General features: G+C 37.7%; 6 protein-coding genes and 1 long non-coding RNA gene across 11 annotated transcripts; 4 read left to right on the plus strand and 3 right to left on the minus strand.

The window, feature by feature from the left end:
* Positions 1–657: 657 nt before the first annotated feature.
* On the minus strand, positions 658–23,825 carry LOC141905085 (FRAS1-related extracellular matrix protein 2-like). Its single transcript, XM_074793829.1, has 24 exons — positions 18,860–23,825; positions 15,649–15,738; positions 13,300–13,446; positions 10,539–10,619; positions 10,092–10,241; positions 9,820–9,945; positions 9,096–9,344; positions 7,640–7,789; positions 7,075–7,284; positions 5,470–5,667; positions 5,228–5,386; positions 4,969–5,151; positions 4,761–4,891; positions 4,534–4,683; positions 4,088–4,295; positions 3,844–4,008; positions 3,475–3,769; positions 3,059–3,351; positions 2,827–2,931; positions 2,623–2,750; positions 2,287–2,548; positions 2,021–2,208; positions 1,780–1,929; positions 658–1,325 (listed from the first exon to the last, which is right to left on the minus strand). The coding sequence occupies exons 1-24, from the start codon at positions 23,802–23,804 to the stop codon at positions 846–848; spliced, it is 9,243 nt and encodes a 3,080-aa protein (XP_074649930.1). The 5' UTR covers positions 23,805–23,825; the 3' UTR covers positions 658–845.
* A 603-nt stretch (positions 23,826–24,428) lies between these two features.
* Positions 24,429–36,270, plus strand: LOC141905407 (F-box/WD repeat-containing protein 7-like). 3 transcript variants are annotated; one of them, XM_074794260.1, is made up of 13 exons: positions 24,429–24,488; positions 25,690–25,806; positions 28,155–28,300; positions 29,046–29,865; positions 30,113–30,192; positions 30,282–30,387; positions 30,470–30,604; positions 31,086–31,349; positions 31,500–31,613; positions 31,813–31,994; positions 32,306–32,531; positions 32,815–33,025; positions 33,115–36,270. In XM_074794260.1, the coding sequence occupies exons 2-13, from the start codon at positions 25,705–25,707 to the stop codon at positions 33,405–33,407; spliced, it is 2,679 nt and encodes an 892-aa protein (XP_074650361.1). In that variant the 5' UTR covers positions 24,429–24,488; positions 25,690–25,704; the 3' UTR covers positions 33,408–36,270. The 3 variants fall into 3 exon arrangements, with proteins under 3 accessions (XP_074650361.1, XP_074650359.1, XP_074650362.1); XM_074794258.1 differs by lacking the exon at positions 24,429–24,488 and adding an exon at positions 24,637–24,811; XM_074794261.1 differs by lacking the exons at positions 24,429–24,488; positions 25,690–25,806 and adding an exon at positions 27,209–27,324.
* A 324-nt stretch (positions 36,271–36,594) lies between these two features.
* On the minus strand, positions 36,595–60,336 carry LOC141906482 (FERM domain-containing protein 5-like). Of its 3 annotated transcripts, XM_074795798.1 has the most exons (16): positions 60,147–60,336; positions 57,352–57,456; positions 55,523–55,565; positions 55,131–55,209; positions 54,627–54,724; positions 54,281–54,401; positions 53,559–53,646; positions 52,888–52,976; positions 51,698–51,761; positions 50,985–51,011; positions 44,812–44,847; positions 43,381–43,469; positions 43,189–43,266; positions 41,973–42,041; positions 41,791–41,876; positions 36,595–41,521 (listed from the first exon to the last, which is right to left on the minus strand). In XM_074795798.1, the coding sequence occupies exons 1-16, from the start codon at positions 60,255–60,257 to the stop codon at positions 40,761–40,763; spliced, it is 1,944 nt and encodes a 647-aa protein (XP_074651899.1). In that variant the 5' UTR covers positions 60,258–60,336; the 3' UTR covers positions 36,595–40,760. The 3 variants fall into 3 exon arrangements, with proteins under 3 accessions (XP_074651899.1, XP_074651900.1, XP_074651901.1); XM_074795799.1 differs by lacking the exon at positions 44,812–44,847; XM_074795800.1 differs by lacking the exons at positions 44,812–44,847; positions 50,985–51,011.
* An 853-nt stretch (positions 60,337–61,189) lies between these two features.
* On the plus strand, positions 61,190–61,667 carry LOC141905145 (uncharacterized). The gene is made up of 3 exons (XR_012619244.1): positions 61,190–61,241; positions 61,465–61,509; positions 61,615–61,667. It is a non-coding gene; the product is annotated as an uncharacterized LOC141905145 (long non-coding RNA).
* Positions 61,668–75,718: 14,051 nt separating this feature from the next.
* On the plus strand, positions 75,719–81,616 carry LOC141905188 (putative peptidyl-alpha-hydroxyglycine alpha-amidating lyase pgal-1). The gene is made up of 10 exons (XM_074793982.1): positions 75,719–75,972; positions 76,962–77,227; positions 77,322–77,435; positions 77,671–77,743; positions 77,978–78,117; positions 78,204–78,277; positions 78,371–78,470; positions 78,921–79,033; positions 79,130–79,248; positions 79,482–81,616. The coding sequence occupies exons 1-10, from the start codon at positions 75,832–75,834 to the stop codon at positions 79,575–79,577; spliced, it is 1,236 nt and encodes a 411-aa protein (XP_074650083.1). The 5' UTR covers positions 75,719–75,831; the 3' UTR covers positions 79,578–81,616.
* Positions 81,617–82,093: 477 nt separating this feature from the next.
* On the minus strand, positions 82,094–85,835 carry LOC141905469 (mitochondrial outer membrane protein SLC25A46-like). Its single transcript, XM_074794336.1, has 9 exons — positions 85,662–85,835; positions 85,536–85,578; positions 85,328–85,385; positions 84,839–84,916; positions 84,659–84,759; positions 84,525–84,581; positions 84,385–84,442; positions 83,642–83,851; positions 82,094–83,386 (listed from the first exon to the last, which is right to left on the minus strand). Exons 1-9 carry the CDS (start codon positions 85,804–85,806, stop codon positions 82,958–82,960), a joined length of 1,179 nt encoding a protein of 392 aa, XP_074650437.1. The 5' UTR covers positions 85,807–85,835; the 3' UTR covers positions 82,094–82,957.
* A 571-nt stretch (positions 85,836–86,406) lies between these two features.
* Positions 86,407–88,456, plus strand: LOC141905860 (N6-Methyl-AMP deaminase-like). The gene is made up of 7 exons (XM_074794927.1): positions 86,407–86,537; positions 86,714–86,856; positions 86,932–86,992; positions 87,219–87,599; positions 87,671–87,809; positions 88,063–88,163; positions 88,247–88,456. The coding sequence occupies exons 1-7, from the start codon at positions 86,505–86,507 to the stop codon at positions 88,439–88,441; spliced, it is 1,053 nt and encodes a 350-aa protein (XP_074651028.1). The 5' UTR covers positions 86,407–86,504; the 3' UTR covers positions 88,442–88,456.
* Positions 88,457–144,179: the final 55,723 nt, after the last annotated feature.

Below are 144,179 nucleotides of genomic sequence, written 5' to 3' on the forward strand. Positions count from 1 at the left end.
GTTTAAATCACGCTATCATCAATAAGGCCACACGATATACACCTAAGTCACGGTGTAGCAGGCACCAGCAAAGTTCTTTCCCCGAGGCAAACATGGAGGCAATAAAGTTGCAAACCAGCTTACCCACTTCAGTGTCATTCTGGTTACATGACATGATAAATTTAAGCTGGTCATCATGATAAACTCTGTAATATAGTGAAGTCAGAGATTTGGGAAAAAAAGGAATTTTGGCCAAGTTTGGAACAATCTAGGAGGAAATGCGGCTCATCCTCAATCGAACCATTTTTGCAGAGGAGGCATACTCTCTATTTTCTATCGGGATTTTTGGTTTTTTATGACGATCCGTTTCAATTCGTAACTTGTGATTACTGACTCTTAATTTTGAAAATAAATAATAATAAATTCACGTTACGTTTGTGTTTTGATAAATTGCACCATATTGCATTTAAATGAATGACAGAGATGTCGTGGCGTGTCGTGACCCTGACATCTCATATCTTGTATGTTGTGTCTTATATCTCGTATGTCGTTCCATAATATAAGTTATGTCACAGCGAATGCCAACTGATAAGCCAATCGCATGCATCCAAAAATTAAAATGAAACAACATTTTCTTTATAAAAGAGACAATTTCCATTTATTTACAAAGTTACACAGATATTCAATACGTTCTAAACAAAAATGATACATAATACAATGACAGATATCTATAGCACCTTGATATATTTTACTGAACACTTTAACCATAACATATTGTTGAACACCTATAAACTATTAATCGAGAAATCATCAATGGATTTTTTTGAGAATATTTGAAGAGTATTTGGGTCGTCGCAATCGTTTACTCATAAATGTTCAGCTCTGTTACTACGCGTCGTACCGTTATTAGTTTTACGATGTATCGAATGCACTTCACCTGTGTCAGTCATTACTGTAACCGTTGATGATGGTGGTGGAGGCGGAGGACTGTGTTTACGTCTGTGACAGTACAATCCAACCGCAATAATCACTAAAATCACTAAAAATCCTGAGATTCCTAAAACTATCGGTAATAATTTCGACATCATATTGTTTGAGTCAGCGGAGGAGTAGTTATAAACGCTGTATATTTCTAATGCTTTTGCCGTATAATTCAACGATATACGCGCGATGTTTCTTCCTTTCGTTTGCAATGAATTTGCGTCAGTTTTTTGTTCACGTTCGATTGAATCGCGTCGAGTACGAGATTTTAATCCTAATTCATGAGTTATACTCCTTTTCCTCACATTATTACCGACGCTTATTGTATAGATTGCGTGTAAATACCACTGACGTCCTGCGTCAACCTGAAACGAGAAACGTTTAATGACGATTAGAAGCGAGGAAAGCAATTAATGGAGCAAAATGAATGGATTTTGTGGACTTCCCTAAGGAACATTGCAGGGCGGTTCCACGGTGCCTCACGTGAGGTACTCAAAAAATCTAATCCCCTTCTTCAAGAAAAGCATAAGATGTTCAAGATGACTTTAGAGCAATTTCATGACGCAAAATTTCCAAGTATATACATACTACATCCGATGGGTTTTTGGGTCGGAGTTTGATGGTGTGCCCTTATTTCCCAAACAATCATTTCATCGGGAACCTGAATTGCCAACATTGCACTTGTTGAGTATGGCTTGGGTTGATTCCTATCACTGTGCCTTTTTTATTTGGTGTGGTTATCTAAATTGGACCCTGGATCCACCCGTGCAATGGTTTGATGATATAGGCTGTATACAGCGAGGAGCTATTTACACTTACTTCAAACAGAGGTCGTGCATCCATGCTGAAACCATCAACACCTGATAATTGTCTCAGTATTTGCCGAGCTTCAATGTCATCCCCCGCTAACATGGCATTGAACTTTATATCTCTGAATGACTTTTTAACTGTTTCTGGTGAATCTTTGTCCTATTAATGACAATGAAAACGTATTTTCTCAACATCCATACTGGTATTCACATAGTTGAATGTGGATGAAAATATGATGATTTAAACTTACTAGAATTTTGAAAGTATATAGTAGCTCAGGTGACTGCTCAACGCAACCATATTCACCATTACTAGGATCATATTTAGGCACATATCCATCTTCACCAGTGCAGATAAAAACCTTTTCAATCGTAACTTTGAAAGGAGCATTGACTGCTTTAACAGGATCCATAACCACCCGGCCATGAATACGGTCATCTACAATATACAAAGTGCATAAGGATGATATTTAGTTTATATTTATATTGCTGGGTTTTATTCAAGAAGAATACAAACCAGGCATAAACATTGAATTAGAACTGGTAGTTAATGACTGTACATCATCTGCAACCCATTTATCTTTAGATTTCACCAGTTGAAACTGAGTATCAAGTGTATATTCAGCAGGAACCGGATCGCTAACTTGCTGGAACCGAACTTTCAAGTCGAAACTGAGAGCACTTCTCGGGGTACACTGTAGCGGAAGACTGTACGGTTGATTCCAGTTCGTTACACACGGTAACAATTGAATCAAATACTTTCCTGAATAATCGCGAACCTACAAAACATTTCAAATGAAATTTACTTTTGATATGTGCAATTATATTCATACAAGTTTTAAGAGACACTCACTGCATAATCTGAGGTGAACCTCCAAGTCTGTTCTGCTTGTACAAATGTAGAATCACTCTGAAGCAATTCTAATGTAAATGTCATGTCTGGATGATCAGCACATGTAACTACTGACATCATACTAGTTCCTACAAACACAATCATATCACAAGTGATTAAGGTAATTTAGCATGTGTTGTCTATTTGTTGTAATTCTTGACTTACGTGAATGTGACAGCACGAACTGACCACGGAACCGAGCTACAGTCCGAAACGTTACGACCAGACGATTATCTTTACGAATTCTCATACTAGTAGGATACAAATGTCCTGCAGAAAATACCAGATTTTATCAAAATTGAAAACTTAAAAGAGAATCATCAGTTCCACAGTTTTGACTCTACTATTTAAATAAGTTTAAGAGTCAAATATGTTACCAGGTTTAGGGTATTATTACCTTGAAGATCAGCACTCGCTGGTGTACTGACTCCATCTTGCCACAAGACAGCGGTATCATAAACAAATGACATCACAAGTCTTGTATTGAGGTCATAGTTCGCCCATCCACCACGAGCGGCAGGAGAGTGAAATATATAGGACAGATAAAACGGAACAGTCACGGCTACGTACGACTGTATTTCATCTTTAACCTGTGAATCAGTAGTAATAGCACCGCCGCAGTCCTTCACCAGTTCAGACATTGTGTAATAGTTCACAAACTCCCAGCGACATGATTCCAGATTCAGATTCCTAATAAAGAAAGAGTTCCAAAATACTTCATGAATCAATATTTTTTAGCTGGTATAATTTCTACTGAAGCGAACAGTTTGAAAATAGGCACTATAGTCTATAGTTATAAATATAATTACTCACTTGTAGAATTTGAGTGTTTTTGCAGTGCGCAGTGATTTACTGAACTCATGAGGCTGCCAGGAATCCTTACTATTCTCAACCGGTACATAGTTTGTTATGAAACTGAACTTATTGCCATTACGAGATGGTATGACCAGGTTTGAACATTTGTGTAGACCTTTACTGAAACTGCTACGACTCAGTGTTAATTCAAAGTTTGACAGAGTTTGAGTAGAGAATACTGGTAGCATACCATCTCTATGTGGGATAGATACAGATATAGCTATTGTATTAGGATGCTGAGAGTCCTCTGGACCTGAAAAATATTACGCATTATGAAATTCAAGTCTTCTTTTCTTAGCTACACTGCAACTAGTAGAGGTCTCCTACCTGTATATTTTAGTTTAGCGGAGTATGGATCAGCACCGTACGTTCCTGGGTTCTTTGGCTGACAAATTCCTTTTACAGGGTCGATAGTGACAATATTACTGATAGATTCTAATCCTGGTTCTCCTAATTCATTGACAGCTGTAGCAGCACACTGAATCCTACTACCTAAACAATTATAATCAAATAGGTTTTGGTAAAGAAGAATGAATTCATTGTAAAATGAAATTTGCAATGCAACACTTACCTGGTGAAAAGTAAATGCTGTCCAATACAATTCCTTTTGTAGAAGTGAAAAAAGTATCAGAATCCAAGTTCTTCATCGGAAATGATACACCATCTTCAGCAGACGGAGCTGAGGTTTTCCACCGGAATGTAGATAGAGTATCATTGATACCTTGTTGGGCGCAGTGTTTAGTCGTTTTCACATATTCAGGATGGTTGATATTACAAGGCTGAAAATATGAAATATCAAGAAATCCGATGAACAATTGATGTTCAGAGATGATTTAGATGAATTTCAACACTTTCAGATGAATAAATTTATAATCAATATATCATAAAATCTGGGATTGTTCATTATCTTCTACACTGAGAATACATCAGTTTTTCCTTCATCATGGATCCTATTCTTATATTCAAAATATTCTAACATTAAGAAAATTCTCATTTGCGCCGTAAAATCAGACTTACAGTGATACAGACAACAGGGTAACCATGTATGGGTGGCTTAGCAATTGCCGCTTCTTCGTAATCCATCAGTGAAACAATAACTGGTTTCAAAGGAAACGTTACTTCAGTTGGTTTACTCTGGTCTTCTATAAAAACCATCACACGGTTTGTCTGTGCAAAATAATATCACAGCATTACAGATACAAATATTAAAAAGCATCTCAGACCTGAGTAACCGAGAGACCTACCCCTATATCAGCAATCATAATACGATCTGGCTGCACGTGAATCGAAAAGGTTTCCGTCAATTCGCGTCGCTCGTCGTGAAGTATTTCGAGAGTAAGAATGTGTTCGGTTACATTCGGCATGAATTCGAAATCTATAAAACCACCAAATCATTAAAGAAGTACTGTAGAAATATCTGCAATGAGATTCTTAACACTCATAATATATTACCTTGAGTAAACCCACTATAGTCCATTCCAGATTTTGCCGATCCATCTCTAGTGAATACTCGTACAACTGAAGTTTTACTCAGATCTCCCATTCGTTTTAACGGAATACGCAAATACTTTCTAGAATTTGAATTACTCGGTTCTTTTACGACGTATTGCCTTTTACCGAATCCAATAACTGCTTCTGTAAAACGAAATTAACGCTTGCAGTTTGTATATGTACTTTCTCTCTCTCACGTTAGTGAACAGTCAATACTTACTGTCCCTTTCATCATTGATTGTAATTACAGTTGTGTTTGGTGATCCAAAAATCACTGAGTTCGCCACTGATGTCATCCCCAATAATAATCTGAATTCTTCATTTGCTTCATACAAATCATCATTTATCATTTGAACATTGCAAGATTTCTCACGTTCTCCTGTTAAATGTATATAAAATACGTGATATTCAGTAATCGAACCTAAAATAGATTCATGAGTATTTTTCTATTGAGAGACTCACCGGGATGAAAGGTGATCAGGGAAAGGTCTGAATTAGGACGTTCGACAAAATCCCGGGCGACCTGTGCTGACCCCTGGCGAGTGTAACAGCGAATTTGATTTGTAAAACTTCGATCCCCTGAACGTAATATCGGAACCTGTACCTGACCGGCGGCCTCGTCGAATTCATATTTAGATTTACCGAACTGGAATCGCGGCACTGAAATACAGGAAACGTTTGAACCAGGTGAACCACAATTATTCATAATATGCATATTCTTAGAACTGTAATATGCAGCATAATCCTTGCATCGGTTCACGGGTAAAAACAAAGTAAACAAATGCGATATCGATGAACTTACAAAAAAAGAACAACTAATACTTAGAAGATTTAGGAACTATGTTGTGTTAACATATCGTTTACCAGTTATATAGGTATATACGAATACAGGTGATTTCTAAAAAATTTATTGAGTCACGGTTTTGGTTTTTTCCTCAGCTGGTTTTTAAAAAGCCAAATTCTAATCAAAATCTCCATTAGATTTTACAATACTATTAAGAGGCAGTGTAAGTGATTTTTGTGCTAGTGATGTTGGAAGTAAATCCCGTTTACTTAACTCGACCAAAAGTAATTTGTCTGAAATATGACGTAGATTGTAGTTGTAATTGTTAGACAGCTCATTAGTTTGAGACAGGTGCCTCTTAGAGTTGGCATCAAACTATTATACAGCCATCAATGAATATAAACAGAACTTTAATTAAAATATACTGAATATTGCCGAGATTTACCTGAGTATTAATAGACCATAATTAGAAACATTGAACTATATATAGACCAGGTTTATATTAGCACTGGTACTTAATGCATTGTCATGTCTTCGAACTAAATATAGAAATTAAGCATAGAAAAATAACCTTAGTTGTAAATTTCCTGATGTTATGAAGACTTAATTAAGTAATTCAAGATATCTAACACTATGAGATGAGTTGGATCGAAGTAACTCTATTTAGGTAACCACAACACAAGGTTACTGTGTAGAATTTCACGGTTGATTGAACTGAATGAGATTCATGTTACTTCTTTGCAGAGCTGGTATACTGAATTGAATACATCAACGCATAGTTTTTATATTGAATATTGAATAAATGTAGTTTTGTTCTATATTGGTGAAACCAGGGGTCCTAATAAATCAAACTAATTTAATCAATATCAGTTGTTGAACATCGATAAAATGATACTAAAACAGAGGTTGAGGTCTGTAGAGGTGTACTGAGTAGTTTCCAGGTCTAAAATAGTTGAACTCATAACTGCTGAAATAATGCAAGATCATCATTACTCGTCAATAAACACTTGAGCTCGATATATAAACCTATCAATGATTGATTCCGGCAGCTTCTGAGGTGATAAAATTTCTAAACAAAATATACACCACTGAAAGAAATAACTGATGAAGTTCTATTCTAGAGGAGGTGAATGTTCTGACCACCGTAAGGTTAATTATAGTGATATCTCCCTTCTTAAATTAACTTCATAAGATAGTTTTCAGTAGCAGCGAGCGTGTTTTTTCTATATCAGTCTGGTATGGTTCTCAAATACCGAAGTCATATGAACTATTGAAAAACTTACAGTCAGACTTAGAGTCTGTAATAATGATCGTAGCTTTGCCCGGTTCACCGATTTCAGCGCCTTCGGGAACGCGTAAAACTACGCTGAATAATTCTTCCCCTTCAAGTTTTGCTCGAGCCGCGTCGTCGATGATTTTCACGCGTATTTTCTGACGTACGACCCCCGGAGGAAATTCTACACGACGCTGAATCGGGACGTAGTCAACGTTAGCTGAAATATCGAACAATTACGGTAACTGTTTACTGGCGAAGAGAAAAGAACTTTATTAAAACTCGAATAATTTTTTTCGTAAATGTGCAGAAATACAGGTGATTATAGAAGCGCAAACTGATATATTATCTAAGCAAACAAACTCAGTTATTCCAGAGGAATATCGTGGTAACTTAGACGCATTTTCTAGATTCATGTATAGCAACGGGTAAAAGAAAAACAATATCTTCATAGAAAGAGTCAATGTAGAGATGAAAAACTGCTCAATATCAGACAGTTTCAACTGTTCTGCTATCTTTGGTCATTTATGGTCTGGATTATGAATCATTTTAAGGCAAAATAATTGTAGTTATACCTTCAGCAGTTTGATTATTAGTTTCTCGAGTTCGTACTAAAACCGATGCAGACTTAGTGACATCCGGACCGCTGCGAACAATTATCACTTCAGCATGACCTTCACTTTCATCTACAACGTACTCGGCTGAACTAAAATAAACCTGTGGCTCTAAAACAAAAACAAAATGCAGCATCAGAAGAATATGTATGCATTTTAAGTCATTAAAACATTTCAGCTAATTTCTGTAGGGTTCTAAAGATCAGAGTGAATATGTGATACGAATGGACAGAGAAGGCCAGTAAATGTGGTCCCTTATCTTTCTCCTAGTTTATATCTCTCTTAGTTAGCCAACTGAGTTGAAGATAACTGAGGTAATGTAAGTGCTATTACATATGTTGAAGTAATATATTACGACATTAATAGCCTATTACTCTGCACCGTAGTTATAGATACCATAAAACTTTACAAGTGGTCGAACATATAGATCCTAATTCCTACAATGTTTGAGAATCTGGCTTGACGTTGACTTATTGCCCTTTTGTTTCTCTACGGATCGGTTTTATTTTCAAACAGATCTCGGTTGATTTTAGAAGATTTACACCAGATATAAACACAATGAATTCACTAGATAAGCTCAGTCAAGTTTCATTTTGATCAAACGTTTACGAGTTGAATGTTTGACCTTCAGAGGTTCTAATAATCAATAACACACAGTATTTGAAGTATGATCTTCGATTATGGAGGTCTTTCAGATTCGGCTTCATTTAACAAAATGCTAGAATTGAAATGTAGCATCACATACCAATTGACACAATTTTATCGCGTGGAATCATCGCAAAAATGTCAACTGACATAAAAATACCAACAATTATCAGATATAAAACAATTAAGCCTGATGCGGAAAATAAATAAAAATCCCTATAATATGAATATACTGATACCTCTATAAACAGTAACAGTAATTACAGATACGACCTGTAAATTATCGCGACCTGTCTCATCATTTAATGATCTATAATCACTTGTTACGACTAATTTTCACAAACAGATCTCGTTATTTTAGTAAATAGTTTCTATCTCATTCACTATATACGGTCAACAGCAGTCTGACTACAACTGCATTATATGATTTCAACGTGAGATTATGATACATTCCTCGATAGATGATTGGCACATTTTCTGGTGACGATGAACATCTAATTCATTGAAAAAGAGAGACCACTGAACATCAAACATACAGTAGATTCCTCTCAAATGCTTTCAAGTTGAATTTTTACTAAACCTGAACACAAATCTTAGAACCATTAAGCAACAGAATGTAAATCAAATTCCAATCTATTACAGGCAGTGTCTACTGTGTCACTTTAATCTTCGCTGCACATCAAAGAAAACTCAACACTTGGAATTATCAAATAAACTGTAAACTCTGACTCTTCATTTTCAATCCTATAAAGTAATATCACATTCTACTTACTGTCATTCTCATCTGGTTTGATAGTTATAATAGTAGTATTAATGAGTCCTAGTCGTCCACCGATTGGAACGCTCAATCGAACTCGAAACGATTCTTGCTCCTCGAATAACGCGTCGTCTATGATCGTAAGACGACATGTTTTCTGTTTCTCGTATCTGTCAAATCTGATCGCGCTCGACTGATCTTCTGGACGCGTAATATAATCACTGTAAGACGTTACAGTACCCGGAATAGTTCCAGTCGCTGAATCTGTGATGAAAAAAATTACAGATATTGATCGATACTGTCTGAATGATTGGTTTAGAATTCTAGCGCAGTAAAGAGATTTCCATCTCGGGTCATTGTATGAAGGGTACCTTTTTGCGTCATAAGGGGCACCCCAACAAAGCGAGCACCAAAGGCGCATAGCTAACAAAGGGGGTTCAGAAATTTTAGTGTCTTCTGAAGCCATTTCTAGGCATCCGAAACTGAATTTTTATGATGAATCATGAAACAAATTCACCAGAAATTAAAAAAGATTTTTGTCAACATTTTTTGGGGAGTCTCAAATTTAAGGGGAGGCCAGACCTGATGTTAACTTTAACTCAACTCATAGTCATGAAATCAGCCCCTGAGAGAATAACCATAGGAATTTATGAAGTAGCCGAAACCCAGGGTTAAAATAAAAAGAGAAATTGTTATTAGTATTCAGGTTTCAGCTTTGTTTTGAGTTATATAAACAGACCTTGTTCCGTAGCACAGATAACCATAAATTCATTCATCAGATCACCAGACCGATGAATCGGCACTGTCAATACACCGATATCTTCTGATACATTGTACGCGGCTTCTCTGAACGATACTGTCGATTCTGTAAATATACCATCATTACTTATCAAAGAAAAGCATTTCACAGATACAGAAATTATTTAAAAATGAAGAGTATCTTCAATAGGAGAGCTGGCTAATGGAGACTTCATATTATGAATACTGCAGAAGTCAGGACTGTATGCGTACCATCTTCAGGATCCCTGACTGTGATCAAAGCCGTAGTTGGTTCCTCAATTAAAGCCATTATCGGTTCACTAATATGAACCCTGAATTGTTCTTCTTTCTCAAACTGATCATCATCAACCATTCGTAACCTCCATTTCTTACTAGTTTGACCTGTAAACAATAAAACATCTATTTACCACAGAACAATATCGAGTTTCTCTTATTCCTAATTGTATTGTTTAATGGTATAAACAGCCCACATCACTTAGTGTTATCTCAATGCTGAGAGTTTTACTGGTCAGGTTTCTGTAGAAACATTCATAAAGGTTCTCTCATATCTATAGGATAAACATCTAAACTGCTTCAATGCAATTTACATGAACTTACATTTCTGAGATGGTTGAAAAATATAAAATCTATGCAAAAAAGATTTTATCTTAGAAATTCATATCAGGGGATGTTAGTTACCTGGATTAAATTGAACTTGAGTGGCATAACGAGGCTTGAAATCTTCACTCTTTCTGGCAGAGCCATCAATGGGTCCGATACCTGATCAAAAACAACATAATACACTTTATCATCAGTTCATATACAAAGAAATTATGTGAAAATCACTTCTTTTCTTCGAGGCCAACATCGAAAATAAATTAAACATTCCTCCGCGGCTAACTTACTTTTAGAGGAAGCAATATACGCTAAAACAAACTAACAAAATCCATCTTCAACAAAGGAAGTGTTGTTTAGAAAAAGCTACGAATCTTAAGTTGTTACTTGAAGTTTTCTTATAAACACTCTGTGCATTACGTTCATCTACTAAGACATTAGCATTCAATGTTGATGGGGTGGGATAAAAATTTGGATAAACCAGCAGGTATAACATCGGAGCAAAAACCTGATTATCACGCAAAACCACCCACTAATACTGAAACTGGAATTCAAAACATAACACGCAATGTTGATAGCTTCATTCATAATAAAACAAACAAACGTGTATCAATCATTGCTGGGTAGATTCAGGGAGCACTTTAATTATGCCAATGATAATGGATGTTCATTTTCTCGCTGCAATACAAATCATCAAATTGATTTGTCATTCAAAATTTCCCTGATCCCAACATTGTTGTATTTGAATGAATGTATCAATGGTAGTTACGATATGAATGACAAGATGACCAACGAGTGGCTGAAAGGGGAAATCCGATTGGCTAACCCTAGTCTTGATGTGGTTGATGAATGCCATGCAGTGAACTGAGGTCATTCATGGCAAGTCAGGGGAACTTCCTCGCTATTCCAATATTAAAGTCATACTCTTTACAAACATATCGAGTTGAACCAATGTGTTTATCACAGAAATTTAACTTAACACTTTCAACGATTGACAAATAACCTAAATATCTTAACCATAGATCTTTAAGAATACCCCGTGACTATGGGACACATCATTTTTATCAGTTTGGGTTACAATATACCTTAAATTATTTATATGAATGAAACATAAGTAAAGTGAAGTAATATCAAAGTGCTGCAAATGAATACCAAATAAACATGAAGTAAAAACCTAGTACACAGGCACACCTGCCCAAACAAACCCCACACTACTAGACCAAATATTATCCACGCTGAAGGCTGTCTAATCTATACCTCCCTAAACCAATCCTATCAGTAATAAACCCCAATCTAATCCCTTCAGGGAGGATAAATGATAATCTCTCGACTGCTTGGTTTTATAACTCAGAGGTCAGAAAACAGCTGAACGTTAGTAATTTGGATAAAGGAAGAGAAAGTAAACCCTCCTTGGATAAAATAAACTTCAGAAATTTCAAAAATACCAATTCCTGGAGTTTCTGTAAGAAAAATTCAGCAACCAAGGTAAATAAACGGTCTGTAGAAATAATTAGAAAATGCTGATATTCTACAATACAAAAACTGAATCTTAAGTCGAGAAAATATGAGAAATATCTCACACATAGAGCCTGAAATGATTACCTGACTGTCAGCACTAAAACACCTTCCATTCGGCGAGAGGTGAATCACAGTTAAACATAGCGGCAGAAATTTCAAACAGATTTTCAAAACTTTTGAGAAAGTAGTTAAGCTAATGAGTACAATATGCTACTAATTGGAACTAGTGCCCAGATAGCTGCATAAACTGTGCACTGAAAAAAACCAAATCAGTTCGAGATGATGCTATGTAGGTCTACGAGACTTCTCAGAAATCTAGCAAATCCTGTACATAATGTTTACTGTCAACAAGCTACTGTGTTTGCAATACGATGGTCTCCCCAAAGTTTTTGTAAATTTCCAATTGAGTAATTGCTTACACAAGGAGGGAAATTGCTACAAACATTTAGATTCATGAAGGGACTTTCAGATAAATGCTCTTACGTTATTGTAAACACGGTCGATGAAGTGTTTAAAACTGTACACCTGGTGCTGGACCAAACCTCACCTGTGCTGCACATACGATTTTCAATCTGAATTCATCGTGTAGCCTTTAAACCTCGAGTAGTAACCCTTTCTTATCGTTTGTCAGCTTTCTTGTAAGCAAGCGTGTTTACATTGAACTATCAGGCATTTACTTCACACATTTTGATAGTCATTAAACATTAAACATTAAAAAGATCGACAAGAACCAAAACTAACTCGGCTAATCATTGCTGGATTAAAAACAAGAAACACAAATTTTTAAAAATCTTGTGGAATAACAAACAGGTTGTAAAAATGCTATCAACAACTTGCTCAATATCAGGGAAAGTTTCTCCTCTGATCGCTGCTGCTGCTGCTGCTGCTGATACACGGAGCGATATTTAAACCTCCCGTAGATCTCTGTAGAATAGATTAGCGCTGCTTTCTTGACAATTCATGCCAATCTGAATCTTATTGAAGGATCGCTCGCTGTTTTGAGTGGGAAAACTGCGATAACAGAAAATGAGTTGCCTAATCAACCACAACATATAAAGAAACAACTAGAAACTGTTGCATGAGTATGTACTACTGCGCGTTTGAACTAAAAAATTACAAACAGCGCATTTCTGAACTCGACACAGGATAATCAAACAAGTCACACAATTCGAATTTTATATGAAATAATTTATCATAATGGAAGCACAACATTTCGCTTGATGAATAACAGCCATCATCAGGTGAAATGCGATAGTGGATAGAGGATAGTGGACTAAATATTTGTTCAAAAGTAAAAACAAAATGTCATATAATGAACTGTACTTACTGACAAATGACGTTTCTTTCAGATATCCTCTACGTTTCAGGGTCAACTCGAGGTGACGCTTTGTTTCGAGAATTATGTATTCACTTTTCTCCAGCGAGATCCATGGCCAGTTCAATGTAAATCTTTGCTTTTCTAAACTGTTACCTCCTATAAGAAATACATTTCATCAGAAAACAAAATAATTTAACGGTTAAACTTTCTTAAGTCGTCATCTCCTTTTTGAGTCTTAATTAATATTTTCTATTCAATCTACTAAGCGTAAGTCATCATTTGGATAAATGGTTAACATAATGATTGCCATAATCATGGCATTTCAAGAAAGTCTGACTGTATTATCAGTAACATTAGCCCAGATGTATGTTTCATCTTTGACATTATGCAGGATCCTGTGATTCAAACTGAAGCTCTTGGTTCTCAAAGGGTTAAACCTATTTCGAGGGACATTGAAGACATTCTGATCAGATAATTACAACCATTGCCAATATTCCAAACACGTCTGTGAGTTGTAAATTACACAGTAATTATAGGAATCTTTTCAATTAAGACTATTAAACAGCTACCACAGACTGCGGTCAATCACAGTTACGAGCGAGCGCGTAACTCACGACTGATCATTGCTGCATAGATCACCAGAAAACATCATCAAAATCATGTTTTATCGAAGCGATTAAAAAGTTGTAATTTAATTTCCTGACAAGAAAATCGATCTTATCCGCAGCATAAGCCGGGAGCCAGTATCTGAGAATCCCGGATGGATTCACGGTGGTGGTTCCCACCCGGGTATTATCTCGATGAAAAAACAAATTACTTCTCGAAAGAGAGAGTTTATGTTGAGGGGAGTATTTCTCGTGAAGATTTAATCACCTTAATCGGCAAAACTTATCACCTGGGCTTCGAAGAAGCAACTCGCAAAGATAAGTTTAACGTGATAAAACGTTCTTAAAAACGTGAATGTTATCGCTTTGATAAACTAAACATTAGTTTACTACACAACCTCAATACAAACTTATGCATGTAGTCTCAACCTTTCAGTCGTTTACATCGTAAAATGATAGCTGACAACTTATTAATTTCTAAATGTTGTAACGAACTGATGCATGACTTTATTGATCGAGAATTTACTGGAGTCATCTCTCCTCTCTCTATCTCTCCTTGGGAAGTACGACCCATATATCCACAGCGATAGATTTTAATTATGGATAAGATCGAAATTTGAAGGGTTTGAATGACAATGTAGAAATCTGCTCATTTTAGTTCAGTGAAATTCCACAGATTGTTCTTGCCTTCGTTAATCTAATTTGAATAGAAAATTGTGCGTAGTAAAAATATATAGTAAAATTCCATTCCACCAAAAAACCTGCAAGGGTCAAAATAGGAATGTTTTGAAGGTATAGAGTTAGAACCCCACATCCATCAAAGTCAACAATCCTTCTCGTTAGAAAAAAATTACCCCTCCTTCAGGGAGGCGGCAACTCCCTGTAGTAGAACCACCTGTTGTTGGTGTGAGTGGATTGAGCAATATATTCTCGATAAAAATACTAAACAACACAGAAAGTTTAAAACCCTTATGAAGTTAAGAAATATGCGTCTCTAGTCTTCGATAAGACTGCAGTTGAGAACCACAAATACGTCTAAATTACGTAAAACATATAAATGTGGCGAGCAACAACATTCGTCAACCGGGAATATTTGTACTTCATAGATTTCCTGATGATTCATTAAACAACTGATGTAGAAAAAACTCTGCCATATTTGGCTGATGATGGTAATGACTGATCTGGGTAACTAGGTGACTCTTTAGTCCACAATAGTAAAGTAGTAACTCATTTGTTTTTTAGATGTATCTCGATCTAGCACAGAATGAATGAAAATTAAAAAAACAACTTCTAGTACCCGTATATCCTGGTCTGTGCCCGGGAGCTGAGTTAAAAATCAACCACAATTACATAATCATTGTCTCAATGGATGCATATATACCAGCAGCACTTCACTGCAGATTACTCTCTCCTCATAATAATCTCTTTTATACTCATATTCATAGAAGGCAATATTACCGCTCCATGTTGTTTACTACAGAATTTCATTTTTAAATATCATTTGACGTGATGTAGTAACCAGCGACGAAAAAATCATTTATGATTTATTCCCATTCATTATATATAGTTGTATAATTAATTCAATTAACATTTGTCACTAATAAATCTCCCATTTCCTTATTTGGGATAGATCACAATTCAGTAGAACATTTACAGCAAGTAAAAAATTTGTTCCCAATGCGTGTAAAAGTCTTTGAATTGGTAGCATTTCGACATTCATTGGCTGATAACTGATTCAATAACTCGTACTTACCCTTATCAGTGACTTTAAATATGAATTCATCACTCGTAGCATTAATACCTCGTGTTAAAACATATTTGATTCTCGATCCATCGATATCATCTACAAAAATAAACAAATCATTTATTTCAACAAAACTGTCTAAAAAAACTCCACTTACAAACCCATCCCATTTTTGTTCAAGACTTTCGCATTTTAATTTCAATAGTAAAAACAGCTGAAAATTATTCAAGGTTAAAAGACAAACCAAGCGAAAATAAATGATTCAAAGGATAAATACACGTAGGGCGCACCTGATAATAGGTTAGCTTACTAACTAAATATCAACCTCATACCTAATTAACCTAATAACATAAACATAGATTATAGACCAGTAACTCATTCAACACCAGTACTATTACCCTTCATACTGAAATTACTCAGTTCAGAGTACTATTAATTTCTTCAGTAAAAATGCAGTTTCAGTATCAGACATATCAATGAATCATAGAATTCCCATATTTGGTAGTGATTTTAAACGATAGAATGCACAAAACAACATAATTTCATTCGTATCAGGTCTGGGATGATTCGGAAAGAAGATTCCACCTCACAGATAGCACTTTGATACACTCACAACACTTCCATCTAAAATCTGTTAGGACAGTGGGGGGACCTTTATGTTTTCGTAAGAAACATTCACTTTTTTGTTTTTGTGGTAAAACAACATCACTAACAACGCGATGATACAGTTTTTCTATTGTGCCCGAGATACAAATAATATTTTTTCGGCGGCGCCAAGCATCGAGTAACGAAAACATTCGGCTTTTAACGTTCGTCCCTGGCGATGATGATGATGAAAGCGCTGTTTATCAAATTGCGAGAGCGCAACGAAATTATAAGACAAGAGAAAACAGATGAAAGATCGATATAATGAGATTAAGAACGTTGATTTTACAGCAGAATGAACATCTATTCCAGCAGAGATAATTCTGAGCAGGAACTTATCTCGTTTGCTTCACTGGAAATCTCGCCGAAGCTGCGAGGATTCTATGTCAATTTATCATTGACTTGTTAATCCATGTCAGGCTTTATTCGTACAATAATGGACCGAATGAAACATCTATCACGCTATTTGATGGTCAATCTTTGATACTCGTAGGCTTCGGCGCTGATCAATAAATTTTCACTATCGCAACATTTGATCAATACTAAAATCTAGCCTCGAATCAAATCTACGGATACGAAAAATACACGACTAAACTACATTCTATAATCAATAACAAAAGTTTTTAAAGTGGGATGAATTTTTTAAAGAAAATGCGTGTTATGTCTGGATTAATTTTTTTTAGGTGCGAGGTCATCTTATGAAAAACAGTCAAACTACGCAGAGATAACGGCACTAATTATTTCAAAACGAACAAGTAGGAACAGGTAGGTGCGCTGAGAAAGAATCTGGTGTAATGATATTCACGTGTAAAAATCATCATCAAAAGCAGGTTGATGAGAGACTGGGAGTGGAGGAAGAGTAACAACACAAGGTGCTAATACTCGTGTAAGTTTTAACAATCATCGAGCTGTGGCCCTGGACTGAAATTTGGAGGACTTCATCGAGAGGATAGACTGAACGTTTTTGAATCAGTCAAAACGATAGAATTTCAGGAAAAGAATGTATAATTTACAGACAGTATAGAGAAACAGTAAGCGCACATGATTTGTTGATATGACAGGAATTTAAGAAGCTGAGTTGTTGTAAAGAGTAAAGAATGAAACAACTGTTTTTTCACATCAGTTCCATTCACATACAACACACAACCACTTTAACTAATACTGAGCTTCTCAAGCACCGCGTTCGTTCGCAGTTCAGTTTCAAGTATTCTGTAGGAAAACTTGAAACAATTTGTTCTCAGTAAAGGAGCGTTTTGACACGATTTTCCTTCAGATTTCAGAAGGAACGCTTCATGAACTGGATAGATGAAAGATTGCATTCCCGATATTCCCGATACATCTGCTTCAATTGAAGCGCGAAATGAAACCATCGTTCCAGATTTACAAATGAATTAATAATAGGAATAAAATAATCTCAGTTTCTGCATCGATGAACGACAAAATCCATCAACAAATCAGACAGACTGAATTCAGCAACAGTTGACTGACTGCTACGACTCCAGGGACTTCGAGATCTGTTGTTTTTATCAGCGAATTCATCAGCACCGATATATCAAATATTATGACATCTCGAGAAGACCGGTATGAGTCACCCCAATTATAAAATCTCCGTCTAAAGTCTACACGACAAATAATTGTCATCAATGATACCATTTACTACGACTAGGCAAACATTGACGACTAGCAAATATTGACTAGCGCCCGTATAATCCTAGTCAGTACAACAATAACGTCGCTTTCATGAATTACAAGAGTCCGCACGGGAACATAGATCGGTTTTTTCGAGTACCCTCATGTTCTATTTCAAATAGTTACAATAGTTTCTTCTGCGTTCATCATACCTCGCCGTAAATGTATTATAAGTGGATGATGGTTTCCAAAAACATTTGTAGCATCGGAGCAGGATATTGAGCTAACAAAAATCAAAGAGTTGAACTTACAGTGAACTATATAAATCCTCTAGAATATCTACAACGTAAATAGAATGATGCCACAAATTTTACATTCATTAAAATGTAACCAATGTTTCCACTGTTGACACAGGTATCATCAGAAACAACGAACTTGTCTTGTGTTTCATCGCATAAAATAAAGTGTTTCATTCGACTTCTAGATGATATTTTGAAAAACGGTTTTTTCCCCGATCAAGAATTCGCTGCAGAAAACTTTCCCTAAGCTTCAGTTCATCGCGTCCTCGTAGCATCACCTGCCTAGAAACTTTTGAACTTTCAGCCCTTCGGAAAACAGTCTATTTCAAAACAATAACCTTTTGTAGTTTAAACGAAGCGTGAAACCGGGTGATAAATAAATCTAAGTGTGAGATGATGAATATCTGTGTGAGATGGATAGATTGAAGAACATACTATAAGAGATTTCAGTTGTAATGAAAACACTTGTTTTACAAGTTACATGTACTCACACCTGACTAGACGGATTTAACACTATCTTATATCCTGTAGCATAAAACTTGTATCTTCACCTCTTTCATTCTGTTCTATCACTGATCATATCGCGCTTCTAACTATTTCAGTTTTGCTCACGGCAATAGTCAAGAATCATTTGAAATTGTTCTTACCTTGGCTCCACGACGTTGTATTCAGGCCGCCTTTACCCAAATCCACCAATATCCCATATTTTGGCGAATGCGTGACTTCGAAGTCTAGCGATTTCGGAGGACTGTCTCTGTCTAAAACATTCAGTTCCCTGTTAGAAATGATTGCTCCGTATCGCTGCCCATTATCGTCGAGACTCAGAGATGAAACTCCGAAGTTCGCTCCTATGTAAGGAACGCCGTTATCGACCGGAATGATTTTGATCTGTAATAACTGAGGTCTTCTGGTCGTACTTCTCGTGTTCGGATAAACGTAAAAGTCGTAATGCGAACCGTCGGTGACAACGAACATGAATTTATCTTCGATCGTTTCCGTTCCGTCGTGTTCGTAACTGATCAGATTCTGATTTAAATCGTCCATAGTAAACTGATGAGTGCTGGGTAAACCGGCTTTTAACAGGCGTCCGTGCATCGGAGACTGCGTCACGTGAAACTTTACTTTATTGTCCTCCGTGTCGCGATCTACGGCTTTTAGATTAAACGGAGTTATCAACTTCGACTTTCCTTCTTTCACCGACAACGGACTGAACATCAATACGGGTTTTTTATTATCGATATCGCTGATTGAAATGCGGAAAGTTTGAACGATCGTATTGAATCCATCGGTGACTTTAAACTCGAAACTATCCATCCTTTCTTCATCGTCGCTTGTGTGAACGTATTTGATTTTATTACCGGCGAGTTCTAATTGCGTAAACTGCGTAATCCTTTCTCCCGGTTTATCGACGGATTCGAGGTGACCGCTGCGCGGACTGCGACTGATCGTATAAATCAGGTTCTCGTCGGGACTGTTCCGATCGGAGGTCGACAGAACGTCGGTCGTTATGACGACGTCGCCGCCCTCGGCGAGTTCGACTCCGCTGTTCACGACTTGAGGATAAATCAGATCAACTCCATCGACTACGATATGAAAATACTGATCGACCAACGGATTAAAACCATCGGTAACATCGAATTTAATCAGATCACGATAATCTCCGGATCCTTTATGGAAATAACGTAACTGACCGGCGTCGAGTTCTCGCTGAGTGAAGTTCATCGAAGTCGTCAGGTTTTCAGTGATCTGGTTTTTAACTCGTTGTAGTTTACCGTGAGTCGGTTCTTTCCAAATGACGTAAAGAAGATTCTCGTCGTCCGAGTCGAGGTCAGTCGCTCTGAGGACGTCGTTACTGATCAGACGCATTTTACCTCGTTCTACGTGTAAACCATTATTAACCTCGAGAACCGGTGTTTCGTCGTCCACTGGTATCACGGCGACCACGACTTTATTGTCGACGCTGTGAATACCGTCGGAAACCCGGATCTTGAATTCGTCGGACTTCGTTTCGGAATCATCGTGTTCGTAAACGAGTGTCGAAGCGACGGAAATATCGGCCAGCGAGAAATTATGAGCGAGGACGGCTCCGGTCGGTTTCTGACGGAGAATACTACCGTGCGTCGGATGTTCTAAGATCGTAAAGAAGAGTTTATCGGGAGGAACGTCTCGATCTAACGCGTTCAGTATCGGAGTATCGATCTGTAAACTTCGTCCTTCTAAAACTACGAATTCTCGTACATAGATTTCGGGAGGTTCGTCGTTTTGCGGGAGAATGATCACCGGGAATTGATATTTCGGCGACGAGTTAACGCCGTCCGAACATCTGAATGAGAATTTATCTTCTACCGGTTCTAAACCTTTATGAATACTTTGAACGTAGTTTATTTTGCCGCCGTAGATTTCTTTAATAGTGTAAGAACTGATCATGATCCCGAGACGTGGTTTCTGTGAACCGGGAGCAGGCGAGATGTTCTCCAGGTATCCGTGCTGCGGTTGATCCGTAATCGTACACACGATATCGGTCATCTCCGTGTCCGTATCACTGGCCATTAAATGCGGAGACATGATGGCAGCTTTACCTCCTTCTTCAACCGTAAAAACATGTCCAATTACGATAACAGGTGCTTCGTTATCGATAGGAAGTATAGTTATATAAATAGTCACTTTATTGATCTTGTTTCCGCCGACTATCCAGTCATGTGACATGTCCGAGATCGTTAGATTGAAACTGTCTTTGCGACTTTTCAGTCCGATTTCTCCCCCGACGTGACGATAACTGATGCGACCTTCGACGACATCTTTCTGCGTAAACTGACGAACTCTTCTTCCGTTCAAAGCCACAATTCCTTCTCTAGGTTGGACGTCGATTATGAAGGTCAGTAGAAGGTCATCCGTGTCTCGATCTATGGCACGGATTTTATCGGTAGTTAAAGTCACCGACTGACCTTCACCGACCTCCAGGAACACGCTCAGACTTCCATCAGGAACTTCTAAAGTTGGAGCTTCATCGTCGATACTCTTTATTTCTATATTAACCGAACCCTCTACGTGGTGAATGCCATCAGTTACATCGAAACAGAAATTATCGAGCTCCATCTCGACTCCTGTATTCACGTAAACCATTGCCCCGCGCTGGATGTCGTCGCGTTTAAACTTGTCACCGACTTGTAACATTTTACCATCAAGTTGAATCCGTCCGTGGTCGGGTAAATCAGTGATCGTAAAGATCAGATTATTCACATCTGTATCGGGATCTACGACATCTAGCACGTCAGTTTTCAGCACGTAGAATCCGTTCTCCATTACTCTAAATTTCCGATGTAAAACCGTCGGTGGTTTATTATCGATCGGTCTCAAACTGATCTTAAACATCTGATCGGGTAAAGCGTTACCATTCGGATCCTCGACTTTATAGTTGAATATGACGACTCTGGTTGCGATTCCGAGTTCTTCGCTAGGTGGTTTATAAGCGATTAGATGATGGTTCACCTGCGCCTGGTTGAAAGTTGTCACTTCTACGCTCGGATTGTCGGTTAGAACAATTTTTCCAGCGTTCGAACGTTTCGATTCGTCGATATCGTGCGGTAGTTTAGTGATGGTATATTTGATATCTCGATCGTGAGTAGTTTCGTCCGTATAGCGCAGGTGATGTTTACCAAACGGCGTCAATATCGACTCCTGTACGACCATCTGCATTTTGGCATCGGGATGCATCTGAGGTGGACTGCTATCGTACGGTAGAACTTTGATAACTATTTCCTTATCGGACGATTCGTTCGGTGGCACGTTATTGTCGAGAACGTGAAAACGTAGTCGATCCATGAACGGATGAGAACGTTGATCTCCGACGTGTTTATAATAAACTCGCTCGTCGTCGATGTCTCTTCGCGTCCACTGCATCACCGCGCGTTCGTAATGATCGTTCACTCGTCGCCAGGTCTTCGGTTCAAACGGAGCCTGCGTCTGCCGGAACACGACCTGACTCTCGCGAGAAAATGGCGGCACCAAACGGAACCGGATACTGGAATCCTCGCTGTCGACGTCGGTCGCGCTGAGAATAAACCGAGATATCAGGAAATAGTCACCGCGTCTGATAGTAATACCGGTGTTTATATCGACGACTGGCGCCGTGTCATCGACTGGGTAGATTATAACCGCAAACAGAAACTCAACTTCATTCGTTCCGTCCGTCATACGAAACACGATATTATCGCTGTACGTATCGCTACCATCGTGCTGGTACGTGACTAACCCCGATGCCAGATCAGACGGAGTAAAATATTCCCTCTTTCCACCCAGAATGTGTAATTCACCGTGTCTTAATCCACCGATAACCGAAACCCGAACCAATCTCAGGTTATCTTCATCGGAAATTTCTAGATTCAATAATTTGATCGTGCGCGACTGTCCTTCGTATAGTGATAACCCGGTATTTGTGGTTACTATCGGAGCGAGCGTATTCTTCGGTTTAACGACGATCATCAGAGTAAACGGATCGGATATTAACCCTTCCTCGTCCACAGCGACCATCTCCGCCTGGAATATTCGCTGATTATTCGAATCAGAACTCGGCGGTGTGTAAGCGATTTTCAGATCCTTTACATCACTCTGTCTGAATTCGGTAATCTCGCGTCGTCTGTCATCGGTGCTGACAATCATCCCTCCTCCGTTAGGCAGCCGTCCGGAGACGCGAAATACTAAATTACTAGCCGGCGTTTCTAAGTCTTCAGCGGCGAGGATTTTAGTGGTAATTGCCGTCATCACGAACTGATTGACTTCCATTATCAAGTGAGCTCGAGGGTTCGCTTTAGGTTTCGTGTTTTTGTGGCCGCTTTTGATTTCGACTGTGATTTGAAAATACTCGCGCCTGACGTTGCCCATATTATCGGTAACTTCCGCTAACATTGGAATGAAATCTTGTTGAGGAGATCTGAGAGTTTTCGTGTGACGGTACCGATGTCCCGACGTTATAAACTCCGTACAACTTTTCTCGATCAAATCTTCTAATTCTCCTTCGAGTTTTCCGTATCGAGGAAGATTGCCGATATTGCCGTCCGTTAAACTACCGATCACGCTTAAAGCGCATCTTTCATTTTCTTTGTTGAAATTGAAATTTAAAACGGTATTATCGATGATTTGACTGAATCGCTCGTTACGCGGTACTTCTAAAGGCTGGTTTTTCTCGATGATATCGAACGGTTCGAAAGTGATTTTAACTGTCATTAGAAATGGAATGATTAAAGTTTCTGCCGGGGAATCGTATTTGATCTGTAATTTAATGGTGTCTTTCACCGGGCTACGCGCCCCGAAATGAGAATAATAAACAGCCCCCGGAGCAAAACGACAAGGAAACTCACCACTAGGGGGCGCAAACATTAATCCCGGTTTCCACGGATTAGTGACATCGTGCAAGATTTTCACAACGCAAGAATCTCCCGGTTCGACGTGAATTCCTAAATGTCTATTCGGATCTAAATACACAGTCCGCCCGAATGGTACCGATAATTGTCTGTTTACCCGTAGTATATTCTGTTCCAATAAGTGACTGTAATCTTGCGTAAAACTTTCTCCGATCAGTAAAAATACAGTCATCTCGACGAATCGGATGAATATCAAACTCACGTTCGAAAAATTCGGTCCATTCATCTTCGTGTTCCTGGATGCTGGAATCATGATCAACATCATCTCCCGCATCAAAGTAAAGCTACACTCACAGATTGTGCCATGTAGTGACACTGAGAGAGAGAGAGTGGATGTAAAGTGGTGCACACTCAGCGGTGGTTCACTGTGTAATAACAGTGCAGCAACTTTGAGAGAAGCGAGAAGCACATGGCTACTCAGGGTGTAGGAATACGCTGTCTAAAGATAAACAAACTAAAAACCAAATTTACACCTACAATTCCCATATCAATCCATCATAAAGAAAACTTACTTATTGAAACCATCAATATTTTCACGAAATAACTGTTTTGAAGCGAAAGACAAAAGATACAAGATAAAACTACATTCACCGCGTTGGAATATTAAGTACTTCGCCCCGATCATGTAAACATCGCGGAATTGCTCTTACTTATCATTCAAATTTAAAGCATCCTTAACCGACAAAGATTTAAAAACCCGTCTCATATAGCCGGAGAACACTCGAAGCAACTATAAGAAATGCCAGATTAATGAATATAATGCAAATATACTTACCAAATCGATGATAATCAATAGAGCGTTAAAGCTGCAGAGCGTAACTGAAGCGACTCGTTCGCCATCTATCGTAGAGCGAAGGTGAGCGATTCTCCGCGCGCACACTCACTTGCCAGGGCCAATCTCAGAGTATTCAATTTAAATAGCATACTTTATTGAGATTTACCCAAAAGATCAGCTGTTACACAATGATTCACAATGTGAATATACAACGAGGGCATATATAAAATAAAAAAAAAACAGAATATAAGATTCAGGTTTAGTATCGACGTATTATGAGGCGGATATGGGTGTACTGAAGTGAATTCACTTGCCAGAGCTGGCTTCAGATAGATCAAAGATGGCGGCCGCAGCAGCTTATCACCAGAGCATTTATTGCGAAGAATAACACGTATAAAATAAACGTTAGTCGTTTTAGATTATTATTTTCGTAATTTGAGAATCGAGAATCTCATTAGAGATTTAGGATTTACTTCATATACCAGAAATAGAATCAGATAGGATCGAAAAACAGCGCTTCCAGGGTGAATAAAAAGTTCAATTCAATCAAATTCATTTGTTCTTCGCTTCATTCAACTTTTCCTTTCGTTGTGTGTAGGTCTAATTACCCTTTCTTGAGCGAGTCCTTAGTGATTTCATCAATAAGAACTAAACCACTTCATCTTCGAATTTTAAGGCGTTTGATAAATACCTTCCCTTTAATGAGGCAGTATCACTTATGATCAGGGATACTACTACTAACTACTAATCTAATGAAAACAACCAACAGAAGGGTGTGCCACCCTTCCTTTTAGCTTGAAGCAAACCACAGGGGATCATATTCGGAGGTTGTGCGTAAATAGTAGCCCTCAAATTATCCAATATCCCAGGTTCTATAAAGTAATACATAGGCCTACCACCAAGTTAGATCAGAAAAAAACACTTACCTTGAACAAATTGAATTATGACGTGAGATATCTTAAAGTTAAAGAAGCAAGTCTTATGATGAGTAAATGGACTGTAGGTATTTTTTAGGCCTACCTTTGATATCATCGCAGTGATATATGGGCTATGAGAGTGAGATTTTCATTTATCACTAAGTTCCTGTTGATAGAAGATTCCTCTGAGACACTATTATCAGGTCTTGCACCTCCTCAAGATTTTTAAGTTTTGATAAATGTGACGTGCCCCGAGCTCTTAATTCAGACTGCATAATAATTACTTGTAAACCTTTCATTTTGCTTTACTTGCAAGAGTTTCTCAATTAGAGATGTCTGAATTTGAATGTCTGTCTTTATTTTAGAAATGAAACACAGATATGGATGATAGAGTTGATATAAATACAGCAAGCTGCAAAGACTTAGAAGCATTGATAGGAATTGGTCAAACTAAAGCCAATGCCATTATCAGTATGAGGGAGGTAAGAATATTATGAAACGCGTATAAATTTTTCAAAGTTATTAAAAGAAGGTATCTTAATACTCCATACCGTAGCTCAGTTGGATAAAGCGTGATGCTGACGAGTGGCCAGGGAGTTGAGTCATGCTAGCTGCTTACAGTATGCAGGCAACACCCCTGTCTTGTAGATACAATATTGTTAATGTTGGGCAACCAAGATTTGAACGACAGAAAGCAAGAGAAAATAAACTAATAAACTTCAGTTGCATCACATAATTAAGTCTTAAATAGTTAGATTAGCTGTATGGTCAAATTGAAACCAACTAAAATGGATAGGCCCACAGTCCTCGGTCTTGGTTGGCCATAGAACTAAAATGGTCTCATTGAAGTTGTTAGAAATCTAAGCCTTGGCTGTAAAACTGAGTGATTGAGGGTTTTTATTTGCAGGGATAAAATGCACTCAGTAATCTCTGCTGGTTATTTTTTATATAATCGGAAATGGTTGCAAGTGCATCATGTATGAATTCATGTAGTATTGATTATGGAATTAAATTGCTCGAATAAGATACATTATTAACGATTAAAATCTAGCTGATGTTATTTGAGCCGCAGGAAAATCTATACTTGTCGCTCGTCGAGCAGCGTGTATGGCTGCTGTGTGTGAGAGGGAGAGAGTTGAATAGGATTAGTCTAGGATTGGTTGAGCGAAGAAGAAGCAACATTGATTTGAAGCTACTAAGTTTTTTCAAGGATTATACAACAATATTTGTAAGCTGAGTTAAAATCTGAAATCGGTTTTTGATTAAAATATTTAGACCGTCGTAATTGTGGGAATTTCTTATTCATGTCTGGTTTATTTAATCTGTTCAGGCTTGTCTTGGCTGAAGAAAAAATTTCTAAAAAAACTAGTTTGCAATTGCAGGTGGTAATTTCTATAGAAATGTTGACAGGTGTATTTATTTCTTTATAAATCGAATATCGGCAATGAATTTCTTCGGATTTTATTTTAGTGGAACGTTAAATATTAATCACTTTAATTTTCGTGAGCGTGTTCAAATTATAAGCGATGTACAGGATGAACGAAATATTGACAATACAGTGTAAATAGAAGAGGACAATAGACTGCAGCGCGCCTATTGTGTATACCTGATGCTATACAGTTTTGACTCAGAGCATTATGCATATTTAATCAGTTTTATTGTGTGTAAAATGTTTAAATTAGATCTCGTCAACTGAGCTAGCTGTGAACATAATGCGGGCCCTCAAACAGTACAGCTCCTTTAGATATAGCGGTATAGTGTACATGTGAAGTTGTGTTGCTGAGTTGTCAGTTGAGTAGTTGTGGTCCTGGTTGTATAGTTACTGCGCTCACTCGCTCACTGGCGTCGTGCAGTCATCAGCGTTTTGAAAGGTTTTTTCTCGAATTGTTCTTATTACTTGTGATGATCGATTTATTGGCACGTCATTAGTAGAAGCTGTAGAAATGGATTGTTTAGTCGTACATGACAAGTTGGGATTACCGTTATTTTTACCATACCAGGTTCGTGTTCACTACAATCATGAAAAAGTCTATATTTCATTTGTTTATGTCGTTAGTTTTCTTGATTTTTCAAAGATTAATGTTTATTATTGGTTTAAATCAGAGTAAATTGATGTTTAGGGTGAAATGAAATAGATACCTAATATTCATAGGTAAGAGGAATATGTGGTAGACTGTAGTTTGTGATAATGAACTGTCTATTTCTTTTCGCACTGCAATCTGCCGCCTACAATTGTCTTACGTATCACGGATTTCATTGTCAAATTTTTTCGAATTGGAAATAACTGGTAAATAAGAATACGTCTGAACACGTATTTTGGGTATTATTTTTCATTCCTGTTGTCAGCATCTATGTGTGTGTATGATAGGTATAATATGCTGGTCTCGTTGCTTGTTTCAATAGAGCGTATTGAATTGTCAACTAAGTGAACTTGACTGATTTTCACAAAGAACTCAATTCTCGTTTCAGAGTATAATTGCACCTGTACATTGAGTTAGATGCAGGTCTTTGTATGACTTTTATTCCTATAAATTTCCCTTGAAAAAGTGGATTTCTGGGTTTTCATAAATGCATGAATATGTTATCAGGACATTGTAATTCTGCTAGCCAGATTTCTTCGACTACGTATAAACTATTTTCTGAGCCTTACATTCGGAACCTATTTCTACTGGGAGCTTTTCATCTGCTGAGAACGTCCAACCTAACATCAATACATTATACAACCAGTAATGGTCAGAGAAACATGATATAAGTTGGATTGAAGATAAGAATGGATGGGAAATCAATTCTCATCATGTATATAAGAGAGATATTTGTTATTATTTTGTAGGCGTCTGGTGGATTCAGTAGTATCAGCGATATATTGAAAGTTCCCGGTATTGGTTCAGGAGTATTGGATCAAAATCGTGTGAAATTGATGTGTACAACAAGTCAGCCGTCCCCTAGACCCGGTACTTCGACTAATAATATAAAAAGGTGCGTCATTTGATTAAATCAATCTATACACAATTCAGATATGAATTAATTGATTTTTCCGATGAATAAACCGTTCCTAACACTGATTATATGAATTTTAATGAAACAGCTGCATGTGAAAGATTTATCAACCTTTCAACTGAATTAATTATTAGTTCTCTTTGCTCTGAGGAAATTATATATATCGAGTAATCTTGATGAAAAGCTCTCTCCGTATTGTAATGACAATATCATAAAATTCCATAATACAAATGAAAAAAGAGTCAAAAAAGGTTTCCTTGAGATCTTTATAAATTCATCTTCAGAAATATACTAATGTTTCAGCATGATACAGATGTGTATATATGATTTTGTTGTAGTCAAAAAAGGTTTCCTTGAGATCCTTATAAATTCATCTCCAGAGATATACTAATGTTTCAGCATGATACGGATATATGAGTATATATATAATTTTGTTGTAGCCTTTAGTATGAAGATGACTTGAATGGCGTTGAAATATTAATTAAACTACAGCTGAAGGAAACATTTCTTACTCGTTTTTCCTTGGTATTCTTGCATTTTATTGTATAAACATGTATTGAGTATTGGGAAAATATGTGATTCAGTTTTATTGCGATGGATGCATTTTCTCTGTAAATATGATTTCGTCTCGGGTACCGCTTAAGCCGCTTATATCCATCCATACTCACAGGTCACACACTGTACAGTAGTGGAAAAATGAATGTCGTGTCTTTTGTTTTTATAGAGAAAAATCAGAAAGCGATAAACCTTCTACATCAACATCATCAGAATGCAGTGATATTACAGTCTTACAAGGAGTTAGCGCAATCAGTGGAGGTAGCACCACCACGCAACAGATACCGGATAATCATAGGATAACTCGTAATAATAGTGATAACATTATCATGCCGCCATCAACCGCAACAACCACTCATCAGCGAACTACGACGACGACGACATCAGTAGATAACAGTTTAATCACGCGTTCTCGTGCGGCACGTATTAAAAAAACTGAAAATAACGACAGCGATGAAATCATAAACAACGTTAGTTCAGGAGGAGCAGGAGCAGCGGGAACTCACACTAACAGACGTTATTCTACACGTTTAGGAGCAAATAATACGATTGATAACGATCGTAATTCAAATAGCAATACAATCTCATTATTACGCACCCCATCATCATCAGCAGCGGCAGCAGCAGCAGTAGCAGCAGCAGCTGCATCGCTGAGTGCGGAAAATCATGTAAATACAGACAGAAAAACTGTACAAACGAAAACATCCGACGAGAGCAATGATTCATTGGAGGAGGACAGAGCGACTGCTGCTCCGCCTCATCTTAAATACAGTCATCTGAATGAATGCTCGAATGATAGCCATACGACTGTCAATGATGATGACGACGAGGATGATGATATCGTTGAAAATGATGAGAATTCAACCGGTAATAAAAACGATGATGAGGATGTCGAGGATGAAGATGATGGTGAAGAAGATGATGTGGATATGCATAATCTGCTACAGGTTGATTTATCCGCTGGACATTCTTTACGATCAAAGTTACTGGTGAGATTTACTCAGATTCGATCAGTTCATATTTCAAGTTGTCCGATTGTTATAAATACTTTATTGATGATTTTCAGATGAAAATATAAGAATCTCACAATAATGATGAAAGAATAAAGTCTGATAGTTTATTCGATGTTTTGACTATAAACTAATTGTCATTATTTTAATTTTTCATCATTTGTAGGATTCTCGTTATATTATCGTCACAACTCGGATATAGCGTTTAATCATTTCTTTATTTCAGATGAAGCGTAAATCAGATGACGAGGCTCTTATAACGAAAGCTGTTTCTCCTGAGAAGAAGCCTTGTTTTGAACAGTGCCAGTAAGTTCAGCGTGTCTGTAGTAATTCAATTGGTCGTGCGTTGATTCTGACGGGTTCTAATGAACTGTGGTTTGTTTGTATTTGATTAGATCTGGAGTTAGTTGCGTTAAACCACCGGGCCGAATCAGTCGTCCACGCATTCCATCGAAAAACAACCCACCTTCCGGAATGTTTGATTGGATTCAAACATTTCAGGTGAGAATTTTCAAGCTGATTTTATGAAGTTTAATACGATAGATATAAATCAGTTGATTACGATGAGTTTTTGATATTAAAGGCATGGAGTAACGCGGAACGTATGGTGGCTTTAGACGATCTCATCGAACACTGCGAACCGACACAAGTGCGCCATCTAATGGCCGTGATCGAACCTCAGTTTCAACGAGATTTCATTTCACTTTTACCCAAAGAGGTGAGAAGATTATTTACATCTCTTTATTTGTATATACTATTCATTGATACACAGAAACTATATTGGTACAAAAGTCAGTATGTACATGAATTATATCAAAACTTTTAGAAAAAAAGGAAAAATTGTGTCACAAGATTAATTCACCCAAGAGAAATCCCACAATAACGAAGCCAAGATTAAAAAATTCTATATCAGAATGATTATATTTGAGGAGCGACGTTTCGGCTAACAACTGTTAGCCATCATTAGGCGTACTGAGAACAAAAAAAAATCGTCGCTCCTCAAATATAATCATTCTGATATAGAATTTTTCAATTTTGGCTTCGTTATTGTGGGATTTCTCTCGTTATCATCAAACACGGATATTGTGTATCTTCTCGTCTTAAGATTAATTCATTTTAAAATTTGTGAGTGTACGATAGGAAGTGTAGCTCTTTTGAGGAATTGAGATGAATTGAAAGGAATGTTTAATGTGTTTCAGCTGGCTCTTTACGTGCTGTCATTCCTCGAGCCGAAATCATTACTCAACGCTGCCCAGACGTGTCAATACTGGCGAATACTAGCTGAAGACAATCTATTGTGGCGCGAAAAATGTCGGGAAGAACGAATCGACGAATCTCTCGTGTTCGGAAACAAATTACGTCGCAAGAATCCAGCATCGATTCGCAGTCCGTGGAAACATTTATACATGAGACAACATCAAATCGAGAAAAACTGGCGTATGGGTCCGATTAGACCATCAAAGGTAATTATTACAATCTTAGCGTTTTACGGTCGGGGTATTCTGATAAGCTGCGATAACACGGAGACAATTTTTGGCCCGGGTGAAACTGCACCAAATCAGAACTGAGTAAAATGTCACTCGATGCTATAAAACAAAGATTTGTTCGTTTAGGTGCTAAAAGGTCACGATGACCACGTGATCACTTGTCTAGAATTCAGCGGTAACAGAATAGTCAGTGGTTCAGATGATAATACGCTGAAGGTTTGGTCAGCTATTACTGGTAAGGTATGTATCCTACCTTGATTAACAGAAATCATTCGTTGACATTCATTACTCCATTCTGTCGCTGTGTTCCTGCATAGTTAGAGATATTAGTTCTATCAGTCTTAGTCATGTTGGAACTTGTAGTGTAAATAACAAAGCGGATGATATTGATTAGATGAAGAAGGGAAAAACAGTTTATTATTGTAATTATTTGTTTCAGTGTTTGCGTACATTAACTGGACATACAGGTGGAGTCTGGTCGTCTCAGATGAAGGAACATATCGTTATAAGTGGCTCAACTGATCGTACGTTAAAAATCTGGAACGCCGATACTGGAGACTGTTTACATACATTATACGGTCATTCATCTACTGTTAGGTGTATGCATCTTCATAATGACAGGTGAGTTTATTCATACTTTGACCACCTTCATAAAATCCATAATTGAATTGTGACATCTAATCGGGGACACCTCTTTTGGAGAAGGCAGGTTTCCATTGAACATATTCCCCGTTTCAGGATGGCAATTTCAGATTACAAACTCTACTGGGTTTCTATCGATTTTAATGATTATGCTAGTCTGGAATCGATAGAGACCGATTGAAACCTGCCTAAATATTAACTAATCAAAACAATTGAAAGTGAGTGTTATAGAACGATGTGCAGTAAATAAGCGTAAATGAAAACAAGCAAAAACTATGAATTTGTTGTAGAGTTGTAAGTGGTTCTCGGGACGCAACGTTACGTATGTGGAATGTTGAAACCGGTGAATGTTTACATGTCTATATGGGACACGTAGCAGCAGTAAGGTGTGTGCAATATGACGGTAGTCGCGTGATCAGTGGTGCGTATGATTACATGGTAAAAATCTGGGATCCAGAAACTGAAACGTGTCTGCATACGTTACAGGGTCATACAAATAGAGTTTATTCACTACAGGTAAGTCAAATTAACCTTATACATCCGATATACATTGTTCGAGGTACTGATAGGCTTTATAACTGTGGTGTAAGGCGTGATGATGTTGCATTAAGCGGCTTCGAGTCCTACTGGCTGCTGACAGTGTGCGGGTGACACTTCAAAAAGCAGTTTTGTTGTAAGGTTCGATACGAACATTCCAATAGGGTTAATCACGAGAAACCAAGGATCAAACGATGTATTGCAAGATAAAGCGAACAGACATATGAAGGAAAGCTGAAAAAGTTTCTCATTTTATTTATAGTTTGATGGATCACACATAGTCAGTGGTTCATTAGATACATCTATACGTGTGTGGGATGTGAACACTGGTAACTGTTTACATACATTAGTCGGACATCAATCATTGACCAGTGGTATGGAGTTAAAGGACAATATTCTAGTATCTGGAAATGCCGATTCTACTGTGAAAGTTTGGGATATTACAACTGGACAGTGTTTACAAACTCTTCAAGGTTCGTATTTCATCGAATGCTTCAAGATGAATCGGATACATTTTATGGAAATGAAAAATGATTTAAAAGAATTTATATTTTTTTTTCAGGTCCAAACAAACATCAGAGTGCGGTAACGTGTTTGCAGTTTAATAAGAAATTTGTAATCACGTCGTCCGATGACGGAACTGTTAAAATCTGGGATTTAAAGAACGGTGATTTCATTCGTAATTTAGTGACACTGGAGTCCGGTGGTAGCGGAGGGGTTGTGTGGCGTGTCAGGTGTTGTAATACTAAACTCGTCTGCGCAGTCGGCAGCCGTAATGGAACCGAGGAAACTAAACTACTGGTGCTCGATTTCGACATCCAGGATGAGAAAAAGCGCGAAGCTAGTCTCGTTTAATACAACGCTTCTCTTACATTAACAGTTTTAATGCAGTCTTTTTATCGTTTGGTGGTGGACTTAGGCTTTGAACCTTTAGATTTTTCTAGAAAAAAAATACATATATATATAAAAAAAGATGTGGATGAATGGTAAATGAAGAGGAATCTAAGGTTAGGGCTCGAAGTGGTTCTTGTGTTAAGATAAAGCAGTATTCTTCCCAATTGGTTAACAACAGAGTATAATGAGAATCATAACTGAAGCGACTTCATTACTTTCTCAAACAATTCCAATAATTCAATAGTTCAGGGTTTGCTGTGCTAGAGAGTGTAAGTGTAGAGAGGCATGTCGTGTCCACATTGCCAGTCAAAATGCTCACACTTCTACTTGAATAGATTGAATTTATCTAGTGGAAACTATTTAATTCAGTACGACGTTATAATTGTCTCTTAAATCTGATAAAAGCTCATCAATAATGACGACGACATTTTGAGTGTTTTAGTGATTGATATGACACGTAATTAAGCAATTTAGTTTTTGCAATTCGATTTAAAAGCAATTAGATAATTCTGTCTCTCACTAACTGTGTTATTCTGTTTTTATTAATGATTACTGTATCGTTATAGACTAGTACAAAAAATAGCGTTAAACGTAAATGTCTATTATATATGTATCGAGGCCTGGGGCCTTTTATAACTCATGGCAGAAATTAAATCTATTCTCAATGAGAATAATAGATGATGCTTTAGTGTTTTATACAACGGATGTGGAACATCTAGTATTTCGTGTTTCGTGGAATCTCTGCCAAATGAACAAAAGTTAATTGAATTTAGTGAACTACGTATCATCAGCTCGTCACAAACGTCGCCATTCGTTATTCCGTTTGGAGAGTAAATAAAACAACTGCAAAATGTATCACAAAATAAATAAAAAACTATTATTGAGTTTTTATTACGAGCATTGATTGGTCATTTTGTAGGTTCTCTTAACGTATCTAAAAATGGTAAACTGAAATGAATATCCCACCTATTAAAACTAACTCTAACTGTATTTATGTATGGTATGTCTTTATGGTTTAGTATTGATTTTATTCATTCCTTTTTAAATTCATCAATAGTGATATCTTAGTGCGGTCGGTACCTGTGTGTATCAAAGTATCTGGCAATTTTTTTAAGCGCGAAGTGTTTATTTGTCCATTGTTCATACTGTGACAATTTTATCAATGATTTTCCGGGTTTTTTCTAAGGTATAGGTCAACAATATAAGATTCTAGATTCTAATAAAGGGGTGGATGGCAAAAATAATCAGTCTATAGCCGCATTGACACTTCAATCTAATTCGTCCAATTTGAACCAACCAAAAAAACAGATTTTAGAACAGATCATTTCTCTGTGTGTGAATACACTTTGTAGGACCAGTGATAACGTCTGATTTTAAAACATGTGTGATCACATATTACTGATTTGATCCGTTCTAAATTGGTCCATTTTAGGTATGGGCCAAATCGAAATGGATTAAATGGTGATAGCTGAACACGGCTTATATTTTCTAGAAGAATTAGAAATGGTTCGGTGGAATGTTTCTGCTGTTATTGTTTTCAATCTGAAATGATATAAGTGATGGTGTTTGTGATGATCATGGCTTTCGAGCACTTGATTTTGCATTTAAAACTTACAACGAGGGGCATGTAGATATTTGCTTGGGAAATTAGAGTGATTAACTTGTGTAATTTGAGATTATTTTCGAGGGCTGGGGGTCGTGGTTGAATGAAAGGGATTTTCTTTTTAATACTGGTGTTAGTGTTTCGTTGTTGTTTACTGATGAAATACATTAAACTGAACAAATTGGGATTAATATTAAACGAAGGCAGTGGGATGTATACCGAGATAGATCCAGTTCTATAGTTGTGAGTTTCATTTCACTCTTTTTGAGTTAAATCAGCTCATTTTCAATGAGTTAAGTCAGGTCAAATCTGAAATAAGAACTGTGGAACTGGGTCCAGTCATTTTAGTTATTTACTATAAACATTTGGTGCTGTTATTATTTTCTCTTTATTTCTAGTATTTCAGTTACATTGTTTATGTATAATTAAGTTTTGTACGCATCGGTAAAAGTCAATTGATGTCAGGAACTGTGAATCGTCACTCTGATCAGCGGATGTTCTTTCATTATAATTTTATTTTGAAAATGCTCCTATTTTTGGCTCAGGGTTTGAGTTAATTTCATTAATAGTTCTCAATAGGCCTATATCATTTCACATCTGCTGATCTCAGGATGCGCCGGATTTGAATTCTAATGACGTAATCTCTGAAATCCTAACTGTATGAAATTCATCGTAATTATTGTATAAATCTTGTCACAATTTTTTATCGAGTCGAGTACTTAAAATATCAGTTTAACATTTCTGTGATTTGTGTGAAAGAGTGTATTTAAAGTGTTGTATTAATGTAGTGAACGTTTCACCCGTTTTTCAAAAAAAAAATGTTCCTTTTCTGTTATAAGCAGAGGTATATTATTAGGAGGTGCTGTACGCTATATTTTGATTACTTAAAATGCTTTGAATATTAAATGGTAACTGTGCTGTCTTCTACAGGACTCCTTCAAAAGCTGGGGAGAGTTGAATGCGAAATGGAGTAACAAAATAATGGATATTCTTCTTACTGGGAAAAATGTTCTTTTGATACTACTAGATTTTATGAATATATTTACATGTAAAAATTAAACACAAGTACAGTGTTAATGGTACGCTCCTATCGCAGTGGTAATCCTTTCCCACTGTGTACCGCACAACACTGACACTTGTTTTTTATGGTAGTGGTTCAGTTTTATTTGTTTGTTTGTTGTTACGAGGTAAATGACAGTGTGTACAGGTATATTTTGCAGTCTTGGTAAATAAATGATCAAAGATATTAAAAGGTTTACGTTTAGTTATCTCTGTTTATGAGCTGCCTGCATTAAAGATTGTGTTGCAAGACTCACTTGGGATCAAGGAATCTAAATAACCCTGCTGTGGATAGACTTGCTACTTTTTGGATTAGCCTTCGATACAAGCAGAATATCTGTGACCTCATATAGTTGCGCATATTATTTACTGTCAGAATATAAATACCGGAATCCTTGGACTTTTAACAAACAATATAAGTGATCTGATACAGATCCACAAAATCATCCGTAATAGCACAAAGAAAACTATAAGATCTTATTTGGGTATAAATTCACCAGTCTTCCAGGGTGTATATTTTTAGCTAATATTTATTTCCAAGTACAATAACTAAATCATAAGCATTAGCGTTTTGAACACAGAATTTTACCAGTGAAATAATAACGACAATGTTACAAAGATCGAAACAGTAGAACCCAGAACAGCAGACTTGAATTCTAACTATTGACCAAATCATCATATGAATTATGCCGGATTATGTTTAGAATCAGTTCTGAATTTGAAATACGCTGATCTGAAGATCAATAGATCATTGAATTCAAACAGTTGTTCATGATTATACGATAAAACATAAGAAATCAATATGTTTTGCACCGGATGCTCATCCGAAATGATGTTACATAATAAAACGAATTGTTCCCCAGTTAAAGAAACTATATCCCATCTTAAATATTTCCATTCAAACCAAAGCAGCGAAAAGCACAGGAAAATTCATAGGATGCTGCGTTGATACAATAAACACACAATCTACGTGAAAAATATAAAAATAAAATGAGTCTTTCAAGGGAATGATTTTAAAATCGAAATCTAGAATGTATAAACCTGAAGAGGCACAAATAGCATATAGATATTACTTCAATTGTTTGATCTCAGCATCTTACATAATAATTCACTCTTTCTATTTGATCTGTAAAGAAATTGTTATAGCAAAAAAGTAGGGGAAGCACAAGGTTTAGATGATGAACACGAAAGATGACACTTCGTGATTGAGTTAGTATGAAATTCCGATCTTACAAGACCCAACAAAAGTAACAGGTATCATCCGTGATAACTCGAGGTTCTAATAAAAACCTAGCAAATGTTTCAGGTTACAACGTTATAGAAATAATTGTGTGTTATCATCATTTCAATGAAAATACGTATGATGCTGCTAGGTTTTTTTTAAATATTTGTTGGAGTGATTTCTTTGTGACTAGCTTCTAGATTGTAGCACTACTATAAAAGCCCATTACATCCAGAGATATTAGAATAACCTTCTTTAGCCCGACGTTATTAAATACAACATTATATGCTACGTGTCCTAACTGCAGCAATAAAAATTCTCATCCCCTTGTCCAGTAGAGTTACTTTTTTTAATTTCTTTTTTTCCAATTGCGCTGTAAATTTAATATTCTTGCGATGATGTTGTTAAATCTTTATTTATAACTAATAATGTACACTGACTAATTAATTAATTAATTAATGATTTTAAATTAACTTTGATCGCACCTTCAGCGAAAAATATGCAATGTGTGTATAATGAATTATATATAATGTATATAACCTTCTCCAGTTTCACTAAACAAAATATTGGATAAAATACATTCCACGTTTATAACACAAAATGCATGCAAAAATATACAATCAATGACCAGTTTATCAGACATACAATTGCCCTGGTTGTTTTCATGACCAACTTGCTGAATTTACACAAAGGAAAGCTGATAAATGCTACGACTGATAAACTGGTCATCGCTTTAAAATGCCAGTAGCTAGCTACTTCAGTAATTTCATTACTCTCCTACCAAATAAGCATTTACCAGCACACAGTTCAAACTTGACTGTGTCTTGGAAGTTCTTTCTGAGGTAATAACTGTAAAGCTCATTTAAAATATGGTACAATGGCATTCGTAAGTGCAATTCAATAACCCACCCTCCACCATCAAAAACATTCATGACTTCACATTGATTATTAACACAAATTTTTTTCTTTTTTTTCCATAACGTGAAGAAGTGACCGGTGCCCATAATATGTATAATGTACATTAGGTATATGTCATATGTGTTCTCCTATTTTAATAGATAACTAGGTATAACTTTATTGTAAGACCTAATTTCTAAAGTTGATAATCTAGACGTTTCAAATCAAATGTCACTTTATTTTGACACTGATTAGTTTTTCGGCACATATTGATGACAATATAAAATGTACAAATGCGTGCAGATCAGTTATTACCCCTAATTAAACCCCACATTGAAATAGCTAGCTTCTCAACTGTGCAATTATCTGAAGGCCGCGATAAAGGGAGAGATAACTAAACACATATTCACTACAACGCTACGAGCACAGTGCTATGTGTGCGCCCACAATGAAACAGAGCAAAAACATACTACACAAAATATCGACAACAAACCACCTTCATCTATAAACAAACCGACCCTAATGGAAATAATCAGTTTAAAATGAAGATGGTCTTAATGTGCATCAGGCTTGAACTAGACACAATTCATAAAGCGTGAAGATAATAAAAATCTGCTTTCAAGTCTAAGCTACGTAAGAAACTGACACGTAAAAGTTTTTTTTTTAATACGAGACCACTTCCAAAATCAAGGGTTTAATTTGTCCGAAATATGCTACCTGTAATGGGCTTTCGTGTACAATCATCACTTCAAAAACATTGAAATAATCATAAAATAAGCTAAATCACCAAATTCGTGAAATCAAAATATTAGCACATTGTTCGACTAGAACTTAATCTAAAAATCTCAGAATTTTAAATCCTTTGTCTTTCCTGTTATGTTTAGCGAAGTAAAGCAAAGCACATGGAAATAGACAAAAAACAAGAACAAACATAAAATCCCTACTTTATAACATTACTGTACAAATAAACATCTATAGACCTCATTTTGATAGTTTCAACTTTAACTAAATCTAGTCGTTAAAGATTAAACTTTCAAATCAAGGTAAGTAAAATTTCATGAAGTTTTCAACACAATAAATAAATATATTAAAACTATAGCAAATACTATGATATATTAGATACATAGAACCTTTTGCCTTTTCATTAAGAGAATAAAATCATGCAATTCTATCACAAAATGATCTTCAAGAAATTCAGATTTCTCAGTGATATGTACTGAATATTGAAATAGATACCGATCAAATGATGGTATGGAATGTAATCAAAACGTACTGATAAAACAAAGCAAATCAAAATGTTCTCAAACTACCGGTATTTCATAAAAGAGTCAGGAATGTGTTTAGAATGTGTTTAGTAGGAAAGTGATCTCAGTCTGTATAAGAAGAGGCACTTGTATTTGATATGTATCTTGAAAGACGATTATAATGAAATAAACTAAAAACACAATTTCCACGCATTAACATAATTCATAGACTAGAAACAGCTATCCAGCATCGAGACAATGCATAATCTCTGATATGTAGAAATCTATACTTGTAAGAACTCCCTCCAATACAGACATCATCATCAGGTGTATGTATTAGAAGCATAGAGTCACTACATGCACAATTAATATAATCACTAACTGAATCTTTGTAAGATTCAAAACAATATTACCACCATCATAATCATAATCATTATAAATCATAACAACATAATATACGAGTAATACATAGTTTAATACGGTGCCACTTGGTGGCGTTACCATTCATATTCATTGATAACTGATGATGATAAATTAAGAGGCTGATGGAACGCATTCGTTTTAAATTCAGACACATTTCGTTTTGATCAATATTTCAACATAAGATTGAAAGTTCGTTTTGGTAAATCGCGTTCTATTCCAATCCACCTGTCATCATCGATTTGAACAGATGTCTTCTCATTCATTGAGGGATACTCTCATGTCTGAGATTGTCACATTCACTTCGGAATTGACTTTTCAATATTTTGGTCAACATTGATATGCGATAGTATCCCTTTAAAAGTGAATTTGTTGCTAAATGAAGATATACGACTACTGCTTTAAGCATTTACATTGATTTGACATGAGCATGCAAATCATGAACACAAAGAACAGAGATTTTATTTTGTACATTATGAACAACTGACCCTGATCACAAGTTATATGAATAAATAACATCTAATGTTAGTGTGTGTGTGTATATTACCTGACCCCAACAGTGTTTTTATATCGTGATGAAAGTCAAATCCCTCACCGAAAAGATCGCAAAGTAAAAACTGTGTTGATATTATGTTTTTCATTTTCGAGAACGTCCACTTCGGTAAGGGGTACATAACACGTATTACATCAGTAATTTCACTCATGGTCTACAAAAATAGAGCGTAGAGCTCAATACTGTGCAAATGTGATTTGTATGCAAATTACACAAACAAAGTCTCTCATTCGAAAGGCGCAAAACACACTTCAAAACTCTTACTGTGTCTCGAGCGTGAATTGCCATAAATTGTGTCTCTTTTCAGTCGAAAATTTTACTTATTCGCGATTTTGTTGAAATTGGTGACGACGAAACTGCGAACGGGATCGTAGACCTGATGTTGAAAGGCGACAATTTGCTGCTTCGCGCGCATATCTTTCAGCGCAGAATTGTCCGTGCGCAACTCGAAGAATATCACAACCAAAACGGTTAAAAATACGACCAACATGACGCTCGTGCCGAACGTGATCAATATCGGTTTCATCACCGAACAACAACGACTTCGTTTTTTCGGGACGACTGCCGCCGCTTTCTCCGCTCCATCTACGACATCTTTATCAGCTTCAGCAGTACTCGTACAGACAATCTCACCATTTTGTTTCTCTACAGGCGTGCTCTCGCGACGTCTCATCACGACCGGCTCATCAACAACAACGTGATTCGAATGGAAGCGAGCTTGTTCTAATTCTTTCTGTAACGACTCAATCTGCGCGTCGAGATTCTCGTGTCTCATCAAAGATGGAAAAGCTTTGTCTTTCTTGACGTTAATCGGAATAATTTCATCTTCGAGATCTTCTTCATCGGCGAGCGGAGCGTCCTGACTCTTCAACGGTTCATCGATATCGGACGTCGTATCCATTTCTCTATCGAGTAGATCGGGATTACTGAGCTTCGGTTTAAGTTGTATTTCTGCTGTGATTGAGACAGGGGGAGGGGAAGACACTGCTGTTGTATTATCTTCAGGAATTACGAACTCGTTCAATCCACCATTCGTTTCCTTGTGTTCAGACGACGGTCTCTTCATCGATTCATAACCTACAAAAAACCACAGATAATCCCTCAATAAAACAAGTCTCTTAAAAAGTAAAGTGCTATCGTTTGTCTCGTTTGTCTGTGACAGTTTTACTACAGTAAACGGCTATCATGTCTGAATTATTATTCAGCACGCATAAACTCATCATCTCTTGTAAGATTTAACACCGATGCAGGTGACTAATTTCACACCATCATATACACACTACCTGCCTAGCATCTCTCTCTCTCTCTTCTCAATGTTTATTTTCGACTTGTTGAAAACAACTTACCTGGATCATGAGAAGAATCCCTGTGGTTTACTCTAGCAGGAAGAGTCTGAGTCTTCCTCCTATTGAAATTCGGGTTGGAGGGAGTTCTGAAACAAGAATTACAAGTTATCGTTTTTTTTAAATTGCAATTTTCTACATAGAGACTTATATCTAGGTATCGAGGACATGCTATAAAGATATACCTTGAAAAGTTTGGAGGTTCGCGTGAAATATTCTTGGCTTCAGCAATCACTTCTTTCTGACATCGGCCACTGAAAACAAAATATTTAATTTCAATCATTGCACAAGTTTTTTTCTATGCTGGTATCTATGTGAACTGTAATAAGTCAGTAATTTCATAAAACTGATCAATCACACTGTGGATATTTATTGAATAAATTGATTGCTGTCAACCGTTTAGATCGCATTCAAAGGAAAAATTGATAAATCATTGCAGCTGCTGCTGCTGCAGCTAGTGCGATGTATGGTTCAATATTACCACCGATACAGGGAGCCACTTGATGCATATCCTGTGTTGGATGCTGCAGTAGAGTGGACCGGTAGACAGATGGATGACTTAAGCGAGCAGTAATATTTCTAAGGCTGAGGCTCAACGAGACAAGCTCGACGAGATTAGTTTTGACGATATAAATAACCTCTATACCAGACCGGATAAAATAGGAATAACATAAATGACATCATACACGTATCGCTCTATATCAAACCAGTGACATATCAATTTTTCACAGATGGTATATGAACAAATGTGGTGTAATATATATCATATCATTCCCCCTAAAATACGTAGTCATTTTATCAAACAGACTGGAATTATTGAGTTAGCTTCACAATCATATTTTTAGGTAATTTCTGTATAATTGGTATATATATATATATATATGTCCGTCGAAGTGAAGAATTTTATAGATTATATTTTGAATGGAAAAAGTGACTACAACGATATGATTGACACTATATCAAATAACCTTTTCAAGACCTAAATGACATTCATATCATGCTGTGCTGAATGATTATAGATTTTTCATAATTTTATATTGCTAACGAGGAAACTTTGGTATCAGAAGCAAAACGAATATGAAATCTTATTACTATTAGCCACGCGTTTAGGAGATTTTCAGGGATGGATTTTCAACTCACAATCCATATAAAATAGTTCAGAAATCTGTGTATCATCGATTCAACTTCTGCAGTGATAGAATATCAGATATCTTTTAAAGGACTATAATAGATTTCAGCGTCGTATTCCAATATCTAAGATCCGTGGAAAACAATATTTCAAAGAAACCATTTCATTTCTACTACAGGGGAGCTTCTTATTTCAATCTAGTCAAATCTAAGGTAATAAGACTACCGACAATCCCACATGAATGACGTCTTATTTAATTTCTGAAAACTTACCTGAATCTGAATTTGGCACCTCTAGTGAACAACCCACCTCCAGATGAGACTTTCGAAGCCTCCGACGCTTTCGTGAGCCTGCAAATGAACAAGTTATAAGTGTCTTGAGATGAAATAAGATGTTCACTATTCAGAACATGAAGTATGTGGGAAATTGACATATCTTCCGTTAGCAGTTTTTCAAGGACTTACGTAAAGAAAGCTTGCTGTTCGACAGCGACCCTCCACAGTTGACGACACGCTGCATACGACTGACATTTGAATCCACACGCATGCTTCTTCTGTAAAACATCAACAAAACTCACATTACAAACAGACATACTTTCCATAGAGCCAAATTGGCGCTACATTATTCAAGACTTTACATGATTTGAATGTTCCCGAAATGCACCGTAGGAACCATAAGATAGATAGCGAGATATATTGTGGATCTAGAATCAATGGGTACAATTTCTAATGAGTCTTAAAATAAATTTTGATAATAGCATTAGATGATTAAGATTCGTTTGATCTGCTAGATTGATAATCTTAGACTGTGGTGATATTCATGCTGTATATCTATGTTGTGTGTATTTGATCAGGTAACAGCTGAGTTCATCAATATTCTGTTATTCTGCATTCTATGTGGGTTTGCCTTGTTGTCACCCAGTTTAGTTTTTAAAATAAAACCATACATCACGGCAGCTTGCTTTTCATGACGCTTAGAAAAAATATGTCTGTAATATCTATTTATCTATTTAGCATTTCCGGTTAATTCGCCAACATTCAATGTCTGGACATAATATTGCCTACAAACCCCAATTATCATTTCCTTGCAATTCTTAAATTTGAAAACAAACACTATCATTATATAATACGAGCCAAGTTTTTTTTTAACATCCAGGTTACAGAGATAGAGGTCCACATCGAAGAGCTAATGGAAAAATCCAGGGACATCATCATGTTAATATAGACACCACTGTTCATCTGTATAGAACACCATGTGCGCGTGTTGATTTCAAGTGACTTGATATGTGATGAGTCAAAACACATTTAAAAATCTGCAAGTGACATTTAAATTCATGAAATATGCCAAAATAAACCAAAAGTGAAGGCCATATCCCTTACATAACTATTCTAACAACTTAAACCATTGAGAGATGATGATGTAGCTTTGAACATGCCGATAACCAAAATACCATATTCATGTGCGAGATGATATGCCTTCAACCACAAAGCACATTGCACCAGCATTCATCTAACTAATATCATAAAATGAAATTCCACATTTGGGATGAAAAGGACCAGGGTCTGTAGGCTACAGCAGGTAATTCTGGAGAACTTTCCGCCGAAACTCAGAATTCCATTCATTGCCTAAGAGACATTTTACAAATCGTTTTAAACAGTATCAAACCCTCAAACTATAGCTAGTTCTATTTGTAAACATCTACACTATTCTAGAAGACCTTTGAGATAGAAATTAGAATGTGAAGCAAAAAATAGTAGAAAACACATGAGTATAATTGCAAGGATTCAATAGACTAACTAAAAAACCCACTGAGGAGGTTATATTCTGTGTGACGCAATCAAACCCACAAAGAATGCATGGATATAATAGAATAATACATATATAATAAATATTACCGGAGGTTGTTTAGAAAGTTTATTCAGCGTCCAAAACTGCAATATATAGTTCGATATGAATATTGCAGTTAGATGTTGAGTCAAGTAATGACATTTTATGTTAAAAATCATTGCAGATAATCTCTATTTCATGATATCAATAGCAGAAGAATGGAAGCATGAAGAATGCATGCAAAAATTCTCATCGATACCGAACTCCCTGGTGAGATATGGGTGAAGAATCAGTAAGCAGTGCAAGTATAACAAACACTGCAGACAGATATAGAAAAAAAACATGATTGTTCTCATCTTAGTCTTTAGCGTTCGATTATCAAACTAACAAATCAGAATAAACCTCCCACAAGCGACTAGGCGCTCTAAACATCAGCCTTGACAAACTATTTATAGCAACACAGTTAAAAACAAACATTTCCTGAAAACATTTATCTCATAAACACGTTAACTTGATTTTGACGTAGCGAAGTGCTTTAACAAATGAGGAGCAACGCCACAGGACATCCATCACATGCGCTATAACAACTGAAATGGAAACTATACCCTACTAACAAATCGATTATTGACGAAGAAAAAGACGCAGGAAGGCAATTTATATTTTCGTCGAGACTTGTGATTTATTCACAACTGAAAAAGATATTTCCTGAGGTGACACAGGGATCACGTGATATATAACGCTGTAGTGAGTTTGAATCTACAGAAAAAAAGTCTAGCCAAAATATAGTATGAATCATCTCTTTACAATTTCCAAACAGACAGTTGTTACTCTGATTATAATCACTTTTCATTTTCTTCATTTCATATTATACATTTAATCTATTTCTCAAGATTCAAGCTCCCTACACACAAACATGGAAAGCATTCTTCTGATAGATACACTTTGTACCTAAATGATTTTTCATAGTTTATTTCACAGGTTTTATCTTCTACTTGGCTCCACATTTGATTGAAATATTGAGACATTTGTCAGGTATTTATAATGACTGGTATAATAAGGTATATACCATGTGAATAGCTATATCAATAAGAATACTGAGTAACAATTCTATATCTATAATATAATATGGGATAATAATTGCTGATAGGCCTCCCAAGCTACGATTGGCTTCCAGTCAGATGACCTAGGGTTAAGGTTCTGATTGGCCAACTCAGTTCTGGTAGGTTTCCAGTCAGTTAGGCTAGGCTAGGGCTATGAAAAATCAACTCAGTTCTGGAAGGTCGGCCATATCATAGGTTGACTTCTAATATGAATGAGACCAGACAGTCCATTTTGGCAGAAGGTTATGGCAAGTAGTCATAACAAACTATACCCATTACCATGTATGGGCCTTGTTTGCCTAAAACTATGAATTAGTGAATTGTCTTTGCGAATGGAGGGCTTTAGATAACACGAAATATAGAGTTAATCTAAAACATTAGCTATCAAAATGACTGTATTTTTTCACTTCACAGTAACAAATAATTAAGCAGCTAGCACTGACATTCTGTTACATACATATATGCAATCAGTGCATTATGCATACAGCACAACATTAACCTATAGCAAACTACCGATCAGGATTGTTTAAATATTCAACTTCAACAAGACACTAGTTTTGAATATTTCATCTCTTGCAATGAGTGATTCGCAAAGCACGCATCATGCATGGTTTACTGTAACTAACAGTAACATCTTCAAACATGTTTGAAATTGATCCCTTCACTACTTTCAAACATCTCCAACTTCCTTTTGCCTCTTCAGTACTTTCATTTCATTTCCTAAATGAATTCATTTCAAAGGGATATATAGTAAAGGCATCAGCAGTGAACAGACCAAACACATGAGACAGACAATAGAGAGATAGTAAGATACCGTAGCGGCACTTGCACAGCTAAAGAGGCTGGTCGAAGGCTAGAAAAACATGGAGAAATATTGTTTATATATAAAACATATAACATAACATGAGTATGAATTTCTGATTAGTTAATAACATCGCGAATAGTAGAATCTGCAGACTGCAGTTTACCTATTACAACTAACATTGAGTAGGCCCTTTCCTATGTATGAAGTTAATAATTAATAATGACAGCCGCCGATATTGAGAAATTACTGAATATTCTTTCTGCTGAAAAGAGATACAGGTTTTTTCCATTTACGGCTCCGAGGTGTTCTAATAATCATCGCAAAACTGATTATGATATGAAGCGTGAAGCCATGGGCAGATTGAAAGGGCCTTTCGAATGAAGCGCTGGGAATATAAGCGAAGCAGGGGACTAGTTCAGAATCTGCAGTGGATACAGAATCTGATAACAGAAAACGTTCATATACTAATATCATTTAAACAATCAAACCGTTAGAGTGAATCAATGGCTCTCGATTCAGTGATTGTGAAATTGTGTGTATCAATCTAATCTCAAAACGATTCTATATCCTTCACAGTAAATACAGCGTGAAATCATCTCATTATGATCGAGATCTTTAGGTAAAATCCATTTATAAATTGGGTTGTCACTTTTAGTGTTTTAATAGCAGCCTCTCGTTCTGCAGTGAGAGACAGGGAGATTGTTTCTCTAGAAATAAAAACTATCATTCGAAGAGTCATTTAGCGCAGAGAATTGCCGAACGGTGTCTACGAATACTGTCATAAATCAGCCATACTGACGGTAATGATAATACAATTGCTGAAAGTTGATGGTGGTCTACCCCTCGCTACTGTTCACATGACTTGACATCGGTCAGTGTCTGCGCGTAGAGAATAATGATTCTATTCATTCAGAAAGAACACATGCCGCATGAATTCATATCGAGTGCGAAAATAAACATCGACGCAGATTAAAAAACATGCAGCCACATGAGTTTTATCGAATATGACAAAAGATGACCATGAACCGCGCGATAAGCTTCATTTAAAATCAACTTTATTCGATTGTTGGTAAAAATATCAAATTCAAGAATAACAAAATACATGACAAATACATGGAGTATATGAGAGACTTGGAGAGTGGTAATGAGTGACTGGATCGCTCTTTTACGATCTATTGGCAATCTTCATCCCTTTTGACCAGTATTGTTAAATATAAATAGCTATTTTCTGTTCCGAGACGTTCAGACACTGAGAAGATTAGTTCAATTTCCACCAGAGACAATTTAAGCCCAATCATCAATAATGTCTTATTTCCTTTCAGAGAATGCTCATTTTCTATTTTTTTGGCTCTTATTCGATATATATTTTTCACAGGCATCTTCTTATCTGCATCCTCGTTAGATATTGATAACAAGTACTAAACTATTTGGTTTTTTCTTCAGATCCAAATTCAAGCGCATAAAAAGAGCCCCAGTCATAGATTGCTTTATCTTCAATAGTGTTTTTCAGTTGAACTGTTTTTCGCATGCAGAGATTCCTTACCACCACATTCAGAAACCATGATGACACTGACACAGGGCGGTAAGAAACCTGTATAATATCATATCATTTCAAAGAAATAAAATGTAAGGACTTAGCATAACAAACTAGTAGATCCATGCTGTCGTTATACCAACATACATCTGAGCTTTGGATATATATATACATATATATCAATTAATTAAATCAAGAGATAAATAATTGAGTAAATATTAATGATATGATTGACAAAGCTCACCACTCCAATGCTTTTCTGCGAATGGTTACCGATCAACCGAAGTTGTGGAAATTTAGGCCTCCTGCCATTACCCAGAAATGGTACCTAATACACAATAATTGAGAAGGGCTATGAATACCATATTCATTTTTATTCAAAATCGTAAATTTTCTTAGAAATTCGAATTATTTGCTTTTAATGTTATTTGAATTTAGAAGAGTATATGGTGCAAGCTATGATAGAAATATGACTGTGCTAAAGAAATAAGAACCCCCCCCCGGAATAAAATGATCCCCAGACGACAAAATCCGTTCTTCCTTCTATCAATGTGGTTGTACCCTTTACAGCTCAGCAAAGCCAGTCACATTTCATATTACACGGGTATCATCATGGTACTTCACATTAAATGAAGGATAATGTATCAGATCACAATTTGCAACATAATTTTCGATTTGTCCTTGGACCCGAAATCGAAACCAACTGAAAGAAATTCATCATAAATCGGCCCAATTTAGCACCAAGCATACTGATCCTCACTTAATAAAACTACCTATTAACAATAGCACGAAAACCTATAGTTTTAAAACTAAACAAATAAAATATAACTCAAGCCGCAATTGAGAACATAAGCGAATAGAAGTAGCATATGAAAAAAGCGTACTTGACTGAAATGAAAAGAAAGCTCGTAAATAATCGTGAGAACTTAGATATATTAATCATAACAACCTAATCATAAACTCTCTATAAAACATAGAAAAATTGTACTCGCAAAACGTGACGACCTTAACCAAAAATTCATTAAGACTTTATGTTTGATAAAACTTAGTCAACTATGGAGAATAATTCTATCTTATTCATTTATACTTTTAATTTTCAGATTGTCAACTAATGATGGTTTGTGTCAATGAGCGATAAATGTTTTTCATCAGTATAAATACACCTAGTTAGTATTATGTAAATAATTTCTCTATGCCGAGTGGTGCATTTTTAAGTGATTTCACTAAAGAAACTATTACCAAGAACTAAATTCATATAGAAATGAATCCCGATAAAACGATAGTAGCAGCAACGGAGAACAGCAGCCGTGAAATAACAAACCAACAGATAAAAAACACTGATAAACCGACTTACCTTCTACAATCGGTGAAATATTCAAACATAGAAATTAAATAAACTTGTTAGTTTCATTGCATATAGTTTAATACCATGAAAAACCTCTCTTAAATAAATAAATGCATATATTTTTTGTAAGATTTGAAATATAACTACTGGTTACAAAAAACACCGAACAACCAGCTCATCGGAAGTCGGTTTTGAGTCATAAAATCATTTTCTCAGATACAAATGCAGCTTTAATGCTAATAATGGGTGGGGTATAGATTGATAATATAATTATAGATATAACGGTCACAAACTGTCATCAGTAAATCCTTCATAGATACTGCTCACTGACTGATAATACGCTACTTATCATTTAGTCCTCCGAGATGAAAAAACCTTCACAGGCTTGAGATAATAGCAAAGAAATGCGATACCTAATTTTTCCAGTAGCGAACATTTCACCAATAACGTAGCAATAGAAACTACTTATCATACAGTGAACAGTAATTCAACAAGTCTCATCAACACATATGAAGCATACGCAGTATTATTACTGAGGAAACATACATCATATTAAAAAACACGAAGACATGTATTATTCATAAATTCAAGCTCAAAGAATCACACGTATATATATATACATATATATATATATATATATATATATATATATATATATATATATATATATATATATATATATATATATATATATATATATATATATATATATATATATATATATATATATATATATATATTATATATATATATATATATATTATATATATATATATATATATATATATACAGTGTACATTAATCTTTTTGAAATAGTAGAATACAATGATCATCGCAGAACTGTAGCATGAACAGTGTTATATAGAAAAACGATATCATAACCGATATATATATATGTTAGTACACGAGGGTATCGTGAAAAATTATATTGAAGAAAAAAATAATTTGTAGATGAATGATTCGATCAGGTTGATACCTGAAATAGCGTATATACATATATATATACGCGAATGAAAACAACTTTGTATCATTAACTCGTAATTTGTGGAATGAAATCCTTGAGAAAATCATTCATACGTTGCCAGGATTAACGATGATGATTCTCTGAAGTGAAGTGAAAAAGATTTTCACCGACGAAATCAGTAACTGAGCGAATTCAGACATGTAACATATAATACTCGCGTAACCAAAAATACCTCAACCAACCCAAGCACATGACAAATGCATTTAATACATACAGGTAACTTGCATCCTGAACCTTTTAACTTGATGCTAATGATATTGAACTGGTTTTTGATACTATAATCAGGTAGGTGGGTGAGGAGGTGAAGGGCGTGTAGTCTAATGGATGGATCTCTGTGTACAATAATGAATTCTTTGATCATGCAAAAACAAGCTACGTACATAATGCAAAGGTAGGACATGGATGATGAAACTGAAAATATGGACACACTTACTTTCTTATAAATAAAATTTTCATCGACCTACAAAATCATGCAATATCAACAGATATATAACTCAAAAATAAGACGCTGAATTTCAGCGTGATGGATTCCCATGATAGGAACTCATTTAAGTAGTTTCCGATGAACAGAATTAAAAATCAAGAGGAAAACTCAACATATTTTAATTCGATAATGGAAAAAACTGTGTTTAGGAGAAGCATCTTGGCAAATGATATGGAAAAGTGAATTGTTACTCGAGGACCTAAGAATAATGTAAACGATAAAGCTTAATTGAATTGAATTGGCGTAATAAAAGATCGAATCCAATTGAGCTGGATAACAGTTTCCTGATAAACCCCGATAGAATTATACCCATAATTAACATTCATGCAGTTAGACATGATGTCTCTTATCAAATCATCAACATCTCATAAACAATGTACACTTATATATACATGTATATATTCAGGGAACCAGGGGATGAATAACCACAAATTAGCAATGAGCAATAGGCAGAGAAAGAGAGCGAGAGAGAGACAGCAGTCAATACTTTCTATCAACTCTTCCATCATATAAAGAAATAACCACTAGTATTTAACATTGGTCATTTTATCTGCATAAAGCGCTATTACAACATTTTTGACGAGGTGGTGCTGGTCATTCCATATTAGTCAAGTTTCTAACAAAAATATAGCTACAGACGCACACACTACATTATAACATACCTCCTGCAGAGTAATATGAACTATAAACATCTTTCCCTCAAAAGCGATCTTATTGACTTGTGACCTTAAATAGAATGAAAAGAAAAAATTGTACATAAGAATTTCATTGAAGTGTTCTGAAGTCTAATGGACGATCAGTGATGTTTTCGCTTTTATCCCCAAAAATATCTTGTGTTTGTTTATGAACTGGTAAAGGTACTGATGATTCTTGATTCATTGCCAATTTTGAGCAGTCTCACAGCAGAACTGTGTGGATAATCCCACAGGGTTTTCTACGATTATTTCTTTATTCAATATTACGCCTATGATTTTGATTTAGCCCTATTTTCTCTAATTGTCAAGTGACACTTGGGAATGAGTTATGCATTTGAGATGTAGATTATACATAAATTCAATAAAATCCAAAACCGGTAATAAAATCTGGCAATTCATTACCACCGAACAGAAGACAATATAAGTGACTGTTTGATGACTGTGGTTATCACGCATCCAGTCAACTCATATGCATATAGGCAAATAATTCACCGAGGCTGATAATCTGTTCTGAGACAAAAGAACAAAAAGGACACCAGACACTAGTATTAATTACGTTACACATGGTTAAACCCCTGGAATAACGAGCCATTCCCGAGCAATACCCGGTATTCAAAGCTCATAAAATTTGCTGCATACATTTATAATCTGCAGCCATATATACGCATTAACATATATAGACAATGTGGCAGATGTTGCTCAGCGAGCAGTACGTGCAGTGAACGCCTATATTCATAGACGACTACGATATAACTTTCCCCAGGGGTTCTAATTGATTTTAACTCGTTCAATATATCCAGCAAGACGAGCCGTGAGTGCCAAAATATATTCTCATCTCAACAAATATGTTATAATTAACACTAGGAGATCATTAATTACTGGTAATAAACACCACCTTCAGATATTCGTCCAATGTTTCATTGTCCAGGTAGCTTCACATATCATTTGTTTAACTGAGAGATTGTTATTGAAAATGACCTACTAACACCAAACATTAGACATTTTCACTAATTCCTAACTAAAACAGCGAATTACTGTAGGTGGTGGTTCCAGGCTGTTTGTAGGGGACCCACTAATGTTCTATATTCTATGAAATGATCTTTGATTGGTTTATTTATGATATCACAGCTCAAAACTACCGGTCCAGCACAACGTACCATCTGAAAAGGTGCGTCCTCTTGCTTCCTTGGAATGTGACTATACCAAGATGAGTCACTCCGATGTATAATTGGTTGCCTTTCTGATCCTAAAAATAATAACAAAACACTTCTAGTCATATTTTGAAACCCTACCATCAGAATAAACTGGATTTGGGATATTTTCTCAGGCTACAGTTCGAACTATCGCTGTTTATATTGCTCTTTCTGTTGGATGCGATGTGATTTATCAATTCGCGCTGCTGCCTCCGCGCGGTGCGGATACAGAATATTTCCGATCATAATTCCACACAATTGAGCCAAACGTTATTGAATCTGGTTTATAAGTGAATCGATTTTTCCGAGGTACGTAGAATACGTAATGATGACACTTGGCTCAAATAACACGATGGTGTACGCGCTGTGCACATTGATATATTGATCTATATGATTTGAACGTTTGTCCAGATTCAGACGGTCGGTAATGAAGCATTACTATCGATCACCTATAGATTACTAACAGTCCATATATAATAGACTCGTGATATACAACACCTTTATTATTGTTAAACTACATGAGATACGTACAGTTTATTATTGCACCATACGATTATCAATTCGAGAATTCGATAGAGATTCAATTCGAGAATTCGATCACAGAGCTATAGTTCTCTAAAGTCTGATCGACTCACCTTGACTTGATACGGGTCAACGCCGTATGTGTCCATAGTCGAAGCTTTCTTCAGGAAGTTACTTTCAGCTTCCGATGGAACTTGACCGCTGAAATATAATGAATACGTGACTGAATATGAATTCAGGACTTAAAACTGTAAGAAAAGTTCAATTATTGACTTCAAAATTCACTTATTAACTGAATGGATTTTGAATACTCGGGTGATTATGAGAGCTCAATCAATTGGTCATACATGAAATGACAACTTTCCCAATGATATAAACTGTAGTCATTTGTAAAATAACTCATAAAACAATTGCGTTATAAAGCACTTCTCGGGGCTCAGTCATGCAGATAAGGATGTTACATATGAGTAAAAATGTTGCAATATGGGAATAATAAGCTGAAGGCACTTAACCAAATACAGCAGTGCTATATTTATCTATCTACTTTCAACAGTAGAAATCAATAACAACATTCATTGTATGAATAATTCAAACAGTGACAGAAATCGGAATTAAAATCACTGATGTAAAGACGGCATGTTTTAATCTCAATCGGTTCAGCATTATTGAGCTGGAATTACTTCACGGTTAATGAACATAGTTCAATAATCAGTGGAGTGTTCGTCGTTAAATAACCAGGCACTGACAGCTTCAATCTCAAATACTGAATACTGATGAGGAGAGGGTTGGTTTACTGCCACCAGGACGACTATCTGTTTCAATATTTATTTCGTACCTCAATGTTTTATGAATTTCAGCGATTCTCTCTTCCATTTTCGGGGTCTGTTTTGGTAGCATGTTAAATTCGCCGACGTATCCAATCTGATGATCTTCCGGCTCGTAATCACCGACCTCGGCTTTTCGCAGAACGGCGAAAAAAAAACCCATTTCATAAAAATTTCAACGTCATAATTTTTGGAAAAATATTACAGCAAACATTCACGCGAATAGCAAACATACATCGGGGTAGATTAATTAATTAATGGGATTTTGTTTACATATTTGCGAAGCTCTCATGGATTGAAGATAATCTACCGGGTGTAGATCTCGTATAGCCGTAAATAACGAGAGAATGTACTTACATTGTACGATATACGCTGCTAGTATGTTAGCATCAGTAGGTGTACACAGGAGTCGTCCATGATGTAAATCACGTCGCAGTTGTAGAAATAGAAAATATCTGAATGACGAAAATTAAAACAAGCAAAGTTTAGTGGACAATATTTCAAAATCGACATCACTTCGCTACTATTCAAGTATGAATGTAACATAGACCAGGGGCTGCAGTTGCTCATAAGTTGGTTAGAGAAAACCAGCGGATTGTTGACATAGTGACATTTAAAAGTTCATTGTATTTATCCGGTGGTTATCTTTAATCAACTGGCCCCTGGACCCCGTTCTACAGTGGTTGCCTATAGGAATTAGTTCATTTCAAATGTTTTAACTAACTGTGAATTTCAACAGAGAAGCAAGGATTTAAAGATTCACTCTTGAGTAGGATTTATCTTTTTTGATAACTTGGTTTCGGACTGAAGTATCATCACAATCAACGTGGATAAGACATTCAATCTCACTGATGATTATACCTGGTGATCTCTTCTTTCACCAGCATCGGATCCAGAGGATAAAACTTCACTCGAAAACAAAGTACCATCGGAGAAACACCTGAAAGATCATAAACAGCATTCTAATTCTATTTCACTATTTAATAGCAAACTTCATTAAATCATTACTATTTAAACTAAATTCATCGAAAACTATGGTGGATGTATCTCTAGGAAAGTATTTGGTAGAAGTAGTAGATTAATTAGTAGATTGTAATGTACTCGCATGATTTAATGTACTAGCCTATGCTACCCGTATATAAGGGTGAAATAATATGGGTGTGTACTGTTATAGGCCTACTCTAATCTGATATAATTACATTAGATAAAGATTAATAAGCCTATGTGACAGTAACCGCTAATATCGTACTCACCTTTTAACTGTTTATATACTGTCTTTATAGGATCCAACCAATGCTGTAAAATGAAGATACGATCATAGTTATCATTCTGATGATACATTTAGCTTTAGCTCAGTGTTAAAACAATATTGTGGGTTCAAAGATACTTGGTTTGACATTGATTGGGCTTTTATACGACACAGGGCCTTGAAATAGACATGATGGACTTCATTCAAAGAATGTTCATGAAATAAATGGTTTAGAATCAGTTAGCCTATAATGTTATTGATCCAGGAAACTGAATGAAAGAATATGATGAACCTGTAAGAGATATCGAAGGAACATCTGTGTTATTGGCATTTGTTTATATCAACGTAATAAAAATGCTCACACATGACCCCGCCCTTATACAGATATCATAGGGATTGTACATTGTCATATCTCGATCACTGAGACAGATGCGATGGATGTATATAAATGTGTAGAGAATGAAGAATGCTGGCAGGTTTTTCTATAAATAACTGCCTTCAGATAATCATTAATTCCCGCAACAACTCTCAGAAGGGATTTCCGATTTGAAACGTTCGAATTATGACATTAAGTCGGGTTTACAAAGACAAACACCTTCGATAATATTCATCAATTTCATCAAATCTGTTACATATTGGTTCTAATGTTTGGGAACAATTTTATCATCAACATCTCAGTTTATTTATCCTTGTTAAATATTTGACAGTATTTCTGACATTTTCCCTACGGTAAACTGAAACTGATCAAAGATCCACAATCGCAAGAATTATTCATGTGATGACCGACATTTTTTGAATAGTTTTGAATAGAATTCTACTGGTTTGTCATCTATTAGCTATTGCCTTGAATTACAGTGCCCGGGACAAGCTCGACACTGGTGTTCGATGACTCACTGGTGTACCCTTCCAGTAACAGCTTGTTCTATCGCAAATATTCATAACTGACGATTTAGGAATATCTACGGCTGATCGCGGCTTTACTGACATAAATAAAAAAACATTACTAACAACGAATATTCATCATCACGTATAATGTTATAGATATATTTAGGTATAAATGTGGGATCACACTCTCTGTCGTGTCCAAAAACACAATCAACATCACACAGCAGAAATGATCTAGAATGTGAATGAAGACGATGTAAGAGTTTACATCTCTCTCGGTTTTCAACTTCATAACTTCCTAAGAGCTCTGAGCAAGCTGAAAAATGCTGGCATATTTAACTTTCTACATAGTCGATATCATTCTGATGCCGGTATTTCTTTGCCATTTGATGGATTAATAGGTTTAGAAATGGCTTTGCTTTTATCTCGTGGAAGACAATACAACGGGTCTGACGGATAAATAGCTCGAATCGGCAGCATCACAGAACTCAGTGCTTTCTTATCAGTCTTTACCTTACTAAATAGATGAATAATTCATCCATCGGAACAAATATTCATGATCGAAAAAATATAAATCGGTAGAAAGAATGGAAGATTTCCTGTTCATCTGTAAGCTGGTACAGTACGACATGAATAGTGTCAGTTCTGCATTGATTTCTGTCAAACCTGACAATTACGCAGTGAATATATACGTAACCCGAATTCAGATTCATCTCAGCCACCAACAATAGCTTCATGATTTCACCTGATGTGAGACACTGTCTGGCTATATTGAGACTGTGTTTCATACTGATGAATGTATCTCTTATTTGCCGTTGCTAGTTTGCGATGTAAATGAATTCCCTATTGACCAGAGACACTATGAAAATAATTTAAATGACGACCTCCTCACCTCGTGTAAAAGGTTATGGCGGCGATGATTAATCTCAGTCTCTCCTCACAACTTACCCTCTGTTTGTCCGAATCTACATAACGCAGACCGAAATAATCCTTTTCCACGAGATTCAATTCTTTACATATATAATCCAACAACCATTGTCCTTTCGTATCTTTCTGTAAATAAAACAAAGTTTGATTCATTAATCAACTCTTCATTTAAACAGTAACAAAACCTATGAAAAAAGATAATTTCATGTGCAAGTTGCATTCACACTATGAGCATGATTTGTACATTCTAAATCTAGTCAATTCCAATTAATGGACCAAGTGCGTTCTAGAACAGACCAATTTAGAATTACCAAAAAGACCGGTTCAAGTCTGTTCTAAATTTTAGGCCCATCTGATCCGTTAGAGGCATGGGGTAATTAGAACAGACTATCTAGTGATAGTGTGAACGTGGCTATATTCATAGATGAATCCGTGCTTCTTCATCGCATTCTAATTTTGTCTTTTATTACACAACGCTTTGATCAACAGCATTTAATCTCTGAGAATCATCACATTCATGATGCATTAATTCATGATTGATTTGCTTCGTTGCACGGTTTCACTTTCAATTCGGATATGAACGAACGCTGCAGAGTATTCCTGGTCATCGACTGTTAATAATCTGAAATACGTGATGTTTTTCAAGCTGCCGGTGATCGATGATAATCAAATCATAGAGAGATAGATGATTGCTGGACTCGGGCAGCGGTTAACTGCTATCAATAGTGTCAACAGTGACACGAAGAGAAAAACATCAGTTTTAGATGAGCATTCATCAGCTTTCTCTCCCTCCTCTCTTCTCTCCCTCTCTCTCTCAAATTGTCAATGCATCATGAGCATGTGAACGTGAAGAGTTGATGCCACATATGCATCAATGATTGCTTTAATCTCAAATTCAATACAAGAATTTCTAAAATGTCGGTGAATTTTCTCAGAAGATCCAGAAATGCGGATATGGGAGAATTAGCAGTTTACACACATACACTTTATGAATGGCCAGCAATGATTTATTGAAATCCCAGTCACTCATTTGACGTGGTTCTGGATGGTCCTTTCAGGATGAAATAAAATGATGGATACAAGATACTGGGTGATATCTAGAATACTGGATGATATCTAGAGTATTCAGTGATATCTAGAAAACTCAGTGATATCTACATAAATGGGTTTAATGCAAGGATTGATTAAATGTTCATCTCTTATCGAGATCATCTTCTCAATAAAGAGATAAGTCTACTTTCAGTAATGAACCCTTTTCAGATGACCACGCAGCCATTTTGCAGCCCTAACAAATATTTCCCAATACAGTTAACAGTGTCGACTATAATTGCTGATGGACTACATTATTGTGGTTTGTACACAATCTTCATCTCTGGGCAACTAATTATCAACTAATAAGTCCATCAGTACATGAAGAAATAGTTATTGACTACAGCCGCGTTCACACTATCGCTAGTTAGTCCCTTCTAATTTGGCCTATTCCAGGAAAGGCCCAAATCATGTAGGTTCATGCATGTTTAGATATCAACTGTTATCACTGGTCAAGCTAGACGGTCGGTACTAATTGGTCCGATCTAAATTCGAATGGACTAGATTAAGGACATAGTGAATAGCGGAATTACACGTCCCTCAGACTGATACTCAATGATAGTTGATTCCTCATAACATCATTACCAAACTCAGTTATTATCAATTCGTCTTTAAATGACATGTTACTCGATATTGAAGTTAATACTTGAGATCGACTCTTAGCGGATACTTCTCGGTTTCCAGCCGATTAATCGCTACAATAACTGCAAGCTTCAAAATCAATAATCGCTAGTTTAGCCAGTCTGATACAACTCCCTCCTGGAGGTTGCATTTACTGTGAACTCTTGTTTCATGGTGAGTGACAGTTTTATATTCATCTCAGATGTGTGATGCTGTAAAGCCGATGTGTCCTTTGTGAGTGACTGACTCATCTCACAGGCACTACTCAGCACTCTAGCACTATACACTACTATTACTGCAGCATAGTTTCAATACTCATCAGCATATAAATCATTTAATCAGTCAAATTTGATTAAGTTGAAGGTCACCGCTACTAACTGTCACAGTTAATCACGCAGTAACATTTTATATTCGGACATCTGAATATGAATTATTCATTTGAACCTTCTTCAGTTTTTTGGAAAAGCAATTAAGTCGATCGATCGCACAAGGGAAATTACTAGCGATAAGAGATTCACACCAGGCATTAAATCATTGGAAATGGGTCAGAGCTTCATAATCATGTCATGTTTATCTTTGAAACTTGGACGTTATTCAAATCTCGACATCGTCTCAATGAACCAGCGCTTACCAACTTCTTAACCCAGCCCTTACCAACTTCTTATCTCTAGTTGATATGCGCGTTCTATGAATAGCACGACGTCACTTATAAGTTATCATAATTCTAAAGCCAAGCCTCGGTGCGCGAAAATAGAACGTGACATCAAAGAAAAAGCATGTAAACAAGATTAAGAAATCTGAGGAAAATAGTCCCAATGAGGTCAATGCTTGAAGATGTTTTAAGACGAGGATCTTACAATCTTCATAGGCGTAACCTGGTAAAAGAGCTGATGATGTAAAGTAAGTAGGCCTACAGGTGATTAATCAATTCACCCATGCCGATGGAAATAAATCAACTCACATGGGATATGTCCAGATAGAGGGCCCAGACAGTAGGCTAAGCCTACTGCTGTAGTCAATTCACATCAGAACAACTGCTTAAGATATAGGCCTAGACCCATCACACAAACCGGCATTACAAATTTATTAATTCAAGTAAAACTAACCTGGAATGTAACTTGCATCGGATCGGAATCATCCAGAAAACGTATTGTGCACGTATATTCCACATTTTCGTCTTTTTTGTGACGAGTATTCGTTTTTTTACGAAGCATCATGGCTTATCGTCTACTAACCGCTCATCGAGAACCCGCGTTTATGCAGCAATATGTGACACAGCGCTTTATTGCAGTACTTCTACAGATACTGACAGCTGCTGTCATCAATATACGGCAATTTACTTCCTGGTTGGTGGCGCTACGTTCTGGAGGAAATCGCCCGCTATTCCTCGCATGCCACAAGTGGATCCCCGGTTGCCACAATAGACGTGCATCAGCCGGAATACGACTCGGACGTTTGGTTAACATTTCGGGGCCAGCGTCTATGATTTTTGACTGTGGTGATCTTAACTATTTATTGACAAATACCCACTATATTATCCTGGACTAAGTTGCACAGTCGTGACTTAGGTCTTAATGGCTATGTACCAAAATGTTCTCACACGTAACGGTCGTCTTGTCCTCGTCGACCACAGTGACGCCGTGGGCCCCCAAAGAATACACCACCTTCTAACATGATGCGATTGGGGATATTCTATACAAAAACTGACTCAGAGAGTTCGCACTGTACACCGGTCCGACCGCGACACACACTGTGAGCTGTTCATCCGTTTTACTATGCAGCATGCTGACACAGTCTGATTGATAGATACATAAATTTTTGTCGTAATTCTTTTTGAATTTAAGACCTTCATGCAAAGCTGCAGCATCGGGAAATAAAAACTGAACATTTCAAGAACTGAAATTAATGATTTTGATAAAAAGCGTGGTTTTTATGAGAAGAAATTCATTGAATATAATGCAGAACTCTCCACAGAATAATCCAAACCTCGATCCCAACACGTAAATTCCTGACATGCGCAAAGCGCGAACCTTGAACATTATGACGTGTGTGGTCATTGTGTCCATTGTGACCTGCACTGGTTTGATCCAGCGCAGGAAAATGGCGGCCTCCAAAATAAATCACACCACATAAAAACCGTACAATTTCCCAAACATTACCAGCCTCCCTTCACACCCCACAATTCAATATTTCAATATTCGGTAAGTGTTTATCACATGAAATGATATAAATGTATTTAACCACAGATATTGCGGGTAACCAATATTTGACCACCATGGGCCTCACACCTCACTCTGTACTGTAATTTAAATTTCATTCTGAAATTATTCTCCAAAATGTGAATTAGTTTTGGTGAATTCCATGTAAATTCATTCTGTTTTTATTGTGTTTTAAAAGTATCAAGCGTTCTGTTTTCATTTGTAGACGTGTAAAACCATTTTATGTAGAATTGACACCAGAAACAGAAAGGTAATTTCATCTTTTTAATGTTTTCTTCGTCAGTTTCAGAAGCAGATAATATTCATAATACTGTTTCGTCATTAGTTTCTCTTTTTATATTTACGTTCAACTCAGCAGCGAAACCTAAACCTCAGATAGAAAAACCGCCTGATGAACAATTTGATTTGTAAGTTATAAATTCTATAATTCTGCAGTTATTTCTAAGGAAAGAAACCAATCCTGGATTTGTCTAATTATAGGTATCACTTTACAATGGGAACTTGGATTCAGCACATCAGATTTGCTTGGATTCTGCACAGGACAACAAGGAATCACTGTTTTACAATCAGACTTGCATGGATTCTGCACAGGACAACAAGGAATCACTGTTTTACAATCAGACTTGCTTGGATTCTGCACAGACATCAAGGGATCAGTGTTTTACAATCAGACTTGCTTGGATTTTGCACAGGACAACAAGAATCACTAAATGGAAATTCAAGATAAGTTACATTTATTTTTATTTATCAGTTGTTGATTTGTTTCAAGGAACCAGTTTTACAGTGTTATAAATCATGTTTTGAAATGATATCACAGTGACTTGTTGCATTTGGTTCAATCCATTCTGATTTCCCCCACTGATATTGGTGCATATTTGGTAAGGATTAGTTCATGTTGGTTAGTTTTGCTAAACCGGGTTTCCTACTGCGATTTACTCAAATGTTATTACTAATCTATATAAAACTGGTTCCGGATGTCAATAATACAACTGTTATTTAAATCATGTTCCTTCGTGACAATCACATTTGTATAGAATTTCTGTAGATTAAACTGCTGTACTCAGTTACAGATACATGTAACATTGTGTACAGATACATAGTAAAGATCACTGCATTACTTCATCTTGCGATTGAACAGTGATTTAATGTTCTCTCATCTTCATTAGATTCTCATCCGTCTAACTAAAACATCAGAACATTTCAACTCACCTAACCGCGGGGTTCGGGGAGGTTGGGTAGGGTTGGGGGGAGGGATGGGGTGAGGGAGGGTGGGAGGGAAGGGGTGCGGGAGGGGGGAGGGAAGGGGTGCGGGAGGGGGAGGGATGGGGTCTGGGAGGGTGGGAGGGACAGTGTGAGGGAGGGTGGGGAGACATTGGGCTGAGGGAGGGCTGGGAGGGCTGGGAGGGATGGTAGTCTAGGTAGTTATTTTTGGTGTTAAACTAGGCCTATAGGATATTTCAGGAAATGTGTCGTATCTTTATATTGTATTCTAGTAGATAAACAAATAGGATAAATCAGAATAAGACACCTTCACAGTCGATTACCAGAACGGGACTTTCATAACTCTGCGATTTTTAGGGCCATTATTCAAGTTGGCCACGAATGAGTTATTTATGATTGAGCAGAATCTTTACTCGCCTCCAGCAGTACGTGGCACCGATACGTATCGCAATTTATAGATAGATATCCTTAATCAGTAGTAATCATAGTGTTTTCAAAAAGAAATTTTCGGAAATGAACTGTATAATTTATAGGTGAAACGATGATGATACGGATTGGCGATTTATGGACTGTTTGTGTCTTATTCGTTTTCATACAGAATAAGGATGCGAGCTAATAACACTTATACAGTATAAAGAAATCTTTCATTTTTACTCTATTTCAAAGTCGCAGAGTGAAAAGTAAACACGCATAGAATAGATTAAGTGAACAGATCTGTAATTTCAGTTTTCAACCCTTTCACTAGGTTGAGAGTAGTTTGAGAGTAGTTTGGTGTAAGAGCTGCCGTTTTGATAAAATGCACATCGTAGTTGCACGGATAAGGATTATTTCTGTGTTTGAGGTTTTTGAGAATCCTCGATTATTAAAAGAATCTTGACGATATTTACTGGTGGGATCGGGAAACTCGTGAACTCCATTTCAAGGGGATAGAGTTTCTTCTCACATATTCGTTAACAGTAGAAATTGTAGATTTATTTCTCTTAGTTACAGCTATTTTATTTTGCCATTTTTCACGATCATATCAGTTTATAAATGTTGCAGTTATCAATCAGTGTTTCACATAGACTTTGATCAATGTGTCTATCATTCGAGACTTTAATTATTAGTGAATTATTTCTGAAATTTACACAGATTTTGATGAACTCATTCACTGTATAATCATTGACTTTATACACGTGATCAAAACATGCAACGCTCAATATCATGTTATGTGTGCTGTGGTGATATAATCTCTTTGGTGCCGAATCAAAAACTTTGAACCGAACCAGAGCCATGGACCAAACTCTGCCTCTAGGGGTCTTCAGCCCAGCCCTTGATTCCCTCACTAACCCAGAGCCATGTACCAAATTTTGACTCTTTGGTCACTAAACCAGGGTCATGGACCTAACCTTGACTCTTAGTCCCCAAACCAGGGCCATGGACCAAATTTTGACTCTTTGGTCACTAAACCAGGGCCATGGACCTATGGACCAAACCGTGACTCTTTAGTCCCCAAACCAGAGCCATGGACCAAATTTTGACTCTTTGGTCACTAAACCAGGGCCATGGACCAAACTTTGACTTTTTGGTCCCCGAACCAGAGCCATGGGCCAAATTTTGACTATCTTTGGTCACTAAACCAGGGTCATGGACCTAACCTTGTCTCTTATTCCCCAAACCAGGGCCATGGACCAAATTTTGACTCTTTGGTCACTAAAGCAGGGCCATGGACCAATGGACCAAACCTTGACTCTTTAGTCCCCAAACCAGAGCCATGGACCAAATTTTGACTCTTTGGTCACTAAACCAGGGCCATTGACCAAACTTTGACTCTTAGGTCCCCAAACCAGGGCCATGAATAAAAAAATGTATTTCTGTTGTCTTCACGAATCTATTTTGAGAATGAAATAATTTACGTGTGGGACTAATGACGGTGTACACTGTAGACAATGTTGTATATATATATCAATGCTGCTGCTGCTGCTGCTGCTACTACTACTGGTTTTATCAGCAACTCCGAGACATTCTCTAAAATTAACATATCTTACTGCCACTGACTACTGTTACACTTGATCCCAGTCGGAACTGACGAGTGTCGGTGAGAGGCCAATATGAGGAAAATAAAAGCCATGCGAAAAGAAAAGTATGAAGCGAACGTGTGAGCTTTTATAGCCACAAAATAAAACAGCATAAAATGCTGTTATAAAGAGTGGGGTCCGAGAGCAATTCGAAGGTTTAGTGTCCTGCACGCTTAGAGGGCGGGCAGGGGTCTATTCCTACCTCGACTCAAAAACACAAAATACTGAGAAACGTTCGCAAAAGATAAGAATAGAAAGTAAAAATGGAAAAATGGCAAATGACTGAATAAATGGCCGGAGTTTTATTTTGTTCCACTGGGTTTAAGTGTAACTTGAACAGACAATCAAACAGATTGTTTATTATTAGACATCAGGAGTCTATAATTGATAATTGATAAATCTGAATGAATAGAATTATGTAAAACAACTCGCTGTATTGTAAAACCTCTAGTAGACAGTATTGAAATGTCTATCAACTGTCATTAGTCCACAATAGTTTCATAATATGAGTGATTGGTTGAATTCGTGAAGCAGCATAAATAACCTCTAGATGAATCAATCATCATTGTTGTAGTTGATTTGTGTTCCACGCTCCTCACAACATTGTCAGTTTGTAGTTTAGTGAACCCTTCACACCTACCCTTCATACCTTACAGTATTGATGTTACGTTGAGTTCCTCAGGTTTGGTTTGAGAATTTGCAGATGAAAACAACTTAAACTCGCTCCATTTGATAATCTGATTTCGATTTGTTTATGAAATTGATGTGATCGTAAAAAATGGCAAATTGTTTTCAAGTTGAGTGGTGTCAGAGGAAGAGACAGAGTTGAGGAAGCTTTATGGGGCATTGAGTGAGGGAGGGAGGGCCAGGTGGGGGGCATTGAGGGAGGGTGGTCCAGGTGGGAGGGCATTGAGGGAGGGAGGGGTGGGGTGCGGGAGGGTGGGAGGGAAGGGGTCCGGGAGGGAAGGGGGAGGGAAGGGGTCTGGGAGGGGGGAGGGAAGGGGTCCGGGAGGGCGGGAGGGAAGGGGTCCGGGAGGGCGGGAGGGATGGGTTCCGGGAGGGTCGGGTCGGGAGGTTAGATGAGTTGAAATGTTCTGATGTTTTAGTTAGACGGATGAGAATCTAATGAAGATGAGAGAACATTAAATCACTGTTCAATCACAAGATGAAGTAATGCAGTGATCTTTACTCTGTATCTGTACACAATGTTACATGTATCTGTAACTGAGTACAGCAGTTTAATCTACAGAAATTCTTATTGTAAATTTCTCTACTGAATTCTCTGTTTATGTCTTGAACAAAAAACTAATGTTTTACACTCATTTCAGGATGAGATGAAGTAGCAGCAGCAGCAGCAGCAGCAGCAGCAGCAGCAGCAGCAGCAGCAGCAGCAGCAGCAGCAGCAGCAGCAGCATCAGCAGCAGCAACAGTAGGTAAAACCCATCTGGAAATTCACAGAATTCAATATTTCAGAACTTACTATTCTTGTTTATAATTTCAGGAATCAATCACTGAACGATCCCAGCTCATTTTGAGCCGAGTTTTCAATCATATCAATCAAGGTTCTTGCTTTTCATCCATATTTTCAATGGAAAAAGGCTATGATGATTTTGGAGCCTTAGAATTCTGCACCTCCAGATCGAAAAGGAAAAGGAAAGTGGTGAGTTTTTGATATGGTTTGAAACTGCTCTTAATATATTACAACTTATGTATGTTTGCTTCTATATGCAAATTCTGTATTCAAGGGGTCGAAATGAAGCAGAACTTGGACAAGTCTGCAAACAGTAAACATTGCGCTCTAAGAATCAAACAAAGTCTATAGTAGTGAGTTTTATATCGATTTATTGCAGTAATTTGTGGTGATTTATCAGTTATAATTAAACTGTTTCTTATTTTTGTCTGATATCTATTGATTTATCTCCAAATCAAGTCAGGAAAATGGTGGATTTTTAAAGGGTAAATAAGACGAAAGTCAAAAGCTACCATCAAATACCTCAGAAATCTGCATCACTCAACACATTGTGATAAACAACTCAAAAACCTGGTAGGTTTTCTGTCAATCGAACGCAGCCAAGCCGCAGTTTCTATTTATTTCACTAATGATTTTCTGGCATTATTTTCTTTTTTCAGAATACGATGCACCAAACACAAATTGCAGCAGGGGAAATTAGAATATTCACCTTCAAAGAGTGAAGAAGCTCTTGTTGTTGGCTGAGGCTGCTGTTATTTCTTCAAAACAAACTAAGTAATTTTCTCTACATAATTCAACCTAGTTCTCGCTAGTTATAAAACTTAACGGTTCAATTATTTACGTATTCATTTTTTCAGGAAATCATCAGTGCTCTTAACTTATGACATTAACTGAAATCCTGCTATAGAAATTGTATGCATCGTCAAAATGGCACTTAACTAATCTGATACATGTTTAGAAATGGTGAGTTTTACTCTAATTTGATAATAACTTAAAAATTCATTATTCTATACAGTATTTTTATGTGTTATTCTCTAGAAAGTTCTGTAAGAAGTGGCTACTGCTGGTGCTGCTGCTGCCCTCAGCTCACTGCTGCTGCTGCTCACTGCTACTGCTGCTGCTGTTGCTGCTTCTGCTGGTGCTGTCCCAATCAAATCTACTGCTGCTGCTACTTCTGCTGCTGCTGCTGCTGCTGCTGCTGCTGCTGCTGCTGCTGCTGCTGCTGCTGCTGCTGCTGCTGTTGCTGCTGCTGCCCCAATCAAATCTACCGGATAATACTGTGGACAATAAACTACTACAATAGTCAAAACAAGTAAGAAAAATAGTAATTTCCAGAATAACACACAAACACGTGACGTCTCTTTATTTCACTAATAGTTTTCTCTTTACAGAATGAAATCCACGCAGCACCAGAATTTACAGCTCAAAAAACCTCATTCAAAGTTCACCTTTAAACATATTGCTAGATCCTCCTCACACGCAGCAGGACAATTCTGCAAACAAGTGAAACGAAAGCCGTGAGATTTAATCTAAATTTGCTCTTATTCCATAACAATTTAATTGACAATTTGTAACATTGATACATTTGTTTTTAGGAGGCAAAATAAACGGAACATTTGACAGAATCTGTGAACAGTAAACATCGCGAATTCACCGAACATTTGTAAATGATGGACATCCAGATCCTCAAAACAAATACCGGTAAATATCTCTACAGATTGGTATTAAGTAATTTCCTGATAAGACTAAGTATTTCCACCAGGATACAGATCAAAGAGATTTGGCGAGGAGCGTTCTTCTTCGCTGCCTTTTATTTGAAGGATGTTTCAGGACAGTTGGGTTGTATCTATAGGCGGTGGGCCCGGCTGTCATTGCTCAGGGTGTGTGTGTGTGAGTTTTTCGTTCGGGGTCAGCTCATTCCGATTTGCATTCCATTCCTCCATCCGATCAGTTTGATCCGGATCAAAGCGATTGATGTTTGTTTTGTTTTCATTTTGGAACTTTGCAGCCTTTTTTTCGGCAGCTGGGAGTCTCTGGCCGGTTATTCGGTGGGAAGTGTTTTTGGGAGTTCCTTCTCTTTCATGGGCTGTGAGACACATTTTTGGGAGCCTTTTCCACCGGGAGGGAAGGGGTGTGGGAGGGGGGAGGGAAGGGGTGTGGGAGGGGGGAGGGAAGGGGTGTGGGAGGGGGGAGGGAAGGGGTCCGGGAGGGCGGGAGGGAAGGGGTCCGGGAGGGCGGGAGGGAAGGGGTCCGGGAGGGAAGGGGTCCGGGAGGGCGGGAGGGGGTTGGGATGGGTTTCGGGAGGGTCAAATCGGGAGGTTAGATGAGTTGAAATGTTCTGATGTTTTAGTGAGACGGATAAGAATCTAATGAAGATGAGAGAACATTAAATCACTGTTCAATCACAAGATGAAGTAATGCAGTGATCTTTACTATGTATCTGTACACAATGTTACATGTATCTGTAACTGAGTACAGCAGTTTAATCTACAGAGATTTTTATTGTAAATTTCTCTACTGAATTCTCTGTTTATCTCTTGAACAAAAAACTAATGTTTTACACTCATTTCAGGATGAGATGAAGTAGCAGCAGCAGCAGCAGCAGCAGCAGGTAAAACCCATCTGGAAATTCACAGAATTCAATATTTCAGAACTTACTATTCTTGTTTATAATTTCAGGAATCAATCACTGAACATTCTCAGCTCATTTTGAGCCGAGTTTTCAATCATATCAATCAAGGTTCTTGCTTTTCATCCATATTTTCAATGGAAAAAGGCTATGATGATTTTGGAGCCTAAGAATTCTGCACCTCCAGATCGAAAAGGAAAATGGTGAGTTTTTGATATATGGTTTGAAACTGCTCTTAATATATTACAACTTATGTATGTTTGCTTCTATATACAAATTCTGTATTCAAGGGGTCGAAATGAAGCAGAACTTGGACAAATCTGCAAACAGTAAACATTGCGCTCTAAGAATCAAACAAAGTCTAAAGTAGTGAGTTTTATATCGATTTATTGCAGTAATTTGTGGTGATTTATCAGTTATAATTAAACTATTTCTTATTTTTGTCTGATATCTATAGATTTATCTCCAAATCAAGTCAGGAAAATGGTGGATTTTTAAAGGGTAAATAAGACGAAAGTCAAAAGCTACCATCAAATACCTCAGAAATCTGCATCACTCAACACATTGTGATAAACAACTCAAAAACCTGGTAGGTTTTCTGTCAATCGAACGCAACCAAGCCGCAGTTTCTATTTATTTCACTAATGATTTTCTGGCATAATTTTCTCTTTTCAGAATACGATGCACCAAACATAAATTGCAGCAGGGGAAATTAGAATATTCACCTTCAAAGAGTGAAGAAGCTCTTGTTGTTGGCTGAGGCTGCTGTTATTTCTTCAAAACAAACTAAGTAATTTTCTCTACATAATTCAACCTAGTTCTCGCTAGTTATAAAACTTAACGGTTCAATTATTTACGTATTCATTTTTTCAGGAAATCATCAGTGCTCTTAACTTATGACATTAACTGAAATCCTGCTATAGAAATTGTATGCATCGTCAAAATGGCACTTAACTAATCTGATACATGTTTAGAAATGGTGAGTTTTACTCTAATTTGATAATAACTTAAAAATTCATTATTCTATACAGTATTTTTGTGTGTTATTCTCTAGAAAGTTCTGTAAGAAGTGGTTACTGCTGGTGCTGCTGCTGCCCTCAGCTCACTGCTGCTGCTGCTCACTGCTACTGCTGCTCACTGCTACTGCTGCTGCTGTTGCTGCTTCTGCTGGTGCTGTCCCAATCAAATCTACTGCTGCTGCTACTTTTGCTGCTACTGCTGCTGCTGCTGCTGCTGCTGCTGCTACTGCTGCTACTGCTGCTGTTGCTGCTGCTGCCCCAATCAAATCTACCGGATAATACTGTGGACAATAAACTACTACAATAGTCAAAACAAGTAAGAAAAATAGTAATTTCCAGAATAACACACAAACACGTGACGTCTCTTCATTTCACTAATCAGTTTTCTCTTTACAGAATGAAATCCACGCAGCACCAGAATTTACAGCTCAAAAAACCTCGTTCAAAGTTCACCTTTAAACATATTGCTAGATCCTCCTCACACTCAGCCTGACAATTCTGCAAACAAGTGAAACGAAAGCCGTGAGTTTTAATCTAAATTTGCTCTTATTCCATAACAATTTAACTGACAATTTGTAACATTGATACATTTGTTTTTAGGAGGCAAAATAAACGGAACATTTGACAGAATCTGTGAACAGTAAACATCGCGAATTCACCGAACATTTGTAAATGATGGACATCCAGATCCTCAAAACAAATACCGGTAAATATCTCTACAGATTGGTATTAAGTAATTTCCTGATAAGACTAAGTATTTCCACCAGGATACAGATCAAAGAGGTTTGGCGAGGAGCGTTCTTCTTCGCTGCCTTAAAGGATGTTTTAGGACAGTTGGGTTGTATCTATAGGCTGTGGGCCCGGCTGTCATTGCTCAGAGTGTGTGAGTTTTTCGTTCGGGGTCAGCTCATTCCGATTTGCATTCCATTCCTCCATCCGATCAGTTTGATCCGGATCAAAACGATTGATGTTTGTTTTGTTTTCATTTTGGAACTTTGCAGCCTTTTTTTCGGCAGCTGAGGGTCTCTGGCCGGTTATTCGGTGGGAAGTGTTTTTGGGTTTTCCTTCTCTTTCATGGGCTGGGAGACACATTTTTTGGGAGCCTTTTCCACCGCCTGTTGCTTGGCTAATCCTTCTAAAATGTGCCCCACTTAACGTATCGGGTATTCCAAAAAATGTTTAGCGGTATAAATCCAGTTCCCAAACTAGGGTAACTTCTAAAATGTGCCCCGCGTAACGTGTCCTGAAGGAAATACAAATTTTACTCCAGAAAATTTTACTCCCTTTTTATTTTATGACCATCCAGTTCTACACATGAATATTCAATCACTTCTCTCCTTGTCAAAGTTTAGATGATTAGTCCAAAATTATACAGCATTTGTATTTTAGGGGTCAAAATGAAGCTGAACCTGAACAAATCTGCAAACAGTAAACAAAAATTCTACAGTTAAGGTGAGTATTCAATCACTTATTCTGGTGAAAGTAGAAATTATCAAGGTTGTCATGATTTTCATATATTCATATTTTCAAGGTAGACCTTTCTTATTTCATGAAAACAATTCCCAAGTTTTCTCTCTTTATTCTAGGACGAAGTGGGCACCACCATCTGACCATCACAGGGCCTCGGATCAATATACCCATCTGACAGGAACAGGAACAGGAACAGGAACAGGAACAGGAACAGGAACCTACTGCGGGGAGATTGAAATGCTGCCACTTATTCAGAGATCAGCTATGATTACCGAATATCAATGAATTCTTTTTAATTTTACCGGCCGGTATGGGTTAGCTACAGATTACTGTTGTTCTGTTTGTGATGGTATATCACATATCCATAATGACATGTGGACACATCTTGCGATTCGTCTCATAAAGCTGTAATGTCAGTTTTTCTAGAAGAAAAGCCTCCATAGTTCTAGACATGGGGATTAAAACCCACTATGTACAAATATATGTATTATTTATCAACAATCATTATCAAAATAAGTGAATGAATAAATAACTAGAACAGAACGCACAAAATAACAAAATCTCTCAACCTTAGCACAAAATAACCAACTCTCTCTCTCTAGACTTTCTTAATTAACTTGTTCTTCCCTCTTTATTTTCCCAGTGTTCTAGTTATTTTTTCGACACCTGATGATGATCTCTAGAGATTCCAAAACGTCGTGTATTTTGATTTTAATTCTTTTAATTTAAAGTGGGTTTTAATTTCGAATGAAAATCGAAATTGAAAATTGACGATCCGCTTTCTGAGATTGATCAGGAGCATAAAGATACACGAGTTTGCATTTTGACCCCCATAATCTGTGTATGCATGTATCTCATTGTATGATATTGTTTGGACCTATTTTCAATGATGCATCAAGTCCCACTATCAAAAACCAAAAGGATGAAATATCGACGGTTTTTTATTATGGGATTATTTTGTAAGACGTTTCATGAACCCGGTTCCACTGTTCTGTGTAATGTATGTATAAACTTGTATAATATTGTAAATTGACTTATTTTGTATGATTTGTCAAGTCCCACAATCAAAAACCAAAAAGTTGAAATTATTTCAACTGATAATTTTTTATTATGGGACTTAGACTTTATTCTATATTGAATTGTTGTATTGTTTTATTTGAAATAAATATCTATTTTCTGTGTTGTTCTAGTTATGATTACAGACGCCAGCAGTTTCACAGACTCTGCTGCGTCACATCCCACCCGTTCAGTTTCACACACACACATAATTCAACGTGTTTTCTATTGAAGAAAAAAGTTGAAATTTGAATTATTAAAGGTTTGTGAAACGGATTCAGGGACCAGTTGCACAGTCCTGACTTAAGAATTGTCTTAAGATTTATTTAAGATTGGTTATAGAACCAAGAGCTAGTCTTAGGCTGGTCTTTAACCTTATAACGACATGCAACTGGTCCCAGGGATTAAATAATGTTTACTAAGTCTATGAAATTGCAGCATCTGAAACTGATTGAAACCCTCGCATCATAAATCAAATCATACCCAGGGTTTGGCGCACAAATGATGAACTTTTTAAAAACTATCGCTGGACCCGTTCTTACCCTGGTATGCGAGGGTTTGATAATTCTAGCCCTAGTATGCGAGGGTTTTGATAATTCTAGCCCTAGTATGCGAGGGTTTAATTGATTCTAGCCCTTTTATGCTAGGGTTTTGATAATTCTAGCCCTGGTATGCGAGGGTTTTTATTATGGGATTATTTTGTAAGACGTTTCATGAACCCGGTTCCACTGTTCTGTGTGTGTATGTATAAACTTGTATAATCTTGTAAATTGACTTATTTTGTATGATGTGTCAAGTCCCACAATCAAAAACCAAAAAGTTGAAATTATTTCAACTGATAATTTTTTATTATGGGACTTAGACTTTATTCTATATTGAATTGTTGTATTGTTTTATTTGAAATAAATATCTATTTTCTGTGTTGTTCTAGTTATGATTACAGACGCCAGCAGTTTCACAGACTCTGCTGCGTCACATCCCACCCGTTCAGTTTCACACACACACATAATTCAACGTGTTTTCTATTGAAGAAAAAAGTTGAAATTTGAATTATTAAAGGTTTGTGAAACGGATTCAGGGACCAGTTGCACAGTCCTGACTTAAGAATTGTCTTAAGATTTATTTAAGATGGGTTATAGAACCAAGAGCTAGTCTTAGGCTGGTCTTTAACCTTATAACGACATGCAACTGGTCCCAGGGATTAAATACTGTTTACTAAGTCTATGAAATTGCAGCATCTGAAACTGATTGAAACCCTCGCATCATAAATCAAATCATACCCAGGGTTTGGCGCACAAATGATGAACTTTTTAAAAACTATCGCTGGACCCGTTCTTACCCTGGTATGCGAGGGTTTTGATAATTCTAGCCCTAGTATGCGAGGGTTTTGATAATTCTAGCCCTAGTATGCGAGGGTTTAATTGATTCTAGCCCTTTTATGCTAGGGTTTTGATAATTCTAGCCCTGGTATGCGAGGGTTTTTATTATGGGATTATTTTGTAAGACGTTTCATGAACCCGGTTCCACTGTTCTGTGTGTGTATGTATAAACTTGTATAATCTTGTAAATTGACTTATTTTGTATGATGTGTCAAGTCCCACAATCAAAAACCAAAAAGTTGAAATTATTTCAACTGATAATTTTTTATTATGGGACTTAGACTTTATTCTATATTGAATTGTTGTATTGTTTTATTTGAAATAAATATCTATTTTCTGTGTTGTTCTAGTTATGATTACAGACGCCAGCAGTTTCACAGACTCTGCTGCGTCACATCCCACCCGTTCAGTTTCACACACACACATAATTCAACGTGTTTTCTATTGAAGAAAAAAGTTGAAATTTGAATTATTAAAGGTTTGTGAAACGGATTCAGGGACCAGTTGCACAGTCCTGACTTAAGAATTGTCTTAAGATTTATTTAAGATTGGTTATAGAACCAAGAGCTAGTCTTAGGCTGGTCTTTAACCTTATAACGACATGCAACTGGTCCCAGGGATTAAATAATGTTTACTAAGTCTATGAAATTGCAGCATCTGAAACTGATTGAAACCCTCGCATCATAAACCAAATCATACCCAGGGTTTGGCGCACAAATGATGAACTTTATAAAAATATCGCTGGACCCGTTCTTACCCTAGTATGCGAGGGTTTTGATAATTCTAGCCCTAGTATGCGAGGGTTTTATTGATTCTAGCCCTTGTATGCTAGGGTTTTGATAATTCTAGCCCTGGTATGCGAGGGTTTTAATGATTCTTACCCTGGTATGCTAGGGTTTTGATAATTCTAGCCCTGGTATGCCAGGGTTTTAATGATTCTTACCCTGGTACGCGAGGGTTTTGATAATTCTAGCCCTGGCATGCGAGGGTTTTATTGATTCTAGCCCTGCTATGCGAGGGTTTTGATAATTCTAGCCCTGGTATGCGAGGGTTTTATTGATTCTAGCCCTGCTATGTGAGGGTTTTGATAATTCTAGCCCTGGTATGCGAGGGTTTTGATAATTCTAGCCCTGGTATGCCAGGGTTTTATTGATTCTAGCCCTGATATGCGAGGGTTTTAATGATTCTTGCCCTGGTATGCGAGGGTTTTAATGATTCTTGACCTGGTATGCGAGGGTTTTAATGATTCTTGCCTTGGTATGCGAGGGTTTTATTGATTCTAGCCCTGGTATGCGAGGGTTTTAATAATTCTTGCCCTGGTATGCGAGGGTTTTAAAGATTCTCACCTTGGTATGCGAGGATTTTAATGATTCTTACATGCGAAATATATATGTTATGAATTACAGTATTGGCCTGTTCAATAAACGCAGAAACTCTAGTGTTGGCATGGCGAATAAACGTAAAAACCCTAGTGTTGGCCTGTTTAATGAACGCAGGAACCCTGGTATGCGAGGGTTTTAATGATCAGATTAAATGAAAAGTAATCTATTCTCAAATTATTTATTCAGGCCGATTAGGTTAGTTACGGCTCGCTCAGGAGCTGTCGCTATAGTCTTACATCAATGGATCGATGATGATGACGATGGACGGAATATTGGAGATAAATATCATAAATTTAACGTCTGAGAAAATATAAACGGGACGTTATTGAAGAAGAACCCCTTTTATTTCGTGGTAAAAAGTGTCCTTTTTCTGCCCCTCAAAAATGCTCGGCATGGGCCCGTGAATAATTAATTGTCAGTAAAACAGTTTAGAAAGCATGAGGAGTGCCAGTGATTTTTACACTGGTCTATACCCGATATTTGACTATAGACTTTTCTATACATTAATATACTTCAATTAAAATGCAAAATACATCTGATGAATATTGTGAATAAAAAAAAATTAATCGCCTGATTGTTTCAGTAGGACAGAGTCAAAATCTGGTGTAGTCACTGAGCTGCTAAGCAATGACACCAACTCACCACTCACTGCAACTCACGCTGAATCAATTATGATTATCACAACGCTAGCGACGTTTGACGTCATTGGTATCGATCCGTCGTCTCGCAGCATCAGCAACAGCCGCCATTTATATGATAAACATCGACGACAAGATTCTACATTGTATCTACCCGTGCAAGGCTGGTGCTGCATTCAGTGTATGAATTGATAGAACACATCATCACCCCCGTTCGTTCCAAACATAGAGGTTTCTCCCAATATTTGCCATGTATCTGGCGGGACCGGCTACATTTCTGTGTTTGTTTGCAGTTCTGGGCAGCAGTTTTGCAGATAAACTGGAAAATTCCGACGATGATTCGAACGCACGCGACAATCATGTATTAGACGCAATAAAACACGCAGAATCGGTAAGTAACAATTAATTCTCACAATTTTCTCGCATTAATTCTTAAATTTTGTATTAATGAATAATAATAATAAATTGTTTGTATATGGCGCAAGTATCCAAATGTGCCCCCTGGAAAAATCTTTTTAAGAATGTGAACTGCGCCACATTCATTTTAAGGGAAACACGACCTATCTGTATAGGTCAATAGTGATATGGTGAGAGTATGTGCATTTGAATGAAAAATAAATTTTACTTTGCACAAACGTTATCCTTACTATCAGAAATATTGTCTATATTGGATAGCAATTCATTCAGAAAGAAACTACATTTCAATTGGGACCGTTTTTACTAATGAAACTCCATCCTTATAGTAAAATGAGCAGTTCCTGGGCTTATTCAAACCGACTGACATATTATAGATACGATTAGATTTACTGAATGTGTTCTTTTTTATTTTTAATATTCCACTGTTCCCCGCCTGACGCCCGATCAATTTACTTCAGTAGAAAACATTAGGTTAGGAAAATATCTCGTAGGGTTTCAGCTTGCCAAAACAGCATCATCTTTCGTAATATAATAAACTAGCTTCGAAGAACAAACTGAACGGACGAATCACAAGGAGCCAACGCTTAAATCACCCTAGAAACATTCATACCGCCATCACAAAGTGACAGCCATACAGATTGAGACACGACGCTGTTTTATGGATATGTAATATGGATGTACGTCCTGGGAATTTGAAAAGTGTCCCTTTTCGATACGCCGATAGTATCGGAATTACAAAGAGGATGTCATTAATTTGCCGCAGACCAGAAAAATACTTTCGATCAGGAAACATCTCTAGGGTATCAACAACTACTTCAAACCACTCCCATTAGAATGAAATCATAGTATCCGACCACGATAGATGGAAAAAAACTTTAACTATAAACAATTAAATAAAGGATTGCATTCGTATATATCAAACATTTAAGCGATTAAATTTGTGCATTCATTTTTCTTTTGAAGGACGATGAATGGGAACATGAGAATGGACATTACGATCAAAAGGAACCATCGCATCCCGATGAAGATTTTTGGGGAGATGGCCGTAAATACAGGGGTGCGCGCCCCGAGGGAGATTTCTGGGACTACGGTGACAAGTACAAAGGTCTTCGTATTGATGGCGAATGGCCGGAGATGGGTATACGGTTAGGTCAGATTGGAGGCATTGCCGCTGATGATATGGGCAAGCTGTTTGTATTCCAGAGAAACAGTGTTGTATGGGACGACAGGTAATTAACTAGCTATCTGTTCACAAAAACCGATTTTTCAAAATAACACGTTCGAATAGACTAAAATTTGTTTTATATCTGTCAACATTTTCAGCTCATTTGACAGCAAAGATAACTATCTGAAAAAAGACAAAGGACCGATAAAAGATGCCACTATTTACGAGTTCGATGAATTCGGTATTCTGGACAAGAAATTCGGAGAGAATAGGTGAACAATCTATCTTACACGACTCGATCTGATAAATTAGAAATGAGATTTGAGTTTTAGATCGGATTCTGACAAACGATCAATCAAAACGTAATCAATAATTGATGAGACATCATCTGTGAAGATCTGATACGTCATCATCTGTTTTATATCTATTCGGATCGAGTCTCAGTGCTCGTAGATACATTAGGTGGACCCTCCATTAAACGATCGAATGGTTTAAACTTCTTTCCAGATTCTATATGCCGCATGGTTTAACACTGGATCGTTTCGGTAATTTCTGGATGACCGATGTCGCCTTGCATCAGGTGAGTTCACTTGAAATCACACGAAAAATGTAAAAATCTCACCATTGCAAAACGAATCAAAGGTTTTTTTTAGAACATAAGAAATATTTCAGGTGGTTACAACCACCCTTCTTCAGTATAAAATCCTGTTGAAATGATAGGCCTAAACTCTATACATACAATCGTTGTAGTAGATGTAAACATGAATGTTGAAACAGTTTGATGACAGTTTGACACTTTGTATTCTGTTTAAAGGTTTTTAAGTGGCCTGCCTCCAGTCCAAAACCCACAATGGTTTTAGGAGAGAAATTCGTTCCCGGCACTGACGATTCGCATTTTTGTAAACCAACCGATGTTGCTGTGGCGTCTAACGGGCATTTTTTCGTGTCTGACGGGTAAGACTTAATTCTGGGGTTTAGAACCTGGCTTTGTCGTCCACTTTTAGGTCAACGTTATCTCATATATCAAATGAATTTTTCAGATACTGCAACAGCCGAATCTTAAAGTTTGACAAAGACGGAAAAGTGTTGACAAAATGGGGAAAAGATCCAGACGGTAAAATATCCATTTTCGTTGAATTTTCCTTTCTTTGAATGTCAATCACGAACGGCATAGCGTTAAGAAATATATAAATGACATTTATTTCAGATGATGACAACCCAAAAGATAATGAATTTCTCATACCGCATAGCCTTGCATTAATTGAGCAAAGTGACATTTTATGCGTAGCTGACCGTGAAAATGGAAGGTAGGTCAAAATAAAAATAAAAGCCAGACCTATATGACCTCCGAGCGGAATGATCATTCTATTTGGTCTTCACACTCAAAAATGTCCTTTGAACCGCTCGATTGTTTGGGTGCTTCTTTTTTCAATTACTGGCCCAATTTATGAAGTCACAGATAGCGATACACTGATAAACCAGCGGGAATCTTGTTGCCCTCGTCCGAAATCGCTTATGATACGATAACAAATTTCAAACGTGTAATTTCGTTGCAGTAGGCCTATGTCTACTCAACTATAGTCATTATCGTCTGGAACTCATATTCAACAGAAGGAATTCTGTGGTTGGTTAACTTAAGATATTTAACAAATTTGAAATACGCTGATTCTATCATTTCTAGCCTTATGTAGCTATGCGTTCATAACATCGAAATATGCGGCTAAGGAAATGTGATAAATATTTCATTTATTTTTCAGAATTCAATGCTTTAACGCCGGACTCGAAGACCACACAAAAACCGGGGAGTTTCTATACAGCATAACAGACCCTCGATTCGGAAAGGTCTTTGCCATCGAGTATGACGAAAATTGTGAGTTTTACTGTCACTGACGAATTATTGACTTCTCATACATGAAGTGATTAAGCACTGACTATATTTCATTTCTGAATGATTATTATTATTTAGCTGGTGTTTTGTATGCGGTGAACGGAAGAACGAAAGATATAGATCAAGTTTCTGGGTTCACTATTGATCTCGACAGTCAACAAGTCATCGACGAATGGACTCCGCAGAGAAATGGACAGGTAATGATAATCATTCATCTGCATTGTTTTATCTAACGTTTCAAGTGTAATGTCAAAGAAGGTTTTCTTGGCGACCTGAATATTATAATCTCTCTAAACGACCCTACCTCGCTGAGGGTCGAGCCCTACCTCACTGAGGGTCGAGCCTATCAAGTGTCACAGTATTACGGTAAGAGATGTGGCGACGTGTTCCTGCTTGTATCTTATCCGAAAGTTTATTCATTTCGTTGCAGGGATTCCAACAGCCTCATGACGTCACAACAGACGGCCGTTCCGTTTTTGTGGGAGAAATTGGTCCGAATATGTTGTGGAAATTCAACAAACTGTAGAAGATTGGGAAGGTGTAGGACGAAAGTATTACATACTACAATCACTTGAATATATCGAAATTTTTTAAATCAAAATTACCTTTAATCAGAGAGAAACAATTCAATAGTTCATCACTTCTACTTTTGGGAGGACATATTTTGATAGAAGCTACTTTTATTCAGTGGAATAGCCAATGTTTCACTATTGATTTTTGAAAACCGCAAACGATGAATTGAGTAGGCTCAGAACGTTAGAAATTCATGGGTAGGGCTATAATAGTGGATCTATTGAAAACAAATTATCGGAATTAGATAATAATAAATTATCAGTATAACTAGGGACAATTTGATCTTAAAAAGTTCCCACTATAAACTCAATATCAAACATATCATTCGTTGTATAAAGAGCTGTTGCGCGCTGTTGTCACAAATTGATGTTTTATTTGTCGTGATTATGATATCAATATGATATATCATTAGGGTCTATAAACGAATGATTTACGCTACTTTCGCTGTGGTTTGAGCGGGTGCATTCTCGAATCCAAACCAGCTGTGACAAGGGCGGGATCTTCTTGACCTGTGATATGAAAGTACTTAATATACTCAATGGGATACCCGGTCGTCGTCTGTGATAAACGCGACGGGTATCCTATAAATAAAGGGGTGAGCTCTAGTCAAATTGTACATAAAATTCATTTATTATGTACAATGTATAAACCTGTATATAATATAATCATATATATTGTAATATATTAACCGACTTATTTCTTAGAAGGCACAAAAACCCGCCTTTACTTTATACGTTTAGTTTTCAAGGTTTCGTGAAATAGCATATATATACAGTATTACCAACAATTTTTGGAACAATGAAATGACGCATCTCCGCGATATTTCTGATGTGAAATTTCTGAACGCTGATAGCCGAAAAAATCATCACAGATAATCACGGATCATTGGGATCCTTTTATCAGAACGATTTTAAAGAAATTTATCTATGGTGGAAATTCCCTGCTTGTCTTCTTATCTTAGAAACAAAATACCCGATATATACTTTGAAAACAATCGAAATCAGCTACAAAATACAATTTTTGTTGTTAAGTTTCCGTTGTTTGAATATTATGCTTTATATATAGTTTAACATTGCATGAATTCTATCGACTTCAACTAATCATTGAAATGCTATTTATTCTATTTTTCTCTAATAATCAACTTAGTCTCCAAATAACCTAATGAAAATAAAGAAACGCGAATATTCACCTAGATTATCTGTTGGCGTTGCCTCGGACAACTTGTCAAATTGAAAACAATCTCAAACCCGACTTCTAGCAATGCTAATGATATTTAGGGTGCTATATGAAGGTTTCATTATATCACAATAAATTCTTCCAACTATAAATAAATTTAAACGATAATATAATTTCTGGATAGATTAGAAGATATGTATCTTATCTTTCTCTGCATTATCCTTTCTTCATTGTACGTATGTAATTCATCATGGTGACCTCCCCCCTAAACCCAGGACCCAGTCCAAATATGATTTGATAAATGTTAATAACTCTAGTGGAAATCCCACAAAATGCATTTATTTGTGATTACCAATAAAGAGTAGATATTATAAGACACTACAATGTACTATAGTATATACATATATATTGTGGCGTCTTGTCGTAAAACATCAAAAAAGTGAACGATTGTTTCTTGTCAAAATAAACCAGTAACTAATATGGAATAATAAGGACTGGGAGATGAAACTGTGAATGAAATTATTGAAATTTTGTTTTACCAGGCCATTCTTCAAACGCCTGTCCAAAAACTGCTATTGATGATATATACCCACCGATCTGAACGATGTATTAAATTTTGTAATTTCTACTGCTGTCACAATTCTACCGATTCAACCGCTGATATGGGAGGAAATTGTGTCTCCCGGTTTGTATTAATGAAATTGTACAAATGTATTTCAAACGGCTTTTTTCGGTTTTCGGGCTTTGTCCGCCATACACACTCAAAATGAGATGATATTGTTGATGATGATGAATATTAGTAAACTATGTAAAGTCAGTGCAAAATACATATATAATGTTACAAAAAATCGAGCTTAATTTTGTTCATGGAATTCAGCGAACTCGGAACGTGTGGAAACGTCTTTCATACTGTAGACCGATTGTACGTGACGTCACAGATTAATATAAAACCCACGATATTAACGACGAACAACAACTAATGAATCAGTCTCACTGATATCTTCAGAGATTGCGTTTTTTTTGTGTATGCTATTAAAGGCAGCGACTTGTCTAAATCGATTTCGACGCCATATACGTATAGTTTGTTTGCCCGTCAGTAGGGGATTTGTGATGTAAATCTGCCATTGTACTGACTGTCAATGTAGTGACGTGTTTTAAGCACATGGATGCAATCGAGACTCATTTAATGAGTCTATTGACAACACAAGCCACTAAACGAATGAAGTAAAAAGAATGCAACGATTGGTGGAAATTTATGATACATTTCATTAGATAAAACTTAAATACATTCTTACATCTATATTAGATATCTAACCTTCAGTTAGAATTACAAACATTTCAATTCGACTAGAAACAAATCAGTCTCCTCTCGTTAATTCATCTATCGTTATCGTTTAAAATAAGTAATAGAAATTCTAAGATTACTGATTTGATTAGGGCAACAATCACTTAGGTATTTGTATAACCTCTAATTTTCAAATTCCATAAATAATCTCAGTAAATGAGCAGAATACGTAGCATGGATTATAGCACATTTCACTCGATCTAAGCACATCTTTTCACATGGAATCTCATGCTATTGGCACGAAAGTTCTAAATTCTAGATCAACTATATTATCTTCACCTAGAAACAACCCGAAATCAGAGAGCCATGTAGACACAATACTCCTTTTCAGAACATATCATTTGATGATAGAATTTTATATATCTTTGCAAAAGTAACACAGTACGAATCTACAACCTGTACAATTCAAGGCATTCAAGGCATCACCATCTTTTAATTATTGAACATCATCCAGGCTTCACATGTCTCCATCTACACGCTGCAGTGGAAAATATCTTGAAGAGGTGTGTCGCAATTCAGGGCAGCAGATTATTGACATAAAAACCCACAGTATGAAGATGTAACAACTAAAATCTGTTAACTAACGTTTTGGAAAGATGACTTCTAAAAGTATCCATCTTCAGACATGAATTCAAAATGAATAATTCTGAAACGTCATGTTAACAGATACCGGTATTTTATGTTGAATCTTCATATTGTGAAGCTTTTATAAACTGCGACTGTAGTCTCCATTAAATTACCGATTGACACCTATGTTATTAAAGGCTGAACCAGTTTTAAACAAGCACAGTTTTATCTATCACAGTTACCAATTATTGAACCGGAGTTCGATTTATTTTACGGTTGTCTGATCTATTACTATCATCGGCGCGTGGTTCAAATTCATCCGTCAACAATTCAAACAAGAACTTCGTTAATTTCAGAATCACGACGTGTAACGTATATTGTATAACTAACGCTCCGAATCCTTTGTAAAATCCTAACATTCCTTCATTAATGAGGATTGATTTGAAACAGTCGATCGCTCCCTCGTACGAAGTATTTATCGGAATGACACCGAGTCCGATATCCGTGTTATCAATAATCGTACGCGTTCCCTGAACGTGCAGTCTATGTACGACTGTCTCTAGCGGATACAACATCACATCGGCGCAAATACTGCCGGAAAATGTGGCAAGAAGTTCGGGAAAATAGCGGTCATACATCGATTTCACCGGTTCAGAATCTCCGCGATCAGAATCCTAGAAAATAGATGAATTAATGTACATGATTTATAAAATGAGGACGCTGGATGGATAACTTGATTGGAACAACACCCATTGCTTAAAGGGTGTCGTCGAGTAAGGGTAATCGTTATGCTTTGACTTATCAAAATGACGACTTATACTTGTGAACATGAAATACACAAATTGGGGCTCAAAAATAGTGACAACATAAGCAAATTAATCCGTATTTACTGATTGGACGATATATTTTTACTCAATATTAATCCTTACCTCTTTCATTTCATTGTGAAGAAATGTCATCATAGTATATTGAGCTACTGATTTAATCATGTAATGACCGAGTCCGTACATTACTGACGGTATCAGAAGTTTCCATATCGGCAGTAATCGCGTAGTTTGAGCGACGCCAAATCCGCAAAGACGAGAAAATCCTTCTTTCACACAATCTAAAACTCCAGGACGTTCGCTGGCTATTTCACTCTGAAATTATCATAACATACATCATACAAATTCAATAAGGAGCCATTAGTGTTCAACTTTCCAACTGTTTTCTTCTGATATTGAGCTAATTCAATACTGAAAAGATACGTAGACGCAATTCTTATGATTTCAAACCTCAGTTTATCCATGAATGAATACAATTTTAAACATTATGTTCTTTAGGAAGGAAAGGCATAAACATACACATACTCAGGGGCAGATCAGTTTTCCTGTGCTTTTTTGAAAAACAACAGTAAATTTCTAGGGCCGATATTTTCACCCACATCAATTTATAGGAACAGCAAACTATACATACCAGTACATATTCTCTTAAATGTCACCCGAATGCCTAAAATTGCATCAAAATGCCCAGAAATTTCCGAATTTCTAGACCCCTGTCTTGGTTTGAGTGATACTTGCCAGTATGCCATTTTCATTTCTTTACACTCGTGTTAAAGTCCACCCCTGCATCCCCCATGATACTTTTTCAATGGTTGTCGATTCCGATCAATATGAGATATAAAACCACAAACCTGTACGGTTTCAATGAGACTGGCTGCGAAGAATGGCGTCGTGATGAGATAAGTCAGTCTATATGAAATATAAAATCAATTTGATCAAGCGCACATTATACAGAATATTTCATTTATATCAACAGACATGCTTTTCTTACCCTTTCAGTATTATATGCTGACCAAGTTTTTTCAGTGAAGTATGTCTAGTCACCTCCCTGGATTGAAGGAAATAAAATTAATTAAAAACAACCATTCAATTTGCATATCAATTTGTAGGATAAATTTGAAATACCTCGGAAATGGAGTAAATTCGCTAATTGCTGCTTCACTTACTAGTGAAATACCTTTCACTACGAAAACACTGCCAATACCCTTCCACAAAGTGGCTGGACTCTACATGAAATAATCGAAATAAAAGTGAAATCAAAGAAGTTCTAGAAACGAGGTATCAATTCTTTAGCCTTATACTTACTTGATTGCGTTGGAGAGTATAAATAACAGTGAACATTGTAAAAGGAGTCAGGTGATACCATTCTGAATCATGATGCACCTACAAATATACCACCAGATGATTTTGTTATTGGCCGATCAGAATTCCAGTTTTATCTTAGCCCGGGTTTTTCTACTTATAGTTTATCCATGAAATTTGCTTCAGCGGATTTTACTACATTGGACAATCTGAATGGTGCCACAAGTTTTCTTGCGGCATACCTGAGCATGTACCTGCACACCCGGTCTCGTGTGACAGGGTTTTGTGCCGAGCCGAGTCCAGTAGGGATGCCATCAGGTTCGAAATCCCAGGAGAGAGAGGATGCACCTAGGTCCTGCACCAGTCAGTAACCTATCTGTGGTTTAGTTTCACGATCAGATATTTTCACAAACATCAGATTATAAAAGCTCACCACCAATGACTGGATAACTAACTATAACTAATCCTGCCCTAGTAGCTTTTAGTACAAACCTGACATTGCCTTCTCAATGTTATACACGGATGTGAAAGTAGGTTTTCAGCGAAAACACTGAAAAAGACAGAAACAAAAGATTTCAGGGATATTCAAAAAACCACCATGAGGCCGAGGGGTTCGACCCACCGGGACAGAGAATTGGGTGGGGCCCGACCAAAAAGCATGTAATTCTACCCCAGACAACCACCCAGCTAAATAATTTACCTGGAAAGACCGATTCCAAGTCCAGCAAATCTCTGCATTTGTTCTGAAATATTAAAATACAGTTATCAACGGTCAGTTTCAAACTGGACGCAGGTTACCCAGACTAATCAACTCGGTATATTTTACCTAATTGATGTCGTTTAGGAGCCGCTGAGTCGAGCTGACGCAGAATGTTATTTTCAGCCATTACTTCAGTTTCATGCTGATCGGATAATCTGTTAATTGGGTAACGATTAACGCGTTCGACTGCAGGAACCCGATCTGAAACCATCCGTGTTACTGTCAAAAACAGGATAGAGCTAACCTAGACCGTCAAGTGCTGCCACTAGATTTATCAATAGCGGTGAACATGTGAACTAACTCACCACACAATATTCCTACTGCGGCGCGCAAGTACTAACTAGATTGCCAGTGTCGACTAACGTTAGTGCATGGAAATTCCGCTAACGACGAGCATAGCGGCAGCACCTTACGGTTCACCTATTCAAGAGCGGGGTGACTCGTTACCGGTATACCGGTGATTGAAAAATCTGGTTTTCGTCATGAAAGACCCCAGGGAAGATATTCATGAATGCTAGCAAGGCCGACCTACTCAGTCCATGAATTTGTAGTTTAAGGCAATGGGGGGGGGGGGTGTTTGGATTTCTAAATACGGACCACCTGGTTTGAGCAATCACTGATGAAATCTACAGTTTTTAAAAACAATTCTTGCGTGCAAATAATGAAATGACAGCGTTGGTAAAACGGTAGCATTATAATCAACCACATGGTCCCGGGTTCGAATCCGAACTCTATTTGTTCACATCTTCGAAATCCAGCTGAATTAATCACATCCTCGAAATTCGGGTCATGTTCCGCTTTAAAGGTTAGATGTGGACCCGGAAATAAAATGGCTGATTCCTTTAAATTTAAGGAGATTTTTACGTGAATTTTGAATAGATACTTTCAATGTTGTAATCGGCATACAGTATGGAGAGTTTCTGCAAGAATCTGCCGAAAATTGTACGTTCACATTGATTTGAATAGTTGGATTTCATGCTTGAAGCCGTCAGATGCGGTCAAAACATTCAATACAATTCAATCAACCAGCAGATTTATTGCTACAAAATTGACCGTGTCGCGACCATACATAAATTTAACTTCTTTTTCCCTAATAATGATTATGATTGATGTTCCAGGAATTACATGCACACATCAATGGTTCAATTAGTAATTCTACAATGAATAAATTGATCGAATTGAAGAGACAAAAAGATGCACAGTTTTCTGTAGAGCAATGGATGACTTGTATTGGGAAAGGGGAGAAACGCAGTCTAGAAGAGTAAGTAGATATTTTCTCTTGATACATCCAGTTATCACTGAACTGATATTACCATCAATTTATTTATAACTTCAGGTGTTTTAAAATGTTCAAATTGATTCACCAGATCTCTGATAATGCAGATGCAGTTTATATGGTAAATATTATATAGTGAGGATTGACTTTGTCTTTGAAGTTTTGTGAAATTATTCTAATTGATCGTTCGCACTGTAAACTCTGCCGTACTTAGTTGACCATATACCCAAGCCAAAATTGAAGGTTTTACTAGATAGATTTGAGAAAAATTCACCAGCGAGTGATTTACTGATTAGGAGTCTACTGTATCTTTTTTGTTCCTATACATGGAATGTTATTCATTGCAGATTACTAAAGATGTAATAAGGGAATTTGCTGAAGATGGAGTGAAGTATTTAGAACTGAGGAGTACACCTCGTGAAGTGTCAACTAATAATATGACTAAGCGACAATATGTAGAATCAGTTATAAAAGCAATTAACGAATGTCAATCTGATGATAATTTGGATATCATCGTACGATTGATTTTAGCTATCGATCGACGTAACGACATACAAGTGGCTTTAGATACTGTTAATTTAGCTGCTGAATTTAAACAACTGTCTCAGGGTATTGTAGTAGGAGTTGATATGAGTGGCGATCCGTCTGTTGGTGATGCCCGCTCTCTGATTCCGGCTTTTGAAGAAGCGAGGAAGCATGGTCTTAAGTTAGCTCTTCATCTAGCGGAGGTAAAGTATTCTTTAACAAACTCATAATATTCTTCCCGCTTATTGTTGTTTTATAGTTTTACTTTTTTTAGGTTCCAAACAAAAATACAGAGACCGAAGCATTACTAGATGAGTTCACGGATAGGATCGGTCATGGAACGTTTTTACTCCCGGAAGATGGTGGTTCTGAAGCTATTCTCAAAACAGTTGTTGATAAATCAATACCACTAGGTACTGAATGATTTCAGATACTTTCTTGTATGTAAAATTTGAAATATTTGATGATTCTGTGTATATAGTATAACTTGCTTAATTCAGATCACCTGGGACTAGAAAATTTGGTCCAAATTACATGAAATCCAAATTATGTGTTCTCATTTGAATAGAAGTTACCTAGAGGGGACTGTAATTTTAGTCCGAAATAAGTGAAATCCGAATTAAGTGAGTTATACTGGACAATCAGATTTTACTTGAAATTTTTCAGAATTATGTTTGACGTCGAATGTGAAAGGACAAACTGTAAAATCCTTTGATATTCATCATTTCAAGTTTTGGTACGAACGAAATCATCCTTGTGTTATATGTGTAAGTTCGATCATTGTTTTCCATTCAGACCAAATCGCATATGTTTTTAGATGTCCGAGAGTCTTATTTAACTCATTTTTCAGACTGATGATAAGGGAGTATTTGCTACCAGTTTGTCCACAGAATATCAAATAGCTGCGACAGCATTTTCACTTTCTAAAAAACAGCTGTGGGAACTTTCTCAATCGAGTATTGATTGTATATTCTCTGGTGACGATATAAAACTGCATCTTCGGCAAAAGTTCGATAATATTAAAAACCAGTTAGTGTTTGATTGATGATTGATGAAATAGTGAAGCGTTTTTTAATTTGGAAATAAAAATCCCAGTAAGTAAATGTAGCGGTATTTGTTAATTTCTAGCATCAATACGAGCACCAGTACGGTGAAAGGATTATCTGAGGATTCATCTCTAACTATTTTCAAGGCATACCCGAAATATTATATATAATATCGGATAATGTGTTACGATTGATGCATTCAATTCGTAGGAACCCACTTCGCGGTTGAAGAAGCAGAATTCGCTGGATGTCTCAAATAATGACTGAAATATCAAACCCATAATAGAAATTGATAGATATGAAACATCGAAAAACGAATGAAAACTTCAGATTTACGATTTCCATCTAAAAATCATAAATAGAGAACAATTCGATTTTATTGCGTGGATGACGTTGCAGGTTGAAGCTAATCTTGATCGTTATGTGCTGCCCCTATTGATATCATTAGCGGTATACATTTGAAATAATTCGGCTGCACAATATTCCTCCTGTGGCGTGCGAGTAGTCAGTTAGTTCGCACATTCACCGTCAACGATGTGTATATGGGCAGCACCGTAAACGCCTAAGATCTTGCAATGATTCAAACAGACCATACAGTTTTTTTTTTATCGATAGCGTAATTGTCATAAAGAACCAAAGACTTTATATCAAAAATAAGAAACTTTTAACACGTTGACGATAGAATTTCAAGAATTGGTAAGGCGGTTTACATATGCTACGCATCCGTATGATCATTAACATATTAGAAAAAAATTAGTATTGATATATTATTGTATATACAGGTGAAACGTTTTATCAATCACCGAAAATTCGATGAATACATAGAACTAAGAGGCTTGATGAACTTCTCTACACACTATCAAGAAAGTTGGGGTTAAAGCGACGGAAATCGATCTAATTTTCAGCAAATCGCTTTATCAGCAATTTTCAGTCTTATAAAACGTGCATCACAAACCCAGCTGTTTGATAATTAAATTCTAATTTGCCGAAGACAATCAACACTTGCCACTTCTCAATAGAGGTTCAAACATATGTGTCATCCGACGCTTTTGTTTAGAATTTTGAACACGAAATAAAAACTCATTAAAACCAAATTAATCAATTGGGTAAACAATGATGGTGAAACTGAAAGTGACGGTCAACATGAAGTTAAAATTTAGCTTAGCTCAGCGCATCGAAAAAATGAGAACCTGGTATAGCTGGTGCGCATGCGTAATGAAAAGCCCCTCCCAGAAGACAATAGTTCAAAAAATAATCTGTCAGTCGAGATGGTTTTCGGACTGCCTCTATAAAAGGCTTCGTCTGAGTAGAAACTTCAGAACCGGCAGGGCATTTTGAAGAGCCAAACATGCCTATGTCCCGGTCACTCAGGCCTACTGGCCTAATACTAGCTATATTATGGATCGCCGCCGGTCAAACGTATGTCGAGGCTGGTCACAGAAGTCGTAAGTTTTGAAAAGAAGGCAATTTGTAGCAATTTTAGAAATAAAATTACATTCTTTTAGAATAGAATTTTACGGATTTCTTCCTAGCAAGATTTTCATAATTTCCTTTTGATTAAGCTATAATTGCAGACGCCAAAGAAAATTCTATAAGATCTTCTAGACTTTCCCGTATACGCGACAATATATGTAAATGTATGTTTAGGTTACTGCAAATGTACCGCATCTGGAGACCCTCACTACCTTACTTTTGACGAACAAGCGATTCATTTCCAAGGAGAATGCAAATATACACTGGCAAAGTCTACAAATCCTGCAGATGTTTGTTACTTCGAAGTCGAAGTCAAGAACGAACATCGTAAAGGAAATCGGAAGGTTACGTGGACCAGGATGGTTGACATCCGATTCCGTGGAAACCTGTTCCGTATAGGTCCCGGTACTAAAGTTGCTGTAAGTTGAAATTTCACATTCGTCAAAAAATATACGAAAGAAATATTGCAAAAAGTATTTCAATATGAATTTCATCGTTCTTATAATTTGTTAGCTATGATAGAAATTGTTATTCGAAGTTTGTTCTCATGAGAATATTAAGCTTTGTCTATTTAACGCACACGGGTCAAGATTAACTTTCTCTTATTGAAAATTGTAAAACAGAATTCACTAAAATCTAAATAAATGAACAGGTAAATGGCATTGAAAAACAAACGCCTGTTTACAACATACCGGGAGTTCGAATTATCAAATCTGGTCGCCAACTCGTCATCGGGAACAGAAAATGCGGCTGCAAATTAACATTCGACGGAACATTGGTTACACTGAAGCTGAAACGAAGTATTCACGGAGGTCGAGTACACGGTCTCTGCGGTAACTGTAACGGCAATAAGCACGATGATCTGAGGACCTTTGAGGGCATCGATGTCTCAACAAGTCCTAACAAATACGTGCTGATTGGGGACAGTTACTCAGTTCCGGATGATTCTGACCGACCTGTCGAGTGGTAAGATTGAATTAAACATTTTCATGAAATACATATTCTTTTTACCAAAGGAAGGATAAAGCATAAAAGAAATTGAATTCCCACAAATTAATCAACGAATGAAAGTCCTATATCGAATAAAGATAATTTCATATCAAACAAATGCATTTACAATAAAGATCTAATTGTTTTCAAAAAGGTGTCGCACAAAGACATACAAATCTCGATGCTCTGGTCGATTGGAATACCTGGTGAAAACAAAGAGTTATTGTGGACTAATCCGCAATAAAAACGGCCCATTCGGAGATTGTATCAGAAGCGGAAGAGTCAACTCAAAACGCTACTACAAATTCTGTAAATTTGACGTTTGCGCTATGAAGGGTATGAAAAACCAGAGAAAGGCTGTGTGCGCCGCTTTGTCAGCTTTTGCTGAAGTTTGCGCTCAGGCTGGTTTCACCAAACGATGGAGATCGAAACGTTTCTGTCGTAAGTACTTACTACCCAAATTCATTTTCACTAGTATAAGTTTGAAGTAAGCTTATATGAAAGGAAAGTTTTCATCTTTATATCCACTCCCAAAAAGATAAAATTACCCATTACTTTTAGCAATTAAGTGCGGACGCAACCAAGTTTACAAGTCTTCTGCGAGCGGGTGTCGAAATACATGCGACTGTCCCTACTGCAGACGTAAAGCCTGTCACGAACCTAACAGAGATGGGTGCGTCTGCAAATCAGGATACCTCTTCAGCGGTGATAAATGTGTAAAACGTCATCAATGTGGTTGTAAAAGTAAAAAAGGAAATTACTACCAGGTAATAAACCACGAGTATCTTTTATAACGATTGCTGCCCCCAACATAAACATTAATTTTATTTGTGGGTTAAAATGTATTTTCACGGTGCTGCAATCTTATTGCTTGATATGACTTTTTAGCTCGGGGCAAAATGGTACAGTAAGCAATGTTCACATTGGCTTCATTGTACTCTGAAACATGGCAAACCAAAAATCATTCATCATCGCGTCAAATGCCATCGTAACGCACAATGTGGACTGAAAGACGGTCGCCACGCTTGTATCTGTAGAGAAGGCTACGTTGGAAATGGACTTCAATGCAAAAAAGGTACAATTATTACATTTCTAGGAGCGCACTGTGTATGCATTAGAATAAAGTTAAATAACACAAAGGAACTCATCTCATTTATGTAATTCAGCTTGTCCAAGATTCGCCTGTCGTCGAATGTGTAAATATGGATACAAGATCGAATGTGGATGCCGTGTGTGCAAATGTAAACGTGAGTAACATTTTGGTTCAACGTGAAAATGTAGTATCTTTCAAAATTTTGAAATATTTCGTTGAGGAATAGATGAAAAAAAATTAGTTTGATAGAATTTTCAAGAACTCGAAGTGACGTCAATCTGATCATTGTCTGCGCACATGTTACCAAAACATATGTGGTGGAATTCAGTAAACATCTTTTCAGGTTCATAATTAAATAAACATTTATCACCATTAAGTGACAGGTTTTACACAATGAATATCAATATGAACAAGATAGCTCAATAACAGATGGTACATCATCAATAGATTAATAGATTAACTGCGCAATAAATTTAGAAAAAATTTGGATACATATCATGATAATTTAGTTAAAAAATTTTCAATATATACGTGATGAAATATTTGGTTCCTCTTTTAGTTTGATCTGTTCCACGAAGTGTTATTATAATTCTATTCAATCTGCCATATCATGATAAAAACTATTTTCTTTTACAGGATGCCCAGAATTTAAGTGCTATAAGAAATGTCGTTTTGGTTACGTTCGTAATTCCCGTGGATGCCGTCAGTGCCGCTGTAACAAATGTAAGCCCCAAATCTATGAAACTTCTGATTATTCAAACATCACTTTATATACGTCAGTATATTGGATGGTAAAGAACAATTAATTCAATTATGCTATCTATTTCTTAAATGATAGTTTGTCCGAGGCCACGATGTTGGAAACGATGTCCATTCGGAAGAACGTGGAAGCGTAACAAATTTGGTTGCTGGTACTGCGTTTGCCGCCGACCTGGTAAAGATTCTATCGAATTAATATTTTACAAATGATTTCCGTTCTAAACTCTTAGATCATTCAGTTCATGTTAAATATTTTCGTTTTAGTTTGCAAACCACCAAAATGTCCTACAAGCTGTAAATATGGCGTTCGTCACACTAGAAACCGATATGGATGCAAAATCTGTGTTTGTCGATGTAAGTTCCTATCATGGTTAATTTGTTTCTGTTTGGAAAACTCAGTTATTTCACCGATTATCAGTTTTACTTTTTGATATTTTGAAGACTGTAAAAAGGTGAAATGTCCAAGAAAATGTAGATATGGTTACATCGTTAAAGTGAATCAACGCGGGTGTCTTAAGACTTGTAGATGTCGCAGTGAGTATTGTTTTCGCGATTTCCGAATGTGGCAATATTTGCTATTCTGTGAATCATTGATGTTTATTTATGAATAATGTATCTAACAGAAAATCTGAAATTCATTTTCTAGCATGTAAACCATCTCCGTGTCCACTGAAATGTCGATATGGCTATCGAACTATTGTCAAAGGTGGATGCCGTCTGGCTTGTTGGTGCAAACGTAAGTGCCATTCAGTGATGGTGATGGAATGTCTATTGCGACTTCAGTGAAATATACATCAAAATTCAGTAAAATGTAAATTTTTCAAAAGTTAACAGATTTTTGTCTTTTTTCTTAGATTGTCATCCAGCTAAATGTCCGCGCCGAAGATCGTGTAGACATGGACTCAAGAAAACTTACAGACGCGGCTGCCTTATCCGATGTCGATGTAAAAGTAAGCCTCGTTCAGTACATGTCGCTCTTTCCAAATGTAGTGACTTTGTCTTGATCTAATGAACGACAATTTTGATTTGTTACTTTTTATAGAATGTAAATCTGTTCGCTGTCCACGAAAATGTGACTTTGGTTACAAGAAGAAATGGCGCGGTAAATGTTTGGTCAGATGCAAGTGCAAACGTGAGTAAAGATCTATCTACATTCCTCAGGGTACAATTTATCAAACACATGAAAATCAAGAGTGATAGAATTGTTTTCCTTTTAGCATGCAGACCGGTTCGCTGTCCAAAGTATTGTCCTTTCGGAACCAAACAAGCTTTCAAGAAGAACTGTCGAATTCATTGTTCATGCAAACGTAAGATACTCCGTCTATTTCTCAGTTTCCTGGTTTAACCCGATACACAGAGTTTCGAAAATCTGAATTTTTCAATCTTCTGTAATTAGGATGCAATCCTGCTAAATGTCCTCATAATTGCCACTTCGGACGTAGGAGAAAGTTCAAACTGAAATGCCTGAAGAAATGTACATGCAAACGTGAGTATTAAGATTGTTAGATTTCGATTTCGATGTAACTATGTGAATTTGACGGAACGGGAATAATGAAGAGGGGAATAATTACATTGAAATCACTTCTTTTTCATGTAGCATGCTCTGCCGTCAGAGCAAAGTGTCCAAAGAGATGCCCGCATGGACGCAGGAAGAAATACAAACACGGCTGCAGAGTTCACTGTCGTTGCAAGCGTACGTGCTTTCAACACATCACGATGTTCTTTCATAAAATTACAAATTTATAATCGATGATTAAAATTTGATTTTTCAATGATCTCTTACAGGTTGTCATCCAGCTCACTGCCCAAAACACTGTCATTTCGGACGTGCCAAACGATTCTATCACGGTTGCCTCAAGAGTTGCCGATGCAAACGTACGTCATAGATATTATGTCAGAATTTTTCCTCACTTTCTAAATTATTTTATGTCAGAATCTTTTAGGGTTATTTTCTAAACTTTTTCTTCAGCATGTTCCGCTGTTCGTAAACGCTGTCCAGATCACTGTCCCTTTGGCAAAAAGAGGAAATTTGTCAATCGCTGTTTGATCAAGTGTAAATGCAAAAGTAAGAAACGCAAATATTCACCTTAGAAATTTTCTATAAAATACGATACTTGTTTCAGTCCTCCGATTGATATTCAAATGAATTAAATTGATTACTTCTTTTTTCAACAGAATGTGAACCAAAACCATGTCCACGTCGATGTCCATTTGGTAAAATCAAGAAATACAAACGCAAATGTCGAGTTAAATGCAGATGCAGACGTAAGTATATTCAAATCAATTAATTCAGTTCTTAAGACTTTGTCTTTTCTATATCATGTAGAAAAGTTGGTAAATCGAGCTTGCTTAATTATTCAATAGCGTGTCGTCATGTTCGAGCTCGTTGCGCCAGTTTCTGTCCATTCGGATACATCAAAAAGTACAAACATGGTTGTCTTCTTAAGTGTGACTGCAAACGTAAGTCTTTCCTAAAAATACACACAACTTTGATGATCAACGTTTTCATAGAATCAAAACCGCTTAGTTTGTAAGGTAAGTGCTTCTATCGTTTCTGAACTTCGATTATCAACTCTTTGTAGCTTGCAAAGCCGCCAAATGTCCAAAGATTTGTTTCTGGGGACGCAAGAAAAAGTACAAGCGCGGATGTAGAATCAGTTGTAAATGCAGAGGTAATGCAGAATTAGATTTATGACATATCATTAACGAAGGAATGTTCCTCTTTGTTTGATAATCTGGTTTCTTTGTTCGTAGGCTGCAAAAATAAGAAATGTCCAAAATTCTGTCCATTTGGCACAATCCAGAAATGGGTTCATAAATGTCGCAGGAAATGTGAATGCAAACGTAAGTTTGAAAGTTCGAAATGCTTACAATCATTATGATCATAGCTGACTCGTGAAATTTACCACGATTTGTTTTTAGCATGTTCATACATCAGAAAACGTTGCCCGAAGAACTGTAGATTCGGTGTCATTCGCAAGAGGAAATACAACTGTACAGTCAAGTGTAAATGTAAACGTAAGTATTAAATCCTTTCCGATTGTTATATATCAGCCCTTCATGATGAAGCCTCATAAATAAGCTGATTTACTTCATGCTGTGGTATTTACCGTTTTGCCTCTGAAAGGGTTTGTAGTTTTGTTAATCATACGTAACGAGGATATATATCTACATTCTATTTTCCCCGTAGCATGTAGTCCTGTCCCTTGTCCAAGGAACTGCTGGTGGGGTAAGATCAAGAAATACAAATACAGATGTCTTGTTAGATGTAAATGCAAACGTAAGTTAATATGAATTCATGGGATGAGTAATTCTATTTCTAATTGGTGATTTTATTCAAAAATTGCTCAATTTAAAACAAATCTCCAACTTACGTTACGCGTGTTATTTGACAGGATGCCCGAAAGCCAGATGTCCAAAGAAATGCTACTTTGGGTACAAAAAGACGATCAAACATGGCTGCAGAGTCGGTTGCAGATGCAAAGGTACGGAGCTTTTCTGAGAGGATTATCAATTCGGTGTACGATATACCATTTACAAATATCTTCGATATAATGGTTTTCAGGTTGTAGAAAAGCCAAGTGTCCACTTCGCTGTCCATTCGGCGTTAAACGACGTTTCTATAAGAAATGCCTCTACAGATGTCACTGTATCCGTAAGTTTCACTCGACACATAAACATATCTTAAACTAGAGTTATAGATCGCATGCCTCATGGGCACCAGGGTTTGAATCACCGTGATATTACTTTTTAAGATTGTAAACCTGCCAAATGTCCCAAGAATTGTCACTGGGGTAAGAAAAAGTCCTTCTACAAACGCTGTCTCACTCGTTGTCGATGTAAACGTAAGTTTCATATTCTGATATTGTCATGGGGATGATAGCAAAATGATCTGATTATAAAAAAATGATGATTTTTCTGGAATTCTCTTTCACAGCATGTAAGCCAGCTCGCTGTCCGAAATTCTGTCCTCATGGAATGCGCAAGAGACGCAAGCATGGATGTCGTGTAAGCTGCAAATGCAAAGGTATTCTAATTCATATTTCGATAATGATTCCAGGATGCTATGTAATATATTAAAACCATCAATTGCTTTAATATTCTGATCTTTTATTGAAATATTCTTTTTGTAAATGCTTTATCTTCTAAATTTCAGGATGTCGACCTGTCAGATGTCCAAGAAATTGTCCTCTCGGTAAAATCAGGAAGTTCTACTATAGATGCCTTAAAACCTGCAAATGCAAACGTAAGTGACTAAAGCTGAAACAAACTAACGGATTTAAATAAAACCTAAAAATATAGGGCGTAATTTTCGATAATTCTGAGATTAAGTATTACAACATTAAGATAGTAGAGTGGGGATTAAACTGATTGATATCGATGTATCAAATTATTATAGTAATTACATTGTATAAAATTGTGATCTTTACAGCTTGTAAACGCTATCCATGTCCACGTAATTGCCCCCATGGCTTGAAGAAGAAATACTTCCATGGCTGCAGAATTCATTGTCGGTGCAAACGTAAGTTCATGTGGCTTTTCTCAAAATGCATCGCTTCGAGTAATAAGTCTGATTACTCCAAGCTTCGATATAGGTTGCAGGATCACGGCTAGATAACTTTGAAAATGCAAGTCAGAATGTCGTTTGTTATTTTCTAGGTTGCCAAATGGCCAAATGCCCAAGACATTGTCATTTCGGTAAAATACAGAAATACAAAGGAAGCTGTCGAATTCGCTGCAAATGTAGACGTAAATATGAATTTTCTTTATGCAAATTAATACAAATGATTTTGCAATTCCATGAAAATAATATAGTTTGTTTATGAAAATGGCCGATGGATGTTTCAAAATGAGGTGCATTTTTATTTCGGTCTAGCGTGTAAACCAGCTCGTTGTCCACGCCACTGTTATTGGGGACGTGTCAAGAAATTCAAACACAAATGCCGAATCAGCTGTAAATGTAAACCATGTCGACGTGCTAAATGTCCACGCCGTTGTGCTTTCGGCAAGATTAAGAAATTCAAACATGGATGTCTCAGGCGTTGTAAATGTAGACGTATGTATTAAGAGAATAACTTCACAAGTATACAACTTCATAAGTATACAAGGGCCATACTTAGAAATGTTTTGAAAATTGTAATCAATTGATTTTGTTTCCAGCATGTTCCCACGTGCGTAAAACTTGTCCAGGAAACTGCCGTCATGGCACAATAATAAAAAGGAAACATGGCTGTCAGATTTCATGCCGTTGTAGACGTGAGTTACCTACAAATCTCACGATTATGTGCGAAGTTTTTCATCATAATTTGTTAATCTGAACATATATATGTTTTTATAGCTTGTCGCCCGGCTCCGTGTCCACGACGTCGTTGCTGGTGGGGAAAGGTTAAACGATACAACAAATATAATTGCCGCACAACTTGTAGATGTAAACGTGAGTGCATATCAATCATCTTATGTATTTCCAAAAAAATTATTTGTGATCAAACCTGTGAAGTTTAATCTGTTAAGATTCTCGATAAGACGTATGTTAATCCTTCTCTAGCGTGCAAACCAGTTTCATGCCCGCGTCGATGTTACTGGGGACGAGTCAAAAAGTACAAACATAAATGCCGCGTAAGTTGTAGATGTAAAACATGCAGACCAGCTCGATGCCCGAAATTCTGTCCATTCGGAAAAATCAAACGCATTAAACATAAATGTCGTCGCAGTTGCCGATGTCGGCGTAAGTATAAATATTCCTAATCTACGGGATTACAACATCCCCAGAAAGTAATAATACTATCAAATGTTTTTTGCTTGCAGCATGCAGTCATGTTCGAAAATCATGTCCACGCCACTGTAGGAACGGAGTCATTCGTAAACGCAGACATGGCTGTCAAGTTAGATGCCGCTGTCGACCATGTACCCCAGCTAGATGCCCACAGTTCTGCCCATGGGGACGTGTCAAGAAATATAAACAACGTTGTCGTATCAGTTGTAAATGCAAACGTAAGACAAGTGATCTACAATTGCTATACATTTCTACGATTTGTCAACGTACCATGTGAAAATTAATTGGTGAAATTTATAATTACAGCATGTAAACCCGCTCGCTGTCCAAGACGCTGTCGCTGGGGATACAAAAAACGACGAAGACACAGTTGCCGCACTAGCTGTTCCTGTAAACGTAAGTTTTCAAAAATTAATCAAAGTATAGACCGCCCTCTTGATCTGCGAATACCATTCACATAATTCAATTATTTTCAGCATGTAGACCAGTTCGCTGCCCTCGTAGCTGCCACTGGGGACGGATCAAGAAATACAAATACAACTGCCGAGTCAAATGTCATTGCAAACGTATGTGCCTTTTCGATTTTTAAATGCACAGTAAGATTAAATTTCGAAAGATTATTTATTGGATGGATCTACTGAGAAATATCTGTTTAATTTCTGCAGCGTGTAAACCTGCACGATGTCCACGTCGCTGTTACTGGGGTAAGGTAAAGCGATTTAAACACCGATGTCGCATCAGTTGTAAATGCAAACGATGCAGCCCAGCACACTGTCCACGTCGATGCCACTGGGGCAAAATTAAGATTCGTAAACACGGATGCATTGTCAAGTGCAGATGCAAACGTAAATATCTTTTTCATTTCAACCATTTAATAATTGAATGAAGTATCCATATTCCTAAGTCTCCTGCTCCGATTTATAGCATGCAGTCCAGCTCCATGTCCACGCCGCTGTTACTGGGGCAAGGCAAAGAAATACAGACATAGATGCCGAGTTCGGTGCAGATGCACGCCATGCAGACCGGCTAAATGTCCGAAACATTGTCACTGGGGTAAAATAAAGAAGTTCAGGCACGGATGCCTCAGGAGGTGCAGTTGTAAACGTAAGGGCTTCATCCAACTAATATATACGCGAATTTAAAACCACTAAAATGATGCATGCCAGTAGCTCATTTTCTAATTCCCCCACGTTTAGCATGCAAACCAGTGAGATGTCCGCGAAATTGCGCCCATGGCTACGTCAAGAAATTCAAGCACAAATGCCGTCGCAGTTGTCGGTGTAGAAAATGTCGACCACGTCGATGTCCAAGGAGATGCCAACATGGATACATTAAGAAATTCGACAAATATAATTGCGTCAGGAGATGCAGATGTAGACGTGAGTTCAACTTATTCTAGCTATACACGTTTATACACTTTACATGTGTGAAACCTGACGCATAACCATGATTAAATTGTATTTACAGCTGCAAACTGTAGGGATTCAAAGAAGATTGGGCCAGGAAGAGCAAGTATCTCGCGTTGGTATTATAACCGTAGTTTGAAAGACTGTAAGAAGTTTTACTGGGGTGGAAAGAGACCTAATGGTAACAACTTTAGATCATTGAAAGCATGCCGCAAAGAGTGCGTCAGTAAGTCGGAAATATGAGCGTCTTTGAAATGTCACCTTAAAATCATAAATGAGATACATAACAAAAGAGCAGTTTACCATATATATACATGCATGAGATGGATAAACATTTCAGTAAATTTTAGAGTATTTGATATGATTTATTCTCTTCCTTCCTCAGAATGCAGACCTGTTCCATGTCCATCACGCTGCCGCTATGGGAAAATAAAGCGCTACAGAAGAGGTGGTTGTCGATACATTTGCCGATGCCGTGGCTGTAAAAAGGCCAGCTGTCCATCCAAACGTCACTGTGGTTACCGTGGCTTCATAAAGAAATACAACAAGCATGGATGTCGCATCAGATGCAGATGCAAACGTATGTGAAGAAATATGACGAGAGTTTTGTAGTTTCCCCAAACGACATAGCTCTATGTTGGTTATTGGTGGATAATTTTTGAAATGACCATAAATTGGAAAATATATTTTTTCAGCTTGCAGACCAGCTCACTGTCCGAAGCGTTGCAGATATGGCAGGATAAAGAAGTTCAAACACAAATGTCGAATTAGCTGTCGATGCAGACCATGTAGAATGGCCAAGTGTCCATCACGACGCCACTGTGGATACCGTGGATTCATCAAGAAAAACAACAAGCACGGATGCCGTAGAAGCTGTAGATGTAAACGTAAGTTGATCATGTGAAAATAATTCTTCAAAGATTTTTCTGTTATTACATGCCTATGTTTGATTTGATTATATTGGAAATGTTACGTACTCTCATAGCATGTCGACCAGCTCGTTGTCCAAGATCCTGTAGATATGGTAAGATCAAGAAGTACAGGTACAAGTGTCGCTACAGCTGCAGATGTAGACCATGTAGAATGGCCAAGTGTCCATCCAAACGTCACTGTGGTTACCGAGGATTTATCAAGAAACACAACAAGCATGGATGTCGCAGAAGCTGTAGATGCAAACGTACGTTTATCATACATCACCCATAAAATATTATTAACTAAAATCTTCAAGAAAACCAGCTTTTTCTGATAATTCACATATATCTTCTCTATTCTATAGCATGTAGACCAGCCCGTTGTCCACGTAAATGTCCTTTTGGTCGTATCAAGAAATACAGATATAAATGTCGTTACAGTTGCAGATGCAAACGTAAGATATTACGAGCTGCCTGATAGGATTTTGACTCCATAAGGTAATAACCAATGTCTCACAAAGTTCATATCTTTTATTTGCAGCATGTAAACCCGCTCCTTGTCCCCGTCGTTGTTACTGGGGTAAGATAAAACGTTATAGACACAACTGTCGTCTGAAATGTAGATGCAAACCATGTAGACCAGCACGTTGTCCACGTATATGCCACTGGGGCAAAACTAAGAAATTCAGACACGGATGTCTTAGACGATGCCGATGCAAACGTAAGCAGTTGCAAAATATACATATTCTACCATTTGCAACCTGTCTTTACTTCGGCCCATTTCTATATGATAAAGTTATCCTTTTATCTAGCATGCAGTCCAGCTTCCTGCCCTCAGAGGTGTCGATATGGCAAAATTAAGAAATACAAACACAACTGCCGCATTCACTGTAGATGTAGACGTAAGTTGAATATACTTCAGGATAACTTCTGATGAAACATATTATATTATCGAAATTCATGAATATCCTCAGAACTTAAGGATATTTGCATAGTTATGATCAAATTGAATAAATCTATTATGTTCACCCAGCATGCGCACGAGCCAATTGCCCGAGCCACTGTCACTGGGGTAAGATGAAAAAGTACAACAAACATGGATGTCGTATCCGCTGTAGATGTAAGAAATGTCCACACAAGCCGTGTCCACGTAACTGTCACTGGGGAAAGATTCGAACCAGAAAGCACGGATGTCAAGTTGCTTGTAGATGTCGATGTATGTATGATGAAGTTTCCTACGAATGAACATATATATTTATACGATTTCGTACTAAAGTTTAATCTCTTAATTTAGCATGCAGACCTGCGAAATGTCCACGCCACTGCCACTGGGGTCGCATAATCAGAAAACGCCACGGCTGTCGCACAAGCTGTACCTGTAAACGTAAGTTACAAATGATTTAATCTATGTAATGAAAGTTAATGTTTCTTTTCGTTTCTTAAATAAATGCAGTGACTTACATCGTCTCTGCTTTTATTATCGCTTTAATAGCTTGCAGACCAGCTCGATGTCCTAGGCATTGTAAATACGGTAAGATAAAAAAACATAAACACAACTGTCGAGTCAGCTGCAAATGCAGAGGCTGCAAAATGGCAGTGTGTCCACCTAGAAGAAAATGTCACAGGGGTTACATCAAGAAACACAACAGGCATGGTTGTCGCATTAGATGCAAGTGCAAGCGTGAGTGGATATCGAATTAGGCAATCTGATCAATAACTGAAAATTATGTTAATGTTCGCTTTCCGTGAAAAATTTCTTTTTCTTACATAGCATGTAGCCCAGCTCGATGTCCAAGTCATTGTTACTGGGGAAAGGTTAAACGATATAGACACCGATGTCGCATCAGTTGTAAATGTAAACCATGCAGACCAGCCCGATGTCCACGTATATGCCACTGGGGCAAAACTAAGAAACGTAGACATGGATGTCTTAGAAGCTGCACATGCAAACGTGAGATCTATTCTCCTACGTACAATCTAATATTATGAAATGTATCAATCATTTAATACTATATGTATCAATCGTGTGAATACATGTATTATGCTACTCATCTTACAGCCTGTCGACCTGCCCGTTGTCCAAGACATTGCAAATATGGCAAAATCAAGAGACACAGACATAGATGCCGTGTTAGCTGTAAATGTAGATCATGTACAATGGCGAGGTGTCCATCCAGACGTCGCTGTGGATACCGTGGATACATCAAGAAACACAACAAACACGGTTGTCGCACCAAATGCAGATGTAAACGTATGTTATCAATGTCGATAAAATGCATCTAAAGGATTGCCTAAATATGATTTTGAATCGACAACCGTTGTTCTGTTTTTACAGCTTGTAGACCAGCTCGTTGTCCACGTCGCTGCCACTGGGGTAAAGTGAAGAAATACAGATATGGCTGCAGATACAGTTGTAAATGCAAATGTATGTATTGTAATGGTAAAACAGTAGTTCCTGAAATAATTAACAGGTTTAAAATGATCTCAATTCTATTCAGCATGCAGTCCAGCTCCATGTCCACGTGGTTGTCACTGGGGACGAAGGAAGAAATATAGACATAAATGCCGCATTAGTTGCAGATGCATACCATGCAGGCCAGCCCGTTGTCCAAAATTCTGTCCGTTTGGAAAGATCAAAAAGCGCAAATATGGCTGTACCAGAAGCTGTATTTGCAAACGTAAAGTTGCATCAAGTTAATTATTTATTTCATAAAAGAATTTCAAACAGGATAGTCATTCCAAATAGTTCAATTGACATTTCAGGATGTAAACCTGCACGCTGTCCCCGGCATTGTCACCATGGACTTAAGGAGAAGTTCAAATACCAATGTCGTGTAAGATGTGTTTGTAAAGGTAAAGATTTGTTTTATGAAAGTTTTATTAGCATGTATTTTTCTTACTTGAAAAAAATTACTTGCACGTATTATTATTTCTAGAATGTAAACCTGCTCGTTGTCCAAGGAATTGTAGATATGGCAGGATTAAAAAGTACAGACACAAGTGTCGTATACGCTGCAGATGTAGACCATGTAGAATGGCCAAATGTCCATCGAAACGTCAATGTGGTTACCGCGGATTCATCAAGAAAACGAATAAATATGGATGCCGCAGAAGCTGCAGATGCAAAGGTAAGTCATTTGATGCAACGTGCTAAACAATTCTGTTTTATAATTAATTAATCGATTATCCAATATTAATGTTCACAATTGATAATCAAATTTAATGAAATTAAATGATTTAAGCATGCAGACCAGCACGTTGTCCTCGACGTTGTCACTGGGGACGCATCAAGAAATATCGATACAGATGTCGCTACAGCTGTAGGTGTAGACCATGTAGACCAACTAAATGTCCACGTCGATGCCACTGGGGCAAGATTATCAGACGTAGATATGGATGTATCAGAAGCTGTACATGTAAGCCATGTAAACCAGCCCGTTGTCCACGACGTTGTCATTGGGGACGTATCAAGAAGTTTAGATACAAATGCCGTGTCGGCTGTAAATGTAAACCATGTAAACCAGCTCGTTGTCCGAGACACTGTCCTTTTGGAAAGATTAAAAAACGCAGGCATGGATGTCTTAGAACATGCAGATGTAAACGTAGGTCCATTTCAATAAAATCCATTTCCCCTACTTCCAGTATATTACCATTTCAGTATTTCGAAATCTTCATGAATTCTAAACATTTTTCTTCAGCATGTTCTCATGTGCGCAAATCATGTCCACGCCACTGTAGACATGGTGTCATTCGTAAACGTAGACATGGTTGTCAAGTTGGATGTAGATGCAGACCATGTAGAAGAGCCAAGTGTCCTAAAGTATGTCACTGGGGGCGTATCAAGAAATTCAAACGTAAATGTCGCATCAGCTGTAGATGTAAACCATGCAGACCATCTAGGTGTCCCCGTCGATGCCATTGGGGTAAAATTGTCAAACGAAGACACGGATGTATTAGAAGCTGTAAATGCAAGCCATGTAAACCGGCTCGATGTCCAGGAAGCTGCAAATATGGAAAGATCAAGAAATACAAATACAAATGTCGTATCAGCTGTAGATGCCGACGTAAGTATGAATACGACTTATGAGAATAAATTTATGATAATATTAATATTTCAGCTTCATTACCTCCATTGCTTAACCTTGTCAGTGCTGACTAACTAATACCCTAAAGTGCCAGAGATAATTTTTCAAAATTTCACCTCACTATAACGGGTAGCCTGTACGGCTGTAGCGCATCTACACCGCAGCAGGGTGTATCTTAAGTTATCAATGTTTAACTGTGTTTGACAGATGCCATGTTTCATGTTTCATGTTTCATGAGGTAAAAACTAATGACTCATTATATCAATACGATGCAATGTGGTGTACTAACAAAGTCCATCGCCGATTTAAATGCGGGGTTGAAGCACTAAGGGTTAATGGTTCTATTTTTATCCTTTAAATAAACAGCCTGTAGTCCAGCTAGATGTCCACGACGTTGCCACTGGGGTAAAACGAAACGTTTCGACAAACATGGATGTCGCATCCGCTGCAAATGTAAACCATGTAGACAAGCAAGGTGTCCACGCAAATGCAGATATGGTTTCAACAAAGTTCGCAGGCATGGCTGTCTTCGCCGATGCACATGCAAACGTAAGTATAATGTAAATGTATGAATGTCTGATAATGAATATATCAATATATTACGATCTATGGTTAATAGGTCACCCGTGTAAGCAGCCTAAGAAGGTTGGGCCCGGTAGGGCTCGTATTCTTCGTTGGTACTACAACCGTAGTGCAAAAGACTGTAGGAAGTTCCACTGGGGTGGAGCGAAAGCAAATGGTAACAACTTCAGATCAAAGAGAGCATGTCGCCAGAGATGTGTCCGTGAGTACAACTGACAATGACAGTGAAATAAGACTTCTTTTGTCAACATCTAATTTTCAAATTTTGTTTCTAGCTTGCAAGAGAGCTCCTTGTCCAAGACACTGTAAGCATGGCAAGATTAAGAAATACAGCCGTGGATGTCGCATAAGATGTAGATGCAGAGTTTGCAGGCGTATTAAATGTGGTGGATGCCATTGGGGATATATTCCAGTATTCAACAAATGGGGCTGTCAGATACGCTGCCGATGCAAACGTAAGGGAATGGATTTATCGATTTCTCTTTGTTCATGATTTTATCTTGAATCCAATTAGATCATCAACTGCTAAAATACCATAAATCTAATTTCATTTCATGCAGCTTGTAAACCTGTCCGATGTCCGAGGTTCTGTCCTTGGGGCAAGATAAAAAAACATAAACATGGCTGTCGCAGAGTCTGCAAATGTAAACCTTGTAAACCTGTTAGATGTCCACGTCGCTGTCGGTTTGGAAAGATCAAGAAATATAAACATAGATGTCGACGAGTCTGTAAATGCCGGCGTAAGTATTGCAGATCAATCGGGTAATATGCGAGGGACATCTTTCCTATGTAAAAACTTCCATTGCTTATGGGATATGTCCTTTAAATTGTAGTACAAAATTAATAGTTTCAATAACCAACCATATTTATTCCAGCCTGTTCGGATATCCGTGTTCGTTGCCCAAAGTCATGTAGCTGGGGAGTTATTCGTAAACTTAGACATGGTTGTCAAGTGGGATGCCGATGCAAACGTACGTAGTTTTAGATCTAATATCCGAATAAAAGCAATTTATCCTAAATTGTTAAAATGTCCAAGACTTGCAAAGATATGAGCTATGACCTTAAAGCAAATAATAGTGCCACCGCTATTTTTGTAGAGTAAACTTTTGATTCGACTCCGCCCATCTCGATATACATTTTCATCGCAACCGCTCAGCACGGAAACTACTGTAAATTGCATTATCACAGCATCAGTGTTTTGTTTTATTTGATTTCAGCATGTAAACCAGCTCGTTGCCCAAGAGTATGCCATTGGGGTCGGATAAAGAAATTCAGACGGCGGTGCCGAGTCAGATGCAAGTGTAAACCATGTAGACCAGCACGCTGTCCGAAATTCTGTCCATTTGGAAAGATCAAGGTGATCAGACATGGGTGTCTCAGAAAATGCAGATGTAAGCCATGTAAACCAGCACGTTGTCCGAGAAACTGTAAATATGGAAAAATTAAGAAATTCAGATACAAATGCCGCATCAGATGCCGATGTAGACGTAAGTAAACAATTTACTCATTTTCACTGTGGGTTGTATAATAAACGTGAATAGCAGAAAAAAAACTAGTATTTTCATTTCTTCCCAGCATGCAAACGAGCTAGATGTCCACGTCATTGTCACTGGGGTAAAATCAAACGCTTTAACAAACATGGATGTCGTATCCGCTGTAAATGTAAACCATGCAGACCAGCAAAATGTCCAAGCAGATGCAGATATGGTTTCATCAAAGTTCGAAAATACGGCTGTGTACGTCGATGCACATGTAAACGTGAGTATGATCATAGAACAACCGCTAAGCTAACCGATAAGCAACCGCTGAAAGTCATTCAATGTGCCATGATTGGTAAATTTTCTAGATCGTAAAACTAGGGCAAATATTTTCAGGTCATCCATGTAGCCAAGCTAAGAAAGTTGGACCGGGTAGAGCTCGCATTCCTCGTTGGTACTACAACCATAGTGTTAAAGACTGTAAGAAGTTCTACTGGGGTGGAATGAAAGCAAATGGTAACAACTTTAAATCTTTGAGAGCTTGTCGAAAGAGATGCGTCCGTGAGTATGAAAGCACGATTTTTGGTGGAATCATGGTTTTATGATCATTATGGTTTGCAACAAATGACATCGCATGAATACGGTTTATAATTCCAGCATGTAAACCAGCTCCTTGTCCAAGAAGCTGTAAATATGGCAAGATTAAGAAGTTCAAGCGTGGATGTCGTGTTGTCTGTCGATGTAGACCTTGTAGACGTGCTCGCTGTCCATCTAAACGTCACTGCGGTTATCGTGGCTTCATCAAGAAATATAACAAACATGGTTGTCGTAAGACCTGCAGATGCAAACGTAAGATTTACATTACAATGATAACATTAAATTCATAGAAATTGAAATTCAGCAATTCCATTCTATCGAATAATAAATCTTTTTCAGCATGCAGACCCGCACCATGCCCAAGAAGATGTCACTGGGGACGAATCAAGAAATACAGATACAGATGCCGCTATAGCTGTAAATGCAGACCATGTAGACCAGCTAAATGTCCACGTGTTTGTCATTGGGGCAAGATCAAGAAGCGTCGACATGGATGTATTAGAAGCTGTATTTGCAAACGTACGTTTTTATTATTTACATAGGTTGGCTAGATTATGTTTCAGAATATTCTCAAATGCCTTTTTTATTTCACAGCTTGCAGTCCAGCCCGTTGTCCAAGGTCCTGCAGATATGGTAAGATTAAGAAGTTCAGGCACAATTGTCGCGTCAGATGTAAATGCAGACCATGTAGAATGGCAAAGTGCCCATCTCGAAGACACTGCGGATATCGCGGATTCATCAAGAAACACAACAAGCATGGATGTCGCAGGAGCTGTAGGTGCAAACGTAAGTTACCCCTTAAAAATCGGTTCACGAATATTTGAATTGTGAAAGTAAATTTATTCCAAGTATCGATTATTATTCTTCAAGCATGCCGCCCCGCTCGTTGCCCACGTCACTGTAACTGGGGAATCAAAAAGAAATCAAGATATGGATGTCGCTATAGCTGTACATGTAAACGTATGTTTCACATATTTGTTTGAATATCATATTAGTTTAAATGAATACATCGGTGAGTTGCTTTAATAATATCGGATTTCGTTTTACTAGCATGCAGACCAGCTTCCTGTCCAAAGCATTGCATCTTGGGACGTATCAAGAAGTTTAGACATAAATGTCGCGTGAGTTGTAGATGCAAACCATGCAGACCGGCCAGGTGTCCAAAATTCTGTCCATGGGGAAAGATAAAAAGACGTAGACATGGATGCCTGCGAAGCTGTAAATGCAAACGTAAGAATATTTTTTCTTTCAGTGACCAATCAGAAACTTTATTCAATAGTATTTACTTCATTCATGTACGTTATATTGCAGATTGCAAGCCGGCCCGCTGTCCAAGAGGCTGTAAATATGGCAAGATCAAGAAACATAAATACAAATGTCGCATCGGCTGTAAATGCAGACCATGTAGAATGGCGAAATGTCCATCGAGACGTGCTTGTGGTTATCGTGGATACATAAAAAGATACAACAGGCATGGATGCCGAAAAGGTTGCAAATGCAAACGTACGTTTTAAGTGTACTTTCAGAAAATCGACGTAATAAACAAAAGCTTTTCTAATGTATTGTTTTGTATGTCTATGTTCAGTGCAGTAAATTAGAACGATATATTTCATATTTCAGCTTGCCGACCAGCTCGCTGTCCACGTCACTGCTCGTTTGGTCGTATAAAAAAATACAGATACAGATGTCGCTATAGTTGCCGATGCAAACGTGAGTAATGTTATTTTCAAAGAGATGATCGATTAATTTCTTCTCCCAACTGCAAAAGAGAGATAAATTTCCAAAATATTTCTTTCCCTCAAGCATGCAAACCGGCTCGATGTCCACGCGTTTGTCACTGGGGAATGAGGAAGAAACACAGACGTAACTGTCGAATCAGTTGTCGCTGTCGACCATGCAGGCCAGTTCGATGTCCACGTCGTTGCCACTGGGGCAGGATCAAGAAACGCAGACACGGTTGTTTGAGACTCTGCAAATGCAAACGTAATGAGTTTTATCAGTTTGGCTTATATTGAGAGGTATCACATGCATTTAGATTTCTTTCTAAGGATCATGAATTGTTTTTCAGCATGTAAACCGGCAAGTTGTCCAAAACGATGTAGATATGGTAAAATCAAGAAGTTCAAGCACAACTGTCGCATCAGCTGCAGATGCAGACCATGTAGAATGGCCAAGTGTCCATCCAAACGTCACTGTGGTTACCGTGGATTCGTAAGAAAATACAACAAACATGGATGCCGCAGAAGTTGCAAATGCAAACGTGTGTACATAATCAAGAACATCGGATAGACGTGTCGATTGCAAAGTCATTGCCACTTATTGATAGATTAGATCTAAGAAATCGTTTTCTGCATGTTGATCATTTTTATTTTACAGCGTGTAGACCAGCTCGCTGTCCTAGACGATGTCATTGGGGACATGTCAAAAAATTCAGATACAGATGTCGTTACAGTTGTACATGTAAATCATGTAACGCAGCTAAATGTCCACGTCGCTGCGCATTCGGAAAGATAATGAAACGCAGACATGGTTGTCTCAGAAGTTGCCGCTGTAGACGTAAGTTTTTTTTACGATGCGTTATTTATTTGCGATTTTTTAAAGTGGGACAATTCCATTGAAATATATCATAGAATGTGATAACTATATACTTTGTTTTAATTCCATTTGACAGCATGTGCTGATGTAAGAAAGTCATGTCCGCGCCTCTGTAAACATGGTGTTATCCGTAAACGTAGACATGGCTGCCAGGTCGGATGTAAATGCAGACAATGCAGACCGGCATCATGTCCCAAAGTGTGTCATTGGGGACGTATCAAGAAATTCAAACGAAAATGTCGCATCAGTTGTAGATGTAAACCATGTAGACCAGCACGCTGTCCCAAATTCTGTCCGTTTGGAAAGATCAAGATAAGAAAACATGGTTGCCTGAGGAAATGCAAATGCAAACGTAATTAATATTCTAATAGTCCTATTATCAATAAGCGGGCCGGCTTTTTTGTAACTATAACACCGTAATAATTTCCCAATGATACTGATATTTACTTACTCTTATCAGCATGCAAGCGTGATAGATGTCCGAAAAGATGTCCTCATGGTGTCAAGAAAATCTTTAAATTCAAATGCCGTGTTAGATGCAGATGCAAAGGTTCGTGCAATATTTTTCGAACACATACTTGATTGATAGTCATGAAGATACGAAATATGTTATTGAATAATCGGTTTCATTACTGATAGAGTGTAAACCAGCCCAATGTCCAAGACGATGTAAATATGGCAAAATTAAGAAATACAGACGCCACTGCAGAATTAGTTGTAGATGTAGACCATGTAGAATGGCCAAATGTCCATCTAGACGTCACTGCGGTTACCGTGGATTCATTAAGAAATACAACAAACATGGATGTCGCAGAAGTTGTAGATGCAAACGTAAGTTTCATTTGTGACTGGAAAGTGGTTGCATTAGAAGATAGATAGATGATAGTGATTGCTTTAATTGATGTTTGATATCAACATAGATCTTGTGCTTCAATTGTCGTTTGTACATTCATAGCATGTAGACCAGCTCCATGTCCAAGAAGATGTCATTGGGGCCGAATCAAGAAATACCGACACAGATGCCGCTATAGCTGTAAATGTAAAATATGCAGACCAGCTAAATGTCCACGCCGATGCTACTGGGGGAAGATCATCAAACGCAGACATGGATGCATCAGAAAATGTCAATGTAAAGAGTGTAAACCAGTCCGTTGTCCAAAATCATGTAGATATGGAAAGATCAAGAAATACAGACATAACTGTCGTGTCAGATGTAAATGTAGACCATGTAGAATGGCCAAATGTCCATCACGTCGTCACTGTGGATACCGTGGATTTATCAAGAAACACAACAGACATGGATGTCGCATCAGATGCAAGTGCAAACGTATGTGCCAATTACCTGGTCCATGGTTTTCCGTTTGTTCATCCACTTAAAACATGAAAAGGATTAATAAAAGATTTTTTTTAGTAAATTTACAATGGCAATCACAAATAAAGAGAACACATAAGTCAAACATAATTTTGATAAAATAAAGATAAAACACTTCTGAGAAAATAGGTTATTTAGTTGTTTAATGGGCCTACTTGTTAATGAGATTCCCTTCTATTCAGCGTGCAGACCGGCTCGTTGTCCTCGCCGTTGTCACTGGGGAGTCAAAAAGAAGCTCAGATATGGTTGTCGATACAGCTGTAAATGTAAACGTATGTATTTTTTGCCTGACAGTTTCTAATTCTTTTTTAAATGAAACGACTGGCGATATCTTACAAGAACTTTTTGACGTGACTATTTCTATAATATTTACTATAGCATGCATGCCAGCTCGATGTCCAAAACATTGCAAATATGGCAAGATCAAGAAACACAAACACAATTGTCGAAGGAGTTGTAAATGTAGATCATGTAGAATGGCAAGATGTCCAACCAGACGTCACTGTGGTTACCGAGGATTCATAAAAAGATTCAATAGACATGGTTGTCGCACTGGATGTCGTTGTAAACGTAGGGATTATCTTTAAACGATTGATTGATTAAAAAGAATATATAAGAATATTTTGACAAGGATTCCGAAAATATTTCAGCTTGTAGACCTGCTCGATGTCCAAGAACCTGCCGATGGGGTAAGAAAAAGAAATACAGATACAACTGCCGTTATCTCTGCCGTTGTAAACGTAAGTAGATTAAGCACTAATGTCAATTGTTTGTTGAAAGAAATATTTTGATAACTAATAAACGTACTTATATATATAGCATGTAGACCTGCTTCATGCCCACGCGGTTGTCGTTGGGGACGTATCAAGAAATTCAAACACAAGTGCCGTATTAGCTGCAGATGTAAACCGTGCAGACCAGCCAAATGTCCACGTCGCTGTCACTGGGGAAAACTTAAGATAAAGAAACATGGCTGCCTAAGATCCTGCCGATGTAAACCTTGTAAACCAGCTCATTGTCCACGCAGATGCAGGTACGGCAAGATTAAGAAATTCAGACATCGTTGCCGCATCGGCTGTCGCTGCAGACCTTGCAAGATGGCTAGGTGTCCACCCAGGTCTGTCTGCCACTGGGGATATAGGAAAAAACACAACAAGCATGGATGTCGCACAAGTTGCAGATGTAAACGTAAGTAGGAGTTTGCACTTGCGGAAGGTTGATTAATGTATATAAAAGTAAAAAGCATTCGACTTCTACTTTTAAATATGTAATTGATGTAAACTGTGGGAATAATTATTCATTTCTTTTTGCCAGCATGCAGACCAGTGTCATGTCCTCGTCACTGTAACTGGGGACGCAGGAAGAAATATCGACACAAATGCCGCATCAGCTGTAAATGCAGACCATGCAGACCAGTTCCATGTCCACGCCGCTGTCACTGGGGTCGTGTCAAGAAATTCAGACACAGATGTCGAGTCAGCTGCCAATGTAAACGTAAGTAATATTTGTATTATTAATTAAAGTAACAAGCTTACGTGACGGCCGTATACTTTTTTCGAGGCTTTTCGAATGCAGACATTCAAATATCAACTATGTTATTTTACTTCCTCTTTTTTTAAGCTTGTCGGCCAGCAAGATGCCCTCGAAATTGCTGGTGGGGTAAAATCAAGAAACGAAAACATAAATGTATTGTAGGCTGCAGATGTCGACGTAAGTTTGATGAAATTATTCAAAATATTTAGTCGTGTGTTGACTCTTTGCTATTTCTCAAGGCAATATTTTCGCATGTAGCATGTAAGCCAGCTCGTTGTCCAAAACGCTGTCATTGGGGACGCATCAAGAAATTCAGACATAATTGTCGCACCAGATGCAGATGCAAACCTTGTCGCCCTGCCCGCTGTCCAAAATTCTGCCCCTGGGGCAAGGTCAAAAAACGTAGGCATGGGTGTCTCAGGAGCTGCAGATGTAAAGCATGTAAACGGGCTCGTTGCCCAAGTTCATGTAAATACGGGAAGATCAAGAAATACAAGTACAAATGTCGTATCAGCTGTAAATGCAGACGTAAGTAGAACATTAATATAACGATTAAAGATTTATATTGCACTGGAAAATTATCGTCAATAATGAATACCCAAATAAACATATCATTGATAGCGTGCAGACGAGCTAAATGTCCACGTCGTTGTCACTGGGGTAAGATCAAACGTTTCAACAAACATGGATGCCGTATCCGCTGTAAATGTAAACCATGCAGGCCAGCAAGATGTCCAAATAGATGTAGACATGGTTTCACCAAGGTCCGCCGACATGGATGTGTCCGTCGATGTACATGCAAACGTGAGTATGAATATCGAATATCGATATCGAATATTCAATGTAAAGATGTTTTTTGTCGACCAAACCTCATAACCAATAATCGTAAATTCAGGTCACCCTTGTGAACAGCCAAAGAAAGTTGGTCCTGGCAAGGCTCGTATCAGACGTTGGTATTACAACCATAGTGTAAAAGACTGTAAGAAGTTCTACTGGGGTGGAATGAAAGCAAATGGTAACAACTTTAAATCTTTGAGAGCTTGTCGAAAGAGATGCGTCCGTGAGTATGAAAGCACGATTTTTGGTCGAATCATGGTTTTATGGTCATTATGGTTTGCAACAAATGACATCGCATGAATACGGATTATAATTCCAGCATGTAAACCAGCTCCTTGTCCAAGAAGCTGTAAATATGGCAAAATTAAGAAGTTCAAGCGTGGATGTCGTGTTGTCTGTCGGTGTAGACCTTGTAGACGTGCTCGCTGTCCATCTAAACGTCACTGCGGTTATCGTGGCCTCATCAAGAAATATAACAAACATGGTTGTCGTAGAAGCTGTAGATGCAAACGTGAGATATTAATCCCAATGATAACATTAGATTCATAGAAATTGAAATTCAGCAATTCCATTCTATCGAATAATAAATCTTTTTCAGCATGCAGACCCGCACCATGCCCAAGAAGATGTTACTGGGGACGAATCAAGAAATACAGATACAGATGCCGCTATAGCTGTAAATGCAGACCATGTAGACCAGCTAAATGTCCACGTGTTTGTCATTGGGGCAAGATCAAGAAGCGTCGACATGGATGTATTAGAAGCTGTATTTGCAAACGTACGTTTTTATTTTTTACATAGGTTGGCTAGATTATGTTTCAGAATATTCTCAAATGCCACTTTTATTTCACAGCTTGCAGTCCAGCCCGTTGTCCAAGGTCCTGCAGATATGGTAAAATTAAGAAGTTCAGGCACAATTGTCGCGTCAGATGTAAATGCAGACCATGTAGAATGGCAAAGTGCCCATCTCGAAGACACTGCGGATATCGCGGATTCATCAAGAAACACAACAAGCATGGATGTCGCAGGAGCTGTAGGTGCAAACGTAAGTTACCCCTTAAAAATCGGTTCACGAATGTTTGAATTGTGAAAGTAAATTTATTCCAAGTATCGATTATTATTCTTCAAGCATGCCGCCCCGCTCGTTGCCCACGTCACTGTCACTGGGGAATCAAAAAGAAATCAAGATATGGATGTCGCTATAGCTGTACATGTAAACGTATGTTTCACATATTTGTTTAAATATCATATTAGTTTAAATGAATACATCGGTGAGTTGCTTTAATAATATCGGATTTCGTTTTACTAGCATGCAGACCAGCTTCCTGTCCAAAGCATTGCATCTTGGGACGTATCAAGAAGTTTAGACATAAATGTCGCGTGAGTTGTAGATGCAAACCATGCAGACCTGCCAGGTGTCCAAAATTCTGTCCATGGGGAAAGATAAAAGGACGTAGACATGGATGCCTGCGAAGCTGTAAATGCAAACGTAAGAATATTTTTCGCTTTGATTTCATTTCAGTGACCAATCAGAAACTTTATTCAATAGTATTTACTTCATTCAAGTACGTTATATTGCAGATTGCAAGCCGGCCCGCTGTCCAAGAGGCTGTAAATATGGCAAGATCAAGAAACATAAATACAAATGTCGCATCGGCTGTAAATGCAGACCATGTAGAATGGCGAAATGTCCATCGAGACGTGCTTGTGGTTATCGTGGATACATAAAAAGATACAACAGGCATGGATGCCGAAAAGGTTGCACATGCAAACGTACGTTTTAAGTTTACTTTTAGAAAATCGATGTAATAAACAAAAGCTTTTCTAATGTATTGTTTTGTATGTCTATGTTCAGTGCAGTAAATAAGAACGATATATTTCATATTTCAGCTTGCCGACCAGCTCGCTGTCCACGTCACTGCTCGTTTGGTCGTATAAAAAAATACAGATACAGATGTCGCTATAGTTGCAGATGCAAACGTGAGTAATGTTATTTTCAATGAGATGATCGATTAATATCTTCTCCCAACTGCAAAAGAGAGATAAATTTCCGAAATATGCCTTTCCCTCAAGCATGCAAGCCGGCTCGATGTCCACGCGTTTGTCACTGGGGAATGAGGAAGAAACACAGACGTAACTGTCGAATCAGTTGTCGCTGTCGACCATGCAGGCCAGTTCGATGTCCACGTCGTTGCCACTGGGGCAGGATCAAGAAACGCAGACACGGCTGTTTGAGACTCTGCAAATGCAAACGTAATGAGTTTTATCAGTTTGGATTATATTGAGAGGTATTACATGCATATAGATTTCTTTCTAAGGATCATGAATTGTTTTTCAGCGTGTAAACCGGCAAGTTGTCCGAAACGATGTAGATATGGTAAAATCAAGAAGTTCAAGCATAACTGTCGCATCAGCTGCAGATGCAGACCATGTAGAATGGCCAAATGTCCATCCAAACGTCACTGTGGTTACCGTGGATTCGTAAGAAAATACAACAAACATGGATGCCGCAGAAGTTGCAAATGCAAACGTGTGTACATAATCAAGAACATCGGATAGACGTGTCGATTGCAAAGTCATTGCCACTTATTGATAGATTAGATCTAAGAAATCGTTTTCTGCATGTTGATCATTTTTATTTTACAGCGTGTAGACCAGCTCGCTGTCCTAGAAGATGTCATTGGGGACGTGTCAAAAAATTCAGATACAGATGTCGTTACAGTTGTACATGTAAATCATGTAGAGCAGCTAAATGTCCACGTCGCTGCGCATTCGGAAAGATAATAAAACGTAGACATGGTTGTCTCAGAAGTTGCCGCTGTAGACGTATGTCTTTTTAACGAAGCGTTATTTATTTGCGATTTTTTAAAGTGGTACAATTCCATTGAAATATATCATAGAATGTGATAACTATATACTTTGTTTTAATTCCATTTGACAGCATGTGCTGATGTAAGAAAGTCATGTCCGCGCCGCTGTAAACATGGTGTTATCCGTAAACGTAGACATGGCTGCCAGGTCGGATGTAAATGCAGACAATGCAGACCGGCATCATGTCCCAAAGTGTGTCATTGGGGACGTATCAAGAAATTCAAACGAAAATGTCGCATCAGTTGTAGATGTAAACCATGTAGACCAGCACGCTGTCCCAAATTCTGTCCGTTTGGAAAGATCAAGATAAGAAAACATGGTTGCCTGAGGAAATGCAAATGCAAACGTAATTAATATTCTAAGTCCTATTATCAATAAGCAGGCCGGCTTTTGTAACTATAACACCGTAATAATTTCCCAATGATACTGATATTTACTTACTCTTATCAGCATGCAAGCGTGATAGATGTCCGAAAAGATGTCCTCATGGTGTCAAGAAAATCTTTAAATTCAAATGCCGTGTTAGATGCAGATGCAAAGGTTCGTGCAATATTTTTCGAACACATACTTGATTGATAGTCATGAAGATACGAAATATGTTATTGAATAATCGGTTTCATTACTGATAGAGTGTAAACCAGCCCAATGTCCAAGACGATGTAAATATGGCAAAATTAAGAAATACAGACGCCACTGCAGAATTAGTTGTAGATGTAGACCATGTAGAATGGCCAAATGTCCATCTAGACGTCACTGCGGTTACCGTGGATTCATTAAGAAATACAACAAACATGGATGTCGCAGAAGTTGTAGATGCAAACGTAAGTTTCATTTGTAACTGGAAAGTGGTTGCATTAGAAGATAGATAGATGATAGTGATTGCTTTAATTGATGTTTGATATCAACATAGATCTTGTGCTTCAATTGTCGTTTTGTACATTCTTAGCATGTAGACCAGCTCCATGTCCAAGAAGATGTCATTGGGGCCGAATCAAGAAATACCGACACAGATGCCGCTATAGCTGTAAATGTAAAATATGCAGACCAGCTAAATGTCCACGCCGATGCTACTGGGGGAAGATCATCAAACGCAGACATGGATGCATCAGAAAATGTCAATGTAAAGAGTGTAAACCAGTCCGTTGTCCAAAATCATGTAGATATGGAAAGATCAAGAAATACAGACATAACTGTCGTGTCAGATGTAAATGTAGACCATGTAGAATGGCCAAATGTCCATCACGTCGTCACTGTGGATACCGTGGATTTATCAAGAAACACAACAGACATGGATGTCGCATCAGATGCAAGTGCAAACGTATGTGCCAATTACCTGGTCCATGGTTTTCCGTTTGTTCATCCACTTAAAACATGAAAAAGATTAATAAAGGATTTTTTTTAGTAAATTACAATGGCAATCACAAATAAAGAGAACACATAAGTCAAACATAATTTTGATAAAATAAAGATAAAACACTACTGAGAAAATAGGTTATTTAGTGGTTTAATGGGCCTACTTGTTAATGAGATTCCCTTCTATTCAGCGTGCAGACCGGCTCGTTGTCCTCGCCGTTGTCACTGGGGAGTCAAAAAGAAGCTCAGATATGGTTGTCGATACAGCTGTAAATGTAAACGTATGTATTTTTTGCATGACAGTTTCTAATTCTTTTTTAAATGAAACGACTGGCGATATCTTACAAGAACTTTTTGACGTGACTATTTCTATATTATTTACTATAGCATGCATGCCAGCTCGATGTCCAAAACATTGCAAATATGGCAAGATCAAGAAACACAAACACAATTGTCGAAGGAGTTGTAAATGTAGATCATGTAGAATGGCAAGATGTCCAACCAGACGTCACTGTGGTTACCGAGGATTCATAAAAAGATTCAATAGACATGGTTGTCGCACTGGATGTCGTTGTAAACGTAGGGATTATCTTTAAACGATTGATTGATTAAAAAGAATATACATAATTTGACAAGGATTCCGAAAATATTTCAGCTTGTAGACCTGTTCGATGTCCAAGAACCTGCCGATGGGGTAAGAAAAAGAAATACAGATACAACTGCCGTTATCTCTGCCGTTGTAAACGTAAGTAGATTAAGCACTAATTTCAATTGTTTGTTGAAAGAAATATTTTGATAACTAATAAACGTACTTATCTATATAGCATGTAGACCTGCTTCATGCCCACGAGGTTGTCGTTGGGGACGTATCAAGAAATTCAAACACAAGTGCCGTATTAGCTGCAGATGTAAACCGTGCAGACCAGCCAAATGTCCACGTCGCTGTCACTGGGGAAAACTTAAGATAAAGAAACACGGCTGCCTAAGATCCTGCCGATGTAAACCTTGTAAACCAGCTCATTGTCCACGCAGATGCAGGTACGGCAAGATTAAGAAATTCAGACATCGTTGCCGCATCGGCTGTCGCTGCAGACCTTGCAAGATGGCTAGATGTCCACCCAGGTCTGTCTGCCACTGGGGATATAGGAAAAAATACAACAAGCATGGATGTCGCACAAGTTGCAGATGTAAACGTAAGTAGGAGTTTGCACTTGCAGAAGGTTGATTAATGTATATAAAAGTAAAAAACATTTGACATCTACTTTTAAATATGTAAATAATGTAAACTGTGGGAATAATTATTCATTTCTTTTTGCCAGCATGCAGACCAGTGTCATGTCCACGTCACTGTAACTGGGGACGCAGGAAGAAATACCGACATAAATGCCGCATCAGCTGTAAATGCAGACCATGCAGACCAGTTCCATGTCCACGCCGCTGTCACTGGGGTCGTATCAAGAAATTCAGACACAGATGTCGAGTCAGCTGCCAATGTAAACGTAAGTAATATTTGTATTATTAATTAAAGTAACAAGCTTACGTGACGGCCGTATACTTTTTTCGAGGCTTTTCGAATGCAGACATTCAAATATCAACTATGTTATTTTACTTCCTCTCTTTTTAAGCTTGTCGGCCAGCAAGATGCCCTCGAAATTGCTGGTGGGGTAAAATCAAGAAACGAAAACATAACTGTGTTGTTGGCTGCAGATGCCGACGTAAGTTTGATAAATCATCCAAAATATCTAGGCGTATGTTGACTCTGCTAGCTATTGCTCAAGGCAATATTTTTTACCTTTAGCATGTAAGCCAGCTCGTTGTCCAAAGCTCTGTCATTGGGGTCGCATCAAGAAATTCAGACACAATTGTCGCATCAGATGCAGATGCAAACCATGTCGCCCTGCCCGCTGTCCGAAATTCTGTCCTTGGGGCAAGGTAAAAAAACGTAGGCATGGATGTCTCAGAAGCTGCAGATGTAAATCATGTAAACGAGCTCGTTGCCCAAGTTCATGTAAATACGGAAAGATCAAGAAATACAAATACAAGTGTCGTATCAGCTGTAAATGCAGGCGTAAGTAGAACATAAATATGTTGATTCAAGACCTTATTAATTGTAGTGCCATATCATTGTCAAATAAGGGTATTCATAAAATATATATATCATTGATAGCGTGCAGACGAGCTAAATGTCCACGTCGTTGTTACTGGGGTAAGATCAAACGCTTCAATAAACATGGATGTCGCATCCGATGTAAATGTAAACCATGCAGACCAGCGAAATGTCCGCGAAGATGCAAATTTGGTTTCAATAAAGTCCGCAGGCACGGCTGTGTACGTCGATGCACATGCAAACGTATGTATACATAATATGGAATATAAATTAGTTTTTTATCACTTTTCCTCACTCCATAGCCATAATTGTAGGTCACCCATGTAATCAGCCGAAGAAGGTTGGACCTGGTAAGGCCAGCATTAGACGTTGGTATTACAATCGTAATGTAAAGGACTGTAAGAAGTTCTACTGGGGTGGAATGAAAGCAAATGGAAACAACTTCAAATCGTTGAGAGCTTGTCGCAAGAGATGCGTCCGTAAGTGTTTGGTGATACTTTGTTCACACATACAAATGTAGAAAATGAATGATAAGATAACTATAGCATCATTTTTTCATTTCTTAGCATGTAAACCAGATCGCTGTCCAAGAAGCTGTAAATATGGCAAGATCAAAAAGTTCAAACGTGGATGTCGTGTTGTCTGTAGATGTAGACCTTGTAGACGTGCTCGCTGTCCATCTAAACGTCACTGCGGTTACCGTGGATTCATCAAGAAATTCAACAAGCATGGATGCCGTAGAAGCTGTAGATGCAAACGTTCGTTTTTCATTCGTTTAAATTGATATGGTTAATTGAAAGTATCTTGAGTGTTTTATAATCCTGACTAACAATACATTGATGTCTTGTAGCATGCCGACCAGCGCGCTGTCCCCGATTCTGTCCATGGGGACGCATCAAGAAATACAGGTACAGGTGTCGCTACAGCTGCCGATGTAGACCATGTAAACCAGCCAGATGTCCGCGTGGTTGTCACTGGGGCAAGATCAAGAAACTTCGACATGGATGTGTCAGAAGCTGCAGATGTAAACGTAAGATTAATGCTATTTGTAATTTGAAATAAACAAATATTTAAAAAGAATAAATAAATATATATATATATATATATATATATATATATATATATATATATATATATATATATATATATATATATATATATATATATATATATATATATATATATATATATATATATATATATATATATATATATATATATATATATATAATTACATCTTTCATAGCTTGTAAACCAGCACGTTGTCCAAGTCGATGCCGATATGGTAAAATCAAGAAGTTTAGACACAATTGTCGTATCAGCTGCAAATGCAGACCGTGTAGAATGGCAAAGTGCAAAAGGCGTTGTACTTGGGGCAAGGTTAAGAAATACAACAAACATGGCTGCCGTATTAGTTGTAAATGCAAACGTAAGAGTTTTCGGCATTGTAAAATTAAAAAATGGAAATATCAAAATAGGAATTGAAATATCTTTTTATCACCACATAAATACCTTATCTTAAAGGTTGTCCATATAAACGATGCCCCCGCTACTGCAAACATGGATTCGTCAGAAAAATCAAACATCAATGTCAGATTGGCTGCAGATGTAGGCCATGTAGTCCTGCTAGATGTCCCAAATTCTGTCCATGGGGACGTGTCAAGAAGTTCAAACACAAATGTCGTGTAAGATGCAGATGTAGACCCTGTAAACCAGCGAAATGCCCACGATTCTGTCCATGGGGACGTATCAAACAACGAAAACATGGCTGCGTTAGAAGATGTAGATGCAAACGTAATCTATGTTTTTGCTTTACATTTTATGGTTCACAAACATCTGTTTAGTTATCGTAATATTATAAATTTATACATGAATAATCTTTTCATACTGTAGCATGCTCACCAGCTGCCTGTCCAAGGAGCTGCAGATATGGTTACATTAAAAAACGTCGCTATAATTGCCGAGTTGTATGCAAATGCAGAAGATGCAGAAGTGCTAAATGTCCGAGTAGATGCCACTGGGGCATGCGCAGAAAATTCGACAAACATGGATGTCGTATTAGTTGCAGATGCAAACGTAAGTATTTCAATTCATCGCCACTCAATATTATGTCAGATTCATGATTTCATATCCTTTTCCTTATTGATATTTACATAATGATATCAGCGTGTAGACCAGCCCGTTGTCCGCGACGTTGTAGATATGGCAGAGTGAAAAGATTCAGACACAACTGCCGTGTCAGTTGCAAATGTAGAGGTAAGTTTTCAATCGTTGCACGGAAATCTTTTTTAGTTTGTGTTTTCGTTAGATGAATCATTACCCTTATTTCTCAAATAGTTCATCCGTGCAAAGCGCCAAAGAAGGTCGGACCAGGCAAAGCTTCCATCAAGCGTTGGTATTACAATCGCGCTAAGAATATGTGTTATAAATTCTATTGGGGTGGAAAGCATCCAAATGGAAACAACTTCAAAACACGAAGAGCCTGCATGAAGAGATGTTTCAGTAAGTTTTTATCACACCATTGCTTATATTTATGTCAATGATTCTACCGCAATCCTAAACTTTTTGTTTTTTTTAGAATGTAATCCAACTCCCTGTCCGAAACGATGTAAATATGGTAAAATCAAGAAATACAAACACAAATGTCGTGTTGCCTGTAAATGTAGACCATGCAGACGTGCTCGCTGTCCATCCAAACGTCACTGCGGTTACCGCGGATTCATCAAGAAACACAACACACATGGATGTCGCAGAAGCTGCAAATGTAAACGTAAGATATAAATATGCTAATTGTAATACAAATAATATGTAGGCATTTTCTCTCACCAACATGATGTTTACAACGATATACATGAACTCATTTCCGAAATAGCATGTAGACCAGTTCGTTGTCCAAGACAATGCCGATATGGCAAGATCAAGAAATTTAGACACAAATGCCGTGTAAGCTGCAGATGCAGACCATGTAGAATGGCCAAATGTCCATCCAAACGTCACTGTGGATACCGTGGATATATCAAGAAATACAACAAACATGGATGTCGCAGAAGCTGTAGATGCAAACGTAAATATCATATCCGTATCTGAAGTCAAATTTCGAAAATATAAGATATATCTATGCAAGAGCAATATCACGGAAGTCGCCTCTTGATTTGTCATTCGTTGTCTCATTTGATTTCCCAAAATATTTAGCATGCAGGCCTGCTCCATGTCCAAGAAGTTGTCATTGGGGTCGAATCAAGAAATTCAGACACAAATGTCGCTACAGTTGTCAATGCAAACCATGTAGACCAGTTAAATGTCCACGTCGTTGTCCTTTCGGAAAGATCAAGAAACGCAAATATGGATGCGTCAGAAGCTGTAAATGCCGACGTAAGTGAATAAGTTGTTTGTTCCTTGAAATCATCGATATTAATTCATTTTGGAGAATATATTCTTCTTGCTGTTAATGTCTTCTATTTACTGCATTTGCAGCATGCTCTCATGTCAGAAAGACCTGTGCTACTATCCGATGCGCATTTGGAATTATCAAGATCTTTAAACATGGTTGCCAAGTTGGGTGTAAATGCAAACCTTGCAAACCAGCTCCATGTCCAAAGCATTGCTTCTGGGGAATGCTTAAGAAATTTAGAGTTGATTGTCGTATTCGCTGTAAATGTAAACCATGTCACCCTGCTCGCTGTCCCAAATTCTGTCCATTTGGAAAGATCAAGAGACGCAGACATGGATGTCTCAGAAGCTGTAAATGTAGACGTATGTATCCACACAAATAATTGTGAATTCAATACGAGAGTATTGGAAATGTGATTATTGTCTTTTCACTTGACATTACAGCGTGTTCCGCTGTGCGTGTGAGATGTCCAAGACGCTGCCGCCATGGTGTGAACAAATATCGCAAATATAAATGTCTCCTCAAATGTCGATGCAAAGGTAGTTTGAATTCTGAACCGATCGTAATGATAAATGCATTAAACCACGGACTAAATGGCTACGATCATTCGGTATTTGATATTTCTAGAGTGTAAACCAGTACCTTGTCCAAGAGGTTGTCATTGGGGACGTATTAAGAAGTACAAGCGTGGTTGTCGCATCAGGTGTCTATGTAAACCGTGTAGACCAGCCAAATGTCCACGTGGTTGCAACTGGGGCAAAATCAAGAAACGCAAACATGGTTGCCTCAGGAGCTGTAAATGTAAACGTAAGATACATCAAATGTACACTACTTGATTTAAGTATCAAATCTTTCTTTCGTTACGTTGCGATTGAGATTATTGCCGTTTCATCTTCGTTTGATTTACAGGGTGTAAGCCTGCTCGCTGTCCGAAACGATGCCGATATGGTAAAACAAAGAAATACAGACATAACTGTCGTGTCAGCTGCAAATGTAGACCATGTAGACGTGCCCGCTGTCCGTCAAAACATGCTTGTGGTTATCGTGGATACATAAAGAAATATAACAAGCATGGATGCCGCAGAAGTTGTAGATGCAAACGTACGAATACACACCCATAACAATTTGTTTATCACTTCAGTTATACCGGTATCGATATTAAATTATCATTGCTGTCTTCATATTTAGCATGTAGACCGGCTCGTTGTCCACGATCTTGTCATTGGGGTAGAGTAAAGAAATTCAGATACAAATGTCGCTACAGCTGCCGTTGTAAACAATGTCGACCAGCCAGATGCCCCAAGGGATGTAGACATGGTCGTGTCATGAAACGAAGACATAATTGTCGCGTTAGCTGTAAATGCAGAGGTACAAATCTTTTTTAGGGAATTGAGCACCACTATTATAAATATGTAGTGCTAATGATTATCATATTTATTGATAGTGCCAGACTGCAAGCAGTCAAGGAAGATTGGTCCAGGTCGCGCTAGCATTAAACGATATTACTATCATAAAGGGCACAACAAATGCTATTCCTTTAAATGGGGAGGAATTCATCCAAATGGCAACAACTTCCGAAGTCATAGAGCATGCATTAAGAAATGTTATAGTAAGTATAAAACGATCGATTTAAATGCACCATATATCTTGCTTCTCTATATGCGAAATAATCTCTCAATGAGGAAAGCATCACGAATCACTGACTTTTTTAAAGGATGTAGACCAGCTCCTTGTCCACGTCATTGCTACTGGGGTCGTATCAAGAAATACAAATACAGATGCCGCTTCAGTTGCAAATGCAGACCATGCAAGCCAGCACGTTGTCCAAAGTTCTGTCCATGGGGCAAGATCAAGAAACGAAGACATGGATGTGTTAGAAGCTGTAAATGCAAGCCATGTAAACCGGCTCGATGTCCAGGAAGCTGCAAATATGGCAAGATCAAGAAATACAAATACAAATGTCGTATCGGCTGTAGATGCAGACCATGTAGAATGGCTCAATGTCCATCTAGACGTGCGTGTGGTGGTCGTGGTTACATTAAAAAGTTTAACAAACACGGATGCCGTACCAGATGCAGATGTAAACGTATGTTCTTGAACTATAGGATTAGCATAGTATATTCGAATGAAATGATTACAATACAAATCAAATAAGTAATCTTGTCTGGATACAAACAAAATTCCTCAACTGGGCAGACGATAAACGACATGAATGGTCTTATTTTATAGCATGCAGGCCAGCCAGATGCCCACGTCGTTGCTATTGGGGCAAGATAAAGAAATACAGACGTGGTTGCCGCATTAGATGCAAATGCAAACGTAGGAATACTTTTCATATCGAGTCTTTAATGCATATTAATTGATTTCTCTAATTTGTTGCAAGAGGACGAACCATTGTTTGTACTTTATTTGAATTATTTTGTATTCCCAGCTTGCAAACCAGTGCGCTGCCCACGTCGCTGTCATTGGGGAAAGAAGAAAGCATACAAACATGGTTGTCTTCGAAAGTGCAGTTGCAAACCATGCCGTCCAGCCTCATGTCCACAACGATGCCCATTCGGTAGAATGAAAAAGTACAGATACAAATGCCGAAGATCTTGTAGATGCCGACGTATGTTAATCAATTAGTTTCTGTCTCTTATCATTTGATTAGTTTGCTGACGTTGATTCTTTTATTGATTAAGTGATATTGTTTCCTCTGATTATTGTGTTCTCGACACAAGTTCTAATCATGCCCCTTTTTTCACTTTTCAGCTTGTTCACATGTCCGAGCCAAGTGCCCGAAACGATGTAACTTCGGTATGAAGAAAAAATACCGCCGCGGCTGCATGATTGGATGCAAATGCAAACGTAAGTTTTTTTCTAATCATTAGAGAATTGATATATCCCTTTCTCAAATTGTCATATATTATGGTTCGTAAATGTGTATTTTCCCTCGGTTTAGCATGCCGACCAGTTAAATGTCCAAAGAACTGTCGCTTTGGAAGTAAAAAGAAATTATGGCATGGTTGTCTTTTTAAATGCAGGTGTATACGTAAGTATTTTTGAATAATATAATGGCTGGTGGGTATTTAAGCAACGGACAACAGTCCTTTTAACAATCAATCTGAGCGAACCGAGAGAATTATTCTTAACCCGATGATAAGTAAACTGAACATGATTTCTTTCTCTGCCCAGGTAAGTGTTATAAATGTGTAAGTATTCTTTTCTTCTAGCTTGCAAACCGAAGCGGTGTCCAAGATACTGTCCACATGGTATTATCAGAAGATACATTAAGAAATGTAGAACTAGGTGCAGATGTAGACGTGAGTATCCCACCTAAATTAAAAAGCAAGCGTAGAATAAAAGATGACCAGGTTTATTGTACATGTCGGATTAGGTGCTCAAATTAGTAGATGATAATTTTGATTGCAGGATGTAAACCAGCACATTGTCCTAGCAGCTGTCACTGGGGACGTATCAAGAAATTCAAACACAAATGCCTTATCAACTGTAGATGTAAACCATGCAGACCAGCACGCTGTCCTAAGTTCTGTCCATTTGGAAAGATCAAGAAACGCAGACATGGATGTCTCAGAAGTTGCAAATGCAAACGTAAAATTAAAGCTTCAATTTACTTATGTATATCGATCGTGAACGTTACACTTAATCAATATATGTCTTTGTATAATTACAGCATGTAAACGTGCTCAATGCCCAAGACATTGTAAATATGGAAAGATAAAGAAATACAAATACAAATGTCGTGTCAGATGCCGATGCAGACGTAAGTGATAAGCAAAATTGTTACTCAACATATGTCTGATAATCTATTCGTAATTTACGAAATTCATGAGTTTTTTCCTTTTACAGCGTGCAGGCCGGCTAAATGTCCGCGCCGTTGTTACTGGGGCAAGATCAAACGTTTCAACAAACATGGATGTCGCATCCGCTGTAAATGTAAACCATGCAGACCAGCAAAATGTCCACGTAGATGCAGATATGGTTTCAACAAAGTCCGCAGACATGGATGTGTCCGTCGATGTACATGCAAACGTAAGTATGAATTTAACGATATATAGATTCCGCATATAATATCTTGGTTTTTTATTTTGATAACATAAGATTCCTAACTTATCATCATGATTTCAGGTCACCCATGTGAACAGACAAAGAAGGTTGGACCAGGTAAAGCGAAAATTCCACGTTGGTATTACAGCCGCAGTGCAAAAGACTGTAAGAAGTTCTACTGGGGTGGCGTGAAAGCAAATGGTAACAACTTCAGATCATTGAGGGCTTGTCGCAAGAGATGCGTCCGTGAGTATCCATAGTTGTAGTTTTGGAATAATGGTAGATTGAACATCTTACCATTTAAATTTTATTTTAATAGCATGTAAACCAGCTCGCTGCTCAAGAAGCTGTAAATATGGCAAGATCAAGAAGTTCAAACGCGGGTGCCGTGTTGTCTGTAGATGTAGACCTTGTAGACGTGCTCGCTGCCCATCCAAACGTCACTGTGGTTACCGTGGATTCATCAAGAAATATAACAAACATGGATGTCGCAGAAGCTGCCGATGTAAACGTAAGGTTTAGTTCTAAGCCTATCTTTGAGACAATACGAAATTTTCTAGAATTCACACTTGGAACTAGACAGTTACAAGAAATTTGCTTTTCATAAAATAGCATGTAAACCAGCTCCATGCCCAAGGAAATGCCACTGGGGACGTGTGAAGAAATACAGATACAGATGCCGCTATAGCTGTAAATGTAGACCATGCAGACCTGCTAAATGTCCACGTCGTCCATGTCATTGGGGCAAGATCATCAAGCGTAGACATGGATGCGTCAGGAGCTGCAGATGCAAACGTAAGGAATTATGGATTGTTTTATACAGTGAATACACATTTTTAAAGATGAGCATGTAATTCTCATAACTAATAGATATGTTCATATCTATCCGTATAATGCAAAATTACGGTTTAACTTCTTCCTATCACCTCATTTATTGATTGACCTGACTTAAATTCTTCAATGATAGCGTGTAAACCGGCTCGTTGTCCAATACGTTGCCGATATGGAAAGATCAAAAAATTTAGACACAAATGCCGTGTAAGCTGCCGATGCAGACCATGTAGAATGGCTAAATGTCCATCCAGGCGTCACTGTGGTTATCGCGGATTCATCAAGAAATATAACAAGCATGGATGTCGCAGAAGCTGTAGATGCAAACGTAATGATTTCGCAAACTATCAGTAGCTGAAATACATCAATAATCTATCATTCTTATAAGTATTTCTAATCCAATAAAATTTAATTTCAGCATGCAGACCGGTTCGTTGCCCACGTCACTGTCACTGGGGAATAAAGAAGAAGTCCAGATACGGATGTCGCTATAGCTGTAAATGCAGACGTATGTTCTGTTATTTCTCGAGCATATCGACAAAAATACTAATACCTTTACTTAAGACAATTCACTACCTTGCAATGACCATGATTTTAATTTTCGTATTTCTAAACTAGCATGCAGACCAGCTCACTGTCCACGTCGTTGTCATTGGGGACGCATTAAGAAGTTCAGGCACAGATGTCGAGTCAGTTGCAAATGTAAACCATGCAGACCAGCAAAATGTCCACGTCATTGTCATTGGGGCAAGATCAAAAAGATCAAACATGGATGTCTCAGAAGCTGCATATGCAAGGGTAGGAATACATATAATGTTGTCCCCTGAACTAAGTATGAGAATATATCACCATATGTTAAATATATGCTTTCTAAAATATTTTGAAGGGTGTAAACCGGCTCGATGCCCAAAAAGCAAATGCAAATATGGCAAGATCAAGAAACACAAATATAAGTGCCGTATCAGCTGCAGATGTAGACCATGTAGAATGGCGAAATGTCCATCAAGACGTGCTTGTGGTTACCGCGGATATGTAAAGAAATACAACAGACATGGGTGTCGAATGGGCTGCAGATGCAAATGTAAGTTTGGAGAAAGCTAATCCAGAAGAACCATGCTATGACCAGCTTCAATAATTGCCTGCTTTCCCAAATTTTATAAGCTACTAAATTTTTGTATTGACAATAAATAAACTGTTACAGCTTGTAAACCAGCACGCTGCCCACGTCACTGTCCATTCGGTCGTATAAAGAAATACAGATACAGATGTCGCTATAGTTGCCGATGTAAACGTAAGTTACAAAAAGAAATTCATAGTATCCCACGTATAGTGATCACTCAAATAACGAACATGATTATAAAAAAACAATAAATGCCTGCCTTCATTAATTTCCAATAAGTTGTTATTCCTATTCCGCTTAGATCATGGATCAATTTCTCTTTCCTTCTTTTGTTAAATGAAAAACTGCAAAACACAGAAAATTTCTGATTTTATCTTTCTCTTAAGCATGCAAACCGGCTCGATGTCCACGTGTTTGTCACTGGGGAATGAGGAAGAAACACAGACGTAACTGTCGAATAAGTTGTCGCTGTCGACCATGCAGGCCAGTTCGATGTCCACGTCGTTGCCACTGGGGCAGGATCAAGAAACGTAGACACGGCTGCCTGAAGCTATGCAAATGCAAACGTAATGGTTTTTTCAGTTTTTAATGTGTTTGAACGAATATCATTACAAAACCTGTTTGCAAATTTTACGAATATTCTTTTCAGCGTGTAAACCAGCACACTGTCCGAGAAGATGCAGATATGGTAAAATCAAGAAGTTCAAGCATAATTGTCGCATCAGCTGCAGATGTAGACCATGTAGAATGGCCAAGTGTCCATCCAAACGTCACTGTGGTTATCGTGGATTCATCAAGAAATACAACAAGCATGGATGTCGCAGAAGCTGCAAATGCAAACGTGAGTATTACAAATACTTTCGTTGATGCGCAGTATAAGAAGGATACATGAGTTAGGCAATATTTATACGTCGCTGTCGTCCGGTCTTAAATGATAGAGGGGTTTGTCTTACAGCATGTAGGCCAGCTCGTTGTCCACGTGGCTGTCACTGGGGACTTGTCAAGAAATACAGATATAAATGTCGCTACAGCTGTAAATGCAAGCCGTGTAGACCAGCCAGATGTCCACGTAACTGTCCGTTCGGAAAAATCAAACGAATCAGACATGGATGCATCAGAAGCTGTAAATGCAGACGTTAGTATCGGATACAAATTATTTCAATTCAAAATAATTCTGTTTGTTGAATTTCGTTTTGATATTTTGAAGTTTCGTGTATTTCAAGTTGCGTATCTAAAATACATTTTAGCATGTTCCCGCGTACGAAAGTCATGTCCCCGAAACTGTGGACATGGTGTCATACGTAAACGAAGACATGGTTGCCAGGTTGGATGTAGATGCCGACCATGCAAAAAAGCTCCATGTCCACGTCGTTGCCACTGGGGACGTATCAAGAAATACAACCGTCACAAATGCCGCATTAGCTGCAGATGTAAACGTACGATTATGATGATCAACTGAATCGCAATTTCTTTCTGACCTTTGATATCTTTTACAAAAAACCATAACTGAATTTTCTTTCCTCTTGGTAGCTTGTAGACCGGTCAAGTGTCCACGACGCTGCTTCTGGGGCAAGATCAAAAAGCGTAGACATGGTTGTCTTAGAAGCTGTAGATGTAAACGTAAGTTTTGTATTCTAATCGAATCGTCAGTCCGAAAAGTGTCTCCTCTCACATCCATTATAATACATATATCTATGTAGCTTGTAAGCCTATACGCTGTCCACGTCGCTGTCACTGGGGAAAGAAAGAGAAATACAAATATAAATGCCGCGTTATGTGTCGCTGCAGACCGTGCAGACCATCTCATTGTCCAAGATTCTGTCCGTTTGGCAAGATTAAGAAATTCAAATACAGATGTCGTATTGGATGCAGATGCAAGCGTAAGTTAGAATTAACAACACTGTTTACTGTGCAGCCACAGACTGATTCATTATCTACCATATTTTACCGTCTTTCTATGTTTTTTTGTAACACAATGTTGTACTCTCTAACCTCCATTTCAAAATCTGTCCATTGACAGCATGCAGACCAGCCAAGTGTCCAAGCCATTGCAAGTATGGTCGTAAACAGAGATTCAGACACAAATGCCGCATCAGTTGTCGCTGTAGAGGTAAGGCAAAAGTTAAAAATGTATAAAACCGTCAAGAGAATGAACTAATGATTCGATGCATCCCGTTCATGATATATTTCAACTTCAGTTCATACATGCAAGCAGCCTATGAAAGTTGGACCTGGTAAAGCTCGCATTCCGCGTTGGTATTATGATAGAAGTGCAAAACGCTGCCGAAAGTTCTACTGGGGTGGTATGAAACAAAATGGTAATAACTTCAAAACACGCCGAGCTTGTCACAAATCTTGCGTCCGTAAGTATGAAAAGTTTTGAATGCAATACGGAATAACTTTACAGAGTTTCACGGAGGGTACAGTTTTGATAATTTTTTTGTCGTTAGCATGCAAGCCAGCTTCATGCCCACGCTTCTGTCCGTGGGGACGTATCAAGAAGTACGTACATGAATGTCGTGTCAAGTGCAGATGTAAACCATGCAGACCAGCAAGATGTCCTCGTCGTTGTCACTGGGGCAAGATCAAAAAGATCAAACATGGATGTCTTAGAAAATGCCGATGCAAACGTAAGCTCACTGTTAACTATTCATCAGTAATCCGCATACACATGCCATGCATTCTATCTATGCAACGAAATTCTATTTACGACCAACTACGTATAATTTCTAGCATGTAAACCAGCTCGCTGTCCACTTCGTTGTCACTGGGGACGTATCAAGAAATTCAGGCATAATTGCCGTGTTCGCTGTAGGTGCAAACCGTGTAGACCAGCAAGATGTCCACGTGACTGCCACTGGGGCAAGATCAAAAAGATCAAACATGGATGTCTCAGAAGTTGCAGATGCAAACGTAATATTTCTAATATCCTATGTAGTTTAGTGTCCCTCTTGCTCTTGTAATCTATCATTATGTAAATATGTATATGTAAATGTTTATGTACATATCGTATTAATATTGTGGGTTGTTATTTCCAGCATGCCGACCAGCCAAATGTCCGCGTCATTGCAAGTATGGTGTGATTAAGCGTCGAAAACATAACTGCCGTGTTGGATGTAAATGTAGGCCTTGTAAACCAGCACGTTGTCGTCCAAGACCATGCTTCCGTGGCTGGATCAAGAAATACAACAAACACGGCTGTCGCACACGCTGTAGATGTCGACGTAAGATTTTGATGCTGATATAGATAATGCTGTTTCAGATTTGTTGACAATTAATTAGTACATAAAGTTTAATAAATTTGTCTCCTTTGTTCAAGCTTGTCGACCAGCTCCTTGTCCAAGACGCTGCTACTGGGGAAAAGTCCAGAAATACAGACATGGCTGTCGATACAGTTGTAAATGCAAACGTAAGCAATGCCTTGTGTTTTGTGTGTCTTTTTCGCAGTCTCACGTTTTCTGCTAAAAGTATTAGCAGGATAAATATGAAACGATGGTCAAATATTTTATTCTATTATATTTTAGCATGTAAACCAGTACGCTGTCCACGTCGTTGTCAATGGGGACGCATTAAGAAACACAAGTACAACTGCCGTATCAAATGTAGATGCAAACGTAAGTTTCTTACTTCTTTGGCACATGTTCCTTTTAAACACATGCCTAATTATGTATGTGTGAAGTCTTCGAATAAGACATTCAATGGTGAAACCTTTCCTCCACACACCTGATCAAAATTTCAGCTTGCAAACCAGCTCGATGTCCAAGACGATGTAAATATGGAAAGATCAAGAAATTCAAACACAATTGCCGAATCAGTTGTAAATGTAGACCATGTAGGATGGCCAAGTGTCCATCCAAACGTCACTGCGGATATCGTGGATTAGTAAAGAAATACAACAAACATGGATGCCGTAGAACTTGCAGATGCAAACGTAAGCAATTTCACGTTTATTGGTACCACCAAGACACCACATGGTATCACTTGATCATTAGATATATAGATACATTGATGATAAGAATTATTTGTCCTTTTAGCATGTAGACCAGCGCGTTGCCCAAGATCATGTAGATACGGAAAGATAAAGAAATACAGATACAAATGCCGTTATAGCTGCAGATGTAGACCATGTAGAATGGCCAAATGTCCATCCAAACGTGCTTGCGGTTACCGTGGTTTCATCAAGAAAGTCAATAGACATGGCTGTCGAAGAAGCTGCCAATGCAAACGTTAGTAAAATGATGATAAACATTTTATATCTTTATGATTTGGTTAATCATTTAAACAATACATTCCAATGTTAATTTACAGCTTGTAGACCAGCTCGTTGTCCACGACGTTGTCACTGGGGACGAATTAAGAAATTCAGATACAAATGTCGCTACAGTTGTACATGCAGACGATGCAGACCAGCTAAATGTCAACGTCGTTGCCACTGGGGCAAGATCATTAAACGTAAACATGGATGTGTCAGAAGCTGCAGATGCAAACGTGAGAAAATGATTCCGTATAATGCAATTATCCTGATATTAGCTATCGTAATCTTACGATTCATGGTAAAATTCATGAATTGATAATCATGTGATCATCTTTTTTAAAGCTTGTCGACCAGCTTCTTGTCCGCGATTCTGCCCGCATGGATACATTAAGAAACGCCGTCACAGATGTCTTCGACGTTGTAAATGCAAAAGTAAGATTGCTCGTATTAAAGTACAAACATAGTATTTCCACGAACATTGGTAAACAACAACATATTTGTCAATTTCAGCATGCAGACCTGCTCCATGTCCGAGAAAATGCTACTGGGGACGTATTAAAAAGTTCAAGCACAAATGTCGTTATAGCTGTAAATGTAGACCATGTAGACCAGTTAGATGCCCAAGATTCTGTCCATTTGGAAAGATCAAGAAACTAAGACACGGATGCCTCAGAAGCTGCAAATGCAAACGTTTGTTTCTGTTCTTAATACTTTTGATATATATTTTTACTCAACCTGTACGAGGGATTTTTTAGTAGAGGTAAAAACCTTATTTATAGAGTAAAATGAATTATTTTTCAGCATGTAGGCCGGCGCCTTGTCCGAGTAGATGTTTGTGGGGTAGACATAAGAAATATAGACACAACTGTCGTGTCCGCTGTAGATGTAAATGTAAGCATATGTGAATATTGAAATTGACATTGAGTCCACAATTTTAACCATTACAATTGAATTCTATTGGCGCATAATTCAATGCCAAAACTTAATTTCAGCATGTAAACCTGCTCGTTGTCCGCGTAACTGCCATTGGGGACGTAAGGAAAGGTTCAGACACAAGTGTCGCACAAGTTGTAGATGTAAACGTAAGTGATATTCCTATAATTGTCTATATTAATGTAGAAACAAATCAAACGATCATAAGTCTTGATGGTATATTTATAGCGTGTAGACCAGTCCGTTGTCCAAGAAATTGTAGATATGGTAGAGTTAAAAGATTTAGACACAAATGCCGCATCAGTTGCAAGTGCAGAGGTATCTAATGCTTTCAACGTTCCGTATATTGCCCATTTTAGTTTTTCGTACAATTTCTTACTCATTTTTACTCGTCGTACCATTAGTTCATCCATGTAAAGCGCCAAAGAAGGTTGGACCAGGCAAAGCGTCAATCAAGCGTTGGTACTACAATCGATCTAAGAATATGTGTTATAAATTCTACTGGGGTGGAAAGCATCCAAATGGAAACAATTTCAAATCACGAAAAGCTTGCATGAAGAGATGTTACAGTGAGTGATCGAAATTTCTTTGTTGCAACGTAGATTCACGTAGAGTCCAGAATAGTCGAGGAACCTTAAGAATATGTGTATCTGTTTGATTTATCGTTGTAGAATGTCGACCAGTGCATTGTCCTAGACGATGTAAATATGGAAAGATCAAGAAATACAAACATAACTGTCGTGTCAGCTGTAGATGCAGACCATGTAGAATGACTAAATGTCCATCAAAACGTCACTGCGGTTACCGCGGATTCATCAAGAAACACAACAAACATGGATGTCGCAGAAGCTGCAGATGTAAACGTAAGATATTCCCAGAGCCAAAAAATGTTTAATTGATGTACGAAAAAGTTTTAGCATTCTTCTTAATTCAAACATACTTTGTCATATGTTAGCATGTAAACCAGCTCGCTGCCCACGAAAATGTCACTGGGGACGCGTCAAGAAATACAGATACAGATGTCGGTACAGTTGTAAATGCAGACCATGCAGACCAGCTAAATGCCCACGTCGTTGTCACTGGGGAAAGATCATCAAACGTAGATATGGATGTGTCAGAAGTTGCAGTTGTAAACGTGAGTTCCATTATATAAAAAAATTTAAAAAAAAGACCATAGTTTTGTGTTAAAAGCCATTTGGAAATTAAAAACCAAATATGACAAAATGAATGTATATCCATTTCCATGCAGCGTGCAAACCCGCTCGTTGCCCTCACCGTTGCCACTGGGGTCGTATCAAGAAGTTTAGACACAAATGCCGTGTTAGGTGCAGATGTAAGCCGTGTAGACCAGCAAGATGTCCCCGTCGCTGTCACTGGGGCAAGATCCGAAAGATCAAATACGGATGCCTTAGAAGTTGTAGATGCAAACGTAAATATTATCAAATCATTAGAAGGATTTTGCTGAATATGGGTCAAATATGTAATTTTCTAAAGTGTAATGTAATTTGCATTTACGAGTATCTTTCACATTCAGGCATAAATAAGTATGAACAAATTATCTTTTTCTATTAGGATGCAAACCAGCTTCTTGTCCACGTCGCTGTCACTGGGGACGCATCAAGAAATTCAGACACAAATGTCGAGTCAGTTGCAGATGTAAACCCTGCAGACCAGCAAGATGTCCACGTCGTTGCCACTGGGGCAAGATTAAAAAGATCAAACACGGATGTGTCAGAAGCTGCAAATGCAAACGTAATATACCATTAACTCATGGGCATGTTAATCATTACTTTCCACAATCGACATTCTTTTAATTTCTTTCAATAGCATGTAAACCAGCGCGCTGTCCAAGGCGTTGTAGATATGGTAAGATCAAGAAGTTCAAACACAATTGTCGCATCCGGTGCAGATGTAGACCCTGTAGAATGGCCAAGTGTCCATCCAGACGCCACTGTGGACACCGTGGTTTCATAAAGAAATACAACAAACATGGATGCCGCAGAAGCTGCAGATGTAAACGTATGTATTATAAAACGAATATTATTCTCAAACTGCATGGGAAGTGCAATTTGAATAATTTTTGAACGTTATGTAATTTCCCTTTGAAGCATGTAGACCAGCTCGTTGTCCACGTCGCTGTCACTGGGGTAGAATTAAGAAATACAGATACAAGTGTCGCTACAGCTGTACATGTAAACGTAAGTATAACGTCACATCATTCTACGTAGCTACAAAGGCAAGTGCGATTGGGACGAATTTATCACGATATATTTGTTTACAATCGATATAAGAGAAGTTGTGTACATATTCATTGTGATAATCAAAATAATTGTACATGCACAATGATTGAAATCATGTTTGATATTTTCCTAGCGTGTAAACCAGCCCGCTGTCCACGACGCTGTCGTTGGGGACGTATCAAGAAATTCAGACATAAATGTCGCATCGTATGCAGATGCAAGCCGTGTCGACCTGCACGCTGTCCAAAGTTCTGTCCATTGGGCAAGATAAAAAAACGTAAATATGGATGTCTTAGAAGCTGTAGATGTAAACCATGTAAACGAGCTCCTTGCCCAGGAAATTGCAGCTATGGAAAAATTAAAAAGTACAAATACAAATGTCGTATCAGCTGTAAATGCCGACGTAAGTAATAATTTAGAATTAATCAATTTTGGATTTAAGGTTTAAAGATTGAATGAAAATGAAAAAGGTTAAATCTATCATATCATACCTTCCAGCGTGTCGTCGAGCTAGATGTCCACGCCGTTGTCACTGGGGTAAGATCAAACGTTTCAACAAACATGGATGTCGCATCCGCTGTAAATGTAAACCATGCAGACCAGCGAAATGTCCAAGTAGATGCAGATACGGTTTTGATAGAGTTCGCAGACACGGCTGTGTTCGTCGATGCACATGTAAACGTAAGCAAGGGGTTTTGAGCGAAAGAACTTTCATATTAGAATAATTGATATTAGAATGAAGCAATATACTTTTTCACTCAAATAATAACAGGTCATCCGTGTAAACAATCCAAGATGGTCGGACCTGGAAAAGCTAGGATTCCACGTTGGTATTACAACCATAGTGTAAAAGACTGTAAGAAGTTCTACTGGGGTGGAGCGAAAGCAAATGGTAACAACTTCAAATCATTGAGAGCTTGTCGCAAGAGATGTGTCCGTGAGTATTTGCACTCGTCATCCACCTTCCTCAATCGTATTTTACATAATATGAAATCATCGCCGCTTTCAGCATGTAAGCCTGTTAGTTGTCCAAGAAGCTGTAAATATGGCAAGATCAAGAAGTTCAAACGTGGATGTCGTGTTGTCTGTAGATGTAGACCTTGTAGACGTGCTCGCTGTCCATCCAAACGTCACTGTGGTTACCGTGGATTCATTAAAAAATATAACAAACATGGATGTCGCAGGAGCTGTAGATGTAAACGTAAGATTAGCATTCCGTTGCATTCATTCATCAAATTAATCTTTGGACACGGAGATCATCTGTTTTCAACGGGTTAACCTTTCCTTTTCTAGCATGCAGACCTGCTCCATGTCCAAGAAGATGTCACTGGGGACGTGTAAAAAAATACAGATACAGATGTCGCTATAGCTGTAAATGTAGACCATGCAGACCTGCTAAATGTCCACGTCGTCCATGTCATTGGGGCAAGATTGTCAAACGTAGACGTGGATGTGTCAGAAGCTGTAGATGCAAACGTAAGGCTTAAGGATCATTCAAATGATTTTTTTTATATCGAGCGCAACTGCTTATAATATCATTATGTGGCATATATCTTATTGATTAAATTATTAAATAGCCTGCAGACCAGTTCGTTGTCCACGGCGTTGCCGATATGGTAAGATAAAGAAATTCAGACACAAATGTCGTGTACGCTGCCGATGTAGACCGTGTAGAATGGCAAAATGTCCATCCACTCGTCACTGTGGTTACCGTGGATTCATCAAGAAATACAACAAACATGGCTGCCGTAGAAGCTGTAGATGTAAACGTAAGGGTTTTCACATCGTTTCACCAGACGTAGTTGATATCACAACTCAATTATTTGACAATAATAAAGTTAATATCCTTTCATTCATTTTATTACAGCATGCAGGCCTGCCCGCTGTCCGAAATACTGTCCGCGTGGATTCATAAAGAAACGCAAACATGGTTGTCTAAAGAACTGCAGATGTAAACGTTAGTATTTAAACGTCTAAAACGTATGCTTTTTCAGTAATTTTTGATTGATTTAGTATTCACCTGAATACAATAATATCACTAATACGTTTATTCACAGCATGCCATCCAGCTCCATGCCCACGCGTTTGTCATTGGGGCCGAATCAAGAAATTCAAACATAAGTGCCGTGTTAAGTGTATCTGTAGACCTTGCAGGCCTGCTCGTTGTCCTCGACGTCGTTGCTGGTTGGGTAAAGTCAAAACATACAAACATGGATGCTTGAAGAGCTGTAGATGCAAACGTATGTATCATGTCAAGAGCTCTTGCCTACTTACTCATTTATCCATTGCTGCCTGTATTACACGATTCTATCTTTAGATGACCTTAGTTTTCTTTTATAAATGAATATAATCAATTCTTCTCAAGGTTGTAAGAGAGATTCATGTCCAAAGTTCTGTCCACATGGTGTCAAAAAGATCATCAAACATAAATGTCTTGTACGATGCCGATGCAAAGGTAAGTAATTAAGTTTATACACGTATTTAACTAACGTCATTTCTCGACCATTGGACCATCCGTCTAAATTATACTCAATTTAATCTCAATTGTAGATTGCAAACCAGCATCCTGTCCAAGAAGATGTCACCATGGTTTCAGAAAGAAATACAGACATCACTGTCGAATTAGCTGCAGATGCAGAGGTTAGTTTTATGACGATCGGTTAGAAAAAAAATGCCTTGAAATTTATTTAAAGTGTCTACAATCCAAAAATTGTTCATTGTTTTATGTTCGATTGTCTAGTTTGTAAAAAGGCGAGGTGTCCACCGAAGTCTGTCTGCAGATGGGGATACAAGAAGAAGTTCAGACGCACCTGTCGTATATCATGCAAATGTAGATGTAAGTTATGTCTATAATTTGAGATCCATTCAACTTTATCTTAAGCTGACTTCATTGCTAATGGTTATCATCGCTTTCTCAAATTCCAGTACCTACATGTAAACAGCCTAAAAAGGTTGGGCCTTGTCGTGCACGAAAACCACGTTGGTACTACAACCGTGCAACGAAAAAGTGCACGAAGTTCTACTGGGGTGGCTGTAAACCGAATGGAAATAACTTCAGATCACGTAGAGCATGTCGCAGAAAGTGTATCCGTAAGTTAAAAATAATCTAATATCTTTAATCACAGAGTATTGCCATTTTACATTTTATGATTGATAATACGAATACAAGTGATTTTCCATGAGTTATATGTTTTTCAGCTTGCAAACCCGCTCCATGCCCACGAAGTTGTCACTGGGGACGTATTAAGAAATTCAGACGTGGATGTCGTGTAAGGTGCATATGTAAACCATGCAGACCAGCTAAATGTCCACGTCACTGCCCTTGGGGCAAAATCATTAAACGTAGACATGGATGTGTCAGAAGCTGCATTTGCAAACGTAAGACATTCAGAAATAGTGTTATCCTATTTATTATCACATTCACTATAAATTCATGATTCTGTATTCTAGCGGGAATTTTAGGTAATTAAACTGTAACCAAAATCCATGAACATTACTTACAGATTGCAAACCAGCTCGCTGTCCAAAACCTTGTCACTGGGGACGAATAAAGAAATTCAAACACAGATGTCGAATTAGCTGTAGATGTAAGCCCTGCAGACCAGCCCGTTGTCCAAGAATGTGTCCATGGGGCAAGATAAAGAAACGTAGATATGGATGTCTAAGAAGTTGTAAATGTAGACCATGTAAACCGGCTCGTTGTCCAAAATCATGTCCATTTGGAAAAATCAAGAGGCGCAAATACAAATGTCTCAGAAGCTGTAGATGCAGACGTGAGTGCAACTTGCAGCAGAATCGAAGTAAAAATTGTATTTTGTATCCATTGATTCCATCAAAATATCTTATCACTTATTTCAGCATGTTCCCATGTTCGTAAATCATGTCCACGTCACTGTAGACATCGTGTTATCCGAAAGATGAAACATGGATGCCAGATTGGATGCAAATGCAGACCATGCAGAAGAGCTCCATGTCCACGTCGCTGTCACTGGGGACGAATCAAGAAATTCAGACATAAATGTCGCATCAGCTGTAGATGTAAACCATGCAGACCTGTTAAATGTCCACGTCGCTGTTATTGGGGAAGGATAAAGAAAATCAAACATGGATGCCTCAGAAGCTGCAGATGCAAACCTTGTAGACCAGCTCGATGTCCACGACGTTGTGTCTTCGGAAAGATTAAGCGCTACAGATATAAATGTTTGGTGAAATGCAGATGCAGAAGTAAATCATACAACAAAAAGTTTCTGCAACTATTTATTCGTAGCTTGATGTAATCATTGAAATATTTTCATATCGTTTTAGATTGTTCTGCAGTTAGGAAATCATGTCCAAGACGATGTAGATATGGCTTTATCCGTAAGTTCAAACATCGTTGTCAGGTTGGATGCCGATGCAGACCATGTAGACCTGCACGCTGCCCGTCCAAGAGAACGTGTGGTTATCGGGGAAAAATTAAGAAACACAATAAGCATGGCTGTCGAATCAGATGTAGTTGTAAACGTAAGAAATTTTCTTTTTACACAATATGACCCAACCGCACTGTTAATACGAACAATGTCCGTTCATTTCTCACGAAATGAAATCAACTGTTAATAACGTCTTCACTTATTTAGCGTGCAGACCTGCTCCTTGCCCAAAACGATGTTACTGGGGACGTATCAAGAAGTTTAAACACAAATGTCGGGTAAGCTGCAGATGTAAACCTTGTAGTCCAGTCAGTTGCCCGCGCCGTTGTCACTTGGGAAAAATCAAGAAATACAGACATGGTTGTCTCAAGCACTGTAGATGTAAACGTGAGTAATGGTCATTGCATTAAGTTTATATCACATATCTAACCTAACAGCTTTGCCTTGTACATGTATTGCAAACGGAACTTCAATAACCCAAAATCATTTCGTATCACACAGCGTGTAGTCCAGCTAACTGCCCAAGACGTTGCAAATATGGAAAGGTAAAGAAATATAGACATAAGTGTCGTGTAAGCTGTAGATGTAGACCATGTAGAATGGCTAAGTGTCCATCTAGACGTCACTGTGGTTACCGTGGATTTATCAAGAAATACAATAAACATGGATGTCGTAGAAGTTGCCGATGCAAACGTAAGTAGTTCTCACCCATCGCAAGCCCATATCTTATCAGACTAGAAATTAAATGAATGAAAAAATTGGTCAAAACTTAATCATGAAATTTCTTTCCTTAAAACAGCGTGTAAACCAGCTCGTTGCCCAAGACGATGCAGGTATGGCAGGATCAAGAAGTACAGATACAAATGCCGCTACAGCTGTAGATGTAGACCATGTAGAATGGCCAGATGCCCATCTAAACGCCACTGTGGTTACCGTGGATATATCAAGAAATTCAACAAGCATGGATGCCGCAGAAGTTGCAGATGCAAACGTAATACATGATGAAATATAAGAAAAGATTATGATATATAAAGAAAATCGTTATACATTATCAATCTTCTGTTGATTTATTTAGCATGCCGACCTGCTCGTTGTCCAAAGAGATGTCACTGGGGAATCAAGAAAAAATCTAAATATGGATGTCGGTACAGCTGTAAATGTCAACGTAAGCATTTTGATCTAATAGTTGCGTTGCAACAGCTTTGTGAATAGGGATTATAAATCTTGGTCTAAATTTCAGCATGCAAACCAGCTCCATGCCCAAGCCCCTGTCATTGGGGACGTATCAAAAAATTCAAATACAGATGCCGCATCAGCTGCAAATGTAAACCGTGCAGGCCAGCCAGATGTCCACGTAGATGCCACTGGGGAAAAATTAAGAAACGTAGACATGGATGCCTAAGAAGCTGTATATGCAAAAAATGCAAACCAGCTCGTTGCCCAAGACGTTGTAAATACGGAAAGATTAAAAAGTACAGATTCAAATGCCGTGTCGGCTGTAGGTGCAGACCATGTAGGAGAGCCAGTTGCCCATCAAGACGCGCTTGTGGACGACGAGGTTACATAAAAAAATTCAACAAACATGGATGTCGCATCAGATGCAGATGTAAACGTAAGTAATGCATTTACAAATATAATTCTCTTTTCTCTGAATAGATTGATTGATTGATTGATTAATTGCTTGAATGCCAAATACATAAGGGTAGGTATGTATGAGACTATAATGAATAATAATTCTTACTTATACAGCTTGTAGACCAGCTCGCTGCCCAAGATGCCGTGGTGGAAGACTCGTCAAGAAACACAAACATGGATGTCGCATTGCCTGTAGATGCAGATGTAAGATTGAGATCATTCATATCACGCGCATACATACCTACAATTAATTAAATATGACGTTCCGAAGATGTTGTATTTTCCATTTTAGTGCCAACATGCAAACAGCCAAAGAAGGTTGGACCAGGTAGAGCTCGAATCCCACGTTGGTATTATAACAGACGTGTGAAAGATTGCAGAAAGTTCTACTGGGGAGGAATGAAACGAAATAAGAACAACTTCACATCATTGAGAGCTTGTCGCAAGACATGTGTTCGTAAGTTCTGATTGATAAAGGCAGTACTTGCATATAACTAGATGTTTACTGAGACGACATTATAAGTATCTCTTTATTTGTCAGCATGCAAACCAGCTCCTTGTCCGAATGTGTGTCATTGGGGACGAATCAAGAAGTACAAACGTGGATGCCGCTTCTACTGTAGATGTAAACCATGTCGACCAGCTAAATGTCCACGTCGTTGTCACTGGGGTAGAATTAAGAAGAGAAGACATGGATGCATCAGAAGCTGTATATGTACACCATGTAAACCAGCCCGTTGTCCACGACGATGTCACTGGGGACGAATCAAGAAGTTCAGACACAAATGTCGCATTAGATGTCAATGCAAGCCATGCAGACCAGCTAAATGTCCACGTCGCTGTCACTGGGGCAAGATCATCAAACGTAGATACGGCTGTATCCGAAGCTGCAGATGCAAACGTTCGTCTTCTGTTTCTAAAATCACTTTGGCCTCAGAGCTACCTTTTCATTTTTCATTGAAGAAGGTTTCTTTCAATTGCAGCGTGTAAACCAGTTCGATGTCCACAAAGCTGTAAATACGGCAAGGTTAAGAAATACAGACACCAATGTCGCATCA

Source organism: Tubulanus polymorphus, chromosome 5 (genome assembly GCF_964204645.1).
Source record: "Tubulanus polymorphus chromosome 5, tnTubPoly1.2, whole genome shotgun sequence".
NCBI classification, from domain to species: domain Eukaryota; kingdom Metazoa; phylum Nemertea; class Palaeonemertea; order Tubulaniformes; family Tubulanidae; genus Tubulanus; species Tubulanus polymorphus.

Excerpts from the sequence above, each read along its gene's own strand:
- LOC141905085 (XM_074793829.1), bottom strand. The coding sequence starts at position 23,804 with ATGACTGTATTTTTACTGATCGGAGAAAGTTTTACGCAAGATTACAGT. Across the intron at positions 5,668-7,074 it reads TACAGACTCTAAGTCTGACT|TGCCGCGATTCCAGTTCGGT; the intron begins GTAAGTTTTTCA and ends CCTGTATTTCAG. Across the intron at positions 5,387-5,469 it reads CCTGATCACCTTTCATCCCG|GAGAACGTGAGAAATCTTGC; the intron begins GTGAGTCTCTCA and ends TACATTTAACAG.
- LOC141905407 (XM_074794260.1), top strand. The coding sequence starts at position 25,705 with ATGGATGATAGAGTTGATATAAATACAGCAAGCTGCAAAGACTTAGAA. Across the intron at positions 28,301-29,045 it reads TCGACTAATAATATAAAAAG|AGAAAAATCAGAAAGCGATA; the intron begins GTGCGTCATTTG and ends TTGTTTTTATAG. Across the intron at positions 31,995-32,305 it reads ATGCATCTTCATAATGACAG|AGTTGTAAGTGGTTCTCGGG; the intron begins GTGAGTTTATTC and ends AATTTGTTGTAG.
- LOC141906482 (XM_074795798.1), bottom strand. The coding sequence starts at position 60,257 with ATGATGCTTCGTAAAAAAACGAATACTCGTCACAAAAAAGACGAAAAT. Across the intron at positions 55,210-55,522 it reads AGTATATAAACAGTTAAAAG|GTGTTTCTCCGATGGTACTT; the intron begins GTGAGTACGATA and ends ATGATCTTTCAG. Across the intron at positions 54,402-54,626 it reads AGCAGCGTATATCGTACAAT|CCGAGGTCGGTGATTACGAG; the intron begins GTAAGTACATTC and ends TTCTGCGAAAAG.
- LOC141905860 (XM_074794927.1), top strand. The coding sequence starts at position 86,505 with ATGGAGAGTTTCTGCAAGAATCTGCCGAAAATT. Across the intron at positions 86,538-86,713 it reads GCAAGAATCTGCCGAAAATT|GAATTACATGCACACATCAA; the intron begins GTACGTTCACAT and ends TTGATGTTCCAG. Across the intron at positions 86,993-87,218 it reads ATGCAGATGCAGTTTATATG|ATTACTAAAGATGTAATAAG; the intron begins GTAAATATTATA and ends TATTCATTGCAG.
- LOC141905188 (XM_074793982.1), top strand. The coding sequence starts at position 75,832 with ATGTATCTGGCGGGACCGGCTACATTTCTGTGTTTGTTTGCAGTTCTG. Across the intron at positions 77,436-77,670 it reads AAGAAATTCGGAGAGAATAG|ATTCTATATGCCGCATGGTT; the intron begins GTGAACAATCTA and ends ACTTCTTTCCAG. Across the intron at positions 79,249-79,481 it reads CTCCGCAGAGAAATGGACAG|GGATTCCAACAGCCTCATGA; the intron begins GTAATGATAATC and ends ATTTCGTTGCAG.
- LOC141905469 (XM_074794336.1), bottom strand. The coding sequence starts at position 85,806 with ATGGTTTCAGATCGGGTTCCTGCAGTCGAACGCGTTAATCGTTACCCA. Across the intron at positions 85,386-85,535 it reads CTTGGAATCGGTCTTTCCAG|TGTTTTCGCTGAAAACCTAC; the intron begins GTAAATTATTTA and ends TGTCTTTTTCAG. Across the intron at positions 84,582-84,658 it reads GAATTTACTCCATTTCCGAG|GGAGGTGACTAGACATACTT; the intron begins GTATTTCAAATT and ends CCTTCAATCCAG.